The 143,417-nt window shown below is 37.7% G+C and overlaps 11 protein-coding genes across 16 annotated transcripts; 4 read left to right on the top strand and 7 right to left on the bottom strand.

The window, feature by feature from the left end:
* Positions 1-13,786: 13,786 nt before the first annotated feature.
* On the bottom strand, positions 13,787-18,772 carry dnase1l4.2 (deoxyribonuclease 1 like 4, tandem duplicate 2). The gene is made up of 9 exons (XM_081383760.1): positions 18,479-18,772; positions 17,802-17,891; positions 17,633-17,727; positions 17,466-17,552; positions 17,251-17,363; positions 15,899-16,011; positions 15,488-15,645; positions 14,157-14,253; positions 13,787-14,072 (listed from the first exon to the last, which is right to left on the bottom strand). The coding sequence occupies exons 2-9, from the start codon at positions 17,880-17,882 to the stop codon at positions 13,959-13,961; spliced, it is 858 nt and encodes a 285-aa protein (XP_081239886.1). The 5' UTR covers positions 17,883-17,891; positions 18,479-18,772; the 3' UTR covers positions 13,787-13,958.
* Positions 18,773-22,628: 3,856 nt separating this feature from the next.
* dnase1l4.1 (deoxyribonuclease 1 like 4, tandem duplicate 1) lies at positions 22,629-26,064 on the top strand (the record flags this gene model as incomplete). Its single annotated transcript, XM_081384792.1, has 8 exons — positions 22,629-22,712; positions 22,979-23,067; positions 23,154-23,240; positions 24,460-24,572; positions 24,838-24,950; positions 25,500-25,657; positions 25,730-25,826; positions 25,960-26,064. 8 exons carry the CDS (start codon positions 22,629-22,631, stop codon positions 26,062-26,064), a joined length of 846 nt encoding a protein of 281 aa, XP_081240918.1.
* On the bottom strand, positions 25,821-27,331 carry LOC308701825 (uncharacterized protein). Its single transcript, XM_081384280.1, has 3 exons — positions 26,801-27,331; positions 26,575-26,664; positions 25,821-26,444 (listed from the first exon to the last, which is right to left on the bottom strand). Exons 1-3 carry the CDS (start codon positions 27,276-27,278, stop codon positions 26,440-26,442), a joined length of 573 nt encoding a protein of 190 aa, XP_081240406.1. The 5' UTR covers positions 27,279-27,331; the 3' UTR covers positions 25,821-26,439.
* A 658-nt stretch (positions 27,332-27,989) lies between these two features.
* LOC308701821 (uncharacterized protein) lies at positions 27,990-35,862 on the bottom strand. The gene is made up of 5 exons (XM_081384271.1): positions 35,712-35,862; positions 32,579-32,896; positions 29,042-30,878; positions 28,698-28,785; positions 27,990-28,562 (listed from the first exon to the last, which is right to left on the bottom strand). The coding sequence occupies exons 2-4, from the start codon at positions 32,634-32,636 to the stop codon at positions 28,728-28,730; spliced, it is 1,953 nt and encodes a 650-aa protein (XP_081240397.1). The 5' UTR covers positions 32,637-32,896; positions 35,712-35,862; the 3' UTR covers positions 27,990-28,562; positions 28,698-28,727.
* ccdc51 (coiled-coil domain containing 51) lies at positions 35,134-55,487 on the top strand. Of its 3 annotated transcripts, none has more exons than XM_081384274.1 (4): positions 35,134-35,271; positions 52,732-53,097; positions 53,190-53,354; positions 54,448-55,351. In XM_081384274.1, the coding sequence occupies exons 2-4, from the start codon at positions 52,777-52,779 to the stop codon at positions 55,225-55,227; spliced, it is 1,266 nt and encodes a 421-aa protein (XP_081240400.1). In that variant the 5' UTR covers positions 35,134-35,271; positions 52,732-52,776; the 3' UTR covers positions 55,228-55,351. The 3 variants fall into 3 exon arrangements, with proteins under 3 accessions (XP_081240400.1, XP_081240399.1, XP_081240398.1); XM_081384273.1 differs by lacking the exon at positions 35,134-35,271 and adding an exon at positions 51,856-52,161 and having other exon boundaries at positions 54,448-55,359; XM_081384272.1 differs by lacking the exon at positions 35,134-35,271 and adding an exon at positions 52,108-52,247 and having other exon boundaries at positions 54,448-55,487.
* Positions 37,979-49,677, bottom strand: LOC308701826 (uncharacterized protein). The gene is made up of 6 exons (XM_081384281.1): positions 49,353-49,677; positions 40,841-40,978; positions 40,417-40,472; positions 40,055-40,142; positions 38,692-39,918; positions 37,979-38,466 (listed from the first exon to the last, which is right to left on the bottom strand). The coding sequence occupies exons 1-4, from the start codon at positions 49,594-49,596 to the stop codon at positions 40,089-40,091; spliced, it is 492 nt and encodes a 163-aa protein (XP_081240407.1). The 5' UTR covers positions 49,597-49,677; the 3' UTR covers positions 37,979-38,466; positions 38,692-39,918; positions 40,055-40,088.
* Positions 50,613-52,151, bottom strand: tma7 (translation machinery associated 7 homolog). Its single transcript, XM_081384282.1, has 4 exons — positions 51,712-52,151; positions 51,306-51,361; positions 50,947-51,034; positions 50,613-50,802 (listed from the first exon to the last, which is right to left on the bottom strand). Exons 1-4 carry the CDS (start codon positions 51,725-51,727, stop codon positions 50,768-50,770), a joined length of 195 nt encoding a protein of 64 aa, XP_081240408.1. The 5' UTR covers positions 51,728-52,151; the 3' UTR covers positions 50,613-50,767.
* A 328-nt stretch (positions 55,488-55,815) lies between the features above and the next one.
* mcm2 (minichromosome maintenance complex component 2) lies at positions 55,816-66,451 on the top strand. Its single transcript, XM_081383631.1, has 16 exons — positions 55,816-55,912; positions 56,633-56,817; positions 57,625-57,797; positions 58,069-58,341; positions 58,917-59,136; positions 60,075-60,282; positions 61,356-61,490; positions 61,973-62,164; positions 62,247-62,340; positions 62,516-62,766; positions 63,712-63,838; positions 64,038-64,150; positions 64,580-64,822; positions 65,510-65,692; positions 65,781-65,936; positions 66,048-66,451. The coding sequence occupies exons 1-16, from the start codon at positions 55,907-55,909 to the stop codon at positions 66,156-66,158; spliced, it is 2,670 nt and encodes an 889-aa protein (XP_081239757.1). The 5' UTR covers positions 55,816-55,906; the 3' UTR covers positions 66,159-66,451.
* An 814-nt stretch (positions 66,452-67,265) lies between these two features.
* podxl2 (podocalyxin-like 2) lies at positions 67,266-89,175 on the top strand. Of its 2 annotated transcripts, XM_081384750.1 has the most exons (9): positions 67,266-67,655; positions 74,824-75,066; positions 77,365-77,535; positions 79,737-80,416; positions 81,369-81,443; positions 86,318-86,474; positions 87,042-87,103; positions 87,224-87,403; positions 88,399-89,175. In XM_081384750.1, exons 1-9 carry the CDS (start codon positions 67,631-67,633, stop codon positions 88,609-88,611), a joined length of 1,806 nt encoding a protein of 601 aa, XP_081240876.1. In that variant the 5' UTR covers positions 67,266-67,630; the 3' UTR covers positions 88,612-89,175. The 2 variants fall into 2 exon arrangements, with proteins under 2 accessions (XP_081240876.1, XP_081240877.1); XM_081384751.1 differs by lacking the exon at positions 77,365-77,535 and having other exon boundaries at positions 67,307-67,655; positions 88,399-89,167.
* A 1,355-nt stretch (positions 89,176-90,530) lies between these two features.
* LOC308702100 (gamma-glutamyl hydrolase) lies at positions 90,531-95,603 on the bottom strand. The gene is made up of 9 exons (XM_081384749.1): positions 95,249-95,603; positions 94,600-94,714; positions 94,463-94,513; positions 93,768-93,852; positions 92,278-92,416; positions 91,944-92,050; positions 91,678-91,768; positions 91,306-91,443; positions 90,531-91,124 (listed from the first exon to the last, which is right to left on the bottom strand). Exons 1-9 carry the CDS (start codon positions 95,343-95,345, stop codon positions 91,003-91,005), a joined length of 945 nt encoding a protein of 314 aa, XP_081240875.1. The 5' UTR covers positions 95,346-95,603; the 3' UTR covers positions 90,531-91,002.
* Positions 95,604-102,830: 7,227 nt separating this feature from the next.
* Positions 102,831-142,806, bottom strand: LOC308702638 (uncharacterized protein). 3 transcript variants are annotated; one of them, XM_081385640.1, is made up of 7 exons: positions 142,730-142,806; positions 134,343-134,669; positions 110,508-110,816; positions 109,695-109,826; positions 105,659-106,015; positions 104,185-104,502; positions 102,831-104,047 (listed from the first exon to the last, which is right to left on the bottom strand). In XM_081385640.1, the coding sequence occupies exons 1-7, from the start codon at positions 142,785-142,787 to the stop codon at positions 103,986-103,988; spliced, it is 1,563 nt and encodes a 520-aa protein (XP_081241766.1). In that variant the 5' UTR covers positions 142,788-142,806; the 3' UTR covers positions 102,831-103,985. The 3 variants fall into 3 exon arrangements, with proteins under 3 accessions (XP_081241766.1, XP_081241767.1, XP_081241768.1); XM_081385641.1 differs by having other exon boundaries at positions 102,831-104,044; XM_081385642.1 differs by lacking the exon at positions 105,659-106,015.
* Positions 142,807-143,417: the final 611 nt, after the last annotated feature.

The following is a 143,417-nucleotide window of genomic DNA, read 5'->3' as shown; positions in this document are numbered from 1 at the left end:
TATTCTCTCCTCACACCAGGGGCGTAGCCAGAATTTTATTTTTGGGGGGGCCAATCTTAAAATGAGGGGGCAACTAATATATTTAAATATATAGGCCTATATATATATATATATATATATATATATATATATATATATATATATATATATATATAGGCTATATTATCTTTAACGTGAAGTAGCCTACGAGGGCGATTATAAAGTGTCAATCATGTCATCTTACTCAGCAAATATATAAAGAGTTTGGTTCCAAAATTAAATATATAGCCTATATATATATGCTATATATAGGCTATATATATATATATATATATATATATATATATATATATATATATATATATATATATTTAGTTCCCGCAAAAATCTGTATTGTAGGCTATCTGGTCGGTGTTAAAGTCATTTTTAATTTTTCGTAAAATGCGATATCCGTGGCAGTCAGCGCACCATTCCACGCTTTGTAACCCGTAACGGCGGCGCTTTGAAAAAACCCGGCATCCTAGTTTCCCTTCTACTTTGTAATCCACGAAATAATAATAATAATAATAATAATAATAATAATAGCCTAATAATAATAATTTTGACGGCACTGGTGACCCTATGGTGGTTTCTGCGGTGGGGGAGAAACGTAGCCATGATCGAAATCTAATAATTTAGGCTACTTGAGGAGATTAAGAAGATGAGGCACGCGGGAGGAGGACAAAATCTCGACTGTTGCTTGTTCTCACCATAGACTGTAAAAAAATGGTTCTCACACGACAGCATCAAACTTCTGTCACGCTGAAATTTTGACCCCAGGGGATCTTTTGAAAAACTTTCAATTGTTTTACTCAAAGTCAACGAAAAACCAAGCAGGACCAAGCCATTTTACAGCTGATCGCTGTAAAACAAAGTTCAGGAGGTATTTCTTAGGGATGGTGATTTAATGTCGGCTATTTTTAGTCCAGTGCCTGTATAAGATTAGTATTGACCAAGTTCCGAGGCTGTCATATGTGGATCAACTTACTTTGTTGTGTATTTCAACAGTTAAAATATGAAAAATAATTTGTGTATTGATTCAATGGATTAATTGCATTTTGGAAAAAAAAAGTGTCATGAATTTATTGCATTTTGAGGGGAAACTAATCCTTTATTATATTTTAGAATATTTGAAAATCAAATATGGATTTAAATGTTTTTTTTTTATTATTTTTATAACCTAAATATGCTATGTGAAAGTTTGAAACAAAAAATAGTGGTTTTCATCTTTCCACTCTCTTGGTAAAGAAAACACATTATTACTCAAATTAATCATAATGGATTTAAATGTGTGGTCATCACTGGTTGTGAAGGCGGTTCATCAATTGCAAACAAGTCATTGCCCATTGTGCCGATCTGAGTCGAAGTCTCACCGCTATTCCTGTGATGAAATATACGTTTCTGTCTCCTAGCCGCTTCACTCGCTGTCGTCTTGTAGTAAGCTGAAGCAAACTCAGATGTAGATGGCTTATTTTCTCCTTCTCGCTCATCTTTTCGTGCGTAATATTGCACTTTGCACAACGCTGCCATTCACCGCATGAACTCTCGATAATCTTCACGCGAAGATGACGGCATAGGTTACGCACAACACGTCAAATCAAGTTTGAAAACAGCCGCATTTTACCGCGCAGTATTTTGATTGGTCAATCTATCAATTAGACTAACACATCAACAATTTCTTATTTTTATTATTTTATTTTAAGCAATCAGAAATATGAGGGGGCCGGACATGTAAATGAGGGGGCCTAGGCCCACCCAGGCCCCCTCGTGGCTACGCCACAGGCTCACACTAGTGTAGTTTAAGACATGTTGAGCGCTCCACCTACTGGTAAGCTTTTTGTTTGCTTTATTTGAATGCTTTGCTCTCCACATTGTTTTGCCACAGATATTTGAGTGCAATTGTTAAAACAATGCAATGTTGAATGTTGTTATATATGGTTTTAAAATATTATACATCGCCATATTAACATTTAACTGGTTATCCCTCTATGGTGCACAGTAGGATAGCAATGAGGAAAAAAAATATTTGTGGTGTTTTTCCTGCTTAAAATTGAACACTATAACAATATCAATAAACATTTTCATCAATTTTTCTTTTTTGCTTTTCTTTTTCTTTTTTTAAGTTTGTTGCCTCAAGGCAACATTGTACCACAACGGACACATTTAAAATATTTGACATTTTCATGTAGAAAAAATAAATATATTTATTGAAAACGTCAATTTCTTTAACCAGATACTTGAACAAACACATATATCCAGTTTTTAGCGTATTACAAATTTCATATTTAATAAAAAAATAACATTTCATATCCAGCTGTTGCTCTTAGGCAACATTGTACCATCGTAGACAAAAAATATAACTATACTATCATATCAAGTTATCATATCAATCATTTTCATCTTCGCTCACCCTCATCAACTGGCAGTTGTATTTTATACCTTTTTTGAAGTGCTATATAAAATGTGCAGATCATAATATGTGCAGATATAGTATGTGAATTACTATTCTTATAAGTGCATTACAAAATCATGCAAAAATACAAATATACTGTATTTAGATAATTCTAACTTTTTTCCTTGCAAAAATAATACATTTGTAATCCAACCTAGTATGCCTGGAATGCCCTTAATGTTGCATAATGTTGCCTTGAGGCAACAGTTTTTTTTTTTGTTTTTTTTTTTATATGCTCTCTGAAACATTTGATGATATATAATGTAAAGTTCTTGTAAGTAAATAATTATTTATTTAGTAGTGAAGGTGACTCGTATTTTTTATGTGGTTGATTAACTGGATGCAAATTAGTGAAAAATGCACTTTTCATCAGAAAATATGGAGCCATGTGCTGAAACAGCCACAAAATGGACCCCTGTAGGTCACGTGCCCACTGTTTTTCACTTTCATTGATTAGTGAGTTCTCCCCTGAGATAGGTTTGACCAAATTGTGGGTCTCATTTTGTTCAAAATAAACGAAAATATACTATGTTGGCTGGAGGAAACATAGAGGGTTAAATTAAACACATGTTAAGTCTTTTTTTAGTTGTAGCTTTTTTCTTCTTCTTCAAAAAAAAAAAACTATTATTGCTTATCTCTGTAGTGCGCCTGCTGCTCAAATTTAAATTAAATCATCTTTAACAATGCCATTAGGCTATTGTTAGTTCGTTGCACCCCGCCGTCATATCGCTTGACGCCTATGCTTGCTAGGACCACCCACTGACTAGTTTTTAAGTTTAATCTAGCTAATTATAATGACTATAGGACTGATAACCCTCACATAGGTGTTGCGAATGAGGGAGGGACACTTTTCGTCTAAGTTCCCGCTGTCTGGCGTTTGACCAATGATAAACCAGCATGTTAAGACGGACAAGTAAAGTAGCCAATGAGAGCGCGGTTACTCTCTCAGCGGGACCGTGTCTTTCTGCAGATTTATTTTTCTGCTGCTGAATTGCGTTTTGCGGTGAGTGCTTATGAGAATGGACATAACCCTTAAGGTCGAGTGTGTAGACGGTAACAATGAGGAAAATGACGACACAGTTGAAAATGGGGAATCGTCCGGTGGTAACGGGGAACACGACGAGACGTTTGAATTGGGAGATTCTTCTGACGAAAGTGACGCTTCCAGCGTGGATTCTAAAGAAGAGTTGCTCGATAACCTGGATCTCGTGTTGGACCAGTAAGTTTACACACTTTTTAAATTGGAGAGTTTTATATATATATATATATATATATATATATATATATATATATATATATATATATATATATATATATATATATATATATATATATATATATATATATATATATAAATACTTTATATATAATAAATTCTTAGGCAATTTTCAAATCATTTGCAGATTATAATAACATTTAACTCTTTACTGACCACCTATAAATGTTTAAATTATTCCAAACCAGTGATGGACGAGATATATCTGAATTAGTGAAGGGGAAAAAAAAGAATGTTCATTTGAAATAAATGTATTTTTAATTTGTATAAAATCACTGTATGTAGTGACTCTAGACATTTTAATGCCCTCATAGACTGCAGTTAAATCTTTCTATTGCATACATTGAGCAAGATATTTACCTATGCTGTTAATGTAGTACCTTTAAGGTACATGTTTTACGTTTGTACTCAAAGATAATCATTTTAAGTATGTGCATATTAAAACGTATGCCTGGTACTATCTTACAGCTCTTTATTTTGTATTTCTTTAGGGATTTTTATTAGAGCTGTGCTCACTGTGGCATAATAGAAACTGAATATGATAATTTAAACACGAATGTAGTTGATGTTATATACTTTATTTAACAATTTAAGTATAAAAATAAATACAGAAATTAACTATTAAAGTTTTATTTTATTTGGTCATTTTTCATTTGTAAATGTGGCATGTTGTATTCTTGCCTCATGCAACAGGTTTTCAGATCCCTCTGATGATGATGTTGATGATAATGTTGATGATGTTGACTGGAATCCAGAAGTCACTCCACGAAAGAAGAAGAGAACCGGTCTGTCCTCAGTCTCACCATCTCCAGCAAAGTCTAGCAGAACTGCTTCACCTGCTTCTGTACAAAGTAAGAAAGGGAAAGGTAGGAAAAGCAAAGTGAGTCGGTCCCTACCTTTTTCCATCTCAGAAGACAAGTGGAAAAGTGCAGATGAGCCTGACATTGAGCCGACTCAGCCAATCTTCAGACCTAGACTAACACCCGGCGTACAGTTGGTCTCCAATGCATCATGCAGTCCTCTACAGTATTTTGAGTTGTTCTTTTCAAAATCTGTCATGCGGACAATTCTAGAAAACTCAAATGCATACGGGGCCATGCGTCATAAAGAAAAGAAGAAGCCATGGGAACACATTTCTTTAAAAGACTTTAAGAGATTTCTAGCAATGGTGATTTACATGGGTTTGCTGAAATGCTTCCAAATGACAGACTATTGGAGGAAGTCAGACATCTACAGTCTTCCATATCCTGCAAAAATCATGTCTGGTAGACTATTTAATCGCATATGTGCGGCTCTCCATCTTAGTGACCACAAAAAGGATGCAGAGAATGACGCAAAGAAGGGAACACCTGAATATGACCGTCTGTGTAGGATCAAACCGCTGTACCATGACATTAGGGACGCATGCAAAGCCTCTTTCCATCCCTTTCAGAACATCTCCATTGATGAAAGAATGGTGGCATCAAAAGCTAGACATGGTCTCAAACAGTACATGAAAAACAAACCCACAAAATGGGGGTACAAACTCTTCGTACTGGCAGATTCCCTCTGTGGCTACACATGGGACTTCTTCATTTATGAGGGGAAAATGAATTTAGAGCAGAGCAAAGGCATTAGTTATGATTCTGTCATGATCTTGGCAAATGCAAGGTTGTTGGGTTCTGGCTACAAGCTGTTTGTTGACAACTTTTACACCAGTCCCAAGCTCTTCAGAGACTTGCTCGCTAAGAGGATCTGGGCTTGTGGCACTGTTCGAGCAAACCGCATTGGCCACTCAAAGACAGTGGCTCCTCGTGGCAATATTCGCTGGTTTCGGGAAGACGACCTGCTGTTTGTAGAGTGGAAGGACAAGAGGGATGTGCTGATGTGCTCCACCTTTCATAAAGCCTTTAATGGAGACACCATAAAGAGGAATGTGAAAGGAGCCGATGGAGTTTGGGCCATTCAAGATTTCACCGTTCCAGCTGCTGTGTTGGACTACAACAAGTAAGTAGACTTTAATCAGTGTTAATTATGCCTTTTAAATGACATGTCTTTTAATAAATGTTACTTTCCTTCCAGGCACATGGGAGGAGTGGATCTGTCTGATGCACTTATTGGATATTACACAGTTCTACATAAAACAAAAAAGTGGTATCGGTCTTTTTTCTACCACTTTGTGGACATCGCTGTAGTAAATGCCTTCATTTTGCACCAGCAGATGGCCAAGATGAAGAACCAGAAGCCTTTGACCCAGAAGCTCTTCAGGGAGGCTCTTGTTAGAGAGCTCGCAGGAACGGGCCCTGAATACAGCTCTGGCCGAACAGAACCGGCTTGTTCTACTGACTCCCACCTGCCCAAGTACATCAGAGGACACAGCACATTCGGAAGGCGGAAATGCAAAATGTGTATCCACAAAACTCCAGTCATGTGTGAAACTTGCGAGGTGCATTTGTGCTTTGTTCCGAACCGCCAGTGTTACAGTGAATGGCATAAATCGGGTCGCTGTGATGAGTCTGACACAGAGTAAAACTTAAAGAGCAGTTCATGTGTAGACAAGTCCAAACTGCCAACCTAAACAAATCAAGGTATAAAAGCATTATCAAACTCTGGAAATAGAAAGAAATGCAACACGAAACTAGCAAGCCGTTGACAATGACTAATGGCATTTGAGGCTTGTAAATTCTGATAAACTGGAAATATCATAGAACATTAAACTTTTAGTAGTAGGTGTAGAAAGTAGATGTGATTGGAAATTGACACTTTCTTTTTCTCCCAGTTTTATTCAGTTGCACTGGAACTATTTTTAGGGCTTTTGCATCGTCCGTCCGATGTTTTACCATTGCAGAATTGTGCCATTTAGTACCGATCCAGATTTATTGACACAGTTATGGTTTCTTTGTTCATTGTGGTGCTGCAAAATCAGGATTAGAATGTATATGGGCAGTTGTGAGCGGATAAATCCAATCTACCATTGTGGTTCTCCTGTCCTAAACACTGTTAGCTCACTTGCGCTTTGTAATTGTATCAAAAATGTGTTTTCATGGAAATGCTATTGGTACCATTACCTGCTGTAGTCTGATCTATTTGACCTGAGTGTGGGAAAAGTGCTTAATATTAGTATTACAACTGTAGACATACATTTTATATCCTTGTGTATAATATTCTAAAGTAGTCAGGTTTGAGATATCTGTACTTTTTGTAAATTGTTGGATGTCATTAAACACATTTATTATAAACTGCCCTTTGAGAGTCACTTTTTTGATATTAGCCAAAGTTTGTTGAAAAATATTGTTACAAAGTCAGAAATGATCCGTCGTTAAAATGAGCCTTTTTAAAAACTTGACTGAATTTGTTAAAGGTGCGACAGCTATTATTATTTTAGAATGAATGATGTTACAGCTTTGCTGGGATCATAAATCTTTGGACTTTGTTAACAGGGATCAGCATGTCTTTCACCATTGGCTTAAATTTTGATATTGCTCTGTGACCCAAATAAGTTCTTTTTAATCACACAATTATAATATACAGCGTTTGTACGTATGGCTTATTCTGAATGCTATTTTTTCATAGTTGAGAGACTTTCCTACTTGTTTAGAGGTATAGATTTTGCAATTCTTCAGTAGGCATGTTCATTCAAAAAGTCCTGAAGTGTATCAAAAACATGCCTTCGGGAAATAAAAAAAATAATTGCGCTTTATTTCAAAATATCCAATCAGGACGACCAATCCCGGTGACGTCCAGTCAAGGTATACCTGTTGTTTCATCTGGAGGCAGCTGGCCAATAATATGATGATACAATAATGATAGACAAGAACAACAGCGAATAGAAAAGCGATCTCGGTGGTTAACGGGTTAACTTCATTATGTAGTAAATCACCGCATGGTGTTTTTGCTCCACTTGCTGTAGAGATTTGCCGTACTATCTGCGACTTTAACTCAGAGAGATCTGCATTTAGAGATGGATGCATGCAATAAGGAGAAGGTTGAGAGGGTTCTTGACAGCTCGGAGGAATGTGTGAACAGCGGTGAAGAACAAGACGAGACAGAGGAATGGGATTCTTCATCTGATAAAGAAAGTGTCGCTTCTTGTGTGGACTCTGCAGTAGAGGAGATATCCATCGATTGTTTAGATACCGTTCTGGACGAGTAAGTTCATGTATATTTCCACAAGATCGTCATTATTATACGAAAATAACCTCTGCTTTTGCATGCCAATATCACGTATCAATGAATGAATGAAGTTAATTGAACCGATCTATTTTAAAGTAGCCTATTAATGTACACTGTTTAGCCCGTCTTGCGTGCAACATATGTCCCCCTGGGCTCTAACTAAGAAACAGATTTACTTGTCAATTGACCAAATAGTTTTTTTTATTCATATCATTTTTAAAGCACCATAAATTAATTTGGCTTAGCTTGACTTGACGATATGTTTTTGAAAGTGGACTCCAAGCTTTTTTTTTTTTTTTTCAGTTCATTTTAGTTGTGACAAGGTCTCAAGCCACTTTAACTTATGTTTTGTAACACTGTCCAATTTGGTTTAATAATAATTTTATTTATTACTGAAATTGTATTATGCAATATTAATGTGTTGTAATAGTATTTTTCATTTTCACGCAACACTACATTGCAGTTAAACCCGCGACTTTATTCACTTATTATTTCTAATTTCCACGTTTGGGTGCAGGTGTTTTTCCCCCCTTCTTTTTTCTTCTTTTTCTTAATAAATATGCCGTTTTGAAACGGTGTCAATGTCATACAGTAGATTTGCACGTGAATGTTGTGTGAGCGTGTTGTTTTTTCCGCATCACGGAATCAGAAAAAGACAAGCGCGTTTGTGTGGATCGAGATTCACCGTGCTTTGTTTGAAAACGTTCTTCCTATCCCTGGTGCTGGACCCTCAACAACAACACTGATCAATAGACCTTATTCACAGCAGCTCCATCTTTGATTTCCAATGCAAATGAAAGCGAGGCTGTGGGGGTTACCAAACTCCATTTCAAGCGCCCATATTTGCAACGCCTCCGGGCAGCTATTTCGGGCATCCAAGACCAAGCCCTGTTTGAATGGGGGAATCCAGAAATCTTAAAAACTGCTCGCCGAACTCAAAATGAAATAACATTCAAATCAGCAACAAAATCTCACATGATCTGTCCCATAAATGTTGTTTTTATGCTCAAATAGTGTGAAAAAAAAAATGTTTTTTAATATAAATTATTAAAAAAAAATTATTGGCCTTAATTATAAAAGAATATTTAAGCCAATGCGCATAAATTCCTAAACGCGAGTGTCAGGTTTCTATGGGAACCAGAGTTCTAACTGTAGTTGCTGTGACGCCTGACTTCACCGATCAGCGATTGGCTCTATTACTTTGAAGGCTGGATGTATTCCGCCATTTTGCGCGTTGTAGTTTCTCCCATTCATAAATAATACGAGGGAACCGTCTTTATAGTCTTTGTTTGTACTGTTCTTTATTTTTTGGGATTGTTCTGCTGACAAAACACTGCACAAACATTTTTTGATAGAAATTTCAGTAGAATCTCCAGACAACATAAGCTGTGGAAAATATCAATGATCTATGACTCTGAGCTTTAAAGCTTTTTACAACAGAAAACACAGTAACTTAAGTCTGTCCCTCACAGCCTCGCTGTCATATCTGTCATCGCGCTGCTCTGAATGAGGTAGAGACAAGGAGACCTGAAATGGGCGTGTCAGAAATTCAAAGTGTTTACTGTAGGCCTACTCACTCCAGATCCAGGTTTTTAAATAATTATTTTTTACAGCTTTTAAATTTTGAACGCATTGATGTATTCCTTAAGTAATTTATCATAACATGAGCTATGTATCATTGTTTGAAGGCACATTATAAGTTAATTAAATATAGAAATGTATAAACAACAAAAATCCCTTCAGTTTTTGTAGAACAATCTAGATATAAATACATTAACACAGCATTCATAAATGTAATGCAACTCATATTAAGTTGTAGAAAACAAAAAGATTAATTCAGCAAGAGTCTTTTTTGATTGTTTCACATTTGCTCTTGGTTAGTGTAGTACGTTTGTAATGTTTTTGTTTTTCTTTTCTTCTTGAATCACGCAACAGGTTTTCAGATTATGATGCCTCTGATGCTGACTGGAATCCAGAAGTCACTCCACGAAAGAAGAAGAGATCCAGTTTGTTGTTCATATCACCATCTCCAGCAAAGTCTAGCAGATCTGCTTCACCTGCTTCTGTACAAAGTAAGAAAGGGAAAGATGGGAAAAGCAGTGTGAGTCGGTCCCTACCTTTTTCCTTAAGCATCTTAGAAGACAAGTGGAAAAGTGCAGATGAGCCTGACATTGAGCCGATTCAGCCACTCTTCAGACCTAGACTAACACCCGGCCCACAGTTGGTCTCCAATGCATCATGCAGTCCTCTACAGTATTTTGAGTTGTTCTTTTCAAAATCTGTCATGCGGACAATTCTAGCCAACACAAATACATACGGAGCCATGCGTCATGAAGGAACGAAGAAGCCATGGCAGGACATTTCTGTGAAAGACTTCAAGACATATCTAGCACTGGTGATTTACATGGGTTTGCTGAAATGCTTCCAACTGACAGACTATTGGAGGAAGTCTCACATGTACAGTCTTCCATATCCTGCACAAATCATGTCAAGTAGGAAATTTATGTCCGTCTCTAAAGCTCTCCATCTTAGTGACCCCAAAGTGGATGCAGAGAATGACGCAAAGAAGGGAACGCCTGGATATGACCGTCTGTGTAGGATCAAACCGCTGTACCAGGACATTAGGGACGCATGCAGAGCCGCTTTCCATCCCTTTCAGAACATCTCCATTGATGAAAGAATGGTGGCATCAAAAGCTAGACATGGTCTCAAACAGTACATGAAAAACAAACCTACAAAATGGGGGTACAAACTCTTCGTACTGGCAGATTCCCTCTGTGGCTACACATGGGACTTCTTCATTTATGAGGGGAAAATGAATTTAGAGCAGAGCAAAGGCATTAGTTATGATTCTGTCATGATCTTGGCAAATGCAAGGTTGTTGGGTTCTGGCTACAAGCTGTTTGTTGACAACTTTTACACCAGTCCCAAGCTCTTCAGAGACTTGCTCGCTAAGAGGATCTGGGCTTGTGGCACTGTTCGAGCAAACCGCATTGGCCACTCAAAGACAGTGGCTCCTCGTGGCAATATTCGCTGGTTTCGGGAAGACGACCTGCTGTTTGTAGAGTGGAAGGACAAGAGAGATGTGCTGATGTGCTCCACCTTTCATAAAGCCTTTAATGGAGACACCATAAAGAGGAATGTGAAAGGAGCCGATGGAGTTTGGGCCATTCAAGATTTCCCCGTTCCAGCTGCTGTGTTGGACTACAACAAGTAAGTAGACTTTAATCAGTGTTAAATATGTCTTTTAAATGACATATCTTTTAATAAATGTTACTTTCCTTCCAGGCACATGGGAGGAGTGGATCTGTCTGATGCACTTATTGGATATTACACAGTTCTACATAAAACAAGAAAGTGGTATCGGTCCTTTTTCTACCACTTTGTGGACATCGCTGTAGTAAATGCCTTCATTTTGCACCAGCAGATGGCCAAGATGAAGAACCAGAAGCCTTTGACCCAGAAAGCCTTCCGGGAGGCTCTTGTTGCAGAGCTCGCAGGAACCGGACCTCCATCTGCTCCTGCACAAATACGCCCGATTCCTACGACTGATTCCCACCTGCCCAAGTACATCAGCGGGGACAGCAGTATAGGAAGGCGAAAATGCAAAATATGTACCTTTAAAACTCCAGTCATGTGTGCGACTTGTGACGTGCCATTGTGCTTCGTTCCCAAGCGCGACTGTTTCACTAGCTGGCATGAACCAGGTAGTTGTAGCGAGAGTGAGGAAGAGTAAAGTTCTGGGATTTTAAGTGTAGTTTGGACTAAGGTCAATATTTTTAAGTCCAATTCACTTTCCAAAACCGATAAATGAGAACTAAATCAAACACAAGAATAAACAATCCTCAATATTAATAGAAGTGCAGCATAATAGTTTGAATCAAGTGTATTGAGAGAGAAAATTGAGAAGAATAATACAAAATCCTTCTAGTCGATCATTCAATTGCAAACATAGCAAACATACAGCGCAACCAATAAAATGGGTTCTGTTAATGATTTTTCTGTCCTGAGACTTGAATCAGTGTAGTGACTCAGGTCCGGATTACACCTGGTATTAAGATGTGTTTTGGTCAATCGGATCACAAGTAAACGAGGAAGACATATTCCCGTTTACACCTGGTGTTTTATTTCAACTTTTTTGTCCACTTTAAAAAAAAGGAACTATTGATGGGTGGGTAAATGTTGTTTTTGCAGAACTTTTGATCTAATGGATTAAAAAAAGACACAAGATCAGTGGAACGCTGTGAGTGAGTGTTAGAAATCAGGAATGGTGAGAGAACATTGTGCTTTAAACCAAACTTGTGTTTTCAGCCGACAAAGTTTAAATCCCGTCTGGCTAGAGCTCTTCCCATAATGTTCGCATTAGGTCAGTAGGTGGTGAGGAGACGATCTTTTGTGGCTGTTTGAACACATTCGACCACATGAGCTTCTACACTATGAAAGCAATCCGGTCAAAAGTGGACAAGCTCAAAACAAGTATTTAGCATTGTCCACTTATGAACTCATCGACCAAAACACATCTTAATACCAGGTGTATACAGAGCCTAAATGTTACTTTACATGGTAATTTGCTAAAAACATGCAAATATTTGGTACTAAACAAGAAACAATAGTATTTTTTGGTTAGTAAGTAGTATGAATCTTTCTTCGAGTAATAGAGGAATCAGTAATGGAATCACTAACAAAGCAGTACCTTTAAATGAATCGTTAAGTTCTTTACGATTCCAATTGCTATACTAATTTTCTAAATGTTTTGAAATAGAAGTAACATTTAACACTTTTTTTAAAATCATCCCATTTCTGGTAACACCTCTTTTTCACTCATAACATTTCTGCTTTATTCATGCAACATTACAACTTTAATATTTTAATTGTACAAGATTCTCATTCCATTAATAGCTGTTGTAAATAGAGCTGACTCATGCCTTAATTTCTCCATTGCTGTTTATTTTATAGTATATAAAATAGTAGGGGGGTAGGGGGAGTTAGTGATAATTCAGAGGAGTTTGTAAACCGCATTGATGAAGAAACAGATGTTCATTGATGGACTTGATCCCCTCCTATATCGGTGAATTTATACACATTTTTACTACCCTTTATTGAGAAGCCCTGCTTCTGCATGCCAAATTAATGTTTACGTTCTCTTTTATGTTTCATCTCTCCTTGCATCTTCCTGATACTAAGTCGACTCAGCTGATCTTCAGACCTGTCTAAACACCTGGCTTGCCGTTTCGTACAGTTTTTTCAATTCCTGTTTTCAAAATGGACAACTGTAGCACATTAACATGCATATGGGGCCAGATGTCCGAATGGAAAGAAGAAGCCATGCCAGATTTATGAAAGACTGTAAGCCTTTACTGTCACTGGTGATGAACTTTAGGAGGATGTCACACATCTACAGATTCTTTTTGACCACCTATAATACGATCTACAAAATGATGGTACCAAATGGATTCATTGTTACCAAATTGTTTTTTTAATCTCATTTGTGAGTGCTTAGGAAGGTTGCTTGATTCCTTGCTGAGGGTAAGTGGATTGCAGTAATTGATCTTAATTTGGTAATGCAGACATTATGCTGAAGCTAATGTCACTAACTGATGTTTCCACAAGCCTTGTTAAAGACTAAAGATATGTAAAGTTTTATTGTTTTCAATTAGAGTTTGCTAGAGGTGCACGAGGCATGATTATTACACAATAACAATGGTCTGGTATTTGCTATCGCATGTTTGCCTGCCAATTCATGGCTTGAACATGAGTTGTATCTTTGTTAAAATAGTTTTGTTGCTAGCATTTTAAGGTGTTTTCCAGATGTGCAAACACATATTTACTAACACATTTATTTACGCTCTGGGCATGAAATTAAAAGCTTTTGTTGGACAAAAAAAAAATGACATTAAATAAAAAAAGTTTATTTCGAGAAACTGAGCATTGATTCTTGTGAACTACAAAAAAATCTGTTATTTTTAGCCCTGATTTTCCTTTTGAAGAGGTAGCATCTCTCCTTCGGGAGAGTGATGTTTCAGATCCCATACGGTTTGCAGTGGCATCCCATCATGCTTTTTATTTCTTTGTTTTGGTTTTGGAGGTCTTAGCTTTGGTTTTGGCGCTAGTCTTTGCCGCAGACTTCTTCTTCAGACTTACTTCCACTGGATAATGATCACTGATCTCCAGGGCCTGCCATAGATCAATCATATCAATATATTATTTACTTTATACCACATTAAAAAAACTGAAATGCATTGTGATGAATATACTCACCATTTCCTCTGAAAGTTTGTAGGCTTCCTGGAAGTTAAAAGGCTTCGCAGATTTTGGCACAACCGCCTGTAGCATGTCTTCTTTATACACCACAATTCTAGAAAAATACTTGCCATCAATATTTTATGCAGCTTAACATGCAGATTGACCTCCTATTTTATGCATTTAGTATTCTAGTTACAGCTAAGATATGATTTGCTCAACTTCTAATCAAAAGTGATAATTTAACATTCATACTCTAAAGGTGCGGTCACATTTATCATTGTTCAGTGAGTGTTTCCAGGCGAAATCCAGTCATTTCAATTGGAATCCATTGGGAATTTGGTGTGCGGGCGATAGATTTCACCTCACAGATTTCTCTTATGTTCATGTTTGTCATGAATTCAATTCGCCGCATTGACCAACAGAAAGTGACTTCTGTGTGAACTGTGCTTTATGCATCACTATACTACCCAGCAACCAATAGCCGTCATTTCACCGTCTAGGTTAACTATAGACCCGATATATAGTCCGGCTATGAGTAACCCACTTCTAGCCAAAATAACCTTGAATTTGGTTACATGTCGTTTTTGCAATAAATAACTTGCGAGATGATATTCCATCATGTACGCAGTTATTACAAGGTGTTTGGTTTCATTTCTTCACTCATTTAATTTCTTTATCTAATTGATGGGTCCTGTCTCGATTTTTTGACTCGTTTAGAATCGCCTTTGACCGCTTCAGAGTGGCTGGCTACGGGCATGCACGAACATGTCCTTAAAACAACCCTTAATGTTCGTTTTCAAAACTGTGCAACTCACTGAGTGGTTAGTGCATGTTCGTGCATGCCGGTAGCCAGCCACTCTGAAGCGGTCAAAGGGGAATCTAAACGAGTCAAAAAGTCGAGACCCATCGTCAGAATTTCTGTGTATACCACTCTAGTTCATCCAAAACAAACCAGAAAAGAGACTCAAAGTGCTAAATACCGGAATTATCCTTTAACACCATGTCTAAACTGGGAGCGATTATTGAAAATAATTCAGTATTTTCAGTTTCAGAATTATGAATATTGGGTTACCAGCACCAAGTCCAAGCCTTTTACCATATGTCTTGGAGTATCGCAATAATATCGTATCGTGAGTTCAGTATCGTGATATGTATCGAATCGTGACATGAGGGTATCGTACACCCCTACTGATTATAATTGGCTCTATTTGCTTTTATCGCATTGCGATGCGCCACTAGCATCCAGTGTAGACAAGGTTTAAGGTGCATGGAGGTTATGAATTCTGTATTTTTAAACAGGCTAGCAGATGAAAGGTGAGTAAATGATTGATGTTTCTCCGCCTCACCTGTCGTAGGTGTGGTCGTTGGACTGTATGACTGTGGTGTCAACATCGTCCTCGATCAGCCAGTGGAAATCAGCATCACTGCGGATTCTGATGCCCTTCATCTTCTTCTTGGAGACGTAGGCGCCGTCTGCATTGAAGTCTCCAAGGATCATGACGTTCTGTAGGATGGAATGTGTGAGTTTTCTCTCAAACTCTTATGAATGTTTGGTTAAACTAGAGTTTACATTGGTGTACTATATAAACAAGGACTGCATTATATCCACATCAGCTACATTCCCTTGAGATGTGTACATTCACACATTTGGCAGACGCCTTATCCCCCAAAAAAACTTAGAGGACATTCAACTATACATTTTATCAGTACATGCATTGCTTCTGGAATTTGTTATGGTTGCATAGTGTTAAACTCACATCCGTGTCCCATTTGTCTTTGACGTGCAAAAACACATCATATAGTTCATCCAGTTCCTTCTGCGAGTCTTTGGGTTTTGTGTGAACAGGAATCAGCACCAAATCTTTCAGCACTGGAAAAAACAAACTAGACTTGAAATGGGAGTGCAGGTTGTTCATGTGATCCAACTCCTGAAACATTCGCAGTTATGTAGGAATATGCATTATTATAACATTATAATGAATGGGTGAATAAAACTTTAATTTTGGTCTGTTTCTCAAATGAGTTGTATGGACCACGTTTATGGTGGTTTTACATTTGTTGTTGAAATTTGAAAGCACCAGTTCCCATTCATTTACACATGAGGGTGAGTAAATGATGCCGGAGGCATCTTTTAGTCTAGGCTCTAGAGTTGGCCCAGAAATTAAAGTGTATTTGTCCAAAGTTTAAAGGGTTAGTTTGCCCCAAAAAGATTAAAATTCTGTCATTCCAAACCAGAAAGACTTTCGTTCATCTTCGGAAAACAAATGAAGATATTTTTAATGAAATCTGAGAGCTTTCTGTCCCTCCATTGACAGGCTACGCAACTACCACTTTGACGCTTCAAAGAGTTCATAAAGAAATCGTAAAACTAATCCATGTTAACTGAGCGGCTTAGTCCAAATTTTCTGAGAAGATTTGATCACTTTATATGATGAAAAGTTTGAATTTAGGTGATAAACACCAATATTGTTGATCAATTCTGCCATTTGCTGGTGGTGAATCCAGCCTGTTTTGAAAAGTGGAATAAGAGACCCCAACTTAATTATATTAGAGTCCCCTGCTCATCCTACAAATATTATCTAATGGCAAAACGAGAGGCTCCAACATATGCAAACATATTCCATGTAAGCACATCCCATTCTTCTTACAGGCCTACACAGGCACACATACTCGGATACATGATTATAATAGCAGAATAAAAATGGCTATGTTATATTTAAATCTTTTATATATAACGTGCTGCGTAACACGAGAATGAACCTCATTGGTGTATGTGGAAGAACATGCTTGAGCTTCTGTTTACCACAACTGATGTGTGCGTTGATGAATGTTAAGCCTATTTGTGCATAAAAGCCTAAAATAAATCTCTTTTATTTGGACTAAACTGCTTGATTCATATGGATTCGTTTTACAATCTCTTTATGATCTTTTAGACGCGTGGTAGTTGCGTAGCTGTCAATGGAGGGACAGAAATCTCTCAGATCTCATTAATAAGATCTTTATTAGTGTTGAACAAAAGTCTTACGGGTTTGGAAAGACATGATGGTGAGTAATCAATGACAGAATTTTCCTTTTTGGGTGAACTTTCCCTTTAACAGAAGCTGATTACCTGTGTGTTTACAGTTGAAACGCAGAATGAAAGGCTCTCGAGAGAAAGCGTCCTCATCACCCACTTGATTGTCTTCATATTGGTACGTGTCGACCAGTTCAGCCTCGTCTTCTCTAATTGATATGAACGAAATAGTTTTGTTAGTGCCATATGAATGACTTTACCTCAGTTTTTATTCTGATAACATAATTCTGATACTTTACCAAGCACTGTACCTGTAGAAACAGACAAACTGCTCCTTATAAAGAGTGCGTCCCAGCCTGGAGCTTCCCACCATAGTGAAGGGACGTTTCTTATTAGCACTGTGGGAGAAACGGGGAGTTAAATTTGGGTTGAATTGAGATAGTGATGATGAAGTGAATCTCTGACGGTTCATACACACCCGGTGCTGTTGAGCTCCTGCAGGAATTTGGCTATAGCTTTTCCCGATTTGTCCACCACCTCCAGCATAATGATTATACTGTACCGAGAGAAGATCTACAGGGAAACAGGGTTGAGGTCTATTTGCTTTAACTATGTACTCTTCTTGAACAGTCAGATCATAAACTCACCTTAATGAGATATTTCACAATGTTTTTGTCTGACAGCTTGCTGGAACCCATCCGTCTGATGTTAAAAGATGCGATCTTCATGGTGTTGACCTAAAGAAGATCAGAAAAACAAGTTAAAGGGAAATGAGTTTCATGACCACAAACTCTTCGAACCGGCTGCATGTTTTCAGGTCTGTTTGGTCCTTCGTGCCAACTCTTAATCATTTCTATACCGTTTTCCTGTCGTAAATCGTCAAAGGAAGTTTAACAGACAATTCAAGGATATACATTGTACGCACACAGGAAATACTTATAGTTTACAAAGAGCTGACATGTCAGTTAATGCAGGAACACAGCAAACACGACAGAGACAGAAAGGGAAACCACAGCGAGTTTCATTTTGAGAATTTGAAAACAAAATGCAGGTTCATTTACATTTGAAAACAATACAGGTTCATTAGATTGAATAAATTAATCTAAGAATTCAAATTAGCTCCAATGCACCGCAGTATTAAAATAAAAAACACCATATTAACACATTCAAGGATCTTTTTGAATGTGATCACATTCTATAGCTTAACTTTAAAACTTAAAAACTTTTTTAAATCTGTTATAGATCTATTACTAAACACAAGTAAAGTTTTATGTGCTTACATTTAATTTAATATAAACAAACAAACTTGATAATCAGCTCTTACCAAAGCTGCTTTGTTTACAATGAAGTCTCGGCTTGTCTTCCTGTGTTGGCCGTTAGACAGCTAGTGAATAATTAATGATGGCTCAGCTCATTTACAAACAGGCCATGCCTACTTCCTCTTTACTTCAGATAAGGTTTCTGTCACACAGATGTCTCGTAAAATGGAGAATTTGTGGAGAGGCCTCACTAATTGTTTCCAGCATGTATAGAAACATGTAAATGTATAGCAGGCTTGACTGGAGGAAACCGGATAGGCTTTTGTTTTTGACAGTCAAGTCTAGCGCCTTTTTTGAATGAATTTACATATCTGAAACCCCACCCATCAAGATAATGGTGCAGTCCAGACTCAAACCAGCAGAATATGTTGTCTAATACTTGAGAATATGTCTGATAACACTTTATTTTACAGTGTCCTTGTTACATGTAATTACTGTAGTAATATTATAAATTATGCATAATTACATGCAATTAAGTTAACCCTAAATCAAACCATAATCCTAACCCTCTAGTAAGTAAATGTAGTTCATTACTATTACTCAGTACTTAAAGGTGCTGTAAGTGATGTTGGGTGAAGTCACTTCTTGTTGACGTTCGAAGTATTGTCAAACAAAGCGGAGGCTAGCTCGAACCTCCCTCCTCCTCATCCCGTCCCCTCCCCCTCCCTCCTCCTCATCCCGTCCCCTCCCCCTCCCTTCTGTCCTTCCTGAAACAGTCATGAACCATTTAGAAAAACCAAACTGGATTTACCCTGTCCAGCAAAAACCTGAATGTCGGATTGGAAGCCCTTCTGCCGGCGAAGTTCTCGCCACCTTTTGAACGCTTTTCCTATGTATATTCGGGACTTCGCGTTCCTTCTCCTTTTCCCTCTTCTTTGTTATTTGTTCATCGGAACGTCGTCTCTTTGGTCATGTGTTGGCCATATCAAAATTCTCAAGAATATACAATTTTAACATTAGTCATTGTTTGGATATCTCTCCTCTAGCTAACTTCCCTCTTCATGCTTCTCTCTCCTCCACCCCTCCACCCCCCACCCCCAAATCATTCTGGTCGGTTATTGGCTGGAACACTGTTTGTTATGTTTCGTGGTCCAGGCTGGGCCAGTTTGTTTTTCTTGCCGTTTGTGGAGCCTGTGGTGTCTACAGAGATCGCGTTTTTTTTTTACAGTGTGTTCAGGAGACAGGCAACAAGCGGATAGTGAGGAGATGTTTGCTGGATGTGTTGGCCTAAAAAACGTGTGATATCGCTTAGAGCACCTTTAAATGTATAATTACACTGTAACATGGACACCTAAAGATAAAAAGTAACACTGTTGTTACATGTACTTACCGTATTAATAACAACAGTATATTATGCATAATTACATGCAACTATCCCTCAACCAAAACCTAATCCTACCCTAACCCTAAAGGAAGTACATAAAGTTAATAATCACTCAGTGCTTAAATATATAATTACACTGTAACAATGACACCTTAAAATAAAGTGTAAACAAATAAAGTGTAACATGATGTAAAATGGTACTATATATCTATCTGCAAACCTGAATAAACAACATTTCCCGCCATTTCCCTGTTGATTTTTTTTTTTACCGTAAACAGACATCATATCGAAAACCTGTTGTTGGGTAAATGTTGTTTTTGGCTCACCGATCTTCACTGTAGTCGCAATGAAGGCACTGACTGCATTCAAGCGGGAAAAACAACACAGCGCCTGGATTGTCTAGACATGAAATCCATCCCAACCTCAGTTGTGAACACAAAGAACCTGTCAAGTTGAATGTATCATCTACGGTATGTAGAGAAGTATTTCACTTCATGTTATTATTAAACCCAACATCCACTTTAACCAATGTCCCCATTATCTACGACCTTCAACTGCAGAATTTGTAATGCGGTTTCAAAAACAAGCACATTGCAACCTTTAGGAAGCAACTTCCTGCTACACCTGACTGACGGATACATCCTTCTTTGCTTTTTCTTTCTTAGTAGATTAACAACCATGCAATGATTTCTCCTTCTTCAAGAGTAATTTTAAACCCTTTGTGCCAGTCATGAGGATGATTGAATTGTAACTCACCTGTACTCTTTAGCTTCCCACTTCCGAGTGAATGTTTGCCCAGGGGGAGGAACTGTTTTGTTGTTTCGAGGGATGTCCAGGTTGGGGCCGTGCCAAATCACTCTACTGGTTCCTGCGACCAGCCAATCAGGTCACAGGTGTCCAATTTTAAGGTGTCCTGCTGTTTTTATGAATCGCCACAGTCCATTTCTTCAGTGCATCTTCGGACTTGTGCTTAAGTAAGTTGGGTTTTGTTCTTTGACTTCTTTAAATCCTAAACTTATTTTGGTAACACTTTATTACGAGGTGACTTTGTTACATGTTACTACATGTACTTACTAAAGTAATAACAGTAAATTATGCACAATTACAACTAACCCTAACTGCAAGTCTATAGTAAGTACATGTAGTTAATTAATATTACGCAGTACTTATTTAAGTACAATGTAACTGTCACCTTAAAATAAAGTGTAAATTTTTTTATTGTTTAAAAAGTGTCTGGAGAATCTCAGCATCTCAGAATCAAGCAAGGCTCTTGCGTTTCAAAATGTGACTGTTTTTATGATCCTACTATGATGCTTAGAATTCAAATTTTTGGAATGTAAACATTTTTTTTCAACAACACTCATAAAAGGTTCTTGTTTTCTTGTCAAAATTTGACTGTTTTTATATTGCTGATATGTTGCTTAGAATTAAATCTTTCGAATTTTAAACATTTTTTAAACAACACTCACAAAGGGTTCTCGTTTTTCAAAATTTGACTTTTTTGAAAATTTGTTTTTATATTCATAATATGTTGCTTTAAATTAACATATTTGGAATTTAAACTTTTTTTTTTTTTTTTTTTTTTTTTTTTCTTTCAAAACAACACCCACAAATAGGAGTCATGTTTGTTAAGCCCCTAAACTTGTTTAGGCTTGTGCGGTGTTGAATGAGATGGAATGTGAAAACTCTTTTTTTAAATGTTTCTTTTCTTCTAAATCCATGACTGGAATCTATACATCCGCCATCATCATAAATAAGGTTTTGTGTGGTGTTGTCATGTCCATGACAGATGGTCGTCAGAGTGCAGATTGAAGTGCAGATTTGTGCAGTTCGGCTCAGTTATGTCTGAGAACTGAAACTAATTTCTGCCTCATAGAGAGAGCCATTGAGAAACCCCTTTGGGCATCAAAGAGCCCAGACATCAGCTCCCCCGACACCAAGACCCGGAAATAGTTTCACACAGATCTGCTCTTTCTTGTCTGGCAAACTGTGGTGATTTCATCCTGTTGTATTTGTGAATGAGATTCGCATTGAAAGTCCTTTTCCTTCTCAACCTGATTAAATTTACGCCTTTTTTGATTTAGACAGGATTAAACACATTCTAAGTGTCGTTCGACCATTGAGACGAGATTATCTTGTCTGGTGATCTCTCTGTAAACTGCTTCTCAAACAGGTTCTTTCACATGTCACTCATGTAAAAGATTAAAGAGACCGCAAGAACAGAACAAACAGGATTTTTCACAATATTTGTTGACAACTGCATGATAAAGAGTCTAAAGGCTATGATTTCTCATTAATTTGTATTCAAGCGTCATTATAAATACTAGTGCAAAATGCCCGTGCAAAATCAGTTTCTGTGTGTGTTTTTAGTAATTGTTGGTTTGGTGCCCGTGAAAGAGACTGTGAACGCATTGAATTCAGGGAGCAGGCTAGGTTAATACAAATGATGGCTGTGAATAAAATATAATATTCAGAAGTAAACAGTGTTTATATCAGAATGTTTATTTTTAAACCACAACCTTCTAAGTGCCTCTTTTACTGGTATTTTTAACGATATCTTTTGCATTTTTCATCCAAACATCGTCAAATTTGGCACTGCACTTACTCGTGCCCGTAGCGAGACACATGTCGAGTTTGAAATCCATCGGACTTACGGTTCGAGAGATATGCGTATAACAGACACACACACAGACAGACAGACAGACAGACAGACACACAGACAGACAGACAGACAGACGTTTCTGTAGTTTATAGATAGATAATTGCCTGATTTTCCACTAACGTTGCAAATCTGTAATTTGATTTCTTTTATTTCATGTTTAACAGACATCATGAAGGTCGCTTCTTTCAACGTCCAGAAATTTGGGAAATCCAAACTCTCTGATCCGGCCGTGCTGAAAACCCTGATCAAGGCAGTGTGATTTTATCATCATTCATTTGATACGATTTAAATATTTCTTTTGTTTAAATGGCAGATGAATTAGTTTGTAGTTAACGGTAATAACCCTGATCAAGGTGACGCCTGTCCACACCTACAGAAAATATAGAGTCACATATAAATACATTCCATTTGACAGCGAACTCCCTCTTGGATGAGTCTATAACATGTTATTTATCCTAAAGTCTGATAATCCTCAAGGGAGGAGTGGCATGTCTGAAATAATTGCTTGTATTTCTGCAGATAGTGTCACGCTATGACATTATCGTCATTCTTGAGGTGGTGGATTCTAGCGGAGCTGCAGTGGATAATTTTCTCAAAGAGCTGAATAAGTGAGTCAAACAGGTGTGTTTTTCATGAAGAAAAACAACACATTATTGCATGACAGTAGTAACCATGACTGGCCGCTCTTTAACAGGTCCAACAAGACAGATCCTTACAAGATGGAGATCAGCACACGCCTGGGAAGAGGCAATTACAAAGAACAGTTCATGTTTCTTTACAGGTAACGGCGTCATTTTGAAGTTACAATAGACCATTAGTCAGGGTAGAAAACGCCTGAAAACAAACACCCAAAAACATTCCTATCTTGTTCATATTAAAACTTGTTTCTGCCACAAAAAAAAAAGTAAAAAAAAAGGTAATTGCGACTTTTTATCTCACAATTCTGACTTTTTATCTCAGATAATATAATGTCGCAATTGCAAGTTAGAAAGTCAGAATGGCGAGACAAACTCTTTTTTCGCCTCAGAATTGGACTTTACAACTCGCAAATTGCAAGTATATATCTCACAATTGCGAGAAAAAAGTTAGAATTGCGAGTTTATTTCTTGCAATTGTAAGTTTATATCTCACAATTGTGACTTTATAGCATGTAATTACGACTATATCGCACGATTCTGACTTTAAAACTCGCAATTGCGAGTTCATACAATGCAATTCTGAGAAATAAAGTCAGAATTGAGAGAAGTAAACTCGCAATTGTGAGATAAAAAGCGGTCTTAAAAATCTTTTAAAATGTTTTAAGAACTTTCTAGGAAGATTCTTTTAGGTTGGTTATTTTTGTAAGCAAAAACTAACCTTTCCAGAACATTTCAGGGAGTTTATTTTGTGACGTAAAGGAAAGAACATTCCCCATTGGTTATTTGGAGGCATTTCTATAACCAAAAACTAAGATTCCCAGAAAGTTCTTGGTTTGCACTGTATAAAGGTCCTAGATCATATGATTTTCAACATTTTTGTCTACTAAAAGTTTTTCGGAAAGAATTGGCATGCTGTTAAACAACAACACAATCCATCGACGCACTGTACTTATATCCCTCACAGCCTTGTTTTTCTTCCATGTCAAAAATTAAATATGGCGGAATGGCGCTGCTCTAAATAAGGTCTATATGTCTGCTATGTCCCATGAATAAACACATTTGGACACTTGAACACATTACTTTCGCTATTTACCTGTAAATGGCGCTTGTTTTGAATTTGGAAAAAATTGCAGTTTGTTTGTTTCTATTAAAATAAATGTAAGTATATAAAACTTTACTTGTATTTAATAGATCTATACAGATTAAAAAAAAAAAAAAAAACAATGGTGGATTGGCTCATTTACATAGCCTTAAAGGGACGGCAACCAAAAAATAGTTTATTTTTTACAGATTAGAGGGTGATACAAGGTTAAAATATAGTAATACCCCCACTTAACTACATGATCTGTTTTAAACATAAAGGATCAGCATGGTGGATTTGGTTGGGTCTTACCAATACAATGACAAACAGCCTGGAGATGAAGATGCTTTTGCCAGAGAACCTTATGTTCTGCGATTCAAGTGTCATAAAACAGGTAAAGTACAACATATTAATCTCAGTGTAACGTCATGAGTGTGAATCTGATTATTTTGTGCACAACACAGCGTATTTTCAGTAGCCCTGGCTACAAATGTCAAGTTTAGAAATCCATTTTCTTGTATTGTGGAATCTCTTAAATCCCATTTGACAATCCAAACAACGGAAACTGAAATGTCTCAGGCTGAATTGCATTAATCTCTGGGCGTTTACGAGGATACAAATTACTGTAATTATTATTAACTGTGCTTGTGTCTCGGCAGTATTGGAGGATTTGGTGCTGATGCCCGTCCACACAAAGCCTGAGGATTCAGTGAAGGAACTTGATGAACTGTACGACGTGTTTCAGGATGTCAAGGAGAAATGGAAGACTGATGTAAAACATAACCTATAATACCTTTATGACAATCAGCCATTGGCAGAGACATTAGAGAGTCAATATACTGTATGTGACCCTGGATCACAAAACCAGTCACAAGTCGCACAGGTATATTTGTGGCAATAGCCAACCCATTGTATGGGTCAAAATTATAGATTTTTCTTTTATGCCAAAAATATTTGGATATTAATTAAAGATCATGTTCCATGAAGATATTTTATAAATTTCCTACCGTAAATCATTTATTTTTGTGAGTAAATGCAGCACAATCGCGAACATAAATGGACAACTTTAAAGGTGATTCCAGATGTTCAAATAGTTGTATCTCGGGCAAATATTGTCCTATCCTAACAAACCATACATCAAAGGAAAGCTTATTTATTCAGCTTCAAAAAACTGACCCATGTGACTGGTTTTGTGGTCCAAGGTCACATATTTTAGGCAATGAGAAGCCAAGCATTGTTGATTTTATTAAATGGTTACAACATAATGCAAAGTTTGTAACATAAAAAAATCTATATTTCAAACATGTGCTTATCTTTACAGAACATCATGATTTTGGGGGACTTCAATGCAGATGGTAGTTATGTGTCTGATAAAGATATGAAAAAAATCCGCATCCGCAGTGACAAAGACTTCCATTGGCTGATCTCGGATGACGAGGACACCACAGCCAGCACACACAACGACAACACTTATGACCGGTACATAATTACACCGTACAATGAATATAAATTATGATATCATTGTTATTAATAGCACACGTTCATGCACAGGATTGTGGTTTATGGAGACGATATGCTGAACGCTGTTGTTCCAAAATCTGCGAAACCATTCAACTTCCAGAAGGCCTTCAAACTGAAAGATGAGGATGTAAACAAGAATTTTTATTTTTTATTTGAACTTACACCACAGCTTATCTAAGCATACTTACCATAATACATTTTTTTTTTTTTTGAGGACTGGTTTATAGTAAGTTACTAAAACAAATTGAATGTCTTCACAGACACTGAAAGTGAGTGACCACTATCCAGTAGAGGTGGAGCTGAAGAATAAACGTAAGCAGCTTAAACGTAAACATAAGACACACGAACAGCAGCAAAATCACTAAAACTACATAATGAAAAGAAACAATAACAAAATACGTTTGTGTTTAGGTTAATCAAAGAGGATGGAACATTTGGAGACACGAGAGCTAAATATGAAGATGGATAAGCTTCAACAAACACTACAGCGGATATTGTATAATTGTGTTGTCATGAGCTTTGTGAATATGTTTCACAATCAAACACATTAAACATCTGAACTTGAAATTTACAAACTTTATTAATTTAATGTTTTACTTACAAGAGAAATATAAAGTGGCAACAAAAAATAATAATAATTTGACGTTGCCACTGTGGACCCAAATCATAAATTGGTGGTTTGAAACGCAAGCAAATACACTAAATCACATTCATTTCTTCCCAGACTTCTTGATTCCACCTCAAGCTGTGGAAAGAAAACAGAGGAGAAATGTTTGTTGACAAAAGCTTTATAGAAAGATTTTCTACATTAGATGAATAAAACAGCATTTAAATGACATATTAAAGAATGACAGGTGGCTTTATGTGTCTCTTACTTAAAGGTCCTTCTTCTGAACAGCCTTGGCTTTCAATCGCTCCATTGCTTTCTGTTTCTCTTTCGGTCTCTGTTTGAAGGCTATGTCCTTCTGTAGTTTTTAAAGAAACCAAGCAATTCAACAAGTCATTAAATGTGCAAACCATTAGAACAATCAAGCTTTGACAGGCAGGTAAACTTCTGATTACTCTAATTAATGTTTAATAAAGAAAATGATCAATTCTGACCATCTGAATTTTGCTGCAGAAATTGAGACTCCTCAGACAAAGTTTTCCCCTCAGAAGCAACATTTTCCTCAGAAGAGGGAGTGTTTTCCCCATCTTTTATTGCACTATTTACTTGAGCCCGTCCGAATTTCTTACTGTAGCCCATTTGCTTCAAAGTTCTCCGTGTTGTGCGTTCAGAGATGCTCTTCTGCACACCTTGGTTGTAACGTGTGGTTATTTGAGTGACTGTTGCCTTTCTATCAGCTTGAACCAGTCTGGCCATTCTCCTCTGACCTCTGGGATCAACCAGGCATTTTCTCCCACAGAACTGACGCTCACTGGATATTTTCTCTTTTTCGGACCATTCTCTGTAAACCCTAGAGATGGTTGTGCGTGAGAATCCCAGTAAATCAGCAGTTTCTGACACACTCTGACCAGCCCGTCTGGCACCGACAACCATACCACGTTCAAAGTTACTCAAATCCCCGTTTTTGCCCATTTTCTTTCACTCACCGTGTTCGTGCGCGCGCGGCTCCTTTATTGCGCGGGCGCGCGCACACATTCCCAGGCTCTGATTGGTTAAGAGGTAAGATCGACGTATCTACGTAATGCTAAGATATTCAGCTATCATTGGTTCGTGCGTCGTCATGTTTTGACGATCTTCGCCGAGTTTTGCCGAACTTACTCCCAGCGTTACTGGATTCATGAGGCAAATTTGGATTATTTACCAAGGGAAACTAACAGAATTTACTCCTTTTTGAAGAAAACAGCCTAAGATGAAGGTCTATGTATCATCTTGGCTATTTTTAGCTCGGAGATAAGGTAATCAGAGCTGAAACGCAATGTTTCTCCTAATTTGTTTCCAAAGATCAAATATGTATTTAGAGATTCATTCAGTAATCATTTGATCGGTTGTATTTTGTCAACATAATAAACTACATGACCATAATCTTAAAAAGAATGACATTTTTTGTTTAAAATATGGCTTATGTTCATCAAGCATGAAAGATATTAAACATTCTACTTATAGTCTAAATAATATACAGTTTGTAAACGATGTATTTGTGTGTGAAAAGTAGAGATAATCTCTTTAATAATACCACAATTGACTTTCAATGTTTAATCAGGACTTAAATATAAAAGGACGGTCTTCTTAGCAGGTTTACGAACTTAATCACACTTAAAAAAGACGAGTTATTACTGTGCATTTAAATAAGCAGAACATTTTTTTTTTAATTTTCGAGGACTGGTTTAAGTTACTAAAACAGATTTAATGTCTTCACAGGCACTGAAAGTGAGTGACCACTATCCAGTAGAGGTGGAACTGAAGAATAAACATAAGACACACAATTCATCAGCAAAATGACTAAAACTACTTAATGAAAAGAAAAAGTAACAAAAGATATTTGTGTTTCGGTTAATCAAAGAGGATGGAACATTTGTGAGACTGTAGAGCTGAATATAAAAATGGACACACTTCAACAAAAACTAAAAAAATTGAGTTGTTTACATGTGAATTTAAAGTTGAAATGTTTGGATATTGTACTGAGCTTTGAATAGGTTTCGAAAATCAAAGACATTAAAATCTGAAATTTAAATTAACAGTCATCACAAACTTTATTCCTTTATAACATTTTCTTTACATGAGATATATAAAGTAACTAAAAAAAATCATTTGACATTGCTATTGTGGATCCAAATCATAAGTTGATGGATTGAACAGCAAGCAAATAAACACTGAAACACATTCATTTCTTCACGGACTTCTTGATGCCACCCCCAGCTGTGGAACGAAAAAAACTTTGTTGAGAAAAGGAACAACTCAAAAACTTTAAAGAAATATTTCTACATTGCATTAATAAACAAAAAACTTCATTTAAATAGGAAAGAATGATGGGTGGCTTTGTGTGTCTCTTACTTAAAGGTCCTTTTCCGGCAGCCTTGGCTTTCAATTGTTCCAATGCTTTCTGATCCTCTTTCTGTTTCTGTTTGAAAGCCATGTCCTCCTGTAGTTTGTAAATAAAACATAGAATTAGTGTGTGCATTTCAATAAGTCAAGCCATCATTTCAAAATTTTCTAAATTTGACTGGTAGATACATTACGCATTTGGCAGACGCATTTATCCAAAGCAACTTGCTTTGCATTTCAAAGTACATTTACATTCATACAGATACATTTCTGTATAGGGACGCAGATTGCTTAGTCTGTTTCTGACGCGTGCTTTGTCTTGAGGAATAACATATTCAAGATGAACTACTTACTGTGATCTCAGAGTGTGGTGATGTGGTTTCTCCACTGAATGGATCTTCATGTGTATATTCAGGTGACTTTTAAAAGAGAAACTCTTCTCGCACTGATCACACATGTGTGGCTTCTCTCCAGTGTGGATCCTCTCATGTGTTTTCAGATTTGCTGGCCGACTGAATCTCTTGTCACAGTGTGAACACTTGTAAGGTTTTTCTCTGCTGTGGATCCTCTCATGTTTTTTCAGATCTGTTGACTGACTGGATCTCTTGTCACAGTGTGAACACTTGTAAGGTTTTTCTCTGCTGTGGATCCTCTCATGTTTTTTCAGATCTGTTGACTGACTGGATCTCTTGTCACAGTGTGAACACTTGTAAGGTTTTTCTCTGCTGTGGATCCTCTCATGTTTTTTCAGATCTGTTGACTGACTGGATCTCTTGTCACAGTGTGAACACTTGTAAGGTTTTTCTCCAGTGTGGATCCTCTCATGTGTTTTCAGATTTGCTGGCCGACTGAATCTCTTGTCACAGTGTGAACACTTGTAAGGTTTTTCTCCAGTGTGGATCCTCTCATGTGTTTTCAGATTTGCTGGCCGACTGAATCTCTTGTCACAGTGTGAACACTTGTAAGGTTTTTCTCCAGTGTGGATCCTCTCATGTGTTTTCAGATGTGATGACACACTGAATCTCTTGTCACAGTGTGAACACTTGTAAGGTTTTTCTCCGCTGTGGATCCTCTCATGTTTTTTCAGATCTGATGACTGACTGAATCTCTTGTCGCAGTGTGAACACTTGTAAGGTTTTTCTCCAGTGTGGATCCTCTCATGTGATTTCAGATTTGTTAACAGACTGAATCTCTTGTCACAGTGTGAACACTTGTAAGGTTTTTCCCCAGTGTGGATCCTCTCATGTGATTTCAGATTTGCTGGCTGACTGAATCTCTTGTCACAGTGTGAACACTTGTAAGGCTTTTCTCCGCTGTGGATCCTCTCATGTTTTTTCAGATCTGATGACTGACTAAATCTCTTGTCACAGTGTGAACACTTGTAAGGTTTCTCTCCAGTGTGGATCCTCTCATGTGTTTTCAGATCTGATGACTGACAGAATCTCTTGTCACAGTGTGAACACTTGTAAGGTTTCTCTCCAGTGTGGATCCTCTCATGTAATATCAGATGTGCTGATCGACTGAATATCTTGTCACAGTGTGAACACTTGTAAGGTTTTTCTCCAGTGTGAATCCTCTGGTGCAGTTTTAAACAGTTCGCTGAAATAAAAGTCTTCTCACACTCAAAGCACATGTACTCTCTCACACCAGTATGAGTTTTCTGATGTCTATGTAAAGTTTCCAGCAGTGAAAAACTCTTTCCACACACAGAACATGAATGTGGCTTCTCCTTTGCATGAACCGTAAGGTGTGTCTTCAGGTTTGATGCCTGAAGAAATGTTTTCCCGCACTGATCACATGTGAACGGCTTCTCTCCAGTGTGGATTCTCATGTGACGCTCAAGACTTTGTTTGGTTGAGAAACTCGTTCCACACTGATCACATGAGAACGGCTTCTCTCCAGTGTGGATCTTCATGTGTTCCTTAAGATTTGAATTTTGTGTGAAGCTTTTCCCACACTGATCACATGAGAACGGCTTCTCTCCAGTGTGGATTCTCATGTGACGCTCAAGTCTTTGTTTGGTTGTTAGACTCTTTCCACACTGAGTGCAGGTGAAAGATTTCTTGACTCTTTTCTTTAAAAGTGTCTTTTTAGTCTTTGAGCGACTCAAATGTTTTTCTCCAGATTTGACATGTTGCTCCTCCTTCACTTCACTCAGTTCTTCACTCTCCTCGCTCTCTTCCATTAGCTCTGAAATGAAAGAAAAAAAAGTTTAATTGCATTTCCAGTACATCTGTCATGTTTAGTGTCTGTAGCCGCATTTCCATTACCCTTCAAACTGCGCAAATTGAAATTGCGAATTGGAAATACGCTCAATGGAAACACGTCAATTTCGCAAAACCTCCCATTTATCGCAAAAAAAGTTTTTATGCTCGCATGAGGTGGTTTTTCAGGCTGGAAACAGTTTTTGCGCATTTACAGGTCAGCTGACGTAGATGACACGGTGTGTTTGGACAGAATACGAGACAGAGTTCTTCATTAAATTCATAAATGACAAAAGAATGATAGAAATACTGGATTCTAAACCTCAAAGAAATGCCACAATCAAGACCTCGGAGCAGAAATGAGTGAGGAAAAACCCAGAAACACCTCATATGTGCCGCTCACAGTACAAGGGTCTTTCCTTGCCATTAATGCTTGGATAACACGCCTATGTTTCCTTTCATTAATAATAATAATCTCTAGTGCGGTATGTGGCTGTCATATATAATCTTACCAACATCCGTTGCCATGATTTTTGGAATGACTTATCGCGAGAGGAAAAAATTACGTTTAGTTGCATAACATCGGTTAATGGAAATGCCGTCATTTCGCAATAGGTTTTTTTTATGGATTTTTAGGGATGAAAAAAAGTTTTGCGCAAATCTTTAATGGAAACGCGCCTTTTGTGTTCATGTTATGTTTGCCTATGACACCGAGTTTGCCCACGTGTCTCTGTGATTTAACCCCTGTCTTGTTAATTATTAAATTTTAGTTAAACTTAATGCATTTGTTTAAATGTAGCTTAAATCAATTGTGTGAAACCACTTACCATACATTTTTTTATTAAATTCAACAAATCATTTTTTTCAGTGTTGGTAGTTGTGAAAGCAGCTGCATCCCTTCCCTTCTAATATCAAAACATGGAAATGCTAACATATCTTTTCGGTAACACTTTATAATAACCATCATTAATAGATGGTAAATTGTTAGTTATTTAATCTTTAGGTAATTGTCATTTAACTGTTAGCAAACAGTCTTTTTACTTAATAAATACTTCTGTAACCCATCTATAAACATTATGTCCCTCCATGTCCATTTAGCTTGGGGCCCCCAAATTCCTTCAAACGGCCCTGCACATAATCTGTAATTTATTTTTGTATTGATGATAAATGGAGCCAGCCTCAAAAAGTAATTAACCTGTCCTGTGATTTTTTTTTCCTTTTCTCACACAACACTATTAGCCTATACACTAAAATATATTGGTTGTCTTTACATTAGAATAATATTGTTTCATATAATCTGGATTTAGATATGGAATAAACAGCATTCAATACAAATTGAATATGTCTCATATATTGAAATCAACTTTTTTATGTGATAAAAGATGTGCTTTGTTTTTACTTCACCACGTGACAGCACCAAGCAAGCAGGCTCCTGATTGGTTAACGCGGTGCCAACTGACGCCAAAGTTCAGATTTTTCAACTCGGGTGTCAGACGCGTGAATGAGCAAAAAGCACCAAATAAAATCATTTGCGCGTATCGCGCCAGTCCACCACGCCGCGCTAAACGCCTCATTCATAGTTACTATTTCATAGTTTACCTGTTTGTATAAAAGTGATGAAGTGTTTGAATGTTTCTAACATGAATGTTCTTCAGCATCATGAATGAATGAAGAATAAACACCAACCTCTTTGTTCTTCAGTATCTTCAGCGTGTTTCATTCTGCAGGGTTGTGGATCACTCATGTTCTCACTGTCCTCTTTAATAAACTTAAGACTTTACAGATATCAGCTCTTCCTGATACATTGCTGCTCGTCTTCACTTGTAGACTGATGGGAATATTCCAGCATTTATTGGAGAATTACAGTGGGAGGAGCTTCAGTGATGATGTGACTGATGTAGGAGGATCTTCACTGATGATGTGATTGCTGTGGGAGGGGCTTCACTGATGATGTGATTGATGTGGGAGGAGCTTCACTGATGATGAATTTCACTGTAGGAGAAGCTGAAAATCAAAGTTATCAGTTACGGAGTCTGTTTTAAATGACACATCTAAGCATTTATGTCTGTATCTCTTTATAGAAACCATAAAATACCCTCAGTCTATTGACACCAATGAAATGAGCTTTAAGTGTCAATTTACAGGAGATCTGAAGACATCAGCATAATAAATGAGGTGAAAACAGGAACTATTGTCATGAAATAAAGAGTGTTTTCAGCAGATCTGTTAATATTGATGAGCCTCAGACTATCAACACTCACTCAACAAGGCATCCAGGATCATCAGCAGATCATCTCACTTTATTCAGAGTGTTTGCTGTTAGAAACTCATTATTTGCGTCAGGAGATATGATAAAAGCCTATAAAACTGCTCAATTGAAAGATGATACAGTTATTTCTCTCAATTTGACATGGATAAAACATCAATAATACAAAAAACAAACACTAATGCCACTCATCTTCAACCACTACAGCAACATAACTATGAACTGAAACATGGTTTGATTTTATGATAACTACATTCATTGCATAAAGGTAATTAGATCTCTAACACGTAACAGTTTTTATGTGCAGATACAGACAATCTTCAATGACAGTTAGATGATTATCTTTGCTTAATGTTGCGAACAGCAACTTAGCTAATTATTTTCCTTTTGCTTCTCTGTTTTATCTCGGGATGCCCATCCTAAGGTAACTAGAGAGTACGTCAACTCCAGTCTGGATCCAGCCTCTTATGAAGACTTGAGATGCCCAACACCTGTGAAGAGACCAACTCTTGACAGGACTTCAGATGACGCCAACTCTGAATCAACGTGATCTCATGAGAATACGTGTGCTTTTTTACATAAAGTGAGGTTATACCACATGTACACTACGTACACATACGTATGATTATGCAATTGTAAAGTTAGTATAACTTTATTTTTATAAAAAAAAACATCCTTGAATGTAATTTAAGTGTTTTGTTGTGTTGGGGCAGGGCTTTTTACATGTCTCAAAGTAACAGCTAAAATTGAAATATTTATGGACAATCTTTTAGTTGAACGACACCAGAAAGACCACGCCAGAAAAGTCCATAAAGCCAAGAAAACAGAGAAAAGGAAGACGAAAACACGCAAGGACCCATCTTCATATTACATATCAATGTTTTCAGTCGCATTTATTACTTCCCCGGCACGGCAAGCAGATGATACGCGTTCTCAGACAAATGGAGAAACTGAATAAAAAAGTTAATATTGTTGAAGAGTTTATGTCAGAAAGCCAATTTGAAAGCCCCAATTGTGAAATATTACATTTGCAGGAGAGATTTGGATCGCTTGACGCATGATTAAAACTTGCCTTGCATTTCCCCAATGACAGGGACAGTATAAAAGGCTTTGTTCCCTGTTTCTGAGCACCGCAATTTCGGTTGAAGACCTACACGCTTTTCTGTTATTATTTTTTTCCCTTCTTTGAATTTATTGTCTTGGTATTATTCTCAATTTTTCTTAAGTAAAACGAAACCATTCTGTGGAGATTTGGAAAACTGTCAAGACAAGTCTAAGAGTGATTTTTTCTAGAAATACCTTTATTTTGATGAAGTTTGGATTTTGATAATAGCAAACGCCCAGTGAAACGGATCCAGGACTGAACTGGTTAAACCCTGAAACAACGTACAGGAAGGACAATTTATAATTGCAACAGGTTGTGGGAATGATATTACCTGAGATACTTGAAATATGTATATTTTCATTCTGGGTTTAATACTGCTCTTGTTGAATCGTAACTTGTTAAGTTGAGGTTTATTTGTGTACTCTATTAAAGTCTTTTAATTCACTACACTGTGGCTGCACTTAGTGTTTTTAAAGGACTACTTGGATTAAGTATAAGTTACTGTTGCACTTTCTTTTGTTCTTTTGTACATAAAACTGACATGCCTTTTATTGAAAAAAAAATTGTTTCTGGACATTAAGTTTTAAAGAGATATATATTTTTAAATATTATTCATATACACTTTATTTATATTCATAGATGTATTTGTTTGACTGTTTCTTATACAGTTATGTTTCTAAACTAAAATAGCATTTTCAGTTTAGTGTTACATTTGTGGCTGTGGCTAAATAATATATTACTGTCAAATGTCTGCCAGATAATACAAATACTCTAGATCACTGTATGCATTTGTTCATGTTTTATTAATGGATAAAACACGGCATAAAATAATTATATCAATTCACTCAGGTCTAGTAGTAGCTATACAGCAGACACACATGTTGAGAAGAGGAAGAGTTGCTGCATCTAATCGAGTTCACACCGGATTCACAAAAAAGTTAATCCTGAAAGATGGAGCAGTTCCCACTTTAAAAGCAGAAGCTGTTGTTTATGGACCACAACATGCAAGTACGTTTTATGCTTTGTTGATGTGTTTTCCATCACTATCGATTTATTTATGTTGTAGCAACGCTGTTTCAAACACATACAAACTTCATTTTAATCCCACCAGCGATCGTTGAATGATGTTTGTTGGCATCAGGTAATGTTAACATTTTCTTTACTGTGGTAAAATCATAGTCTCGTAATGTGCTCATGGTTCTGACGACAGGTATTTGATGGCTACATTCGTTTTGTAGAGTGTGTGTGTGCGAGAAAGAGAGAGAGAGTGTGTGTGTGTGAGTGCTGATCAAATAATCCCTTCGAGGATTGTAATATTATGAGGTAGAACGATTTTATGAAATGCATGGACATTTTTGCGTGTTTTAACATAAACAACAGTGGCATTTACACATAACCGCGTATAAAAAGTATGAGACATCAACACAAAAAGCAGAAAAAAAACATACCGTTCAGAAACGTCCTGTAACAGCCGTTCGTGCACAAGTTCTAATATTCTCTAAATCTGATTCGGGCTGAAACTGATAAGGCAATATTGACGCCTGTGTTTATAATACATCGGAGCACATGCAACTGGTAACGGACGTGACGTTTCCGGACAGCGTGAACCAGAGCTATGGAAGTAAAATAATGCCAAATGTTTTTGAAACAAAAAAAGCTTGTTAAATTGCACTGCATTGCATTAACCATGCTTGCATTTTTTAATGCATTGTATTTTTATGGGCTGAAATTCAGCATGGTTGAATATTTAAGCTCTGAATATTTCAATTCAAAACATTTCAAACACATTTTCATTATTAAAAATTCAATACTTACATCATTAACACTTCTCTTCACACTGGTACCTTTCCCACAGCTCGGGTAACCCCACTACTTAAAGGGATACTTCAGGTTTTAGCATTAAGCTTTGTATTAGTAGAAAATCTGTAGTATTTTTGAATGACCGTGCTTTCCACCCTCATATCCCTCTGAGATGAGAGATTTATGTATTTTTTTGTCTGGGAAAAATCCTCAGATGACAAAAATCGTCATTTTACATCATCAGAGGATTTTTTGGCCAGAGGCTAAAGACTACAACCAGTAGGAGGGGCTGTCCCGCATGTTTTCAACCCGCCCATAGAGGGTGGGCAGGGGCGGATTAAGGTGGTCAGGGGTCAGGCTGCTCTTTGTGTGAGGCCCCCTCACATTTTTTAAAAAAATGTTTCTTATGGGCCAATTAGGGTCTTTTTTTTGTTCGCGCCAGGCACTGCATTATGGGTGGGCCTGACAGGCCTAGGCCCACACACTTTTCAACAGGCCCACCCAAAACTTTTCTCCAAGAAAAAAAAAAAAAAAAAAAAACTTAATATATTCTAATTTTGTCAAGAATTATAAAAAATCAGCAATAAGCTCAATTTGTACTAAAATAGTCTAAATGTTTAGTTTTCATTTTTTTTAAAAAGCTGGTTATGTCTATTTTGATGTTTCTGCGCAAGTTCAGCAGACAGTGAGGTTCGGGTTTGTTCCGATCAGAGCGCATTTCTGAATATTCCGCTCGCTCGCTCATTCCGCAGGGTCGCTCGCTCAACCCAGAATGGCCTGCTGCCTGGTTAGAAAATATGTGGAAGGGCTGCCTCCGACTAATTTTTTTCTAGTTGACTAGTAGTTGTTCATTTAAGCCATTCGTGGACAAATCGCCCCTTTATATTAATTTAATTACTTAGGCTATATACCCTATAGGATAATGAGCGTTTACGTAATATAGCCGCACTCAAGCTGAAGACCGCACGCATAAAGCTTGCCACCATGATCCCATCATCTGAAGTCTATAACATGTTATTTATCCTCAAGCCTGATAGTCCTTCAAGGGAGGAGAAGCATGTATGAAATAATTGCTTGTATTTCTGCAGATAGTGTCACATAATTACACTTTACAATAAATATAAATTATGATATCATTGTTATTAATAGCACGTTCATGCACAAGATTGTGGTTTATGGAGACGATATGCTGAACGCTGTTGTTCCAAATTCTGCGAAACCATTCAACTTCCAGAAGTGGTCACATATTAAACACTGCCTAATAATTTTTCACTGCCCCATAATTTTTTTTCCACTATTACTAACTTAAATATTTTAACCAGCATCAGTCCTCATCATAACTACCAAATATTTATTTAATTTCAGGATTTTAACCTTTTAAATTCCAGTTTTGGTGGCGATACCATCAATTTGTAAAAGAGGAAAAAACACAAAAATGTAATTATTTTCCATACACTAAATGCAAAGAGAAAACTTTAACTTTGGATTATCACAGTCTTGAATATGTCAATGATTAGCGGCAACATTATTTCTGGTGCATTTAAAGATTTTGTGTTATGTCAGATAAAAAAAAATAAAAAAAACACCATTCAGCGCGTTAATGACCAAAAATGTTCACATTAAACACTGCCTAAAATATGATATATTAGGATTATTTTCAACTTTTACTAACTTCAATATTTTTACCAGCATCAGTTCTCATCATAACTACCAAATATTTATTTAATTTCAGGATTTTAACCTTTTAAATTTCAGTTTTGGTGACTATACCATCAATTTGTATTGCTCATTTTACATAATTGACATACTGCAAACATCTGCAGTATTGCAAGCCTTTTCCTGAAGGTGACTATAACCTGTGCCTTTCTTTCTACACATCAAAATTTGCCCTAGAAAGAAAGCAAAACTACAAGATCACCATGAACATGAACTTTTATTTTTCTAAATTATATAACATAAAACATATTAAAAACTTCAAAACAAAATTAGCTTATTCTCTCATTTGCAGGAGCTGCAGAATTGCAACGTATGCTCCTTGCAGATAAATAGATAAATGCCACATTTTGAGCAGGTGGTGGTGATTTTTCTTTTTTTGTTAGGGCAGAAACTGCACCCCCTTCTCCTCTGGTCATGGGTGTCTGCAGACCCACTTGCCTCTCCGCTCCGCTGTAATTGAACCATGGCTGCTGCGGCTGGTGTGCGGGGGAGGCGCTCTCTCCTCTCCATCTGGGGATACAGCTGCTCCAGGAACAGCCTCCTTTTGAAAATTTTCTCCTGGTTCCAGGAAGGTTCAACAGCCACCCACAGGACAAAGGCGTTGAAAGCAGAGACATCTATTAGATTGAAGAAGAGCGCCATCGGCCACCGATTTGTCTTCCTCTTGCAGCTGTATGCGCCAACAGCCTACAAAATAAAAAAAAGATTAAGGAAAAATTAATAACATGCATCTATTTTTTTTTCATGTTTCTAAGTTATAAGAGAAAAAAAAAACAAGAGGAAAAAAAATGCATGATAAACTTAGTACTAAATATGCCTATATTTTAGAACACCACATAAAGATATATAAATATAAATATACATAAAGGTATATAAATAAAAATGTGAGTTACTGTTGCTAATAGCACATACCTGATCCAGGCTGTCGACAGCTCCTTTGCACCGGTTGTAGTCCATTATCATCACAGGCTTCTGGTGCTCCTCTCCACTCACATCGGGCTCGCGGTGCTTGGTGCTCAGCAAAAGCACATTTCCCCCCCGTTTTGGCCGTTGTGGTCTTCCTGAACGCAAACTCGGAGGATCTGGGTGCTCGCGCTCTGGTTTGGAGGAGGTGTGGAGGAAGCTCTGGTTTGTTCCTCCGGATCGTTCCAACAAGAGCAATTTTTTTCTTCAGCAGCTCCTCTGCCAGTGCATGAGAGGTGAAGAAATTGTCTGTCGTAACAGTGTGTCCCCCCAGCCCGTCAGTCATGTCCCGCACAACCCTCTGTCCCTGGTTTACCTCGGGAGCCCATTCTGCAGTTTTCCCGGCATAAATCTGAATTTTCCATGCGTAAGACGTGGAAACATCACTTGTGACCCAGATCTTAATTCCGTATTTTGCCGGTTTGCTGGGCATATATTGTCGGAAACGGCAGCGCCCTTTGAACCCGACCAGCTGCTCGTCCACACAGACGTCCACCCCGGGGTTGAAGAGAAGGGGGAGGCGGTGCAGCCACTTTTCCCAGATTGGCCTGAACGCCGCCAGCTTGTCATCCCGTAACGTGCAGGTCGGGTCAGTCTGTCATCAAATCTTACATTAGAACTGAATTTCTGGAAATTGCGGTGGGGCATGGGGCCTGAAGATGGGCCGGCCTGTGTGGTCATCCCACAGGCTCCGGGTGGACTCATTTCTGGACTTGTAGACTCCAGCCAGAATTACCACCCCGAGGTAAGCCTCGACGTCTTTTGCATCCACATTAATCCAATCTGTCTCGGATCGTCTCCCCTGTAGATTTGTTCTGTCCACAATTAATTTTACCATATCCTCCGTGAACAGTTGCTGGAATGCAGACCTAGAGTCCACGATGCGAGCGGTTGCGTAACGTGTCGGTCCGGGTGTCGGTATCTCGGTTGGCACGAAGCGGAGCATTAGTGGGTGACCAGTGGAGTCCATTTTTTGATGTCCACATAGGATCGGGTGTCTCCTGTGTGTCATCCAGTTCCTCACGCTGAGTTGAGTCAGAATTTTCTTTTTACATTTTCTTTACATGAGAAATATAAAGTAACTAAAAAAAATTCATAAGTTGATGGTTTGAACAGCAAGCAAATAAACACTGAAACACATTAATTTCTTCCCAGACTTCTTGATGCCACCCCCAGCTGTGGAACGAAAAAAACTTTGTTGAGAAAAGGAACAACTCAAAAACTTTAAAGAAATAATTTCTACATTGCATTAATAAACAAAAAACTTCATTTAAATAGGAAAGAATGATGGGTGGCTTTGTGTGTCTCTTACTTAAAGGTCCTTTTCCGGCAGCCTTGGCTTTCAATTATTCCAATGCTTTCTGATCCTCTTTCTGTTTCTGTTTGAAAGCCATGTCTTCCTGTAGTTTAAAAATAAAACATTGAATGAGTGTTAAGAAAATGTACAAACAATAATTTAAAAATTTTCTAACTTTGACTGGTAGATACATTAATTTATGCATTTGGCAGACGCATTTATCCAAAGCGACTTGCATTGCATTTCAGTGTACTTTACATTCTTACAAATACGTTTCTGTAGTCATTACTTTACTCAGCTGATCTGTCCAGTTCACAAACCATAATCTCAGTGTTTATGTATAAACACTTCAACCAAACCTCAATGTACGAACTTACATCATCCACATCTTTCGACTGCTTTTTAGGAGCCTTGAGGGGTTTCTTTTTACCTCCTGCACAGAGAATAAATCATTTTGATATTTGAAACCATAATAACATGATCAAACTTAACTCACATTTTGAAAAATATTTAATAAACATTGTAATAAGAAATATAAATGGATTTTTTTTGTATAACAATAAAAAAAGGACCGATATCAACTTTCTAATTATTAAAATGCAGTGAAATGTTGTAATACAGCTAACGCAGATAGCATGTACAAAAAAAAAAATTTTTTTTAAATATATCGACATGCATTTACAATCTATAAAGACCTAGCATGATCGGGAGATATATCGTCCTGCCATGTTTAGGGTTTTTAGGGAAACAGCATTTAAATGACATTAAAGAATGACAGGCATAAAGCCATGTGTCTCTTACTTAAAGAAGAGCCTTGGCTTTCAATCGCTCCATTGCTTTCTTTTTCTCTTTCGGGTCCTTCTTCTGAACAGCCTTGGCTTTCAATCGCTCCATTACTTTCGGTTTGTCTTTTAGTCTCTGTTTGAAGGCTATGTCCTTCTGTAGTTTGTAAATAAAACAAGGAATGGGTGCAATTCAACAAGTCATTAAATGTGCAAACCATCAAGCTTTGACTGGCAGGTAAGATTCTGATTACTCTAATTAATGTTTAATAAATAAAATGATCAATTCTGACCATCTGAATGTTGCTGCAGAAATTGAGACTCCTCAGACAAAGTTTTCCCCTCAGAAGCAACATTTTCCTCAGAAGAGGGAGCGTTTTCCCCATCTTTTATTGCACTATTTACTTGAGACCGTCCGAATTTCTTACTGTACCCCATTTGCTTCAAAGTTCTCCATGTTGTGCGTTCAGAGATGCTCTTTTACACACCTTGGTTGTAACGTGTGGTTATTTGAGTGACTGTTGCCTTTCTATCAGCTTGAAACTTAGGTAAAGTTGGTTTCATATTCGCACATTCCTGGACTTCCGCGTTCAATAACTCGTGAACTAAATGTTGTTGCTACACAAAACACCTATGACATATACAGTAACTACAGATAAAACACCAGAAGCTACAACATAATTTTCCTCAAAATGATCTTTCCTTCGCACTGGACAAAATACATTGATCTCTATGTGCAGGCTGCTAAGAAGGGACCATCTGCAAAGTGCAAACCCGAAGGAAAGCTCGTTTTGAGGAAGATTTAAATATTAAAACAATGTTATTTGTGTAGTAACAATATTCAGCTCATGAGATATTGAACGCGGAACTCCGCGAATATGCGAATATAAAACCAACTTTACCCAAGTTGCAGACTTGATCATGTAGGACCTTCAGTACCACATACGTGGACAGCACCATGAACATAGTCAAGTAAAAAAAAAAAAGGTTGCCAACCGGGGTAAAAATAGTTTCAGGTTTGATATTTGTCAGTATGCAAATATGTTTTATGTAAAATTTACAGTAATTAGTGCTTTACAGTATTTTTACTGTAATTTAATTAGTAATTTACAGTATTTAGTGCTTTCCTAGTGACCAGACTGACTTACTACTGGTGGAATTTTGACAATACCTCCTTTACTGTACGTACAATAAACAAATAAGTTTAAGAAAAAAATTACTGTAATTCACCTAAAGTATTTATGTTCCAATGGTTATAGTGTGTTCCTAGTAATCACTCTACTCAATTAACCTAATACCCAAATGTATTAGGTAAAAATATGTATTAGAACTACTGTTCCTTGTACAGCACAATTCTTTCATTGATTAAAAAAAGGCAGATATTTTAGGTTAATCATATTTTCAACGTTATAAATAAGCAACACCCTTATTGTAATGATTCAAGTTAAGTTTTTGTTATGAAGTCCTGAAGAAGTGGATTCTGGAACACACTGCTGCTTTAATGTGTATCTAATGAGTGATTATAATCAAGGTATTAATCAATAGTTTTCCTTCTAAATATCAAATGAGTTGAATGACTTCTCTAGGCTTATGAGATTTTACTTTGTTATAGAAATTACCAGTGTGATTATCGAAAATGTTATTTCATGTATCATTAAATATAAGTCTGTATTTGATATCTGAGGTCTAACGTAAGGGTCTGTCCCATGCCAGGAATGCAGTAAAAGTGCTTGCTAATTTAGCCTGGCTTCCAGAGATGAAATACGGACTTCTTTAACAGGTGTCACTACATCCATCTGCTTTTCTAGGCTATCCTGATAGCAATGGTCTCAGGAGTCATTGAAACCTATAGTTTAGAGACCATTTCTTCCAAGTCTTTAATTTACAGTTAGATTTAAAGTATCCTCTCCTTGAGAGAAAGAACATGTTATCTTAATGTTTTGAGAAGACTCTCCTCCTCACCAAATCCAATCTTGAAGAAACTGTGTCTGTGTGTGTTAGTATTCTTGGTTACAGGTTAAGGAACAAGTGGAAATATAGCTGCAAGCAGCGATACGGGGCCAAGCCCCTGAAGCAGCAGCAAGAGCAGGAATAGTAAAATCAGCAGAAATTGAAGAAAAAGAGCTGGTTTAGAAGTACAGGTGAAAATGAACTCAAAATGAACAGAAGTTCAGATGATAGAATGAACAAGACATAGATTAATCCAAGAGGAAGAAAGATTAGTACAACGTTGAATAATAAAGGAATCGACATGACACAACATTACACACAATTTTTTAAAATTATGCCACGCAGGGCTCGAACCCATTATCTCTGGGTCAGATACCTGTCACTGCGCCACTGGGAAGTTGCATTTTTGGCAAGATGAAGAAGGTCCAATAGTTCCAAAGGTCCAAAGTGAGAAGCAATTCAGAATGAATCTTTTTTGTATAAATTTGCTGCATGTTGTATTTATCGAGTTCGTTCACATATAGACACCATGTCTGGAACAGAAGCAACTTTTCCACCACTTAAGGCCACAATACCTCTTGCGATCTGGGAATGTGCCACACAGGATCCAAACCCACAACCGGAATGGTTCATGGTTCATGCTAACCAATTAGCATGCTAAGCTAACTACCATAAGGCAACAAATACAGGTCAAATTTGGAGAAAAATATATCGGGAACGGTAGCAAAAATCAAACATCTGTTCAGTCACTTCTGTGTGGCTCGGTCCAAAGATCATCTGAGCCAATTTTCGTAAAAATTGAACAAAATTTGAATGAGGAGTAGCACAAAAAATTTAACACTGTACTTTTCAAAATGGCCACTACTGTAATGGGCAGAGTCTTAATGTAAGATATTGATTGTGATCACCATAATGAGTGGAATCAGGTGCACTAAGTTTCATTTTACATCTATTTACATTCACATCTAGATCAAAGGGTTCAAAAGCTATAACCCTTTTAATGTGGAATTTTTGAACTGGTGGTGGCGCTATAGAGTTGGTCCTACAGACTCAAAAATTGGTCCAATTACTATTCATTACAATCACTACAAGTGTGGAAGGTCACGACGTGCCTAAATTCAGGGTCCGAATGTCAGCCGCATAATTGATGGAGATATGCTTCAGTCTATCTGTGCAGAAAATGTGTGATTATTTATTAGCCAATCAGAATCATTCAACCTGAAGCAATGACAAAGATTAGACCTTGGTGAAGGGTATAATTGCTGTGATTTTTGTAAATGTAAGGGGAAGCGGCCTACGTTTGATCACTGGAGTAATCACTCCTTGTGATTCTTGAAGCTGACTTCTGCCTGATGAAACTGCAAACCATCTTCAGTAAAATTTCCTTTAATTTATTTTAATTCTGACTCTTGTCTTAAATTGACTGCACTTTTAACGCCTGGTCTTAATAAATCCTATCTGGTCCTTGGGTCTTTAACTGTAAGTCCCAAAATACAGATATACAGTGGTAATCCATATTGAAACAAGGACAATAAAGCAGAAGTTTCAGCAGATATTCTTTAATGATGTTCCACTGTTTAAGGTACACAGTGAGCACAACCATTGGGCATCTTTTCCAGGTAGCTTGTCTGGTGATAGTCCAATGCAGCATACAGTGTGTACCATCTTTGGCACTGTTCACACTGGTAAACATGACAAGGATTAATTATGTAACAAACCGCTAACAGCTATAGTTATGTGTGTTAACCAATTACATAATGCAATGAATAAATATTAAATAACATGTTCAATTGCTTAAATATTTTTGTTTACCCAAAGTAGTCCTGACTGAAAATATTTGAAAAAATTGTATTCAAACACACACATTTGTTTTACTTAAACTTTTACGTCACTTCACTAAAAGAAAATATAGTAAAATAAAAAGTACTTGACAAAACAATCAGTTAAAGGGTTTATGATAATATAAGAACAACTTAAACCAAGAGAGAATAAACAACAGCAAAATTTTGAAGAGGTGAAATTGAAATATTACTCTAACCACGAGGAATTAAGTACAACTTCTATGTATAATCCCAGTGGTATTTCATGAGCAATTAGAAAGACAATAGAAATAAAACAGTGCACTGTACAGTATCTTGAATGCCTCCATGATCTTGCTGTTCATTATCTGTCAGATTTGCTGCACCAATGCGTACAGGTTCAGTCACTACTGTTAATAGTAATGTAGCCCCTATTAATGTACTGCAACCTTAAACAAACAAAACCCCTTCAGTTTGTCAGTTTGGTCACTAGGAAAGCACTACAGCCCTTGGAACATGAAAAAATACTTTAGGTGAATTACAGAAATTGTAATATCCAAAATTGACAGTCAATACTCTACTTCTCCTACACCAGAACTTTATAAATAAAGGATCGATCTTCAAACCCAATATAATTTAATTTCATCAAGTCAAGCAGAATGGCTTATTCTCCGGTCGCGAGGTTTTTTCCATGAACACGGTGATAAGGCTGGTCGACAGTTAGCCCATCAACTTAAATCCAGATCATCAGCTCAACATATTTCTCAAATTACAAATGATGCTGGGGATTTAACTATTGATCCCCTTACAATTAATAACATGTTTATGAACTTTTATTCTAACCTTTATAAATCAGAAACCCCTAAGGATCAGTCTAAATTGGTAGAGTTTTTTGACAGCATAAATGTCCCCACTATTTCATTGGAGCATAAAAAAGACTTAGGCCACCCCCTTCAGCTGAAAGAAATATCTGCGGACATATCAGCATTGCAAAGCGGTAAGACTCCGGGGCCCGATGGCTTTCCAATCGAATTTTATAAGAAGTTTTCTACTAAATTATCTCCACTCTTGCTTAATATGTTTGAATATTCTTTATCTCAGGGAACTTTACCAAAGTCCCTTACTGAAGCACTGATTACACTTCTATTGAAGCCTGAGAAGGACCCAACACAATGTAGTTCATATCGACCAATTTCTTTGTTAAATGCAGACGTCAAAATTTTAGCCAAATTATAAGCTATCCGATTAGAGTCTCCCTTGGTCAGTATAATTTCAGCTAATCAGACTGGTTTTTATAAAAGGTTGCCACATCTTCTCTAACGTTCGCCGTCTTTTGAATGTTCTTTACCCAGGACACCCCTGAAATTGTAGTTTCATTAGACGCCAAAAAGGCATTTGATCGTGTGGAATGGGATTACCTTTTTTTCTTTATGAATAAATTCGGTTTTGGCCCAAGATTTATAGACTGGATCCGTCTTCTGTATACTTCCCCAGTTGCTTCAGTGGTTACTAATAAATGGCGATCCAAAGATTGTTCTCTATCAAGGGGCACTCGGCAGGGATGCCCATTAAGCCCCCTTTTGTTTACAATTGCAACTGAACTACTCTCTTTGGTATTAAAATCCACACCTACCTTTCATGGTATAAATAGGTGTGGTGTTGGACATAAGCTCTCATTATATGCTGACGACTTGATTCTTTACATCTCAGACCCTTTATCATGCATCAATGATATTATCAAAATCTTGCACAATTTTGGGACCTTCTCAGGCTTTAAATTGAATATCTCTAAAAGTGAATGCATGCCTGTTAACACACTTGCCAGGCATATGCCTGACTCTGCTTTCCCCTTTCGCTTGGCAAGATCTGGGTTTAAATATCTGAGCATTAATATTGCACATAACTTTAAAGGACTACTTGAAAATAATTTTACTCCTCTTTTGATTAAACTTAAATCTGATCTTCAAAAATGGAGGATTCTTCATCTAACCCTGGCCGGTAGGGTGAACTGTGTTAAAATGACTGTTATCCCGAGATTCTTATATTTATTTTAATGCCTACCAATCTTCCTTTCCAAAGCTTTTTTCAACAGATTAGACAAACTTATTTCCAGTTTTTTTATGGGATGGGAAAACTCCTAGGATTCGGAAAGAGTTTCTCCAGAAACATAGGGATGATGGGGGTTTAGCTCTTCCAAATTTCTTATATTATTATTGGGCAGCTCAAGTTCAAAAGATAATCTATTGGATGCACTCATCAGGGACCACTGATTGGTGTGAAACAGAATCTAAATCCTGCACAGAAACCTCTTTACAAGCCCTAGTAACATCTAGCCTACCTATTAAAATAGCACAATATACATCAAATCCGGTTGTTCATTCTACTCTTAAAATATGGATTCAGATACGCCAACATTTGCACTTAAGACAAGCACTTTTGCTTCAGAGCCCAATATGCACTAATCATGCATTCCTCCCTGCCAAACTAGACTCAGCATTTAAACAATGGCAAGATAAGGGCATTGCTCAATTTGGTGATCTTTATATTGGTGGTCTTTTTGCTAGTTTTAATGATTTACGTTCCAAATTCAATCTTAATCAAGCTGACCTTTGTCGTTATTTTTCGTTATATTCTCCTGCAGACTCTCTGTTTGAAGCTCCCCTCCATCTACAAGGTTTTATGTCAAGAATATACAAAATTTTCATGTCTTTAATAGTGATCGACCGATATATCGGTCGGCCGATAAATCGGGCCGATATTTGCGGGTTTGACGTGTATCGGCATCGGCCGATACGCGGCTGCTGTGTTCGCCGATAGTTTTTTCCCGGCATTATTTACAGACAGGCGTCCGCGCGCAGGCAGCTCTGTGTTGCTGGAGACGCTGCAGTTCACGTGCAGCCCATGCACTGCCCCTCCCACACTAGCAGAGTGCTGGAAGCCTCTTCAAGACAACGGCAAGTTTGAAACTTTCAAAGCATATTTTAACTGTTTGACTTAGCTGAAATATTGCCATACACTTTTACACCATAAAAGTGGAAACACGTTGCTCTAAATGTGCGTGCAACTAAGCAAGTTTGTGGGTCCAAATGGAAAACGCGAATGCCTATAAAAATGCTTGTCATTGTATTTAGGGAGCTGCAAATAGCTAAGTTTGAGGCTATCCATATGCATACGGCAGCTGTTACGAACACTGGTCATAGGATTAAATAATGCCGACGTTGTTCTGTGATATTTGTGGGAGTTTTATTCAGCGACCACCTGGCTGAGGTTTGGACGTGTGCTCATAAAAGAAGCGTCGCGGTTGCGACACGCATGCGATGCAGCGCGCTCGTTTGTCCAGGCGCTCCTATGCCGTGTTGAGATGAAAACAAATACATTTTTTAGGGCCTGTTCACATATCGCGTCTTTTGCGCGCTCAAGTTCATTAATTCAAATGTAGGCGCGCGGTATGCGCGCTCATAATGGAAGCGACGCGCTTGTTTTTTCCAAGCGCGTCCGCGCCGCATCGAGATAAAAACATCTCAACTTTTCAGAATGCCGCAAGCGTGGTGGAATAATACGACAGCATCGAATACTCGGCCGAACAGCTGATCATAGCTGGACAGGGCGGGTTTTTATTTCTCATCTCCAGAAATATATGTAGTCGTAAAGGGCAGGAAATAAATTAATCCTTCCTCCATGTCATCATGGAGAGCGCAGTTCATGGCTGCATAGCAAAGACAGTTTATTATGCTGCTTGCTTGTTGCTACTGTGTGCAATAGTGTAATTATTTTATTCATGCTTAAATATTTATTTCAGAATTTACTTAAAGAATTTGAATTATGCTTAAATATTTATTTTCAGTAATTTTAGCACTGAAGTTTTTTTTACTTGTTCTACCTCACGTTTTTAATAGTTGTCAAATATTGTTTTTTTTTTTAAGTTCAATAAATGTTCCTTTTTTAAATTGAGACTTGTAACATTTGTTATCATCATTGTGTCATTTTTATGATTTAAATTGAGTGAGCAAATGCAGTATCGGCTCCAAATATCGGCCCAAGAAAATCGGCAGCCCGTATCGGTCATCGGCTAATGCTGATGAAAAAAAATCGGTATCGGCATCGGCACTAAAAAATCCATATCGGTCGATCTCTAGTCTTTAAAAAGTATAGGAACAGACGAAGTTAAAAGTGGATGGGAGTGTAGTGTGTAGTAAGTCAGTCTGGTCCGTAGGAAAGCACTACAGCCTTTGGAACACGAAAAAATACTTAGGGTGAATTACAGTAATTTTTAAAAAAAACATGTCAACTGTACATACAGTAAGGGTCAAAATCTCACCTGTAGTAAGTCAGACTGGTCACTAGGAACATGCTACAACCTTCGGATAGTAAAAGATCCCTTTGGTGAATTAATGTAATTTCATTCTAAAAATATTTATGTACATTATGTACAGTGAGGCAGGTTTCCTAAATACAATCATTATAATGCACTTTTTATTGTTGCTAAAGTACAATCAATAACATTAGAATACAAAATGTGAGATTTGCTGGTACATCTGTACTTTGCAAAAATGTAGTTGTCTGTTTGCACAAAAAATAGACATTTTTAGACGGTCCCTCCCTTAATGTATGCCATTAAAACAATATTTGCCCAGTTTGATCGATTGTGTAGAGTGTTGTAGTTCACCATCTTTGTCCTAAGATCATGTAGTTGCTTTTATTTCGCAAAAAAAATGTGCTTTATTGCGCTTGTTATTGAGACAGTTTTTAAGCAAAAAAGTGCGAATATAAAACCAACTTTACCTAAGTCAGCTTGAACCAGTCTGGCCATTCTCCTCCGACCTCTGCGATCAACCGGGCATTTTCTCCCACAGAACTGACGCTCACTGGATGTCTTCTCTTTTTCGGAACATTCTCTGTAAACCCTTGAGATGGTTGTGGGTGAGAATCCCAGTAATTTAGCAGTTTCTGACACACTCTTACCAGCCCGTCTGGCACCGACAACCATACCACGTTCAAAGTTACTCAAATCCCCGTTTTTGGCCATTTTCTTCTGCGCACCGTGTTCATGGCTCGTGCGCGCGCGGCTCCTCTATTGCGCGGGCGCGCGCACACACTCCCAGGCTCTGATTGGTTAAGAGGTAACATCGACGTTCTACGTAATGCTGACATTGGTTCGTGCGCCGTTATGTTTTGACGATCTTCGCCGAGTTTTACCGAACTTACTCCCAGCGTTACTGGATTCATGAGGCAAATTTGGATTATTTACCAAGGGAAACTAACAGAATTGACTCCTTTTTGAAGAAAACAGCCTAAGATGAGATTCATTCGGTAATCAGATCGGTTGTATTATGCCAACATAATAAACTACATAACCATAATCTTAAAAAGAATGACATTTTTTGTTTAAAATATGGCTTGTTATGTTTATCAAACATGAACGATATTAAACGATCTACTTACAGTCTAAATAATATACAATTTGAAAACGATGGATTTGTGTGTGAAAGGTAGAGATAAACTCTTTAATAATTGACTTTCAATGTTTCATTAGGACTTTAAAATATAAAAGGACGGTCTTCTTAATGATGTAATCCCGGACCCAGTAGGCTACCAGGTTTACAAACTTAATCACACTTAACAAAGACATGAGTTATTACTGTGCATTTAAATAAACAGAACGTTTTTTAATTTTTCGAGGACTGATTTAGTAAGTTACTAAAACAGATTTAATGTCTTCACAGGCACTGAAAGTGAGTGACCACTATCCAGTAGAGGTGGAACTGAAGAATAAACATAAGACACAATTCATCAGCAAAATGACTAAAACTACATAATGAAAAGAAACAATAACAAAAGACATTTTTGTTTCAGGTAATCAAAGATGTTCCAAACATTTGGAGACATGAAAAGTGAGACTGTAGAGCTGAATATAAAGATGGACACGCTTCAACAAAAACTTTAGAAATGGAGTTGTTTACATGTGATTTTAAAGTTGAAATGTTTGGATATTGTACTGAGCTTTGAATAGGTTTCGAAAATCAAAGACATTAAAATCTGAAATTTAAATTTACAGTCATCACAAACTTTATTCCTTTTAACAATTTCTTTACATGAGAAATATAAAGTAACTAAAAAAAATCATTTGACATTGCTATTGTGGACCCAAATCATAAGTTGATGGTTTGAACAGCAAGCAAATAAACACTGAAACACATTCATTTCTTCCCGGACTTCTTGATGCCACCCCCAGCTGTGGAACGAAATCAAAGGAGAAACTTTGTTGAGAAAAGGAACAACTCAAAAACTTTAAAGAAATATTTTCTACATAGCATTAATAAGCAAAAAACTTCATTTAAATAGGAAAGAATGATGGGTTGCTTTATGTGTCTCTTACTTAAAGGTCCTTTTCCGGCAGCCTTGGCTTTCAATTGTTCCAATGCTTTCTGATCCTCTTTCTGTTTCTGTTTGAAAGCCATGTCCTCCTGTAGTTTGTAAATAAAACATTGAATGAGTGTCAAGAAAATGTACAAACAATAATTTCAAAATGTTCGAACTTTGACTGGTAAATATTAATTTATGCATTTGGCAGACACATTTATCCAAAGTGACTTGCATTGCATTTCAATGTACTTTACATTCTTACACATACATTTATGTAGTCATTACTTTACTCAGCTGATCTGTCCAGTTCACAAACCATAATCTCAGTGTTTATGCATAAACACTTCACCAAACCTCAATGTACGAACTTACATCATCCACATCTTTCGACTGCTTTTTAGGAGCCTTGAGGGGTTTCTTTTTACCTCCTGCACAGAGAATAAATCATTTTGATATTAGATACCATAATAACATGATCAAACTTAACTCACATTTTGAAAAATATTAAATATACATTGTAATAAGAAATATAAATGGATTTTTTAGTATAACATTAAAAGAAAGGACCGATATCAACTTTAAAATTATTAAAATGCAGTGAAATATTGTAATACAGCTAACGCAGATAGCATCGTGTACAAAAAAAAATATTTTTAAAATATCGACATGTTTACAATCTATAAAGACCTGGCATGGTCGGAAACTAGCGTTTTTATTACCTACGAAGTTTACACACTCAAACTGTCATGTTTAGGGTTTTTATTTAGATTAATATTACCTTCTCTTCCAGACATGTTGCTCAGATTAGATAGCTAATGCTTTTTTCCGCGCTGTCAGGACCCCAGCTGTTACCCGGATGTAGTGCCCCCGTCTTGTGCCTGAGAGAGATTCAATTCGGCGAATCGATTCGTTAGGTTGGTTCGTGTAACTGAACTGGTTCAAAACCTGTTTTGATTCGTTTGAGTCGTAGTGTTCCCAAAAGATCAGATTTTGCGTTGATTATGATCCCAACCGATCCCAACATGTCAGCCAAGCCTCACCGTTGTGTTGCCAAGCGAACTTTTTATGTTTCTTTTTAAAAGGCTTGTTAATGCAATCGAGTGACTTACAAATGCTTTGAGAATCGGTTCAACTGGATCATTAACAAATGAATCTGTTCAAAAGAACCCCAGCTACTGCCTGAAAGAAATGCGCTCATGCTACAATGACATTTCAGGAAATTTGACAGGTATTTTATGGACTATATATACAGTCTTCTGTAAACATGAGAAAATAGGGGCCCGAGAAGAAACGTGACGAAACGGAGAATCGCTGGTGCGTTTTGTTGGTTTAATCCTGAAATGAATTCAGTTTGAACTCTAAACATTATTTACCGACACTATTCATTCATTAGCTCGGAAAAGTAAATATAATGTATGTAAATGTAACAGCGTCACAGTTAACTTACATTAGACATATTTTTGCTGTGTATTTAACTTTTTAATTACCAACATAGAAACTATTTTATATGTTGTGTGTATATGTTGTGTAACTGTCCTTAGGACTTTACATAGAAGCTCTTTCAAAAATACAAATTGAAGCCCAAATCAAATGTATCAGTCGTATTTTATCATTGTTAACCTGCCTGTGTTATGTATTTGCTCCCAATATAGTGTGTTTTTGTTTTATCCATTCTTATAGCCTAGTGCAAATATAAATTAAGTTCATTTTCGAGCTAGAAAACATAATTTTTAATATTTAGGAACACTGATTGCACCTTGTGGATCATTTCACAAAGCCAATGTATTTATTCTTGCAGGTTCTATATTTGACGTGTGTAATATCCTACATATGAGGCTCTTCGATGAGGTTCAGAGGGAAAACTGTATTTTCGAGCAGCCATGTCTCCACATGTCTCCACCGACACCAGCTGTCTGTCCCGGTCCAGTGGAACCTCCACAGAACATATTGCACACAGCAACAAAGCCCGAAAGATGAGCCGAATAAAATGACGTCTGTGAAAGAGCGCACAGCATCTGCGTTAACGTATGCTGGAGATCTGGGGAAACAATGGGGCCGAAATTTGGTGAAAACCACTACAGTGACCGTCAACTACTGGTGGGAGCGCTATGAAGAGTTTGTCGGGCTTAATGAAGTCCGAGATGCGCAGTCCAATGTCACAGAGGTACACGTTTGATAAATGACCCAAAAAGGTGCACTTTTCACTCTTGGATTCATTCATATGTCAATATAATGTGAATTATGTATTGCTATCAGGCTGAAAAGGCCTTCATGATCGCCAGAGGAATCGTCAGAGAAGCTCACACCAGCCTGGAGGCTCTACAGGTCCGGCTGAAGGAAGTGAGGGACCGTTTGGACCGTGTTTCTCGTGAAGAGGCTCATTATTTAGAGTTAGCCACACTCGAACACAAACTACTGCAGGTGAGGAAGACCACAGTACCGCATTCATTTCTTAAAAAAACAAGTAATAAAAACTCAGTGAGTGTTTTAGCGCAATTTCCTCACCTCATGGGATCACAACACTAAGAGATAGTAAATCTTTTCCTGGATTTTTTTTTTGCGTTCCCGAGATTAGACCTTCCTTAACATAATGCCGAAAACCCAAAGTCTCTAGGTGGTCTGGTTGAGGAGTAGATAGAAGTGCAAGATTGGTGCGCACAGACGCACAGAACAGAAATCATGAGTTAACAATCGCAATTTTGTCCGGTGGAAAATTGCGCTAAAAAAGTGTTGAAAGAAGTCTCTTCTGCTCACCAGGGCTGCATTTATTTGATTAAAACTATGGAAAAAAACTGTAATATTGTGAAATATTATTCCAATTTAAAATAATGGCTTTCTATTTTAATATACTTTAAAATAGAGTTCATTTTTGTGAAAGCATCATTACTCCAGTCTTCAGTGTCACATGATCCTTCAGAAATCATATAATATGCTGATTTATTATCAGTGTTTGACAGTTGTGCTGCTTATTATGTTTTATAACCTCTGATACTTTTTTCAGGATTCTTTGATTAAGAAAAAGTCAGTAGTTTATACTTTTATTCAGCAAGGATGTGTTAAATTGAAAGAAAAGTGATATTAAAGATTTACATTGTTAGAAAGATTTCTATTTTGAATAAATGCTGTTCTTTTTAGCTTTTTATTCATCAAAAAATCCTTAAAAAAGTATCACAGATTCCCAAAAAAATAGCGTCAAATCCTCATATTAGAATGATTCCTGAAGGATCATGTGACACTAAAGACTGGACTAATGATGCTGAAAATTCAGCTTTGATCACGGAAAAAAGTAAATCTATTTTAAAGTATATTAACATTGAAAACCATTATTTTAAATTGTAATAATATTTCACAATATAATTATTTTTCAGTATTTTTTTTATCAAATAAATGCAGGCTTGATTAGCTGAAAAGATTTCTTTCAAAAACATAAAAAAATAGTATTTTTTTCAAGCTTTTGATCGGTACTGTACATAGATAGATTGCACCTTCCCTTTAATGTTTTCATCGTTTACAGGAAGAACGGCGCTTCAGAACGGCGTATGAGAACGCAGAAGAAGGCGAGCGAGAGAAGTTTGCGCTCTTCTCGGCTGCGGTGCGAGCGAGCCACGAGAAAGAAAGGACCAGGGCCGAACGTACCAAAAACTGGTCCGTGATTGGTTCAGTGTTGGGCGCCGTCATTGGGGTGATGGGCTCCACTTATATAAACCGGGTACGTTTGCAGGAACTCAAGAGCTTGTTGCTGGAGGCCCAGAAAGGACCAGTGAGTCTTCAAGAAGCGATTAAGGTCCAAGCCAGCATGCATAAAATGCAACAAGATGAACTCAGCAACCTCATCGACTCCCTCAGGGTGAGTGTCAAAGGAGGCGTAGAAGGTACGAAAACAGTCAAGCCAACATTCGTCCCGCCAGCGACTGCCATCGTCCCAACTTCCACATCTAGTGCCTCAGAAGAAGCCATTCAAGAGATTCTCCAACACAGCAAAAGAGCCCAAGGGCTCATGGAGAGCCTGAAACCACAGCTGGAGCAGCTGGAGGAGGGCGTCGGGAAGGTCGGGACAGAGATGCAAGCGGTGAAGACGACCCTGCAGTCTCGGCCAATGGAGAGGCCGGTCATTCAAGCACGAGACTCTCCGCTTCTTGTTTGTGACACAGAGTTAGTCGTTCAAGGCCTCGGTCAAACTGAGAAAAGACTGGAGGCGCACATCAACAAAACGAGTCTATATAATACAGTCCTGACCTGTGCGGCGTTTGCTGTGACTGTGCCAGTTCTGTACATTATATTGAGAGGTACTTGAAAAGTGTGCAGGCAATGTGCAGGCACTTTAGGGGCCAATACACTATGATAATACACTTGAGAATAATGTAATTAAAGAGTGTAATTATTGCTCATGGTTGTGAAGGATTAAATATTGTCATACTAAGAATCAATGCTTTATGTTCATTCTTTGTTATACTTTCTTCATGCTAGAATACTACCCTTCAAAATGTGGTTAATTTTGGTAAATAAATTATGAAATATTATTACAAGTCCTATTTGCAAAGAAACACCATTCACATTTTCTTTTTTAAACTGTAAAAATCTAGATAATTTTATTAGAAACTTGTATAAACTGTGGACTTTAAAACCATATTAGGAGTCACAGAGGCTCTTGAGTGTCTCATCACTGTTGATCCAATTGCTTATTTTGAAGCAAAATGTGATCGTTCGCTGTCACAGTGTGCTTTGTCTAGTTTTATTTTTCTAAGACTCCTAACATGTCCGTCCTTTTCCACGCGTCGAACCAATGAGCGTTCAGATCAGAGTGACGCAGTTGCCAACGGACCAATCACAGTGCTCTGACTCTCTTCCTCAATTAATATGCATGCCTTTTCTCGCGCGCTTAGTGGTCACGTGGATAATTTCGCGCGAAAAGTTAGTCTTCCCGGGAAAAACTAGTCTTCAGTCGAGCTGCTGTTTAAGACGGACGTGAGAACATGGCGGTGAGTGTGTTTTGTATATAATATGTTTATATGTTAACAAATCATTTAAGCCATAGTTTAAATGTGTTTTAAAGTATTTGACCTTTGCAAACGTGTCTGTGATTATGTGTGAAATGTACATGGCACATAAAAGTATTATTTTAGTTGGTCGATAATGCAATATAATGATCTCGATTTAACAATAAACTCAATATAATATACAAATTTGAACAAATGTGCGTTAACATTTCCACAAAAGTCATTTTAATTCGAGTTTTGTATTTTTTTTTGTTATAACTGTACCTGTCAAATTATTTAACTTAGCCCTGTTAAAAAGCCGACTAAAATTATACAAATACAAAAAAACGTGTCTTGTTTTTAACTCCTGAAAAGCTCCTGAACTGACATGTTGATTATTTTAAGCTATTGTGTTGTAAAGGGTTAAGCCAGTCTAAAAAAGTCCCACGTGGGTTAAACTAGTTTCTTTGTGTAACTGTTGTGGTTTCAAGTGAGTGACTGTTCTTGTGTAACGTTAGTATGAATTTTTTTTTTTTATTATTGACAGGTCTGTTTTTCTGCAGTAATAATATTGAGTTAGTTTCAGTATTAATACTTCAGCTTGATCTGTTTGCACATGTGTGCATTTTCAGTCACTTTAAGTCAGTCGGTCCTTTGACATCCAATTCTAGTGGAAAGATTTTTGTTTTCGATAACAGTGACTTTTTTTTTGCTTCAAAACAGGATTCCTCAGAGTCGTTTCAGATGGCCACCAGCCCCACTCGTGGCTCCCGGCGGGGTGACCTGACCTCCAGCCCCGGCAGAGACCTGCCTCCGTTTGAGGACGAGTCCGAGGGGATTCTGGGAGATAACATTCCCAATGAGGACGACGGAGATGGAGAGGAGCTGATCGGAGATGGGATGGAGAGGTGAGAGATGACGTGGGTGTGTTTGTGATGGTTTGCAGATTAACAGGGTGATTGTTAGGGAGAAACCTCGTGAAACGTCTCAAAAACATGTCCAGGTCATGTTTCACCTCAAAATAATAATAAATACTGTGCTTAAAAGAATTTTATACGCCGATATGAAAGTCTCTAAACAGTTAAATTACTATTTTATCAATAGTTGTTTCTATTAACACATTTGTATGTTTTCTGTTTAGTTGATCGCCACGTTGATAGCCTTTCTCCTTACACGGCATTAAAAAATAGTAAATATTTTTATGCAAATTTGGGGTTATTGCATAAAAAACATTAAAAGAACATCAAAAAAGAAGACTCAAGCATAACCTACAATAAAGTAAATCTCATTGCACACAGTTTTAGCAATTCTGAAATGCCTGAGCCAGTGTCTGTCATTAAAATTAATTGGCATAATTATCTCCCAGAACCGTCTCACGTGATTCCATTCTCAAACATTGGGCGTCAGAACACAAGATAGCACAACAGCATTTGTTATTGCAAGTCATTTATTATACAGGAACAAAAAAAAAAAGAGCCACAGTGGCTTCACTGGTTTCAGCAAACCATTTTTATCATTGATAATTTGTGCCAGTTTACTTGGAAATGACGATTTTGTTCTCTTGAACAAACACGAATATTAGAATTGGCACGAATATTTAATGTGATGCTCAATTCTTTTGTTAAAATCACAACTTTGCATGAAAACAAGTTCACTTTGAATGAAAGCATCTCCTAAATGAATGTAAATGTAGCTAATGATGGTATTTTTCACAGAGACTACCGCGCCATCCCGGAACTGGACAGTTATGAAGTGGAAGGTCTGGATGAGGATGAAGATCTCAGTGAACTCTCACCCGGAGCTCGGGCGGAAGCAGAAGCGGCTATGAGACGGCGGGACAGAGAACAGGGCCTTGGCATGGGCCGCATCGGCCGCGGACTCCTCTACGGTGGGCGTTTTAGTCATTGCTAAATAACAATTAACTTTACTGCAAACCACTGAAGATTAGTCAATGTAGGGCTGCACATTTAATTGAAATAAAACCAAAATCGGCAAATGGCTTAGTGCGATTTATCAAATCATGAGTGATCTGGACATTTTTATTCGGAAAAATCGCAATTTGATCCCCCTCCCAAATTTTGCAGACATAAATTAATATCAGTCTGCAAATTGTCATTAAACAAAAGTCTAACTGTAGTTGATGTTTCCGTGATGTACAGACAGTGAAGACGAGGACGACAAACGGCCCACGAAGAGGCAGCGTGTTCTTGCGGAGAGGGCAGCCGATGGCGTCGCGCTGGACGGCGAGGATGAGGAGATGATCGAGAGCATTGAGAACCTGGAGGACATGAAGGGCCACACGGTCCGGGAGTGGGTCTCGATGGCCGCCCCGCGACTGGAGATCTACCACCGCTTCAAGAACTTCCTGCGCACGCATGTGGACGAGCACGGACACAACGTCTTCAAAGAGCGCATCAGCGACATGTGCAAAGGTTGGTGGTGGACGGGCATCTGGGAAAACCATAGACGAAAAAAATATGGACAGTGTCCGTGACATCACCCGTAGGTTTCTGAAGAGCGTTTTTGAAGCCCAAAGTTGGCGGAGCCAGCTGTCAGCATCTTTGTATCGCATTACTCCTTGATAAATGAAAATGGGCAAAGAGGATTAGCTGAGGTGACGTGACGCTAACAGACAGTAGATCAACGGCTAGTAGTGACATCAGCGGCAATCCACCTGTCACTCAAGTGGCCACGCCCTTAATTATGCAGAACTTTAAGGCTTAATGTAATTTAAACGGAGGAGTTATAAAAAAAATTCACCCTCTCAGAGTTTTCATGAGGGGCAATATAGACCAAAACCACTTTTTGTACCAGGCTGTAAACATATTTTTTTCTGCTGTAAAGTATTTTAACATGGGGGGGGGGGTTATGGGATTGACTCTCTTTTGCAGCCTGTCTCTAGAGGCCAGTCGATGAATTGCAGTTTAAGTCACTTCCGTGTTGCCGCTTGGGGAAAACCCTATTCTATAATCCAGACGTTTGACATGACATTTTGCGATCTCTTCAGAAAATAAGGAGAGTTTGCTGGTGAACTATGAAGAGCTGGCGTCCAGGGAGCACGTGCTGGCGTACTTTCTGCCGGAGGCTCCCGCGGAGATGCTGAAGATCTTCGACGAAGCCGCGAAAGAGGTGGTGCTGGCCATGTACCCCAAATACGACCGGATCGCGCACGAAATCCACGTCCGCATCGGCAACCTGCCGCTGGTGGAAGAACTGCGATCCCTCAGGTACGAGCAAATCCACTTCTTTTGTGCTTGCAGTCCTCTTGGTTCTTCAAGAAATAATAATATATATAATTTACTAGGGGTGTAACGATACCCTCATGTCACGATTCGATACATATCACGATACTGAACTCAAAATATGATATTATCGCGAAACTGAACTCACGATACGATATTATCGCGAAACTGAACTCACGATACGATATTATCGCAATACTGAACTCACGATACGGTATTATCGCAATACTGAACTCACGATACGATATTATCGCGAAACTGAACTCACGATACGGTATTATCGCAATACTGAACTCAAAATACGATATTATCGCGAAACTGAACTCACGATACGATATTATCGCGAAACTGAACTCACGATACGATATTATCGCGAAACTGAACTCACGATACGATATTATTGTGATATTTCAAGACACTTGATAATAGGTTAACAAAAAATGGACTATTGATTAAAATGCTAATTTTGGTATTACATTGTGAGTGTAAACGAATAGGCTTGGATTTGATGCTGGAAAAACAGTGAACAGGAACATAGAGACACCAGAATAACAATATTCATGATTCTGAAGCTGAAAATACATACTTATTTTGGACAAATATGCTTGCACTCTGTCACTGACTCGATGTATTTAAAACAGTGTAGGCACTTTTTGCTGGTAGCATCAGACATTTGGCATTATCAGGATGAACAAATATTCCCCCATTGCATTATTATACATTAAATTCAACATTATATACAGTAGTTGATTGTAGTACTGACACTAAAACTCTGAAAACTTGAATTGTTTTTCTCACAGTATTTTTCATTTTGGGTGAACTCCCCACAATACATGTCAGAATCCAAGAAACATAGTTGCATTTTTGTATTGTGATGCAACATATTGTTACACCCCTAATAATTTCTGTATTTTTGTTTCCAGGCAGCTTCATCTGAACCAGCTGATCCGCACCAGTGGGGTCGTGACCTGCTGCACTGGAGTCCTGCCGCAGCTCGGGATGGTGAAGTACAACTGTAACAAGTGTAACTTCATCCTGGGTCCGTTCTTCCAGTCCCAGAACCAGGAGGTGAAGCCGGGCTCCTGTCCCGAGTGTCAGTCGCTCGGACCGTTCGATATCAACATGGAGCAGGTGTGTGAGGACGGTCATGCTGTGCCACATTTCATTTCCCGTAGAGATGAAGAGATTGATGTTATGAAACAAAATATCTAGGTCATTTTCACCTCCAAATCAAAAGAAAAACTGTTCATGCAGAAAGGAAATTAAGTCTTTTTTAAAGAGCATTAATGTTTTGTTTTTGTTTTTTGCTTTATTTTTATGGCACTTAAGCACATTTTCACAATTAAAATGATTACAGTTATGTCTGCCTTATAAATTAAAACTCATGCCACAATATACTATAAGATCAGTGTAAATTCTGTACAATTCGCACCGTAATGTGGCAACACTGTTTAGGATCCAATTCTCACTTTTACCTGCGATTTTTGCCTCACCTCATAATTTTTGCTAATTAATAGTTAGTAAGGTAGTTGTTAAATGCAGGTATTGGTAGATTAAGGGATGTAGAATATGGTCATGCAGAATAAGGCAATAATATGTGCTTTAGAAGTACTAATAAACAGCCAATATCCTAGTAATTTGCATGCTAATAAGCAACTAGTTAATAGTGAGATTTGGACCCTAAACTAAAGTCTTATCAAACATTATATATAAACCTGTATATAAATTGTTTTAGATGTACAAATTTTTATATATGTATATATTACTAATACAAATTAGATGTAAATCATATATTATTACTAAATAAGTATATCTATTTATATTTCGATTTATATATAAAGAACACTTAAAGAAAATAGTGCATAAAGCATTTCTGTCTTTAGTTATTTGGTGACATAACATGTTCTTGACCGTCTTCATGAGGTTCATCCATATTTATTTCACCTGATCCAAATTTAGAAGTTGTTAATCAACTATATTTTATGTATAATTTTTGTGTTTCTAAATTATATAAAATATAAATAACAAGCTAATATATATTAGAAATGAAGTTATCTTTGCCTAAGATCCTTGCTTCTGTCTTAATGTAAATGTGTTGATAAGAGACCAACCCTAATCTCAGTTTTGCCAGCTGTTGCCATGGCAGCAGGATGCAGCTGTTTCTCTTTTCTCCTGATGTTAACTAGCGTTCTTGCTTTTATCAGACCGTGTACCAGAACTACCAGCGAATCACCATTCAGGAGAGTCCTGGGAAAGTGGCGGCGGGTCGCCTGCCTCGCTCCAAAGACGCCATCCTGCTGGCCGACCTGGTGGACCACTGCAAACCTGGAGATGAGATCGTGAGTCGACAGACCATAAATACTGCGATGGTTCTCAATTCCCCTTTAATAAACCAGCCCAACTCCAACAATCCCTCACCGCCACAGGAGATGACAGATTAGTTGCATAAGATGAAGTTCTTTATTAAGTTTGGACTTTAAAACATTTTTGACCATTAAACATCGTTGCATAGCACTAATATTTAAAAAATATACCCTAATATTCCAATTTCAACCTGTAAATATTTAAATCTGTAAATATTTGAAATCTGCTTTTTGTATTGTTTATATCACTATAACTATCAAATAACAGTAAAGCAAAATATGCCCTTCTTAATGTATGTGTTCCCAATATAACACATATTTGAATATAGATTTAAATATAACATGAGGATATTCCCCCCTACCATATGTAAAGCGCTTTGAGTACCCAGAAAAGAGCTATATAAATGTAACGAATTATTATTATTATTAATATACCCTCCAAATATGTATTTTGGCAGGAGCTCACAGGAATCTACCACAACAACTACGACGGCTCCCTCAACATGGCTAACGGCTTCCCCGTCTTCGCCACCGTAATCCTGGCCAATCACATTGCTCGTAAGGATGAGGGCGTGGCCGTGGCGGAGCTCACCGATGAAGACATCAAAGCCATCATGGCTCTGTCCAAAGACGAGCGCATCGGAGAACGGGTGCGTGACGCTCACACATTTCCAGACATTTTAACACTCATCTGAAAGTTTCTCCAGACTAAGTTTAATTTTCCTCGTACAGATTTTCGCAAGTATCGGTCCTTCCATCTATGGGCACGAGGACATTAAACGCGGCCTGGCGCTCGCTCTGTTCGGCGGCGAAGCCAAAAATCCAGGTATCTTCTTCTTTCATATAAATATTTTATAAATAATTAAAAAATGTATACATGCATGTGTGGGAATTTTTAGATGCAAAATAATTATACACAGTACACACACACATCTCTGGTACTATATTTTCTAGCAGATGAAAACTGGGTTGGTACTAGTAAGTAATTTGTGTCTCAACAGGCGGGAAGCACAAGGTGCGTGGCGATATCAACGTCCTCCTGTGTGGAGATCCAGGCACAGCCAAGTCCCAGTTCCTGAAGTACGTAGAGAAGATCGCGAGCCGAGCGGTGTTCACGACAGGACAGGGCGCCTCCGCCGTGGGTCTGACGGCTTACGTTCAGCGCCATCCCGTGACTCGAGAGTGGACGCTGGAGGCGGGAGCTCTGGTGTTGGCGGACCGAGGAGTCTGTCTCATCGACGAGTTTGATAAGGTGCGATAACGTTTGAGTTAGCAGTTTGTAGCTTTAACCTTCTGGTGCTCTTTGTCATTTTGACCGAAAAATTTAATTTATTTATGTTTATTTTATTTAATTCATCAAAATGGTACGAAACTTGGTCAAGGTTTTGGCACTTGCTATGTGAACACAAAAAAAAAAAAATCATGGACTTGATTTGAACAGGTTAAATGGTCCTGTAAAAAATAGTCACACTTGTGCTCCTCATGGTCAAAAATGAGCACATTGGAAATGAATGGGAAACCAATTTCATCTAGTGGAAACTTTTGGTACTGCAGCCGAACAAAATTTTACTGAAAGCTCTTTTTCCTTTTTTTTTTAGATATCAAGCTCAAATTTTGAACACATCTTAAGATTTATGGCTTGGGTTTTCTCACAGTTTGAGTAAAACATGTTTTTGAAAATATAAAAATCAAAAATATTATTTTCCCACATTTTTCATAACAATAAACGTAAAATTCTGTAACTTAAGTTCACTTTTTAAAACTTTTTTCACTTCAGCAATAATCTGCCAAGTGTCATCTTTGAAAAGAGATCAAACTGAAGTGTGTTGCTCTAAAGCATTCAAGATTTACGAGTTGCAAGTTGGAAGTTAAATGATCAGCTCTATGCTCAAAAAGTGAATAAATGGATTATAAATACAGCGTAAATATAATTTTGCCATACAATTTAATTTAATTATGGTACTAAATTAATTTAGTACTATAAAATCCACTACAAATACAAAATATTAAATAAAAAAACTTTATCAAAACTAAAATGGTACATTATTTTCATTTAAATAAAAATAAAAATTCAGTCACTTAACACCGACACACGAAGAGCACCAGAGGTTTTTGATGCACTGTTCCACCAATTTTTGAGTCAATATTAAATGTTTTATGGTGAATACCCGAGTGAACGTGTGAGTGTGTTCTTTAGATGAACGATCAGGACAGGACCAGCATCCATGAGGCCATGGAGCAGCAGAGCATCTCTATTTCTAAAGCTGGGATCGTCACATCGCTACAGGCTCGCTGCACCATCATCGCTGCCTCCAATCCTATCGGTGCGTTCTGGGACTGGTGACGGAACTGTTTAATGAAAGTCTAAATGAGGGTCATAACTTCAATTTTGCCATCGGCACTTTGAGATGCATGTTAATCTATAGCGCAGTCAGGTTTTAAATTACTTCCTGCTGGGCTAAACGTAGCAGCTGCGTTTCTGACAGCATTCATTTTTCTTATGAACGTTTTTTTTTTTTAAAGGTGGGCGCTACGACCCGTCTCTCACGTTCTCTGATAACGTGGACCTGACGGAGCCCATCATCTCTCGATTTGACGTTCTGTGTGTCGTAAGAGACACCGTCGACCCTGTGCAGGTGAGTCAATATCCTGTTATGCATGCTAATAAGCAACTAGTTAATAGTAAGAATTGGACCCTAAAGTCTTATCAAAAATGATATATACCTGTATATAAATTATATTTTAAATGTAAAAATATTTATATACGTGTATATTACTAATACAAATTAGATGTAAATGATAAATTTCTATCTGTTTTATATATATATATATTAGAAAATAGTGCATATAGCATTTGTGTCTTTAGTTATTTGGTGACATAACATGTTTTTAACCATTTTTATGAGGTTCATCCATATGTCATTTCACCTGATCCAAATTTAGAAGTTGTCTATTAACCATTTTTGTATTTTATGTATAATTTTAGTCCATTGACATTGAAAGTGCTGACAAACACTCCAAATTTTGCCGATTGCATTACCCATAATGCAATTCTCTGCGTTTAGGATGAGATGCTGGCTCGCTTTGTGGTGGGCAGTCACATCAAACATCACCCAAGCAACAAAGAAGGGGGCGTGGCCAGTTTAGAGGAAGTGCTGCTCCCGAACACCTCTGATGCCCCCCCCATCCCGCAGGATCTGCTCAGGAAGTACATCTTGTATGCCAAAGAGCGTGTGCGACCCAAACTTAATCAGATGGACCAGGACAAGGTGGCCCGAATCTACAGCGACCTTCGAAGAGAGTCTATGGTGAGTCGCTTTTGAGGTTTTACTAGGATTGCTCGATCAATCAAAATAAAACCGCAATTTCTATATAGCTTAGTGCGACTGTCAATTTGCAAAGGCTGCGAATTACATAAATATATGCGCTGCATGTTTCAGAGTGAATCGCGGCACGGTGTTCTTAAACACCAACAGCTTATGGATTATTTTTAGTTTATAGTGAAATAAGATGGTGATATTTCTTTAGTCTGAGTCATTTTTAAATTTGTATTTAGTTTATATTAATATATAAGCACAAAATGCTAGCTAAATTGTGCCGCCCGTAAAGCAAAAGCACAGCAAACGTGAATTATTTTACTTAAATTGCAATAGCACTTTTTTTGGGGGGGGTTAGAAAAATTGCATCATTTTGAAATGCCTCTGTTGTCACAGTCCACGCTTCACAGCGAAAACTGCATTTATCGAATTTGTGTCTCCAAAAAGCTCAGTTTTTTGGATGGAAAGGCCAAAACCTGGAGTAATTTTTTTTTAATCGCAATATTTTTTTTGGGAAAAAAAACGTAATTTTTTATTTTTTTTTTTCAACTTGTACGCCCATTCTTTTTAACACTCTTAAAATGTTTCCCAAAATCTGCACAGAAATTGCATCTGTCTGGGCTTTTTACCACTGAAATGTTTGTTCTTCTCAGTCTAATAACGCATGTTGTTTGGCAGGCCACAGGAAGTATCCCGATCACCGTGCGTCACATCGAGTCCATGATCCGCATGGCCGAGGCTCACGCTCGCATGCACCTGCGGGACTACGTGCAGGAGGACGACGTGAACATGGCCATCAGAGTCATGCTAGAGAGCTTCATCGACACACAGAAGTTCAGCGTGATGAGGAGCATGCGGAAGGTGAGCTGATTGTACTGATCCGGGATCAGTTCTGCAAGTCTTGTGATTCTGTCTGGTTAAGTTGGTAACCGAAGTCGCATTTCCGCAGACGTTCGCACGGTATCTGGCCTTCAGGCGAGACAACAACGAGCTGTTGCTCTTCATCTTGAAGCAGCTGGTTTCTGAACAGGTCTCGTATCAGCGCAACCGTTACGGAGCCCAACAGGACAACATCGAGATTGCAGAGAAGGATCTGGTGGACAAGGTAACTAATAGATGCGTTTAAATAAGTTTGGAAAAAGTTCCAGTAAGAACTGAATTACAGGCATGTTGCACGTGTGAATTTGAGTTTTAACTCGGTCTTTTTTGTCTTCAGGCCCGACAGATTAACATCCACAACCTGTCTGCGTTTTACGACAGCGACTTGTTCCGCTCGAACAAATTCTCCCACGACAGCAAGAAAAAGCTCATCGTTCAGCAGTTCTAGGCAGTCGTCCTGGATTTGTTTGCAAGGAGTTGCATAGAATCATCCGGACTTGTATATAATTCTATCATGTGGTTATTGGACCAGTCGTTACATGGATTGAATATTGTTTTTGGGCCATTCGTGAACTTGTTACCGTAGTCATTACGGTTGTAGTGATCTGCTCAGCTCATGTGGTCTTGTTTGGCTGCATGTGACATCTTGAATTTTCCCTGTGTTCAAATTATTTGAATGTTGTAAAAATGGAAAAATAACTTTTGTACTGTTATTGAACAATAAAATAGAGTTGTGTATGTAATTGAGCGTTTGAGTCGTTTACTAAACTACAATGGGTCTTGTTTGAATGGAAGCTTATTTCTGCCACGGAATAAAAAAGGTAATCGTGACCTCACATTTCTGACTTTTCTCGCAGATTTGAGTTTATATCTTGCAATTTCAGACTTTGACTCATAATTAATAATAATGGAACATTTTATTTTTAATTCGCTTTTATCACACCCAAAGCGCTAAATTTCGAAACTCACAATTGCAAGTTTATATCTCAATTCTGAGAAACAAATTCAGAAATAAACTAAATTCAGACTTTTTTTCTCCTTTGCGAGTTTATACCTCACAATTCTGACTTGATTTCTTGAAATTTTTAGGTTCTGTCTCGCAACTCATGTGAATCTCAGAATTGTGAGATATAAACCGTTTATACCTTGCAATTATGTCTTTATTTCTTGCAATTCTGATATCTTGTAATTAAAAACTTCCAATTCTGAAAAAAAAAGAATAAAGTTAACACTTTACAATAAGTTGTATTAGTTAACATTAATAATGAACTGCACATACAGCATTTATTAACCTTTGTTAATGTTAATTTTAACATAATACTTTAAGATCTTTTTAACATTAATGCACTGAACTAACAATGAACAGCTGTATTTTTATTAACCAACGTAAACAAAGATTAACAAATGTATTGCTCATTGTTAGTTCATAATGTTAACTAATGAACCTTATTGTAAAGTGTTACCGTTGATTATAATAAGAGCGTTCTGATTGGTCGACGACATGATTCCACCGCTGGCCGTTTAAATCTAGTTTAGTACTGTCGCTAAAATAAATAAGCCCGGCGGTGTTTAGGACCCAGCATCCCTGCAGTCACTGCGCCAGGCAGGAATCAAACCCCCCAAAATCCTCAATATATCCCTGCTAATTCATTGACTGCAAGAGCAAGAGGAGCAGCAGACAAAACTACCGTCTAGTTTTCCTCGCATTTTTTGCACAGTGCATCACGCTTGTCCAGAGAGAAAGGCAGATGAAGCGCGAGACTATCGACTGACCTTTTGTTTTTAATTGCGATGAGTATTTTGTGTTAGTGCGTCTCTTCTAGCGCACGTTGAGGTCAGTAAGTCACGTATGATGCACATATGAACGAACTGTAATACTGACGCGATCATTCCTCACTGCGATCATTTAAAGCTGCAGAGATGTCTTTTCAGTGCCTCATGTTTGGTAAGTACAAGGGGTTGTTTTTTTATTTATTTTTTTGCCTGTGTGTGGAATGAATCAATGTTTGCATGTAGAAATAAAACAAAATATTTTATATTTTTAAAATATTTTAAAGTTTAAAATATTAGTTTTATCAATAAAATTATAATAATTATTGTTAATCTATTTTATATATGAATGTTTATATTTGTTTTTAAAAATGTCAACCTACTGATGATCATTTCATGATTCAATCATTGAAAAACCTAAAATGTCTGATAATGTGATAATCACAAGGTTTGATTTATAATGCTGTGTCTGAGACCAATTTGCATCATCACTAAGACTTGTCATTGTCACGATGAGTGGAGAAAAGGGCATTGTTGTTTTCTAAGATGATCAATTGTGATTTTTATTTATTTATTTATTATTATTATTTTTTTTTTATGTGCTTGTCATCATCTCTAATATCTTGTATGAAAAGTCCAGTCACTCAAATGATTCAGATATTTGAGTTATTGATCTGTAGTGCAGATTACGGCACACGCCCCTTTTCCTCTCTATCTAGAGACGAGCTGGTGTATTCAGGTCCAGTCAGGATTTTCAGCATGATTCATCATGTAACTGAGAAAAGAGCATTTTGCAGCTGTTGTGGACACTGATTGTTTTTGGCATGCTGTGAGTGTGTGTGTGTGTGTGTGTGATGGCTTGTCATGCCCATGAGGCCCCGTCTGACAGATCGTGCTGGTCAAAAGCCTCTCTGTGCTGCTGTCCACACAGACCGATGACCAGACACAACAAGGACAGGTCAGGTTTGTTTAGTCTAATGGGCAGCACAGACTCGGGCTTAATCCAAGTCCATGTTCAACATCACGTTCCACACTGGCATTTGTTCATGTCCTGATTGTGCATTTGTGAGTCTTTGCTCTCCCTTTTCTAAACTATTGTGATATTACCGTGTATTTTTTTAAACATACACGGTTCATATCTTTGTATTCTGAGAAGTGCATTGGAGTATCATGTAAATACCATGGTATCACTGTGTTTTATGGACATGTGGTAGAGAGAGTAATCACAAGGTTTATATGATATTCTTTCATTTACTTAATCGTAAAGTAATCAGGAGAGTAATTGTACTAGGATTACTTTGAAAGGATTTTAACTCAGAAACTGCTGGTAAATAAATTTCACAATTACAAAGAAATGGCAAGTAACACATCAAATTAAATGTAAAATTGAAGTAGAAAGACTGAAATACTATAGTATTTTCTTGTAAAACACTCCGATAATCTTTTATTTACAACTTTTACAGTGTACCATGTAAATATCATGGTATATGCATTTCATTGCCATGATATATATAAAACTGTAGCATTTTCGGACATTCTACCATAGGGCTTTTTGCAGTTCCTTGGCGTAGCATGTAAATACCATGGTATTTGTCAAAGTATTGCACATTTTTGTTGTATTACTGTTGTAATACAATGCCTTTTTAATGTATACCATGGTATTCTTTGAAATACCACAGTAATCTCCCAATCCATGGTATATATCAGTTTATTTCCCTTTTTTGTGGTATTACTATGGTAATACACTGCTTTTTGAACTAATACCATGGTATTCTTTGAAGTACCTTGGCGTACCATATAGTAAACATTTGAAGTCATAGTCAAAGTACAGTATTGCCTAGGGATGCACAATACATCGGCCACCATATCGGCCGAGATATGTTCATTTTTAATGTTATTGTTTTCGGCCCGATAAGAAAATTTTGTCGATTTCCTTCAGCTGAGACACTTCAAATGCGAACTATTCAACATGATGGTTTTGAATTGCTTGAAATATGATTAAAATCACTTAAAAAAAGGAAAATACAGTTAAGTGCAGCACAAATTTGTCATATAGGCTACAATGAGAACGTTATAATTGTGTGTTTGGGTCATGGATTTTAATGGTGAGACTTTTGTTTTTGTAATCAGGCTCTCAAAAATTATTTAAAAAATTGGATTTAGATTTACCAGCCAATATATCGGTTTTCAAATATAAAGAATTATCGGTATTAGCCAAAATGTTAATATCAGTGCATCCCTATTATTCCCATTTAATTTAAGTTAAGTTGTAGTAACAGTATCATATTTATACCATGGATGGATATATCATCTTTAATTGGACACATACCACACAGAGAGCAATTTAAATACCGTAGTATACAAATATGGTAATCATTCAGTACTATGGCACCACTTGAGCTCTCTTTAGCGGTAACAGCAACCGCAGACCTGCAGCTGCCAGTCTGACGACTATAAATCTGAGTCCTAATGCTCGATGCCACCTACACCCACAGGCTCTGCTGCAATGCAAGCTGGCACAGCCCAGAAACACATTCAGGTCAGGTGACATCAGCATTTATCTCCACTTCATATCCGAGAAGAGAAGAAAAGAAAAGGGACGGGGAGCTTCTAGAAAGACGTAGGGCTGAGAATTAATTGGCAACCGTATAAAATTCTCAGTGTGCTGCCGAAGTCCAGGTGCCTCACGCTTTAAATTGGGCCAAGATTTGGTAGGATTGAGGATTTATGAATCATCTTATCCTGTGTTCAGGTTTTCCTCGGCTCTTTCACAGAGTCTGAGACTGGCGCTGGCTGAACTGCCTGTATATTTAGTACAATAGCTGCTATGTGACGGATTTGTGTTCGTATCAAATGGCAAAGGATTCCGGCGTCTTGGTCTGAACGGATGAATGTGCACTATATTAAGACTTCTGAAATCAGTCAGACAGAAACAGGTGGGCAATGGACATGCTATGATATGAAATCACAGTGTCAAGAACATGTCTGAGGCACATTTCACATCTTTAGCAAGATATTTCCTCTTGTTTTGTTCTTCAAGCTAATGCACCAATGTGACCCTGGACCACAAAACCACTCACAACAAGGGTAAATTTTTTTTATATTGAGACTTATACATCATCTGAAAGCTGAATAAATAAGATTTCCATTGATGTTTGTTAGGATAGGACAATATTTGGCTGAGATACAACTATCTGAAAATCTGGAATATGAGGGTGCAAAAAAATCTAATTATTAAGAAAATCATCTTTAAAGTTGTTCATTTATGTTCTCGATTGTGCTGCATTCACTCACAAAAATAAATGTTTTATATATTTACGGTAGGAAATTTACAAAATATCTTCATGGAACATGATCTTTACTTCATATCCTAATGATTTTTGGCATAAAAGAAAAATTGCCACAAATATACCCGTGCGACTTGTGACTGGTTTTGTGGTCCAGGTTCACAAATGTTTTATCTTCTTGAGTTTCATCCAGTTTATCCAACTCTCTCCCCAGTGTGAATACCCCGGACAGGGTTTATTGCCGCAGAGCCTCTATAAACGAGGTATTATCTTTTTATGATTAATGTACTATCTAACGCGTGTCCAAACTTTGAGAGCATCTCTGGGGTAGAAAGGCCAAGGAAAGTTCCTCAGAGATAGACGTGCTTAGCTTTAGCCGTCAGCAAACTCACATTTTTCATTCACCGATGAAGCGAGGTCAGAAGTAGCCTTGCAGACACCGGAGTCCAGTGAGGAAAAATAAGATTGCGTCAACCATAATTAATGTGATCTAGTGGAGTGAGACATTGATGCTTTCAAAGGACATACACCACAGAGATAAGGTGACTGTGTGTGTGCGACTGCACTTTAGGGCTGGTGTAATGATTGGTAGTTGTTTAGTTGAATAGAAAGATGGAGGGAAATCCATTAGTTCCACCCCCACCCCCCAAAACGTAACTAATAATTCCTTCTTTTTGTTCAACACAAGTATGGCTTTCTTTTTAATGTGGAGCACAAAAGGAGAACATCTTTTGCTTGACTGTCAAGCTCCAAAAAAGACAAAAAATTAACACGCAATGAAAGTAGTCCACATGGCTTGTGCATTCTGTTCTTTTGAAGTCATTTGATGCATTTTATTTTTGATCAGACACAAATTTAAGTCATTATTTACTGATAATCTTAGCTCTGAAATCTTAATTGGACTTGTCAAGAAAAGTAATGTGACACTCAAGGACCAAAGGCATTCAGCAATAAGTTTTCAGCTAATTTGAATGCAAATAAAATGGCATGGCAGCGAAGTGTTTGTCTAACAAGCAAATTTTGGATAATTGTATACTAGCATTTAGGGCTGTAGTCAAGACCACCTTTGTCGAGTCCAAGACAAGTCCAAGACCAGGACTAGTCGAACCCAAGACAAGACTAAGCAACTAAATTGCCAATATAGCTTCACTCCAGATGTACAGTAGTGTAGAAAAGAAGTGACCAGTATTACAGAGTGTACCCCTACGGTTGGTTTATGCCTTCCCTGAAAAAAATATTGTTCAGATGTCATTCAGCGAGATGTTCAGAATAACGCAAGAGCTAAACTTTTGCAAGCTCAATAACATCCACATCAAAAAAAAACAAAAAAACAAAAAAAAAGAAGGTAAGAAAAAAAGTCGAAAAACTTTGGCCATTAATTAGATGTGCAAGGCAAGCAGGCAAGTTTTCGGGTTGTTATGGACAATTAAAAATGTGAATATTCACGTTGCACTAGCGGTGGACTTTCAGCGAGTTAAAACATTTATTTTTTTAAGAGCCGTTTGTGAGTCAAAAGAGCCGGCTCTTTTCAGTGAGCTGAGTCAAACGAGCCGGCTCACGAAAAACAGCCGAAATGCCCATTAGGTGGCCAGTGTTTCACTTTCCCTCCAATATTATTATGTTCCCAGTAAGCACACATACATCACGGAGACAAGTCTGAGTCTGAATACCAGGACCGTACTCGAGTACTACAGCCCTACTAGCATTTATTCTGAAAGTGTATGAGTATTCAAGTTGGACATTCAACTTTAAGTGGCATTCTGTTGCACTTTTAGAAGTAGGACAGTGGATATTCAGACTTTTCGAGTTGAATGGAATAAATGAAGTATGTTTTTGGACAAAGGCCTTGTTTGCACCTGGTATTAATATGCATTTTGATTGATCGGATTACAAGTGGACAACGCTAAATACAGGTGTAAACGGGGTCTTAAACTTTTTGAGCTTGTCCACTTTCAACCACTTCCAGAGGTAGTCAAAAACGCATTCGCCCGGATTGCTTTCATAGTGTAAACGCTCATGTGGCCAAATTTGTTCGAACAGCCACAAAAGACCATCTACTTTCCACCTACTGACCTAATGTGTAAACATTATGGGAAGCGTGCTAGCCAGACGGGATTTAAACTTTGTCGACTGAAGACCCAAGTTTAGTTTGAAGACGAAAAACATACCAAGCACAATGTTCTCTCACCATTCCTGATTTCTAACACACACTCAAAGCTGGTCTTGCGTCTGTCAGAACAGAAATGAAGCTGATGCTCTCCGGATGTTTTTCTGTCGTCTCTGGTTGCGTTCATACGTAGATTGTGTGAACTTATTTTGTCCATTGGATTAAACGATCTGAAAAAGCCCATACATTTACCCGCCCATAGACCCTCCCCTTGAAGAAATCAGGACAGAAGTGGTTGAAAGTGGACAAAATAGACTGAATAAAACACCAGGTGTAAACGGGAATGTGTCTCCCTCGTCTATTTGCGATCCAATCGACCAAAACACATCTTAATACCAGGTGTAAACAGGGCCAAAGTGGTCTAAAGCATGTGTCTGGCTTGTAATCAACCCATTTACTCAGTAAATGTCATTTGGTTGTTTGGGATTATGCTCTCCAACAGCCTTCTGGTTTCCCCAGCATTGCATGGCTCAAGTTCGCTGGACGTCCAGGGTCTTCAGAGTCTCTAAAAACCACTGGAACGTTTCCAGAAAGCAAAGTTGATCTATTCATAAATTGGAACAGGAAGTGCCCAGTTTTTCCACCCTGTTAATTACCGCACAATCACACACTTGCTAAATATAATACCAGATTCACATCAGCCTGCTGGTCTCCTTAATTAAACCAAGCCTCGCTAGAGAATATATTTCATTAAACAGCTCCATGAATAAAAACTAAAGCCGTGTCAGATTTAGAGAACTGTGTAATTGGCTTTGAAACTCCATCTTGGCTCCAACGGAAGAGTAGTTGCAGATTTCAGGCCAGTTTGTTGCCTTTTTTAGCTGCCCAGTGTTAAAACCAGCGCTAATCCTGTGGTGACCTAGTAGGGCGAGGAAAGATAAGACTGGCTGGTTTTAGAGACAATGCTAAGCCTCCATGATACAAAGCCATCTGTGGTTGAAGCCCATTGAGGCCAGGACTCGAGATGTTTCCAGTCAGTGTTTGATGAGTATACACCCTTGAAACCATCACAGTTTGAGAAAGATTAATTTGTGGTGAAGTAGATTATTAAATAGTTGGTTTGGTTCTTTCATGTTTGTTTGTGTATTCACTCATTTTTGACCGAAAAATGTTACATTTGTTTTTTGTTTTCTTCATTGGAACGGTATGAAACTTGGTAAATGTTTTGGCACTTGCTATTTGAAAAAATAAAAAATCATGGACATGATTCGAACAGGATAAATGGTCCTGTAAAAAATAGTCACACTTGTGCTCCTCATGGTCAAAAATGGAAATGAATGAGACGAATTTCATCTAGTGGAAACTTTTGGTACTGCAGCCAAACAAAATCTTACTGAAAGCTCACTTTTTTAGATATCAGGCTCAAATTTTTAACAACTTGTTTAGATTTAAAGCTTTGATTTTGATTTTGTTTTTGAAAATATATATTTAATATAAATATAAGAATTAAATTGTATTTCTGCACATTTTTCATAACAATAAACGTAAAATTCTGTAACTTTTCTTTAAATTCACTTTTAAAACTTTTTTCACTTAAGCAATAATCTGCCAAGTGTCATCTTTGAAAAGAGATCAAACTGAAGTGTGTGCTCTAAAGCATTCAAGATTTATGACAGTTTAAGTTGGAAATGTAATTTTCTGGTCTATGCTCAAAAAGTGAATACAATAAATGGATTATAAATACAGCGTAAATATAATCTAGCCATAAAATTTTGGTACTTAATTCATTTAGTACCATAAAATCCCCTAAAAATACAAAATATTAAATAAAAAACATTATCGAACTAAAACATAGTACATTAATTTCATTTAAATAAAACAATTAATTTCGTAATTTTTAACCAACAGGTGAAGAGCACCAGTGAGTTAAATCTTTTTCTTTCATTCAGGTTCAGTATTCCTGGTTCTGGTGTGTGCCGAGGTTCTGAGTGCCGGTCCAGCGCTCCTCCCCAATCCTCTCCGCTCCCACGGGCCAGTTCTGGATGTTCCCGTAGGCTTTGAGGAGCATGAGGAGGTCTCGCGGGATCGTAAACCCGGATTCATGGAGAGTTCTCAGGAGAGCTCTGGGTTTGAAGACAACGAGGATGGCAAGAACGCTCACGCCGAGACCAAAGACAGCGGTGCCATGAACGGTGAGAAGAAGCAGTTATTCGAAACACGATTCATAAGTGCACGTTACTCCAAATTCATCAAGTTTGTTTTTGTAAACTTTCAAAGACTCAAAAGATATGACTGTCCTTTTTCATCAGACGTCATGAGTCTCATTTGTCAACTGGGGGTCTAAATATTCCTTCTAACAATGATTTGACTTTATTCTATTACAAATTAAATTTGGTCACATTATTACAATCAAAAATATGTCAAGTCCTCATCATTTGTCAACTAGGGGTGTAAATATACACTCTTGACAAAAAATGAATGAAATTTGGTTGCAATTTTACGACAGAAAATGAGTCGAGCACTTGTCATGTCAACTAGGGGTCTAAATATTTGCTCTGACAATAACTCAGGTGAATTAAATGTATTAAAAAAGTATGTTTTTAGTACAATACAAATATACTATAATGCATTTTTAATACATTTAACAGTACGTCTTTTTCGGCTGGGTGGCTTGATTCTATTCCGGATGAAATTTGGTTGTATATTTAGCTACACATTTAAAAATTGGCAAAAATGTATACTTTGGATTAGAAAATAATTCTGGGTCTATAGTATGTAATTTCTGCTGTACTAGCATCACCAAACGTAACTGCAGTCTTTTTGTTTGAGTGGCTTGATGTAACTAAATTAACATTCATCCAAACAATACCTAGCGTTTGTGGTGGAACTACCCGTTTCTAGTGTTTGAAACTTGTTTAACAAGTTTTTATTTTTGCAATTCCATTTTCTGCCACTAATTGTGCAAAAAAGGACACATTGCACCTGTAAATGGTGTCACAAATGCACTGAATTTTTGTTTTTTTATGATGATGGATTCATATTGTGTCAGTGTCTCGGTATGACTCAGTCTCTAGACAGTTATTTAGCTCACAAAAATGATTGTCAAAACGGCAGTTAGGAGTGTAAAGTGGTGCGAATAACAGCTTTTAGGACACATTATCGTGCGTCATTTCCCCGACACCTCCCCTCCCTCCTGATGTTTACCTTATTTTTGTTGATTAGTTTTTCTGGCTTTAACAATTCCATTGATATTTCAGTTGTGGATGTGCTTCACAGTAGTGAGTAGAGAAAATATATCCACTTTTTCCACAACGCCTGGGAATAAATGTGCCTGAAAACAGTCTTATTTTTAGTTCACCTGCTAGCTTGCTTCCACCGCAGTGGCCCGTTTCAGGTGTGTGTGTGTGTGTGTAAGACAGAGAGAAGGACAGAGCTGTCCAAAGATTTTCTGCCGTGAGGAGTGTGAAATTGAGATTTTCTCAGGTGGATATCAGCTGGGACACTCGCGCTGTACGCTAAGTGAGACATCACTGTTATAAATGCTCATATTAGGGTTAGTGATTTGAACAAACCAAGTTTAAAACTTTGGCTTGCAACTCATCCCATGCTACTGACACGAATGATTCCTCAAATCATGTGTTTTATTGTCAACCAGCCACAGCACCAAAGCATTGTGGCGGTGAGATTAGCTCAGGTGAACATGCTAGCGTTTAAGGCTAATATTTGGTCTCTGTATATGCACTGAATGGACCAATCAGAACTATCTGCTTAATAACTTGAGAGAAACTTTCTTTTTTAAATGTTTAGTAAACCGTTTCAGTGTGTCCATATGGAAGATGAGTAAATCTGTGCCTTCCGCAGTAAATCTGAGCGTGAACACAAGACTCCGTCACACTCAACCACTGCTGAACGAACACACACACACACACACAGTGTCACACTGCAGACAGGCTCGACTGATCCGCCATATGGAGAGACAGGTGGACAGAACCGTGACGGAGTGTGAGTGTGTGAAGACACTTGCAGGTGTGTTTCCTCACCTGGCTCTGTGTATCTTTCTATCATCAACTTTTTGGCCTATCTATCTATCTATCTATCTATCTATCTATCTATCTATCTATCTATCTGTCTGTCTGTCTGTCTGTCTGTCTGTCTGTCTGTCTGTCTGTCTGTCTGTCTGTCTGTCTGTCTGTCTGTCTGTCTGTCTGTCTGTCTATCATCTGTCTGTGCGTCTGTTCCTGTGGTTTTGTGCTCTTTTTGTCTACACTCTCACAGGCGTTTCTCAGCCGTCTTGTCCGTTTTGACACATCCAGGTGTCTTTAATTAGTGTGAAGACATTCAGTCACCTGCTGCTTTTCATCCCAAGCCAATAGCAGTTCGGTACAGGGGGACCGACTTTGAGAAACTCTGAATCTGTTGTTGTTAAAAGCATTCTTGTACGCTTTCAGAAGTTTTCAGTGGGTGTATCTCGTTTATGTTTTGGCTTTCAGAGCGCTGTCTGATGCCCAGGAAGGTTGGACCATGTCGTGCGTCGTACCCTCGCTGGCACTTTAACCCCGTCACCATGAAGTGTGAGAACTTCGTATTCGGGGGCTGCAAAGAGAACCTCAATAACTTCTTGTCGCTGGAGGAGTGCGCCAAAGCTTGCCACACAGTCTCTGGTACACTGCTTTTTTATTACATCCAGTTATGATCATTTCCCTGAAAAAGTCTAGATATATGGTCTCTCACCCGCTGACACCAGACAAAAGCTCTCCTCATTACAGTGTGTCTCAGTGTGTTTGTGTGTGTCTCATGAATAATCAGGCTGCGATCAAGAGCTCTCGGGTCCCTGATGTGTGTGTTGTGCCAGACGCAGGTGCAGTGCTGCAGTGCAGCTGCTCAAATCTGCTGTTCTCCACAAGCTAAAGATGAATAACTCCCATCAGATCTTACTACACCACATCCTGCTGTGCTATACTGTGAAAACTACATTTTCTTAATCCTGGACTATACAATAAACCATCCTAAGCTGTTTATGCTGTGCAATACTATAACATGCTTTTATATGCTATGACAAAGCACACTTTATACTTATACAAGACTTTGTATCTGGCATCTTTGACTATACCGTGTCCCGCTTGAGATGGACTGATATTTTGAGATAGTCCTCACTGCAGAACACGAGATCCGGGGAACGAGGTTGGGTCCAGATCCAACTCCTCCCACTTTTTATACTTATGCTCCAACAGATTTGTGAAGTTGCAGCCCGCAATTTTAAAAGTTTTTAAAAGTTGCGACATTTGAGTGTGTTGTGTGCATGATGTAGTGCAATGCAGTGTGAAAGGAAAAATTAGTTAGTGATTTATCGTTTAATTCTACGAGTAAGTTCTAATTTTGAATGGTTTCCCTCTAATGTTGGTCTGTTATTCCGGCTAGACGATGTGCTCCCGATGTGGTTTTCCTTATGTTTCACGTTCAATAGTTTCCCTACTGTATTCAGTGTCTGTTTTACCTATTTTTTTTCTATTTCATTGTGCTGGTAATGCATTTTGCATGCATTTAAGTAAGTGAGATGCTCTTATTATGTTATGTAAATTAAGTCAGATGCCCTTGTGATGTCATTTCTAAGTATAAAATTACAGAAGACAACCTGACTGTGCTGCTATACTTAGTCTCATACAGTTTTATAATAATATGCATAATCAGTGGAGGGAAAAGCACACACTTTTTCTACTTCAAGTAGAAAGAGAACTTGATTTAATATTACTCCGGAAAAAGTAGAAGTGCCTACTTATTAATATGCTTAAGTATTTGAAGTCAAAGTGCATGTGGATTATTGAGAGGGGTAAAGGATCAGCCAATCAAAGAATAAACTTCTTTTTAAGAAATATGCAACGTGCAACAAGGAACTACAGGCTTTTCCGGGAAGGTGAAATGTAAGATTTTTTTTTGTTTTGGAGTAAAAGTTTCTCCAAATGAAAATATTATAATAAAACACTTGCTTATTACCCACCACTGTACGTAATTATAAGTGCACATTCACACAATGTACAAACTACAGTGTTTGTAACTAACCATTTAAAAGATAACAAATTAATAAATAATTGTTTTCAGCAAGTTTGTTTCTCCATAAGAAGAATGCAAGAGCAACAACATGAGTAAGTGTGACATGTCTTGTTGCAAAACTCCAATCAAAATGCAATGGGAGGAGATCCAACTTCGCCCCCTGGGTCTGGATCCAGCCCCGCCCGCTGGATCTAGATCTAACTCCGCCCCCTGGATCTTTTGTACTGCAGTGAGGAGCTACTGGATATTTTTACCGATATTCACACTTTTAAACTAATTGGTTTGTGATATCTATGGATAAACAGTGATTAATAAACAGCCTATACATTTTTAAGTGAGAAATGTGTAGACATAAGCAAAAACAAATATGAAAATAAATTTGCAACCATTTAAATCACAAAATTAAATCACATTAATTATCAACAGTGGAAATGTTTTATATTATTTATAAATAAAACACTTAAAATTTGCATTTTGATATTTAATAATATTATAATATTTAACATTATTAAATATCTACAATGCCTAAATGCTTTATTAGTGTAGTCTAACAGCATAAATAATTATTGGCTATCAGACACTAAAACATAAAATATAAAAAAGTCATAAAAAGCTCTTTAATACTATGCTTACTATACTTGCGTTATACTGTACTGTACAAAATTCCACTCTTCTTATACTACAACCAACTATTCTGTGGCATAACGTAATGTAATACTACACATACAGAGTATATACATGGTTCGGTGAAGTCAGAAATCACGTTTATGTGTTTTGATTTATGTTTCTGACACGTTTGTTTTCTTTCTATCAGATTACAGCCCTTCATCTCCAGAACCGCCATCTTCACCACTTTCTCTGAGCGAAAAGCCCAGTGAGACCAACTCCTCCTCTTTGCTCTTCATCCCTACGGCTGAGCCCGTGGACCCGGAGCAATGGGAGAGTGATTCCGAATCTAGTGGTTTCCCCCTCCACCCCTCCCCCGGCCCATCAAGAGCAGGTGCTGAAGGCCACGCCCCCTCAACAGCCACGGCCACGCCCCCTTCCCTCGGACTGGCCCGTCAGAACCGAGAAGAGGCCACAGCCGGGCCTGACAAACGCCTGGCGTCCCAGGACCCGTTTGATGACGAGAGGGGCCGTAAAGTCACGCAAGCACCCACCGCTCCAGAAATCGGGCCCCTGCCCAGCCAGGAGCCCCTGCAGCCTGACGTACTGCACCGGGACGAATCTGAGGAAGAGGATGAGGAAGAGTTGGTGGTTTTCCCCACTGAACCGGACGAGGAGGAAGAGTCTGACTGGCGGTACCTCACAACCGGGCCCTCGTCCTCCCCCGCTTCAGATCTTCCACCGTTGGTCTTCACTGAATCTGCCTGGCAGGGGGCGGAGCTTACCACGACAGCGGACGAGGAGGGGGCGGAGCTTCGGCACGCCGGCACCGAATATCTTGCCGAAACGGAGCTCCACGACTCAGAGCTGTCCCAGGAGGCCGAGCAGGTACTCAATGACAAGATACACATTAATTGAGCGCTAATTTAGTTAGAAGCAATTCAAAGAGTCATCATATAAAATATTCAAACACAATGTTTGAAGCAGAGAAAACAGCTCAAGACCTTCAGAATTCAGGTGTAGATACTCTGTTCAAAAATAAAAATATAATCATTTAAAAGATATTTGTAATGTATTTGTATGTGACTAAATAAAATACAATTTTTATTAATAAATATTTAAAACATAAATATACAGTATTAAGTATAAATGTATTTTAATAACATATCTAATTAAAAATACATGATAAATAGTAAAAAAAAAATCTGATATTATCATTATAATACATAAATATAACATTGTTTCTTTGTTTTTGTAGAACGAGAGCAAAATCATAAACAGCATGACATTAAGAAAGGCCTCTTGTAAGGAGAAATGTTATAATTCTTAAGTTTGAATAATTTTGTGCTTTTTTAGTTTTTTAAATTTCTATTTAGCTTTATTTATTTGAATTTAAGTTTTAGTAATAGTAATTTTTGAACTTTAACTCAAACTTAATTCATGTTTTTCTTTAATCTAATATTTATTTTATTTTATTTCAGCTTTATTTTAATTACCAAATTAACTTTTCATTTTAGTTAACAATAACAAGAAGTATGTCATTTTAATGTGTCTTTTTCCATTATAACTTTGTAAAAAAAAATAAAAAATACATTGACAAATCATGTTCAGGTGGTTCTTGGTATAAAATCCTCAGTTGTTTGTTTGGATGAAGTATGTCATGTGTTGATGGAAATGATTTCACGATTGATTTATCTGAATGCTAGGAAGAGTAATGCGTTTATAGATTTGTTCTCCAGGCAGCACGCAGGTTGTCAGTGAGCGTTTCGACAAACCACAACAATTCAGTGCAATAAAGTGGCTGTTAGACCAAAACACCCTCTTTTCTCATTCTGTGCAGGTGATGTGTGTCGACTGGAGCAACCTCGCAGGAAAGGGCTACGTTATACTCAACATGACGGACAACTTTGATTGTGTGAGTCATTTTTTGTTTTAAAAAACCTAACATGAACCCAACATGACGGACAACTTTGACTGCGTGAGTCATATTTTGTTACAAAAACCCAACATGACAGACAACTTTGACTGTTTAAGTCATTTTTTTGTTTCAAAAACCCAACATGACGGACAACTTTGACTGTGTAAGTCATTTTTTGTTACAAAAATCCAACATGAACCCAACATGACGGACAACTTTGACTGCGTGAGTCATATTTTGTTACAAAAACCCAACATGACGGACAACTTTGACTGTGTAAGTCATTTTTTGTTACAAAAATCCAACATGAACCCAACATGACGGACAACTTTGACTGCGTGAGTCATATTTTGTTCCAAAACCCAACATGACGGACAACTTTGACTGTTCAAGTCATTTTTTGTTACAAAAAAACATGAACCCAACATGACGGACAACTTTGACTGTGTGAGTCATATTTTGTTACAAAAACCCAACATGACGGACAACTTTGACTGTGTGAGTCATATTTTGTTACAAAAACCCAACATGACGGACAACTTTGACTGTGTAAGTCATTTTTTGTTACAAAAATCCAACATGAACCCAACATGACGGACAACTTTGACTGCGTGAGTCATATTTTGTTACAAAAACCCAACATGACGGACAACTTTGACTGTGTAAGTCATTTTTTGTTACAAAAACCCAACATGACGGACAACTTTGACTGCGTGAGTCATATTTTGTTACAAAGACCCAACATGACAGACATCTTTGACTGTTTAAGTCATTTTTTGTTACAAAACCCAACATGAACCCAACATGATGGACATCTTTGACTGTTTAAGTAATTTTTTGTTATAAAACCCAACATGAACCCAACATGACAGACAACTTTGACTGTGCAAGTAATTTTTTATTACAAAAATCCACCCAGAAAACATTTGCTAACCTTAACCCAATGCACCATGCATTGTTCTTGCATGAATGAAACAAACGAAGAGCACTCTTTCTTCATAAACATAAAAATCCAGTCACGATTTGATGTAGGCAAATCGCTCTTTATGAAGGTGTGTGTTCTGTTCAGACTCTCGCTTCACGTACTGCAGCAGAAATGCTCTCCGTCTCTGAAACATGCTGACTGCACACTAACCACGCTCAGCACAAACAATGACACACGCTGGGAGCTCAGAGCTCATTCGTTTTATCACAATCCTCACGCTCTCTGGCCTTTATAGTGAAGAACAAAGAAAAATGTGATTCTTAATCTTATGTACTAGTTAGAGGAGCTGCGAAACACACACACACACACACACACACACACACACACACAGAGGCAAACGCTCTTACACTCGGTTAATCTTGAGCTTTTGTATGTGACATTTATGTTTCATTTAAAGGGATAGTTCGTCCAAAAATGAACTCAGTCAGCAGAGCTACTAAAATGACAGAATGGCACGATAAAAGTGGTACTAATGATATTTGACATCCAAACTAGCGTAATGTGTTTTGGTCCATCATATCTGAATGTATGCAAGCAAAAATAAGATTTGAGAGTTAAATTAGGTTCTGTTCATCATTAGATGATATCTAATGGCTTCAGTAGTTATATTGACAACTTTTACGATGGTTTTCTGTAATTTTTGGAGCCTGACAGTCCCAGTTCCCATGCATTTTGTCTTGATAATTGGCATACGGTAATAGTAAAGAGCAGCTGTAAAGATCATAAGCAGATCATTTGGTTTCTTGAGAATTTGATGAGAAACTTTGTTCATTTTGAGATCTCTGACCAGCATTATTCTAGTATCATTACTAAGTATTTATTAATATTTTTAATTCATTGATACATTTATTTTTATATATTCCATTTTAAGTTTTAGTAATTCTGTTGTTTTAGACATTGTATTCATTTTTTTAATGCCTATTTAGTTTATAATTTTTTTATTTAGTTTTAGTCATTTTAGTAATTCAACTTAAACTAAAATACAATTTATGCAGAGCCCTGCACATAACACGCAGAAAAAAAGAAAAGAAATTGTGGCCATGAATTATGAATTAATTACCATGACTTATTAATTCGTAACCATGTTGAACTAATTTGTTCCCTAGTTTTAGTAAAATGTGGCTGCGTTGTACTAATTCGTTATCTCGTTTTAGTAAATCGTTGTGCTAATTCGTTTCCTCGTTTGTGGCCGCCGTGTTGTGCTAATTCGTTCCCTTGTTTTAGTAAATCGTGGCCGAATTGTGCTAATTCGTTATCTCGTTTAAGTAAATCGTGGCCACGTTGTACTAATATGTTATCTCGTTTTAGTAAATCGTTGTGCTAATTCGTTTCCTCGTTTGTGGCCGCCGCGTTGTGCTAATTCGTTATCTCGTAAATCGTTGTGCTAATTCGTTCCCTCGTTTTAGTAAATCGTGGCCATGTTGTACTAATTCGTTATCTCATTTTAGTAAATCGTTGTGCTAATTCGTTTCCTCGTTTGTGGACACCGCATTGTGCTAATGCGTTTCCTCGTTTTAGTAAATCGTGGCCGCGTTGTGCTAATGCGTTTCCTCGTTTTAAGTAAATCGTGGCCACGTTGTGCTAATTCGTTCCCTCATTTTAAGTAAATCATGGCGACGTTGTGCTAATGCGTTTCCTCGTTTAAGTAAATTGTGGCTGCGTTGTGCTAATTCGTTCCATCGTTTTAAATAAATCGTGGACAGGTTGTACTAATAGGTTTCCTCGTTTAAGTAAATCGTGGCTGCGTTGTGCTAATTCGTTCCCTCATTTTAAGTAAATTGTGGCCACGTTGTGCTAATTCGTTCCCTCATTTTAAGTAAATCATGGCGACGTTGTGCTAATGCGTTTCCTCGTTTAAGTAAATTGTGGCTGCGTTGTGCTAATTCGTTCCCTCGTTTTAGTAAATCGTGGCCATGTTGTACTAATTCGTTATCTCATTTTAGTAAATCGTTGTGCTAATTCGTTTCCTCGTTTGTGGCCACCGCATTGTGCTAATTCATCCCCTCGTTTTAAGTAAATCGTGGCCACGTTGTGCTAATGCGTTCCCTTGTTTAAGTAAATCGTGGCCACGTTGTGCTAATGCGTTCCCTTGTTTAAGTAAATCGTGGCTGCGCTGTGCTAAATTGTTCCCTCATTTTAAGTAAATCGTGGCCACATTGTGCTAATGCGTTTCTTCGTTTAAGTAAGTCGTGGCTGCATTGTGCTAATTGGTTCCCTCATTTTTAGTAAATCGTGGCCACGTTGTGCTAATTCGTGCCCTTGCTTTAGTAAATCGTGGCCACACTTTGCTAATCCTTTTGCTCTCCATTGAATCTTATTGCTGTCTAAAAAGATTGTGTGATGTTCCTTTCTTTTACATCTTTCTTAACACACACATCACTGGCACATACACAGTCTCGCCAGTGTAGAAGAGGCCAGTTGTCTGTTGCCACGGTAACGCTCTAGTGGCAGTAATTGCAGCATGATCGCAAAGAAATGTCCCCCCACTGGCTCCCTGACAGCTGTGTGCTAAACCCTCGACGTCTCCAGCGATGGAGTGTTTGAACCCGAGCAGCACTGCAGAGCCATTGATCAGAAACCAATACAGCCCACAGGGCGAGAGTGTCTGAATGACTCAGCGCTTGCTGTGAATGGCCTGAAAAAAAACCTGATTCTGATTTCTGTAGCCTGTCTGATGTGTGTCTGTTTCTGACTGGAGGAAGTCTGTTACCGAGTCTCAGTAACAAAGCAAACCAGTTTTTTTTAGGTGGGTCACTGGTTATCTGTCTGTCTGGAAGCTTGTGGTTCGGAGACTGGAGAAACAGAGCATGATTTGCCCTCATATTTCATCTCAAGTCATATTTTATGTCACTTTTCATTTCAGTTATATCATCATTAAGTATTTAACTGATTTTGTTTGCTTTATTACAGGAGTATTTTTCTGTTTCTGTTTTTTTGTTTTGTTTTGTTTACAAAAATACAATTTACTTTACAATTACTCTATTTTGTATTTATTGATTACACCATTTTATGATTTACTTAATCATTTAGTTTTTTACTTTGTCCACTATATTACATTTCATTTACATACATTTTGTGTACATTTATGTGCCTTAGAACATTGTATAATGTCCTAAAGTATTTCATATATGAAAATATTAAAATATATATATATATAAAATCTTATATTTTTCTAATGAAAAACAAATACATGAAAAATGTCAGAAAATAGGCTACACCTTAAAAATGTAATATAGCTGACAAAAAATAAAATGTATTTTATGTCAGCTCTATTACATTTCAAGGTGTAAATTTGTCATTTAAATAAAAACAATTCATGTCTGAATTATAATAACATTATACTGTGTTATTATTCATTTATTACAACATTTTATGATGTACCTCATTTAGTTTTTTTTTTGTATGTGTCCAATATATTATATTGATGTGTTTTATTTTAATGTCTCTTTTATTTAAAATTTTGTGCAAATTTATGTTCCGATTTTATTGTATTTATTTTTAAATACTTAAAGTATTTCAGAAATTTATTAGATTTTTTCATTCTATTTTAGTATTTTTTATTTTAAATTTTGAGCACATTTATGCTCCCATTTTATTGCATATTTTTGCAGCATTTCATGTCTTAAAGTATTTCACATATTTATTAGATTTTTGATTAGTATTTCTTCATGCTATTTTTCCTCTTTTCTCTCCTCTCCTAGGGTATATGTTTTTGTAAGCATTTATTTAGAGAAAGCATGTATTTAGTAAAGGTGTTCTCACACTGAATATTGAGTGAATATTCAGCATGAGATTGAATGAGATGAAATATTTTTAAGGTGAAAAAGATTTTTACATCACTGTATGGCTCTGTTTTCCCATTGTATTCCTTGTGTGTCTCTCACAGGACGAGTTTCGTATGGAGAGTGGCGACAGACTTTTGGAGATGCTGGAAAACACTTTCTCCAGAAAGAGAAACATCCCACAAGGATCCTGGCTCATTTTCCTCAGCAAACCCACACAACAGGACCACCAGCTTCTGATGGCTTTGGCCAGCGAGCAGGGTAGCACACACACACACACACACACACACACACACACACACACACACACACTTAGGGCCTCTGTGGCTACATATAATGTCATGTTTATGGTTTAGATGTGTTAACAATTTGTAAGCTTTTAATCTCATGCTCTATATGAAGGATAAAAATAGCATGTATTATCTCACACATCTCTGTTCAGAGCATTAATTAGATGTCATATCTTGCAAAGCCTGACAAAGGTCGTATTACGCCACAAAATCAAAAGAATAACACGAGAGATTATATTTTGCACACAGACAATAAGGCCCGTTTAAATACCGTTAAGATGTTTTGCATTGTGACAATTAAAAAATGGATTCAGATAGAATATCATATTACGATAATGGATACTATACGTAAAATGTGGGGGTAAATGTGCTTAATTGTCATGAAAGTATAATGTCACAGACAGTGCAAAAACTCTTCAGGGTTCACAAAATTTTCTTTTAACTTTTACTTTATTTTCCTCTTTTGATTCAACAATTCTTCATTGATAAACAACATTCTATAATGTTTTTTGTCTCATTTTCTGTTCATTATGTGAAGAAATCATAGCCCCAAAAGACGTCCTGTCAATGCTGGGGGAAATCAGAAGAGGTCTATATGAGGTGGGACTGAAATGCAGCAAATAATAATAATAATCCATTTAATTAATACATTGAAAGTTGTGAACGATTTATGTAGCATGAATAATATGCATAATAAATAACTCAAATTGATTTCCTCAGATTGGAATCCAGAATTATTCCACCGTAAACACGTGCCACTCGAGGCCCAGTCAGACCCGCAGCGACTACGGGAAGCTGTTTGTTGTTCTAGTGATCATCGGATCGGTGTGTGTGCTCATTATTGCGTCTGGAATCATCTATATCTGCTGGCAGCGCCGTTTACCCAAACTCAAGAACATGGTAGGTCAAATCGACAATAGACCATTTTTTCACATTTCCGGGACATAGTTGGGTAAACTTTTAGCGGTGAATGAGAGAATACATAAAAAAAAAGTGTGTTCCCAATCTTCCCATTTGCTCAAATAGCAAAAGAAAAAACACAATACTGTCTTCATAACTTTCAAAAAAAGATAAAAAATAGAGAGGTTGATAATGGCAGTTTTTGATGCAAAAGTAATATAATACAAAGTGTAGTGTTATAAATGTCCATAATTAAAACAAATGAAAATACTTTGCAGGATTTATGATGTTGATGTTGTTCACGCGTCAAAACGTTCTGTGGTAATCGAGATTATGGCACAAATACTGTCAATATTATGCTAATTATGCTAACATTTTACTGTATTATTATTGATTTACTACACCATTTTGCGAACTAACTCATTTAGTTTGTTTTTTGTCTACTATATTATATTGAGATGCTTTATTTTAATTTTATTTTACATTTTGTGCACTTTATTGATTTATTTTTTGCAACATTAACATATCTTTCTTAACATATCTTAAACTATTTCACATATTTATTTAATCAATTTTATATATTGTTATATTTTATGTTGTATTATTTTACATGAGTTATATGACCATGAATATTTATATTAACAGCGTTAACTAAAAACGTTGTAATTTGATGCAAATGTAGTAGGCTATATTACTAAGTGTAGTGTTATAAATGTACAAAAAGATAATTTCAAATACTTTTAAGTATTTATGATGTTGATGACCGTTAAAACGCGTCATCACAGTCTGTGAAAAGGGTCGGTGTTCACGCGTCAAAATGTTGTGGTAATCGAGATTATGGCACACACACTGTCAACATGGAGCTTGAGTGCAATTAATAATGGATCTCGAATGCTAATTATAACCTCAACATTCTCTGAGTGATGGTTTGGGTTCACATTGATTGATTATTTATCTTGTTTTTTTTTGTTTTTTCTCCTCCGTGCCTCATCAAGTCGCGAGGCGAAGAGCTCCACTTTGTGGAGAACGGTTGCCATGACAACCCCACACTGGACGTAACCAGCGACAGCCAATCAGAGATGCAGGAGAAGAAACTCAGCGCCAATGGGGTGACGGCGGGCGCGGACGGCGGGAGCGGTTGGCAGGTGCTCGTCAACAAGCCCGGGAAAGATGAGGAAGACAACCAAGAGGAAGATACTCACCTTTAATCCCGGGAAACAATCAGCAAAACGGCATGGGAAAGCAGCATCGCATTAAAGACTATGAAGGCACTAAACATTTTCAAGCTTTTTCGAAACATCTGCTGTATAAAATGTGATGTCTTTTGGCGTGTATGACGTTTTTCTTTATCTGCATTACTAAATTCAGACGGACTAAACTATCTAAAGTGCTTTAAAATGCAAGTTGTAAATGGGACAATTTTCAGTGCAGGAGCTAATCGTTAGTATTTATTTAAATCGAATGTGTCAAACAATCAGTAGGATATTTTAGAGTTTAAAACGTTGTTTGAAAATTGTTTATTGCACTGTTGAAGCAATAGTTCACCCCAAAACATGAAATATGTCGTTTTAATCTACCACATGTTGTTCCAAACTGTACTGGTTTTCTGAGAAAAAAAAAAATAGAATTTAGAAGGAACTTATTAACAAGTTGATTTCCAACAACAACGGACGTCAAGTTCCAAAAAAAAAAGTAGAATATATTGGCTTGTGTGCTGTATTACAAGACATCTGAAGTAATTCTATTGAACTTCCGTTTTTGCGTAGCTCTGTATATTTCTATGGCATTGCTGTCGAAGAATAAGCTGGTGGAGTTAATGAAAGTTATCTTGAGCATTGTAATGTTTGAAGCAAATGTCAGTAGACTGGGAAAATTTAAAAATGAACTGTTCATTCATAAATTTGTAAGATCTTACCTTCATGCTGTGGAAATACAAACCGGAAGACCGAACAAGCAGAACTCAAAGGGGGCGGGGCTATTAGAAGGTCAATAGCGTTTAGTCAATTAAGTTTTTGTTTTTGTAAGGTACCCCGATGATGACCGATGGTAGCGAACCTGACGAAATCTCTAAAAGTTGTACGGAAATAACTACGTAAAGATTCTTCAGAAGTTATTTCTTAGAAAAATGTCATACGGGTTTGAAACGACATGAAAGCGATTAAATGAATTTTCATTTTTGGGTGAATTACAGAAAAAAAAAACACTAGTGTACTTGAAGACAGAGAAAGAGATTGTACCAAGAATTTTTGTTGTTTTCTTGATGTAAACAGTGTATATCTCATAATACACTATAATCAGTCATTCTCAATTTTACTTATTTTAATGCAAGTATCTACCGTTAAGCAGGCTGCATATTGTGTTTTTACATGCTGAATGCTGGATGGACGCCTACATGCCTTGCTCTTTTATTGTGCATCGATCGGAATGGCTGCTCCGTACCAGATTAGTGTCGCTCTTTGTTAAGGTTTTTTTTATATTGCACCTTTAACGTTGCTCAGCACCAACGGCATCCAAAGCAGAACAAGATTCTTCTTACAAAAGAGTCTTTCAAACAGAAATGTGTCAAATGGCGCTAGACAACGATTCCTTTGTTTTCTACATGTTTTCAGTGTTTTTAAAAGCAGAAGTAAACAGTGATAAAAAAAGTGTTAAACTAGCTATCTTCATGGTGGTTATCTTGTTTATGGTACGGTCTGTTTGTCAAAGAACAATCTTATTTGTCACAATAGATAAAAGGCTATTCTTTACTCATTTTAAGTGCATGAAACATTGTAGTACATAATAGTCTATGCACATGTCAGGGGTCAAACTGATTGTACACAACTTAGCAAACGTGAACAGATTTAAATGGTTAGTACTCCAGAACGCTCTATATATAACGTACATGCATTTTTGTTTCTTTAATAAGCCTTGACGTAGGGGAGTTTGACGCCACTGTAGAACGCTTCAGTTTTGTACCGTTCTGTCCTGGTACGAGAGCTATTAGCAAATTTGCACTTTTTCCATTTTGATTTTGTACCTCAAACTGCTTATTGTACCTGATTGTAAGGAGATTCCGATCTCGTTGTTTTCTGGTAATTTTATGTTGTCCCACCTCTTCAAAGAGCAAAAAAAAAATAAATGTTTTGAGAAGGCTTGTCTGTTACTTTGTAAACGCACCACAAAGTTTGACCTGTCACTGCTGCCCCCTACTGAGCGGTGAATGACTTGCCATATGAAATTGACTTAAAACAAGAGTTTAAATCCATTTTATTTTCCTTTAAATTTACAAAGCAATACAACATTTTAACATTGCATTGGCATGCTTGTGAAAGATGACAAAGTTTGACTTCAAAATGATGGCACTAGAAGATGCATAGGCCTATATAATACAACTTCTGTATTGGATATAACTGCTTCGATACATTCCATCATGATGATTCTAGAACACTTCACATCTACATCCAGAATCTACAATCAAGAGCAACATTAAAAGCATGAACTTTAAAATACAACTCGGCATTCCCAACATCAAGTTTTGGCAAAGTGTATGATAAAAGAAATAATTTAAAAATACATTTCTTGCCACGATGAATATGAAGAGTAATGACTTAAACCACTTAATCGAAGTAGTAATTTTGTAGGAAGATGCTGTTCAGGCCATTGAAGACAGGCTGATAGTTGTAAATCAGAGCTTTTTCCTCTTCACTTTGCGAAGAAAAACGATGATGGTTTTTCATTGCTGAAACAATAAGCACATCAACACATAAAATTCAGCGGTCAGAAAGACTCTATACTGCTTAAAATCTCTTGAATGTTGACTGTTTTCAGAACAAACAAGTTTTTAACACCAAGTTAAGTCCAATTAAAATGGTTAAAAGAAGGCCAAGATGAGAGAACTGCCATTTTTTTAGATGACCAACCTTCAGAAACAAAGAAGTGGGCAGTGTAGAAAGTGGCTTTGATGGCTGAGAGGGTGTGCACCATACCGGGTTTATCAATCCACTCGAACGGGCTTTTCTCTGGGTGCCACTGCACCGCGTAGAAGGGATATCGAGACGCTACAGGACATAAAGTATATAAATGTAATAAAATGATTCACTTGCTAAAAATGTGAACAAACCAAAATCTACATGTAGACTTCTAAATGTAAAACCAACCAGTTGGTGTTTAAGGGTGGAAATCAGTTTAATAAGAATCAGCTGACTGTGAGACTGTTTCTGAATGATGGGTTACATCACACACACACACACACACAAAGAGACGCTCTGTGATGTACAGAGAGACATTCATACCCTCCATGGTGGAAATGAACTCTTTCTTGCCGTCTGTATTTGTGGTCAGGACCCTATAAAAACGCTTCAGCTTGGCATTGCCACTGTAATTCTGTAAGAGCAAACCATTTTTATACAGTGAATATACAGTGACTGATCAGTATGCAAAAAGCAGTATGGGAAATGCAGAAGTCACTGGTTATAATGGCAATGTTGGTTTTATTGTTCCATTTTATGCATCGAGAAATTACTTCTGACAAAAATTATCATATGCTCTGAATTGGTACCTGCATGGACAAGCTCCAGCTGTGGAAATTAGACGTGATGTTTTCTTCTGCCAGAGACTGAAGAACATCCTTTGGGAATGTTTTGAACAACCTGCTTTTTTGGGCTCCTGTAAATCAATCAAAATAATTGACAAATCATTAACTCACAATAATGAGCCAATGTATGAAATTGGTAAACCAGACAACACAAACTGTGGTTTGCAATTTCCATCATTTATATATTCTGCCATGTTTATACACAGAAGTATGCGTGATAATATGTTTCCACCCATTAATTGTCACTTGTAATCATGCAGAATGTGATGCATTTGGTGGAAAACACACGGATACCAACCCGGGCTGAAGGTCAACGGCAGGGCGACTGCTTTGGTGTCGGTCAAGGTCAACAGGTTCTTGTTGCTAGTCAGAACCGTGAGCTGCTGGAAACCCTGACAGGTTCCCCAGATCGGAAAATAATCCGAAACATCATTCGCCTGTTGTTGATCATAAAGAAGATGACTCAAAGAACAATCAGATCAATTCAAAATAATTTTCACGGTTTCACTTTGTTTTGATGGTCCCTTTAAAGGTGAACTAAGTAACTTTTTTACCTTAACTGAACAGCTTCGGAGTCATTGGAATGGTTACATTACTTATTTCGGGTTGAATGGTGGTCGTTTCGCACCCCCCTGGTGCCCGTGAGCGGAAAATCCGCACTTGCAACTTTGAGCCGCCGGCTGCCGCGTCAGGAAGTATCGCGTGATATCAGGTCTCGCGATGTAAACAATTGCTTTACGGCCAAAAGAAATCTGCTAAAATGCTGTCATTATTGCGCTCCCTCACGCTGTTCGAACCCGAATGAAGAAGACGTTTTAAAGAATGTCCCGTCTGCTTTGATGTCGTTGATCTACTAGCCTCTGGTGTCGTGAGAATTGCCAACGAGTTTTTACAACAGTGTTGTCAAATATCTATTCCGAAGCTGTGGGGGGAGCTGTAGAGAGAAACCTGCGAGCAAAAAGCGAGAATACAGCGAAGAAATCCCGAAAGAGCCCCGCTTTAACACATTCTGTTGACTATAAGTAATGCTGCACCTACATGTCTACTGACTCTCATTAGAGTATTACTAGAGTATTAGTAGACTGGTAGAGTTTGGGTTAGAATAAGTTGACATAGTTGTAAAGTTACTTATAGTCAGTAAAATGTCTGTTGTTGGAGGAGCATCATCACAATTAAAGGGTAAGCTCGGTATTTCACACAAAGCCCTGTTTACAGATCATTTCTGATGAAATAGAACGGTTAAGATTAAAATTTGGACACATGTTGCTGTCCTGAGAATTTTCGGTTTCTTTCGCTTTCCCCTCCAGCTACAGAATGGCTGCATAGGTGCACTGGAACAATCCTTCCTAAAACGCATTAAACTTTCGTTTACAAAGACGTGAAACTCACCGAGTGGTCAGGGGTGTTCACTGATATTCTCACACAAAAATCGCTGCAAAAGATGCTTTCCAACAGGTTTTTTACCATTCGTTGTAAAACTGTGGACCTATTTTTCCAAACGCCTCACACCCGTACATTCTTCCGTTGAAGAGCTTGAATAATAGACACTCCAGTCCAGTTTCCGGCGGCGGAGTAATACCGTACCTCACAGCACATCCAATACAAGTCAATAGACATCCAATGGAGTTGGACAAAAACTATGATAAAACCTGTTGGAAAGCATCTTTTGCAGCGATTTTTGTGTGAGCATTCTATTTCATCAGAAACGACAGGGCTTTAGGTGTAAAATACCGAACTTGTCCTTTAAGTGTTACCATTTTCACATATGAGTTGTTTTTTTAAACGTACCTTTATTGCAAGTTCATAGAAAATCTTCGACACTCTGGTAAACTGAGACTTTTCAATGTCCACATTTCCTCCAGGTAGCAACAAACTAACCAGGTAAAAAAAAGAAAAAAAAAGTTAACAAATCACCAGAATATAGGTGAATAAATAAAAAGGAAAAAAAAAGCAAATCAAAAATCCAGTGGTTTTGGAACATGGTGTGTCTTTTCTCTAGTTGGACCAGTTTCCATGTTACAAACATCTTTATTTTTATTTATCCATTATTTAACCAAGAAGGTCTCGTTGAGATAACACACTCTTCTTCCAGAGAGTCCTGATTTAAGTCGGACGCACATAAGAGACAAGTACATTGTTTTCCCTTTACCTTTAAAACTTGCTCAAAGGAGGAACTATATTTATATCAATTACATTTTGCAATTCGCTCTAGGTCCAGGGAACATAAAAAGAGGAAGAAAATTTGACCAAATGCTGAATGCATGAACTTTAAAGCACATTTGAGTTGTAGATCTAGTGCAATATCAGTTTATGTGATAGGATAAAAGATTAGAAAATATAAATAGGTAATTTACCTAAAATAGTCATGTAAATGCATGTAGAACAGATCACCATAATCCAACACGGATAGAAAAGTACTTTGCACTATTTTCTTTCTCCACATGGAAAACACAGCTTATGTCAAACTATTCAGAAACACTCACCCATTTATTGCATTGAATAGTTTTTCATACTCCTCCTCTGTCCGATTTATGCTGCAAACAAACATATTTATCGGTGTGTATTCTTTATTTAAAGTTTATTTTTTATTTTTTTAATGTATAGCTTGTGTTTAACATACCGGATCGGTACAACCCTGGCACCAGCTGACTCCAAATGTTTCACATATGATGCAGCTATATAAGAAGATCCCTGTGCATGAGGGTCGTCCTCCAAGTTTTCCTGGGCTAAAATTCCTAAAACACAAAAGACATGTTTATTAGAAGAAAGTGGATTTTAGCTACTGAAAACATCAGGCTATAGGGGTTTGCATGTCTTAGCAGGTTTAGCTTGTCAGTCAAGCTGGCGTTTAGCAGCCAATATCACAACCACAACAAGAGAAACATCCAACCAGACTCATTTTACCAAGCTAGGAGACATTTAAGCATTTTCTTTTTCTGTCTGCAAGGTTAAGTGGTCTCCCAACCATATGTTTAAACCCCTTTACGTGTTGCCGTGTCATTGAAGAGTTAATAAATAATTTAGAAGAAACTAGAACGTTCCACCAACGGAGCTGCGGAGAAAAAAGATGCTCCGATATAAAAAGAAAAAGAAAAAGAAGAAAGAATCGCATGACATAGCAAAAAATATGAGATGTAGCCTAATATCATAACATCAACATACATCATACACTACTTTAAGCAGAATAGCACATTCAAAATAAAATAAAAAATAGTGAAATCGCTTAAATCTTAAGGTCGATGATTCGAAATATTAAATGTTATCCTTACCGATGATTGGTCTGTAATTTAAATTACGAGCGCATGATGCTGGAAACCCGCATTGAATAGCGGCGAAGACCGCGAGCACGAGCACCTGGCGATACATCCACCTCAGGTAACACACCAAAGGACGAAATAAATGAAAGCTTCTTGATGTTATCAGTAAAGAAGACGATATGTCAGCTCCTCTGGTGATGTCAGGCTTTATAACGAAAGCTGAACCCGGATCCGATAATCCACAGTCGTTAAACAAACAACGTTTCGACACGCGCGTGAATTACTGAGGCGTGTATGTTCTTTCGCGAGGATCAGCTTTGAAGATTCACAATCCAATGAGAGCGAAAAGTCACGGCTGGCCCCGCCCACTTGATTCATCATCACCATCGCATTACGTTCCTTCATTTAAAATGTTCTTAACGTAAGTTAGGCTGCATTATTCTCAATTATTTTTTGTTGTTGTTGTTGTCTAAAGACGCCTAATCATAAGTTTTGTTCTCCTCTATAGAAGATACTTACAAAAAATAGCATGACATTGTAAAAAAAATAAAAATAATTAAACACTTGAAGTCTTGCTCACATGCCAACAGCATTATTAATCATTTATGGACAGGGCACTCCCCAGCTATATTTTGCAAGCCTTTAATTGTGTTTAATGAATAGTCTACAGGAGAAATAATGACACGTGGCATGATACAATTTAGACAAACATTTTGTATTTTGCGTTTAATTTTCTTTAAGATGCACTGACAATTACTTTTGCATTTAAAAAGGTGACACATGAAGAAAATAATACTGTTAACCATGTTTAATAAGTGAAGTGAAGTGACATGCAAGGCCAAGTATGGTAACCCATACTCAGAGAATTTGTCCTCTGCATTTAGCCCATCCAAGTTAGTGCACACACATTATGAGCAGTGAGTACTTCCCACTTCTGTTGTGATTAAAAGCTCGTCCCATCTAAGTGCTTTGTTGTCGGAAAGAACAGGAATCATGGAGGACACCAGGTTTATTCTTGCCAATGTATTGGGAAAATCTTAAAATCACAATATACTAAATATTTTGGCTGTGTAGGGTCTATAAAACATACAATTACGCTTCAAACAGTTGTTTATTTATGTAAATCCAACTGGATTTTTGTGTATTTGTGAGTCTTGTAATTCCTTACTCACCATAAACAGTGACATTGAACATTTTCTTTGACACCTTATTTCCGTAATCTCCACAGATGATCAGATCATCCACTGACACTGACTCTATTGCATCTGTCTCCGCACCAAAAACACCTGAAGAACATCGGAAATGGTTATTCAGACACAACTCAGAACTTTCTATTGGTTAAACTTTTTATATAAAATCAGTTTTAATCAATTTATTGATTAATGAAGATATTTTAATAATAAATAAATAACTTACCAACTAGACCCAACCAGTACAAACTGAACAAAACAAACACATGGGCCATTTTCTAAGCTGTTCGCTAAACAGTCAATAACTCAAAATGAATGTCAACATTAAGAGTGACCAGGCGATGCATGAGTCCTCCTCTAAAAAGATGCAAGTCTTGAGTCTACACACTCGCTGAGGTCGCAGTGCTGAGGTTAGAGTTGCAAACATGCTTACTATGCAGCATAAACTATTCTTGGCAGACAGCCACAGGTTATTTATTTATTTATTTGCTGTATCCTATTGTTGAAGATGAAATCAAATCCGAAAATAACATTCTGTGTAACTACATTTACTATATTATTTTGCTGTAAATGTTTGTTTGATGTGGAATTCAGATTGTGATATTCATGTTAGTGAAAGGAAAGAAGCTGTTCACCCACAAACTATCATGCACACGCTGTCTGTCCACCTGACAAATGAACCCGCTTTTTGTTCTAGATAAACAAATGAGGACACAACAGGTTTCACTTTGACTCACAAATTGAGTGTCATGCAGTGAATCACATATCATTTTCTTTCTGCTTTATAAAAACATATACTGCCTGTGAGTCGATTCTAAAATGCTGAAAATGACATTTAAGTATAAGAACGATTGTTGTGGGTAATATTACCTTTAACTGCAAAATTAGACCTTTGCTTTTTAGAGAATATTGGAATTTGTAAACTCAGACATTGATGGTTATTGCTCCAACCTGACTTTAATCATGCAAATGATTTGGCTTTTAAATGTACTTTTTTGCATTTACAACACAGACAGAGAGAGAACAGTGTGTGAACAAGATGCCCCAAGACCTTTTCAATATATAATATGTACTTTTCTTTTTTTTTTTTAAGTGAAATTGAAGATGTTGGGGGTGTCAAGTGAAGTTTTCTACATGTACTGCATGTTGTATCAAATCAGGCTATTGGGATTCAGTGCTGAATATCTGGCTCTCTATCGACATCTAATGGTTAGAATATAACCTTGCAAATTACAGGTGGATGAACATTTGATGAAAGATAAATGGCTCATTGACAATTTTAATAGTATGTTGTTTGTTGTTGTAGTTGTTTTAACATAGTTAAAGTTGATCGTTTCTTTAATAGAAAAAAAGCTTGTATTTCCGTAGTTTTTTTACTGAAAAAAATATCATGCACAAACAACATGGGCATGGCAAAAATAATAGGCCTACATCATTGCAATATAACAGTAAGATCAGGTGCAAAAATGGATTGAAAAAAAAAAATAATTAATTAAACTAAAGAGATAGGGTTTATTTTCAATTCATAATCTTCTATTATAGCAAAACGTTGCATTTTAGCGTGTTTTTTTTTTTTTTTTTTTTTTTGCATTTTTACTTTTCATAATTTTAAGGGCATTTGTATACAGGCCCGGCGCCACGAGGGGGCAAAAGGGGGCATTGCCCCCTCAGATCTGATTTGTGCCCCCTCAGTTTCATTTTTGTATTTATGGTTACAAATGAAATGTTTAACCTTTTGAGCGGTACAGTCCCATATATGGGATTTTTTTTTATTTCAGTGCCCCTGAGAGTACGGTCCCACATATGGGATTTAGAATGTTCGGTTACGTGACATAACGGCCAGATTCAAACTGTGCTTTCGCGCGTTGGTTGGCGCTGAGCCAGAGTCGGACGCGCTCAGCGCTGTCATATATCACAACTATGCAGTGTTTTCAACCTCACAATTTTTATTTTAGGTTTCAGACAATTAAATACACATTAAGCACTAGTAAAACAATACATTTGGAGTTTGTAAAATACACACTGATGTCTGTGGAAGCAGCAATAACAATCTATTCAAATATAATTTGCCGACGTGTGCTATTCATCATATCAGACAAACACAGTGGAAGTAACTATAAAGTAGTTTACTCTATTCTTCTATTCCACTTTCTTGCATGTATTTCGGGAGAAATTGATGACTCACAGGATTCTCAGAACGCGGCGCAAAGAAACAGCCATCTCACGTTATAGATCAAGATCAAGATTATTTATAAAGGTTTTTAAATTACCAAACACACTCACATACACATTTTTTTATCAGATAGTTGATGACATGATAAGCAAGTTTGTGAGTATTTTGAATCAAAAAGGGAAAAGGAAATAAAAGCGATATATCCGCGGTGTGTCACGTGACAAATATGACGCGTTGCCATGGAAACATTAAGGGGGAACGTTCTAAATTCTAAAATAACAGTCGCTTTGAAAAAACTCAGAGTCAGTTAGAATATTAAAATTAAGCGTGAAAGGGTTAATATATGCATAATAAATGAAGCTGGCTTATCTTTTTTTACTAAGCAAGTTATTGTGTATTGTTCATTGATGGTATAAAGTTAAGCCCCCTTAACAATTTCACATGCCCCCTCAGTCATTTCATTCTGCAGCCGGGCCTGTTCGTATAGCTATACAAAAGAAACTAGTGAAATACAAAAATCTTTTTTGCAGCTCATAACAAGTCCATATGTCCCTTTGAGAGAAGACTCAGATAAGAAAACTTTTGGAAAAGCTACTCATGAATACCATGAATAGTTTCAAAATGTGCATTTTGTCGGTTCAGAAGTTGTGACGGGACGAACATTAAGCGGCACATTTCTACTTTTCATGTTTCTTCACTCAGATTTTACTAAACTCTACAGCGATATGAAGAGCATTTTTTTTTCATTTTATCATTTACTGCACATAGACGGTAAGTTGTAGGCTAAACATTGTTTAACGCACTTTCGGTTTCAATCGTTTGAGCCTGTACAGCTTTATTAAACTTTTTTAACAGCACTGCAGGTATTCTACATGACTAAAAAATAGACATGTGCATTTTTTAAATAGGCTTGTTTCAATAAAAGAATAGTAGCCTATGCTATTTACCTTTATAAGAATGTGTTAAGGCAAGGCAATAAGCGATCGAGGGGCGGGACAAGGGTGTGCCAGGGTGTGCCGGTGCCACCCACAGTGGCAGCTGGCACACCTAAAAATGGATGCAGAATTATTTTTTATAGTCTCAATAAAAAATGTTTTACTAAACTTGGGCTATTTTTGTTAACGTAGAATATATACATTTTTTTTAAATCAACCCTTTCACGCGAAAGTTAAAAGTATTTTAGCTGACCCATGGCGACGCGTCATGATTGTTACGTGACACACCGCAGCCACAATAACTAACAGGGGCACGTTCAAGTTCAAAACGGTGCGCAACGTTTTGCTACGGTTTCCGGGTTGAACGTCCTGGAAACGGCGTTTGAGATACGTTTTCTCTTGTTTGGTGGGTGTGTCAGAACTGCAGTCCAATCAGCAGCAACATGTATATGCGGTATTAAAGTGAACTCGCGCAATGGGTTCAAGGAAAGTAATTTACAAATGTGTTCGATGCAGCTCGGTATACGCAACAACTGAGGATATTAGAAGACATGTTTGTCGTAAGTTTTATTGTAAAAATATAGGATATCAACATAATGATGTAGTTGTTTATATTTGTAGCTTCATTGCAAGTGTATGACATTTGGTATAGAAATAAACAATGGTAATTAAGTGCTTTTCCTAAAAATGAGAAAGACAATACAGGGTATTAAAACAGTATGAACTACAAATAAAGTCAGTATGTGAGGCTAAATAGATGTGTTTTAGTCTGAATTAGGTAAGATGTGTGCTTCCATTTCAGTTTCAGCAATCCCTTCACTCGATTGGGATGTTCTCTTTTGTTCTGGGCGGCAAGTGCAGTAACGGTAACATCGGGCATATTTTGTAGTAGCCTATTAAACACATATTTATACCGACTTCATCAGGCTCCGAAAATTCTTCACAAAGAACACTTAAGAATGGCCTTCTCAGCTGCCATTGTTGCAACTCTTGCGTCTTCAGAACAGTGTGTTCAACGCATCACCGTTTCTGTTTTAAAAACGTTGTGCAACGTTTTGTCGGGGCTGAACGCAGCCCTGGTTTATGACATCAGATCCACAAGAGGTTAACAGAAAAATATAATAAATAAAATCAACAGGAGGTTTAACATGTGTGTGCAAATGGATATGTTTACAAAAATAAACCACACAATTTGAGGATATAAATATAATAACATAACAAATATTTTAATAATTCTATTTAGTTTTAGTATTGAAAACATAAAAATAACTAATAAGCAGTATTTTTATCTGTGCAGTTCCAACGTTATATAATAATTGCACTAGTTCTGTTAAACTATCTTTTGGGACTAATTCTTCAGTAGAGGCGTCAAACAGGGAGATCCGTTATGTCATCTGTTATTTTTATTGGTCATACAAGTAATCTTCAATTTGTTTCAGTTGGTCAGTAATGTAAATAAATGTTCCCAATTAGTAGATGATATGACAATTTTTATAAAAAAAACATCTAAGAACTAAAATCATCACTTGAGTGTCTTAACAGGTTATATCAGGGTTATCTAATATTAAATATTGTGAATTATTTGCACTAAAAGAAAGCACATGATGACAGAATTTTCTAAAAGTATAAACGGATCTTAATTCATAAACATTTAATTTCAAACACCAGTTTTATATATTGCTTCCTGACATTATATTTTTAAGGATATTTCTTGTGAATTCAATGTCTGTTAAATGGCGCCTCACTGTGGCCACACCACGAACAACAACAGTCACTGTAACCAACTTTGAAATGAACAAACGTGCCATGTTTAATAGTTTTTAGTTTTCAATGAACAGATTGCAAAGCTACAATAGGAGATAAAATAATGTGGAAAGGTTATCAGGCAGAGGAGCAAAGAGAGCGACTGGTGAATTAAACACGATGACAGACACTGGAGCGCCAACTAGTGGAGGAGCGACCAAACAACTCATTCTCTGCCAATTCCTTAAAAGTTAAAACTGATGCTTAACATGTTATAATTCACATTCACACATTGAGAATGAATTAATACAGGATAAATATTCTCCCTGAAACTAAATAATGGAAGTTGATTGTGTAATTCTAATACTAACCATTTAAAAAAAAAAGTTTTCTGATCGTTGTGATCCTTTACTCAGGTCTTTGTAATTTATGGTTGCATTTTATAAAACTAATTTTTTTTTTGTTGCTGTTTTTCTTTATTATCAGTATAATTGTTTTTTACATTGTACCAGTTAAATGTTTTTATTCTGAGCAATGATTCCTTTACACACAAGTGTGACTTTCTGAAGAACTAAAATGGTGTTTCTCCAGTTTTCCAGTCTGGGAGGATCAGGATGAGCATAAAGCAGACGACAGCCTCAAGATTTGTGTTTTTGTGGTTTATTTTAATTATTTAATTCAGTAAAGCGTGAAGTGAACGCTGTGCGTCCGGCTCAAATCAGCAAATACAAAAGATTCAAGCTGAAGCTTCTCTGATAAAATGAAATAAAAGAACAATCAGAAATCAATAATTTCACACAACAGTGAAAATCATCAACAGAGAATCAGAGTTTATAATTTCACATTCACATCTGATCTGAGACACACAGATGGGCAGATTCACTTCAGATAATACAAAATACAGAATTATGTATTATAAAAAATACAGATTATAATATAAGCAAATGAGTAATGACAAATAATACTAGAGTAATATAAATGTGCAGATAATTCCTGCAATAACAGAGTTTCACACAGAGATGAACAGTCAAAGTCACACTGAAGCTTCTTCAGTTAAACTGTTTCTAGAAACTTCTAGAAGTGAAGAGACTGTTAAAGTATCTAAAGCTCAGGATTAAACATGCTTGTTATATAAAAACACACATTAGTCCGAGAAATACTGGTTTAGCACACACACATTCTTCTTATAGTCTATACATGACATTTCTCATCAGAGATTTTGTCTAATAGATGCAGAAACAGAAACTGGTTTATACAATGTGTATTATACGCAATGAGTAACAGATGAAATGTGAGATTTTGATTAGATTTACATTAGAGGATCAAATAAAGATGAGAGTTAGTCTAAAGATCAGTGTGAAGAACATAGTAAATTAAATGTGTCTGTGTGTTATCCTGTTGTTTAACATCACAACATCACACACACACACACACACACACACACACACACACACACACACACACACACACACACACACACACACACACACACACACACACACACACACACACACACACACACACAGCTAGATCTCCTTCATACGGGAGTTTAGTACGGTGGCCGAGAGAGCTCAACGCGCTGCAACTGAAGAAAACACATGCAAATAGAAAAAAACACCCGCAAATTAAGAAAACATCTTCATCAGTTTCACAACACATGTGTGCTCCAAATACTCACAACACAACCAAATACAGAAACGCGCTGCAAAAGTTCACAACACAAGCAATTACAGAAACGAGCTGCAAATAGGACAGAACACAACGGAAATGTTTCCGGGGAACCCAATAAGTGACGGGCGGACGGCTGGGACGTGCTTATTGCTAGTGAGCTTTACCTATGCCCTACTCTCTTAAGAGGGCAGACGGCAGAGCCCTTGAAGTGGGCACTTTGGAGGGAGCGGGGCACTTGTGTGCCATTATGTTGATGAAGGGAGCAACGAAAGACAACGTAATTTCCTCATTATTTTCACCTGGGATGTTCCCATGACAACGCAGCGCGTGTCCATCAGCTGAATAGCTGTTCTTACCAGAAATATAGTATTATTGCTGTTAACATAACTGTTGCAAATAAATATACATTTTATACTAACAAAGTGTTTAAAATATGCGTTATATCTGTGTGTGAGTGTCTCAACTTTAAAACTTGCCGTCTCATATTTGGACCCTAGCTGCATTCTAACATTTCTTATGAAACTTATTTTAACATAACATGACAAAATGTGTACAATGTACTGATGTATAGATTAATGTCTTTCCCTCATGTTCTTTTCTCTATCTTTATTTATTTATTTATTTATTTTAGTCTTCAGCTCATTGTTCTTTTTAGTATTCTTATGACATTGAACATATTGTAAATACATTTTGTAGGCTATATTGTATACAAAGTTGTATGTCATAAACGTGTCATCTCTGTATGTTTTGCAAAAAATTAAATAATAATAAAAGTAGACAGCTGTAACTGTAAGCACGTCCCAGTATTTGGTTGTGTTGTGAACTTTTGCAGCGCGTTTCTGTATTTGGTTGTGTTGTGAGTATTTGGAGCACACATGTGTTGTGAAACTGATGAAGATGTTTTCTTAATTTGCAGGTGTTTTTCTTTTTGCATGTGTTTTCTTCAGTTGCAGCGCGTTGAGCTCTCTCGGCCACCGTAGCTTAGAGAGACACATCAGGAGAAATCTGATTTGGATTGATTTTGAATGTTGATAATGTCACAGTCCGGAGTCAGGGAACATGTGCACACTTATCAAATGCACATTCTCTGGGTTATCTTCTGAAAGAAAACGCAAGAGACAGATCATATTAAAGGAAACCTTTGCTTATAACTGTGTATATATATATATATATATATATGTGTGTATACTGTCTAGAATAAGATCGTTATTATACTGACATATTTGATTTACTCACCAAGGACATTGACCCTGAATAAACAAGTTTCGACATATCCTCTGGAATATTTATTTAGCAAATAAATTCCAGCATCTGTGGGGCTGATCTTCTTGATGGTCAGTGATCCGGTCTGATGATCCAGCTTCAGTCTGTCTTTGAATATTTTATGAGCTAATGGTGACATTTTCTTAGTCCCTCTTTTGAGTTCAGCGATGCGAGTGTTTAGTCCAAACCTCCACAGGATCTCATCAACTTTCTGTATGTCAGTAACACCAGTCTCCAGAGTCACAGATCCTCCTTTATTCCCTGACACTTGCTTTATTTCATTTGTCTGACCTACACATACAGAGAAACACAGAACAGAAATCAGAAAACGAAAACGAAGTAGTAAAAGCAACATGGATAAATTCCTCCATTCCTAAATACCTAAAATGTACTCATTTTATAAATAAAATTAATGTAATTTCTCATTTATAAACATCTAACTGATGGTATAAATCTATAAACAAGTCAAATGGCCTCAGTTCTCATGTGTGTGTGATGTGTGTGTTGGACCAATCATATTCTCTGATTCATATGTGATCATCAGGATCAACACATCAGTGTTTAATTGTGTTTATGCCAGGAAACAATATTATTTTTATTGAATATCATGTTTCATTGTGGTTTGTTTAACGTTCCTCTTTGTTTTCTCTTCTTATTGTTCCAGTAATAATGGTTTTATTCTGATTAACTCTACACTTTATATATTTATAGTGTTGATCTTGAGAAACTGCAGATCATTTTTATTTTCTATCAAAAGACTGATGTGATTTGAATCAATAATTTTCTTGAGCTAATGTGTTTATGATTAACAACGTGCCGTCACTGAATGCTTCTCTGTCAGATAGTTGTCGAGGTCTTCAGAGGCTCACAAACACACACCATATTGATCAAGTTTAGAGCAAAGTAATTAAAACATTAATCAATACTCATTTGATTTTAATGATGTTTTATAAACAAAGTTCGGGAGGAGCACGTTCAAATAAGCAATCCAATCTACTCGTCATCAAACAATTATGTCTACCCTAATCAGCATGACAAGAAGTATATATATATCCACACTGTCAACTCACCTAATATTCCTTGACAGTTTTTCAGCATCCCTCCACCACCCCGACTCCTCACTCTTGGCTTAATCTTTACAGCCAGGAATACGGGGGGAGTACTCTGGGTTCGGGCCGAATACCGAGCCCGGAGCCCTCTCCTCGGACAGCACGCCAAATACGCATTTATTCTATCTAACTTATTTGTAAGTGTGAACTAGTGAAAAGTGATTTGAAATGAAACTGTGCCTTTATATACAGCATAATAGATGACATTATGCTTCAATACTTGTGCAGAAGACTGTGCATATAAGAAGATATAACCAAATAAACCCATAGTCCTTAATTTAATCAATTCAGCTGATTTAAAATAAAATCATTATTACGTAAAGATTTGAGTTTCTCACCGAAGACAGAAACACTGAATCTCTTTATTGAGATCTCTTCCAGTCTGATGATCACTAGTTCATAAACTCCAGAGTCTGTGGTTCTGGTGTCTTTGATGGTCAGAGATCCAGTGTGGGGATCCAGCTTCAGTCTGTCTTTAAATCTCCCATCAAGAACATCATCACGTACAGTGAATCTATCAGCAGCTCTCTTCCTTTCAGCAGCGCTTTTCCTTTCAGCAGCGCTTTTCCTTTCAACAATACAAGAGCCTCTAAACATCCACTGTAATTTGTCGTCTTTATGTACTTTAATATCATCAGGGTTTAGAGTGACAGATTCTCCTTCCATCACTGACAGTATCATCAAAGTATCAATCACTTCGCATCAGCAAACAGAAACAGAGAAACACAGAACAGACATTAGAGAAGAAAAGCAATAAAAGCAGAAAGGAATAAAATCAACATGATCATTCACTCCACATCTGACTCCTGCTCAATGACTGATCATTAAACCCTCTAAACACTGAATCACACTCACAGCAAAAGACAATATAAACCAACACATTCTCTGATATACTTCAACATCATTCATAATCTGCATTTTCTGTTGTATATTCATTATTAGTTAAGTGCTTCTTTTTTAAATAAAAGTATCTGCTAAATGTATAAATATGTTTCATATAGTCAGAGAAGGCTTTATTTATTCCCCCTCTGACTTTAATCACAGGTTTTGTTTGATATGGTTGAGTTTATTATTTTAGCATCTGTGACACACTGAAGTTATTGCTCTGTATTTCCTATCATTTAAATAAATCTATAACTTCTCTATTAAGAGTTTCCATTTCTTTGGTATGAAAAGCATCATAAACTACTCTGAGCTGGTGCGGTGGTTTAAGATGACCTTTGCACGGAATTCCTTGAGTTCAAGCTTATAATGCACTAACAAACACAAATTCATTTCCTGACTTATATTCACTGTGACGGTTCAATGAGTCCTTGTGCAGTGAGTGCTTGTGTGTTTGTCCCGAGTTACAGGCTGATTGCTGGAGGGCGTGGCTTTACACCTGAACTAGATCAGGGTACTTTAAAAGACGCACTCTGTCAAACAGAGAGGGAGAAGATGGCTCGCTGGTGTTGCGGCTCTGGAGGCTTCCAGAGAGCTGACGGGACGTGTGGGCTATGGGAGAGCACAACCGCTTCGGAGATCTGATGTGATATACTTTCCCCTGATGACGATATTTTGATTTGGACTTCTCGTTATGTTTGGTTTAACTGATATCACTTGAGCTTACTACGTACAGTTACATGCTGACACGCTGACTAACACTTATACTGATCTCCTGACATTTCATGTTTGTTACTTTATTTAAAATAAATCTTATTGTTTACGCAGCGGTGTTGTGGCGTCTCCCTTACTTTGTTGCGATCTTTGAGAAGAATCGTAACATCACGAACACATACAAATAGGTTCCCAAGATGGAATGGAAGGAAGGGAAGAAAAAATGTCAATATGAATGCACACTTGTTGTAAACACAATTCCCAAGAGTTAAAGGGCAGCTATTATGCAAAATTCCCTTTTACATGGTGTTTGAACATAAATGTGTGTTGGCAGTGTGTGAGCAAAACCACCCTAGAATGATAAAAATCCACCCAGTGTTTTTTTTTTTCAATCTCAATAAATCATAAACACTGTTTCAGAATGAGCTGTTCTCAGATTCGGCGCAATGTGACGTAGAATTGAGCAGGCCCCTCCCACGACTGTTGATTGACACTGCAGTTTGAGCCTAGACCCGCCCTGAGTGAGCTGGACACAGAGGCCGTCATTGTTTCGACGCTTGAGCAGCTGTAGACAAGAATGTCTCCTAAGCGATTGAGGTGTGTTGTTGATGGATGTAAGAATGAACATAGCAGTCTTCATTTACTCCCGTTGTTACTCAAGTATGGATCTGTACTGTTTGTGATCAAGCTTACACTCTCCGGAGCAACAGGCCTAACGTGACTGGACACGGAAGAAATGAAAGTGCGAGCGCGCTCTTAATGACAGCTCTTCGAGTCATTTTACGGATATAAGGTTTACCAGTTTATTTAGCACCCACTGAAAAGGTGTGTATATTTGTTTCCTGTTAGTTGTAACGAGTGTTTTGTGTACTTCGCTGTGTATGTTGTTGATAATGAAAGGGAGAGAGAGAGAGAGAGAGTTTATGGATAAGACTTTAATGCGCACTTCTTATACTATGTTTATTCAGCTCTTACAGAGATTCTCTGGAGTAAAACTAACGCTCATCTTTTGTGTGATGTACAATAAACTTCACTGAACTCGTCAGTATATTTTGGTCATCATTCGGACGGGTTTTGCTACAGCAGGCTTGTATTAATAGTGGATAAAAGCAGATGACAAATTAGTTATAACCATAATTAAACTAAACTATACCTGTTCTATGTCCATACAGCATATATTCTCTGGCTCTGTGGGCATTATTGTCCGACTCCGAGTCGAAATGAACACCGCAACTGAGAGTTTCTGTTCTGATATTATCAGATGAGATTGTCCTTGCTCTGAGCGCGAGCTCGTGAGGCTCCGCCCCCTGTGCCGTCCAGCAGCAGTTAATTTGCATGTAAAGGGCACACACTAAAACAGCGCGTTTTTCTGAGCCCCAAAAAAATACAATTTAAACATGCTGTAAAAAATGATCTGTTGTGTATTTTGAGCTAAAACTTCACATACATACTCTGGGGACATCAGAGACTTATTTTACATCTTGTGATAATAGGTGCCATTTAATACAATGGAGTACTGAAGTCACATTGTTTAATGAGTTATGTATATCACATATTTCTTACATTGTCATATGATTTATTAGTCACATGGTTTTACTTCCTCTGGGAAAAAACACTAGCATAGGCACAGGAACTGATGTAACCAACGTTCCTATATACTGTATATACAAGCTTTTTGTATGAGTGTTGTTGCGTTTTTGCAGCCCTGAAGAGAATATAGATCTCTTTCAGTTTATTTTTTACTAAATACTTTGGTTGATATTGCTCTGCTGTATTTCCCAACTTGATAAACCTGAATGAGGACAAGTTGACTATACACAGCTTGAACTGCTTATAAGGTAATTAGTCATTGTAAATCCTTTCACAGGACTGCCCTGGAATAGGATATAGCTGGAAGTATTATAACCTGTAACCTTTTGTTTATTTGCTACAAACCTTTTTTTTTTGTTTTATTGTTTAAACAGTATTTTAATCTTTTGTATAAATACATTTTATTTTATAAAGACAAGTATTGCTTCTTTTATACTCCAGCTCACAAAAGACAGTTCTATAAATATTATAATAGAGCATTATAAGTGTAGCTTACAGTATACTAAACTATTCATCAACCAATCCTTGGACAAGATTCTGCTGGAAGGTAAGCATAAATTTTGATCCATAGGTATAACTTACAAATAAGTATTGTTACACAATAGGGTTATGATAGTCTTAGACTTGCTGATATGTGCGTGCGCACGGTTTTATAAATCCGAATATTTCTGTGCGTAGGCACGTCCTATGTTTCATCCGTACGCCACTTCTGACGCAAATCCTACGCAAAGTTTTATAAATGAGGCCCCTGATCAGTTATGATTGAGACTCACGTCTACTCAGTTATCTGAATGTGGACATTACATAGAAGTCTATTGTTAAAGCTAGTAATAAATACTGTATTTTAACCCAAACCCAGACACCAACACTAACAGAAAACTTGCATGCATTTTAAAAAGTGTGAACTAGCTATAAATGTCATTTCCACACAACAATAAAACAGACATTTAAAAGTTTTATAAAAATGCATTCAGAGCCTTCATTTTTAAACAAAACCACAGGCCAGTGCTCTTTAATATCTGTGTATTGATTATGTTTCTTTCTAACCCTGCTTTTATGAGCAAAACCACAACACACACATACAAATGTAAAATGTTTGAAACATGATTATGAACAATTTACACTTAATCTCTACTGTAGCATAATAAAGCTCAGTATTTCTCGTGCTTTATCAGCTGTAATACTTACATTCTTTTAGTTTAAAGATCTTGTGGCGATGGTAAAACACACCAGCAGCAGCTGCAGCAGCTGCCAACCCCAGCACAACATCAACAACACCAACACTGATCCCTGCTTTAGCTCCTGTAGACAGACCTGGATCTGTAATGATAAAGAGAGAGTCAGTGTGAGTGAATCAGTCTGATCTATTTAAATATGAATCTGATTCTGTTGAAGGGGGATCATAAATGAGCCTCTAATGTAATTTCAGATATCATGATTCTCCTTTTCACTGTGTTCATCTTCTGTATTACTGTGTTACAGCAGGAGTTTGATGTGAACACAAGATTGATCTCAATAAGAGCAATACAAACAGCAATGCAGATTAAACAGTTTAAAAACAATCAGAAACATGCCAACAGTCTTAAAGCATTTACTGCAGATACAGATGAGCTCTGACATGTTATTTTCTTAGTTAGGAGTCTGAATATTTTTGAAATGCTTGTATTAAAACTAAGAGAAAAACATAAAAATGCATGCACTTTTGGTGTGATCATTAGAGTGATAGATGTTATCAATGTTATCAATAATTTAAATACACTAAAATGTTAATTAAAAAGTTTGTCTAAAGCGTGAAATGTTGAGACATTGTTAGTTAAAATAATATTCCCTTTACAAATATCTTTTGCACCAAAATCTTGCGAACGAATAACAAATTATAATTTATTTAATTATAAAATTCTGTTTAAATTAATGCTAACTTGTGTTCATTTAACTTTAGGGTTGTTCTCAGAGCTCTCAATAATAAGATCATCATCATATTGGCAGAAACAATCTACTCACCAACAGTGACAGTTACAGTAACAGTGACAATGAATCTCTTGAGTACGGTGCGTCTGCTGCTGCTGATCTTCAGTTCATAGAGTCCAGAGTCTGTGGTTTTGGTGTCTGTGATGGTCAGAGATCCAGTCTGATTATCCAGCTTCAGTCTGTCGTCAGATGTGGAGAATCGATCGCCTGCTTTATTGATTTTAGCTATGACATTGTATCCAAACATCCACTGCATTAAATCATCTGTCTGTATTTCAGTAAGACTAGAGTTTAGAGTAACAGATTGTCCCTCCGTCACTGATAGTGCTGACTTCATTTTACCTGTAACAACAAAAACATGAAGATCATTGACAAACACAGACTCAGAACATGCCTACAGAAAGTCTGTTAACACAGCTCACTCATATAAAGGTCAATTAAATCTCACTTAAAAGTTTAATTACTACAACAAACCAAAAATTAAAAAGAAAAGAAACATGTTCATATGATGAAATGCTAGTAGAAGGAAACATAAGTTCATTGAATACTAAACACCCCGAGTGGCTTGCAACAATATTGTGTTTGTGTGTGTGTGTGTGTGTGTGGGGGGGGGGTGGTGTCTCCATTTACTATTAATAAAAATATATAATTTTATTAATATATGTAAAAATGTCTAAATAAATATAATAATTCAATATACATCGAAAATAATTATTAAACTGTTCCTGTTGTTGTGGTTTAATTCTTTTCAGGGAAATGACTTCAAAGATATTTGACATCAGAAAAAATTAGACTTTATTAACAAACAAAGCCGAGTGTCCCTCTGCAGAAAGACCCTCCAGAAAAATTGCCCAGCAAACGTATATACCCTCTCCTTGTCCCAAACATGGTAATACATTCTATAGGTATTTTGAGAAATAGTTTTGTACCATGTGACATTACTGAAATAGAATTTTCTGCTGTGACAACAGCTTGTGCTCTCAGGTTCCAAAGTCAGCCAAAGTCACCCACAGACAAGGAAATAATAGTGTACAAATAAACAGTTAAATTACTTATTTTCTAAATAATAAAATCTTCAACATTCCCTCCTCTGGGGCTTATTTAAGCCCCACATTCGCTATCCTTTTCCAGAGTGTAGTTTCAAAATCCAGTCCCCTCAGTTATACTACCTTAGTAACTAAATTAAGTCACTCATTCTTATTTTCAATGACTAAAATTATGCCACCACACTCCGGAGGAGCAATCGAGCCAAACATCTTTCTCCATACATTTTCTTTCTTTCAGTTGTTTTTTCCTTTTCGATGGAGAAAGTAAAAGACTCGAATCCTCCCTAATCAAAAATCAAACATTGTTACAAGTGTGTGGATGAAATTGGTTCAGCATTGTCTTATAGTCACAGTTATGTAGAATATGTCAAACACAAAAATCCCTTATACAGTTAAGAGTTCTCTTGCGGTGTAGATATCCTCTTCGACCCAGACACCCAGGATCTGGCTTATTCATTTTCTTCTTCATCCTTATCCGAGGTACTTCAGTCAATGTCCAATGATTGTAAATCTCAATTTGGTTTATAAGCTCAATCTTAATAATAAATTATTTATTTGCCCTCTAAAATTAGTTTTCATTATCTTCTTAATATGGGAAGTACACAACTGAATAATAACCCTCTTTTAATATTGCAACTCCAAAAAACATTTCTAATCTTTTAAATCAGGCTTTCCTTAACTTTTTTTATTCAATTGCAAAGTCATTCTACTTTTTTCATGTAATTGTTTTCATTATTATAAAGGCAAATCATTATAATAAATCTTTGCTGATTATAGATGAATAAATGCATGTTTATTTCGCATAATCCATATGAATTTTGATTTAATATAGAAGTGAGTAAAAATAACTTTTTCTCTTTTTTATTCGCTTCTTAATTCTATGAAAGAATATCAATTCTTAAATTTGAAGAATCAATCTTTTAGTCAGTCATGTTTTAGTTGATGTACAACCATAACACTGTAGTGCAGCTACATTAAATCACAATTTTCTTCATTATAACGTTTTACATTTCAAATTCTGTCTACTTTATTACCAAATTTAAACAATAAATATCTCACGTGTTGCAGCTTTTTGTCATTATAGCTCCTCAGTTCAAGCATACCTTAACTGAATACCTTTTCTTCCTTTCTACTAATTTCTAAATGAACTATCATGAATTAACTTAATTATGTCACATGTAATCACTCAAACTAAGAAAGCTTCAAGAGCAATGTTACATTTACTTCATAAAAGTCATTCAATAACCTCATTAGACAATTAGAAAAAATACTCTCGAAAATAACTTTTTGCACTGTCTTACATATTCATTGTACGGTCATTTATTTTTCTGTATATCTAAGTTTTTCCTTAACCATTTCAAACATAAAGCATTATAACTTAATTATTGTTAAAACTTCCTTTCTGTAATTTAAGTTTCTGCATACAATTAATGTTAATTTCAATTTTTCTAGAATGACTGCTAAACCATTATCTAAACTTATTTCTGATAGAATTTCAAATCTAAGGAATAATTCTTTGGTCTTAAATTTAATTACTTCTCTTGACCCTCCTCTGTTGATCTCATTGCCTTTTACCCATCTCTATCTTGTTCATATAATTTATTACCAAGAGTTTTATTAGTCCTTCTGGTACTGAAATATAGCCTTATTTGTGTCACTGTTCCTTCCTTACCTTTATTTTTGTCGCAAATTTCTCTTGTATATGGCCAACAATTGCAAAAAATGCCTTTTATTTAATTTTCATTATTCTTATTCCTTATTCTTAATTTAGCCTTTTAATCCCTCTTTACTCCCCCCTTTGCGCACTAGTTGAAAACTATGCGCGTATGGATTTAGAATATTCAAAAAGTATGTCTTTGTGCAATAACTTGTCATTCTCACCCCCCTCTGGTACCATATAGATTGTTCATAAGGCAATAATTTACATGGTATTGGACAGTCTATATGCTATAACAATCTTTTTGTATTGAATTTGAACAAGTTCCATCTGAGGTGGTCGTTATATTAGCACCATTTAAAATACATTTAATTAGTCAAATAGCATATTGAATCAAATCATAATTCAAATCATAAATGAAATCAAATATCTGTTAATAGCCCGTGTTAATCTTTCTTTAATTTTCTTCTGTAGTCTTAAATTAATTTTGTATACCTGTTTTATTGACAAATTACATTTGAGTACCCATTATGATCTATTTTAAAATGTCATTTAGGCCTATTTGTATTTTCCTTCATGACTTGTCTTAATTCGCACTGTGCTATGACAGTTACTTGAATTAGTCGCTTATCATTCATTTTGTCATTTGTTTGGTCTACTTTTTCATTTTCTTTCTGTTTTTTGCTCATGAGCTTCTTTAAGAATACAATTGGAGATCTCTGCCTAATCTTGGATCCATGGCCAATAACATTTCCATCTCATTATCCCAGTTTTGACATCATTGTTTATTTAATATTTTTGGACTTTTGGAGTTATTTATCCTTCTCCAATCTATCTCTATAAAACAATTATTAAAACAAGATGGAGTGACCAGTATCATTGTTTTGCAAGCAAAAATAATAATTCTTTGACATTTTGTGTCTTTTTCTTTGCCAGAGAATAATTCTATCATGCTTTTAGCCCTATAGTTGTCTAATTTAATAGCCCTCACTATACCAAATCCAGCCTCAGTTTTAACTATTTTGTGAGTTCAGCACCCACTTCTCTGTATTTTCTTTTCTTATAGAGCTGGAATTGTACCTATTGAAAGAGCAGAGAGGGTTAGTTTAGCAGAGAATATAAAGAATTGCCATGAGACCAGTGAATAATCAGAATGAATTAAGTTAATATAATAATGAACTAAATTTGAAGCAGTCTCTAGAGTGTTCATTAGGTTTGTCACACCTGTGTGCCCCGTAAGGGTCAGTTCTTCTTTTTTTAGATCAGTGTCTGTTGACATGTTTTTCAGCCTTGCTGTCACTCAATGGCCATTGCAGAGTGGAATATAGGCTCTGCTGCTTCTCTGTCTCTTCTCAGTTTGGGATTTTGATCAATCCTGTAACAGTTTTGCATCTCAGGATTTGTCTTTGTCTTTAGGAAAAGTCTCAAGTGAAAGATTCACCTTTTCCAGTCTTTCCATTAACTCAGTCTTTTTGGGTCTTTTTGAACTTCAGGAGGGGAGCTGAGAACCCCTCACCCACTCTCTTCTTCTCTGCGTCAGTGTCTCTGCATTCATGTCTATGCCCTTTGCCCTCTTGTTGCTTCCACAGGGCTCTGTTTCCATCTGCAATTTGAACACTCAGAGATCTGCATGAATCAAATTGAACTTTTACATATAAGCTATTAGCTCTTTATCTACATGCCACTTTTTTAACCTGCATCTTTTCACTATTTCTTTTATATAAAAATCTCACTGGTTGACCATAGCATTTCCCTTATTCTATTAGTAAGCAGTTCTTCATTGCAGGAAAAAGCAAGCTAGTTCTGTTTTTTATATCAGCAATAATATAACTCTGATGATCTGAGAATAATTCAATTAAATAATTTTCCCTATCATAAAATCAGACTTCAATCTTTCTTCTATATTTGCATGTTGTGTTCACAATAATCTAGTATGTTTCTCAACAATCATCAAGGAATTCCTCTTATTTTTTACTCTCATCAACTTCTGTAAAGTATTTTTGACTTTTGAAACTTGGTCACTCAATCTCGCTAACCTTCAGCACACTGCACCAGTTATTTTTCTCTTAACACAAACTTATTAATCTGCAATGGAATACTTTTTCCACACTGTCTTCAGGGATAATGAGATACAAATTTTAGACGTCTTCAGATATAATATATAATATATTAAGCACGTGCAATCATATTTATATTCATCTATTAATATTTATCATTACATTTATTGATTAACTATATATCTTATTATTTTAACTTATTTTATACTACTATATTCTGCTAAGCTAATATCTTGAAACAATTGTTTTCCCTTACTTTTCTTTCTTTTTTAATACACACCATTTCAGTCCCTTCATTCACAGGTCATTCACACATTCTCTGTCCCTTCAAGCAACCAGGGTCAGAGGTCACTTATTTTCAACCACAGGCACAGTCACAGGATCCTACAGGCACACCAACATGATCTAACACTTTTATTTTTTTCCCTTCTCTGTCAGATCTGAACAATACATTAAAATATTCACTAATCAACACAATGACACTTTTAACTATCCTATTCCTAGGATTTAGATAGCCTGAGCAGACCCTTGCACATGCATTCAAGGCGGTAACCGCTACCTAAACCTATAGACTTTTAAAACCTCTATTTTTCCAGCTTCACCCATAGCAGTCCTTCGTTAAAACTTTGTTTAACAAAGCGGTATCCGTGAGCTAACCATCTGTGCACATGCTATACTTCTCAAAGTAAGCACAGATAAACCACTGATATCCTTATCAGTACTCTTGCCATAGGCCCTCTTGACAAGTAAACACAAATTAACTTATATTAATCCCCTGTGTGCATGCTTTTTGATCATCATCCGTCTCGGCCCACTTGATGAACAAACACAGAACCTTACGTACGTACGTCAAAACTCTTTGCGCTAACTCAGCATCACCAGTAGTTATAGAATCCACACAGGATTAAACAAGCACTAGCAAACACTATGGGAGCCCCCCCCGCGCTTTTACCAACTACTCAACATCTACAAATACAATGCATGCAATTTTTCTGATATCAAACACTCCTTTTCACTTTTTAAGTTCTTTAAATTTGGAGAAGCTTTTCTTACCACATCCGGGCCACTGGTGACTTACACACACACCTTATTCAAAAGCAAAAACTGCTCACCTCAAAGTACAGCGGCCACTGTCTGTGTGAGTCACCAGCGATCCCTTCGTGGCTCCTTCAGCTCCTAAGCCATGCCCCACGTTGGGCGCCATTTGTTGTGGTTTAATTCTTTTCAGGGAAATGACTTCAAAGATATTTGACATCAGAAAAAATTAGACTTTATTAACAAACAAAGCCGAGTGTCCCTCTGCAGAAAGACCCTCCAGAAAAATTGCCCAGCAAACGTATATACCCTCTCCTTGTCCCAAACATGGTAATACATTCTATAGGTATTTTGAGAAATAGTTTTGTACCATGTGACATTACTGAAATAGAATTTTCTGCTGTGACAACAGCTTGTGCTCTCAGGTTCCAAAGTCAGCCAAAGTCACCCACAGACAAGGAAATAATAGTGTACAAATAAACAGTTAAATTACTTATTTTCTAAATAATAAAATCTTCAACACTGTTCACTATTTAAGCTCGCTGATTAATCTCGCTTTTTGCGGCATACAGTTACTGCAGTTCCCTTATCGAGTCAGTCCCTCGACATTATGTATGGGGAAATCCATTTTCCTCAAAATGCTGAAGCCTGATTTGAATAACTCTTTTGCTTGCAAATGGCCAATGGCGCCTATGACCCGCGCCCTTTTTCCCTGAGCTCCACGAGGAGTTCACCCGGTCATTGCGCTCCCCTCACTCAGCCCGAGCCCATGCACAGGGTACCCAGCTGCTGACAGTGGAAGGGGCGGAGAAATTGGGTTACACGCGACCGCCTCCCGTCGAGGACGCAGTCGCGGCCCACCTGTGTCCTTCTCCCGGATGGAAAACCGCTTCATTGCCTTCCAGGCCATTTAGAGCCACTGCCCACATCGCCGAGAAGTCATATATCTCAGCTGGACATGCAGCATCTGCCCACCACACGATGGCAATCCTGCAGGTCTTCCAAACTTGACTCTTGGGGTCCCTGGACGAGGAAGGCCCGGACCCCGAGTCTCTCAGGAAGCAGCGCACCGCCACGGATCTGGCTCTGGCCACCTCTAAAAAGGATCTAATATGGGCAGCCTCGTGGTATTGCATCGTCACCTGTGGCTGACGTTCACGGAGATGTGCGATGCTGAGAAGAAACAGCTCCTGGACGCACCGGTAAGCCCGTCGGGTCTTTTCGGCGTTGCAGTTAAGGCTTTTTCGGAGAAGTACGCTGAGACCTTGAAACTAGGGATGTCCCGATCAGGTTTTTTTGCCCTCGAGTCCGAGTCTGAGTCATTTGATTTTGAGTATCTACCGATACCGAGTCCCGATCCAATACTTCTATTATACATGAAAAAAGAATAAAGACGAGTGAAAAACAGATCCAGGATTTTCCTTATTTTTTATTTAATTCACCTTATTTTAACATTCAACAACTCTGTAAACAAACAGAGCACTTCTGTGAGGTAGCTTGAACAATCAAGTAATAATATATATATATATATATATATATATATATATATATATATATATATATATATAAATATATATATATATATATATATATAAATATAGCTGCGAGCAGCGATTACGGGCCCAAGCCGGTGGCACCGCAACCCCAGTGCCTGTAGTTACCTAAAGGCACCGGGGTGGCGGTGCCGCCGGCTTTGGCCCTTCATTGCTTCATTGCTGCTGCTGTATGCTGCTGCTATATATATATATAATCAGAATAAGGTAAGACAAGTAATATTTTCTGTCTTTTATATATAAAATATTACTTGTCTTACCTTATTCTGATTTTATGATACACTCAAAATAGTCCACAACATTGATTAACGTTGATTAACCCGTTGATTAACCCGTTGATTAACCGGTGGTAAAATACTCTCACCGTCACATACCTAGTATATTTTTATATAGATACAATAGGCCTACCTGATTTTGAACACAAGAGGGCAGTATAGCACTATGAATGACATGATTTATTTTTGGACTAAAAAAAATTCTGGCTGTTTTTAAACTTAAACAATTATTAAATTGAAAAAAAAGAATAAAATGGGTATAGTTCTGATATTTGTATAATTTTATATAGAAATAAATGATGTATAATTACATTTTTAGAAGATTTGTAAGTTTTTTTTTCTTTTAGTTTTTCCTTTTTTGACATTATTTAATCCCTCACCATAGCAAAAGCTTTTGAGATATTTATTATCCGTTCACAATTTAGCATCTTTAATGTATTTTCATCGTGTTGAAAAAGTTTGGTGTGAATAAAATAAACCATTTAAGAGGGGTGGGTAAAAATTCAGAGGCTGATTGTGCAAAGAAATCCACATTCAAACCAAAATATCTGACTTCCTGTTGCTCGGACATAATGACTGTAAATTAGAAAGTTGTCCGGCTCGATGAGACCAATATACGTCTTGATTTTTTAAACTGTAGGTAAAACTAACCCCCCCCCCACTCTTCTCAAAAGCATTTTGAAAGTGATACACTTCCTGCTGCCAGTTGGTGGCGCTATAACTTTGACTCACAATAGTTACATCCATCTGATCGGCCTCTTACAACAAACACACTGCTGAAGTTTCATCAAGATCAGTTAATGTATGCAGATGTTATACAACTTCCTGTTTCTCTTTTCTCGCCATAAATTCGTTTCCTCGCCATGGCCAAACCGTTCGAGATATCAAAATCCAGCCATAATTTAGCATCCTCAATGTCTTGGCTTCATGCACAACGAGTTTGGTAGGGATCGGCTGAATTCTCTAGGAGGAGGACATAAAATTCCACAGCAAGCGTTTTCCAAACAACCCATAATAGCCGACTTCCTGTTGAGCTGGCGTAAAACTTGACAGAAGGAAAGTTGCTTGGCCCGATGAGATCAATATGTGTACCAAGTTTCATATTAATTCATGCAAGCGTGTTTGATCTATGGACCAAGTTTTCAGACCCCGTTTAAGGGGGCGCTGTTGAGCCCCCCTGCCACGCCCATTTCTGAAACTTTGCACATGTCTACTGGCTAATAAATGTGATGTGTCTGTTGAGTTTCATCGAATTTCAAGCATGCTAAGAGTCTCAAAAGCATCAAAAAAGAATAGTAAAGTTCAATGAGTTGCCATGGCAACACTATCTAAGATATCAATAATCCTTTCACAGGTCTACATCTGCCGTGTGTCTACATTATACACATAAAGTTTGAAGCAATTCGGGTACAAATAAGAGAGGGATTTCAAAGCATTTTGAAAGTGACAAACTTCCTGCTGCCAGTTGGTGGCGCTATAACTTTGACTCATAATAGTCACATCCACCTCTTACGGCCTCTTACAACGAACACACTGCTGAAGTTTCATCAAGTAAGGGATAATGTATAGAGCGGCTCCGCTTCGCGTCGGGGTCCTGTTCAGCCTGTCGGGGTTGTTATTCGCTATAACGACCGCCGCTCTATACATTATTCCGCTTATTACATGGCTAACTACAAAATAAATAAATAATTTTACACGAATTATTGATTTAAAAAGGAGTTTATTGATTTAAAAACAATTATATTGCTTCCGCTAAAAGAAAATAGTCCGTTCCGTCTCTGGTAGACTCCTGTGTCCATAGCAACGTAAACTCAGCCTACTTATTATTAACATTAAACTGAACATTCCCGTTGATTGTGAAGTGAGACAAGGTGAATGGGACTTCTTTCGGAATATTAATGTTGATGTTTCTGTCCTCATCCATCTTGTTTCCTTCTCCAGGCGCTGTAGCTGACACACATGAAAACATAATGTTACAATATAACGGCTGAAGTTACTGTGTAGCGATCATAAACTGCATAAAATATGTAGTGATAGGCTCTCACCAGATACGCTGCCGTTGCCTGGATTGGAAGACAGGATCTTGCTCCACTTTTCCCTATCTGTAGTGGTGGGAGCCCAGTAGCTCTTCAGGCTGCCCTCACATCTGTGCCCAGTCACAGACATTATCTCCCTACTCCAGTGGTGTAGTCTAGTTTTTTGTAGTGAGTATACTCTAACACCCCCCCCCCCCCCCCCCCCGCCGCATACTCACCCATCCCAGAGCGTCACCCCATAAGCACCACCACCACACTCACTAATGCATACAGTATGCATCGACATGTAATTGAGAGCATTATGAAATACTAAGTGTTATCAACATGTCAATTTATTATAAGCAACACAAGAATTTAACAGCCAATGACATTTACAGCTGGGGAGACTGGACTGATTTTCTACTGTTTAATGTTAATCACCATCTAACTCAGTCAGTTAAGAGCTACCTTTAGCCTTAGATGTTATATGAATATGGTCCCTGAACCACAGGTTTTATCAGTTGACAATTTTCAAAAAAAAAAAAATGTTTTAAACATTATAGGCACAAATACAAATTTACTTTTAGAAATGGTGTTTTTGAAAAAAATGTTATTTTAAAATACATTTTACTGTGCAATTTCTTTCTAATTAATTTGAGTTAGACCGAACTTTTATTTTGGTGGGTTGTAGACATTTGAGTTTCTGTGTGTTTTAATAAACTATTATTATTATTATTATTATTATTATTATTAGGCCTGAAGTATACTCTGTGCAATAGTAATATATTTCTGTTATAATTTCTTCAAGTTATAGAACTTTTATTTTGACAGGTTTTCGTAAAGACATACAGTTTCTATGTGTATATGAAACAAATGAATGGCGATAGTTTTATCAAATGAAATGGTGAAATTCTCATCAAGTGACTCTCATAGCAGCTCTGCGATGAAATGCACATGTGTAGCTTACATCATGTCTCAATACAGTGAAACGCTGAAAACACCACGAGCGTGAGTCACGCGTACTTCTGTGTGTGTGTGTGTGTAGTGGAGCACACACTGAGCGCTCATTCCCAGAGACGCGTATAACAATTGCAGTCTCTTTTCGTTTTTATATTCATAGACACTAGTCCATATCGAGATTTTATTCATTGTACAGCAGCTACTTATGATTTATTCATTCAAAAATAGCCAAAATCAGTGACGTTCTGTATTATATAGCAAGTTCCATTTGTGACTGGATTCCGCGATTCGATCCGTCGCTTCGCAAACACAGACGGGGTGAATTTATGAATGAAAGTGTGAAAGTTCTGACACAAAACGAAGTTGATACGTATCCTCACGCTTTTTTTAAGTGGGTATACGCAAATCCTTGGCCTTTTCTAGTGGGTATACGGCGTATACCTGCGTATCACGTAGACTACACCACTGCCCTACTCTCAAGACCAGCCTGAGAGAGCAGCTGGACAGCTGTGCTCCTCAAGCTGTGATTTGTATATCTCCTTAAAAGCCCGGCTGCTTTGCTGATTTGGGGTAACATTTGTCCAAGGAAATTGTGTCCCATCATGGGCTCACGAGAGTACCACACTGCTTGACTGTTCAGTAGCTGTTGGTCTTTTTTTAGTGGGTGAAGGTAGAAAGCACTCGCGTCAGGAGGGCAAAGGGATACATACTTTTTAAAACTAGCTACGGGGCAGTTGGGATTGCCAGGCTCAGCGAAGATGCACCCCCTGTAATTTTCTTTACATGGATCTTTGGCATCCTTGTGGTTCTTGGTCTCAGCGTTGTGAGAGAGTGAAATGTACTCTATGCCATTCTCATCGCGTTTTAAAATAAAAGAGTCACTTTTCAAGTCTCGATTTCCCTCTCTGCCTCGTCTGGCTAGATGCAGCTGGACGTCGAACCACACATTTCGGACCAGTCCGCTCGCTGTGTTGGGAGACAGCAACTCTGAACACCTGAGGAGCCCCAAATCTGTGGCTGTGATGGGGGGGTGGTGCTGGCTTACGTCTTTCCCGTTTTTTGCGGAGGTTTTTGATGACCGACTTAAATACCCCGTTACTGGATTTAAATGTGGCGCTATTCATTATATCAAACCTTGTCGTGTAGTGGCGACATATCCCAGACCTAATCGCAATGTAACTTGAGACTGAGTACGTTTTTCCGTTAGCGTTCTTAACAGATGCATAAAATGATCGCAGCATCTGATTCAGATTTACTTCCCCGTAACTATCAAAGTCTGCTGACATATTCTTTTGGACTAACCAGTCTTTAAACACTGCCAGAGCCCATTCCGTACTCCGTTTAGTGTTTACTTCGTGCCTGTCTTCTTCAATTTTGTCGATTTCTCTGCCATCCAGCTCTTTGTGTCTTTTACCCTCTCTTGTATCTTTTGCGTTGTTTTTTGGTTCTCTTTTCCGTTTCTTTACTGGGGACAAATTAGCCATTAACCACGATTCAAAAGTTTCGTTCTCTCCATAAATATTAAAATTAATATTAAAATCTTCCATGTTCTGACTTTTGCGGATTGATATAGCTGTCTTCCAGAGTGAACATAACTGCGTCCATAGCAACGCTCTGTTTTTCATGGCAACGGTCTGTTATACTCCGCAGCGGTCTGTTATCAAGAAATAACAGACCGCATTCTACATTGGAATTCAGCCAAGCCATGTAATAAGATCAGTTAATGTATGCTGAAGTTATAACACACTTCCTGTGTCCCATTATTCGCCATAAATTCGTTTCCTCACCACGGCCAAACCGTTCGAGATATCAAAAATCCGTTCGCAAGAATTCATCCTCAATGTCTTGACTTCATTCACACCAAGTTTGGTGGCGATCGGACGAAGTCCCTAGGAGGAGTATTTCATATTCCATTGTATGCGTTTTCCAAACAACGTATAATAACCGACTTCCTGTTGGGCTGGTGTAAAACTCAGAGCACGAAAGTTGTTCGGCCCGATGAGATCTATATGTGTACTGAGTTTCATATTATTACATGCAAGCGTGTTTAATTTATGGACCAAGTTTTCGGACACCATTCCAGGGGGCGCTGTCGAGCCCCCCTGCCACGCCCGGGTACCAGCTTCAGTCCGGCCCTGATGGCCGCAGGTTTTGACGTATGTGCAAAATTTCAAGAGTTTTTGAGTATGTTAAGGGCCCCAAAAGTGGCAAAAAGGTGAAAAAAAAAATCCTTACGGAAACAATAGGGCCTTCGCCCTTTCAGGGCTTGGGCCCTAATAACATAAATTCTTCACTTTTAGACTTAGTGCAACAGTAAATATAAAAAAAGTCTAATATATAAACAAATAGCACCTCAACTTAAAATACCCAGCAGGCATGTAAACAAATAAAAACATAAAAGTGCCACAGTGTTTGCAAAGCCAGTAATGTGCTTTTAGGAACTGCACTCGCCGGTTTCACACTGCACGCATTAGCAGAGCGTATTTTTTTCGGCGCCCATGTTAACAGATTAGAGCATTCACATCGCACGCAGAGGCGGCGCGGCAGCGCGTAGCAGGAGCAGAGCAGAAGCAGTAGTGCCGCGATCGTTTCGCCGCCGAGTCTATTTTTGCTACGCTGAATTAAAGTGACAATGCATTGATCATGGCCAAAATACACCGCAGTTTTATCCAAAAAGTGCATTGATGATATCTATTGTGTTTTGAACAGTCGATCAAATGACCAACAGCAATTTAAAAAGAAAACAAATGTCCAAAAACAAACTTGTTGCCAGAACAATAAAAACAAAGATGAACCAAAAGTTATATAAATGAAATTATTAATAAAATAAGCTTCTTGACAAGCATTTTCTCTTAAATGTATTTGGAAACGAAATAAAGCAATGCCAACTTATCCATTATAGAGTACTCTGTCTGTACACAACCCGCGGTTCAGCCACGCGTGACAAACGCTGCCAGTGTGAAAGCAAAACGCGCGTGTCCTGCTCCTGCGCTGCTTACGCTCTGCTAACGTGTGCAGTGTGAATCCGGTGTAACTCTGTGCCAACGCATAACTATAGATGTGTTAAAAAATAATGAGAATATATATACATATATATCCGAGTCCTGATCGGGAGGTAACGTCCGATTCCGATCGAGTCTGAAACCACGTGATCGGGCCCGATTTCTGATCACGTGATCGGATCGGGACATCCCTACTTGAAACAGTCAAAGATGATGCCGCATCTCCTACTTAAACGTTCTCAAGCCCAATGTCAATGCTTTGTCAAAGCATTGTCAATGCTTCGGCGGCGACTGGCGCGCAGCTCCCGCCGCATCATGCGTTAATGCCCCCTCTATCGAACCACTTGAGCGCGTGGTTGACGCTGCCAACGGCCTTGATTGCCCAGATTGGCTATACGCTTCAGTTCACTCGCAGACCACCCTGCTTTGGCGGTGATTATGTCAGAAGTATCAGAACAGAGCGCCCCGCTGCTACGGGCAGAAATCTCCTCTCTCCTGGCCAAAAAGGCAGTAGAGATAGTGCCCGAGGAACAGAGAAATTGTGGGACTTACAGCCGCTATTTTCTAGTCCCTTAAAAAGGATGGAGGTATGCACCCTACCTGAGATTACTGAACAAAGTGCTCGCGAAGCACGCGTTCAAGATGATTACGGTGAAGCAAATCCTCGCGCATATTCAGACCGAGGATTACTTCATCACAGTAGATGTGAAGGATGAGTACTTTCACATTCAGATAGCCCACATCACAGGCGATTTCTGCGTTTTGCATTCGAAGGTGTCGCATACCAGTTCAAAGTGTTAGTTAGTTTAGTTAGTTGGTTAGTTTCGCTTTATTATCCCACATGGGGCAATTTAGTTTAGAGCCAGCAGTCACATACAACGTACCATCAACAGAAAACAAAGAACACATAATAAAATAATACATTAAATATACTCATTCATTTAAAAGACTAATCGCTCTGGGGATCATGGACTTTTTGAACCTGTAGGTGTTACACCGTGGAACATTATAACGACACCCGGAAGGAAGCAGTAAAAACTCTTGGCACAAGGGGTGAGAAGGGTCTGCAACAATAGCCTTAGCCTTCCTCACACATCTGACCCTGTACACCTTGCTAAGGTCATTTAAGGCAATTCCAGCAATTTTACTACACACTTTGACGACATCATTAAGACGGTTCTTTTCCTTCTCCAAGAGGGAACCATGCCAACAGATAAATGAGAAAGTAAGAATTGATTCAATAAAGCAGGAATAAAACATTTTCATAAAAGTAGTGTCCAGGTTAAAATTTCTAAGTTTCCGATAAAAGTACATACGTTGATGAGCCTTCTTGCAGACAGCATCTACCTGGGACTCAAAGCACAACTTATTGTCAATGACCGTCGCCAGGTATTTGTAGTTCTTCTACCTGATCCACAGCCTGGCTTTTGATAAGAGTGTTGCCGTTCGGGCTGGCTCTGGCCCCCCGTGTATTTACAATGTGCATGAATGCAGCGCTCGCACCCCTGAAGCTCAGTGGGATGCGCATACTGAACTATCTCGATGACTGGCTAGTCATTGCTCAATCAAGAGGCGCTCTCGAGGAACACAGACGCAGACTCCACGCCCATCTGACATACTTGGGACTGTCTGTGAACATACAGAAGAGCATGCTTCAGCCGAGCCAGTCGATCACATTCCTGGGTATGGTTCTGGGATCGCGCGCTTATCAGAGCCGAGGATCCAGTCCATTCACAATACTCTAGCCCTCTTTGTTCAAAGCAGAGCTGTCCCCTTAGAAAAACGTTTCAGAGGCTACTGGGTCTGATGGCAGCCGCAGCCTCCGTCTGCAGACTGGGCTTGCTACACATTAGACCACTGCAGCACTGATTGCAAAGCCGAGTGCAGCCGCATGCGTGGAGAGCAGGGACAGAACGTCTTATCATAAAGCGTTCATGTCTCGAGACTCTGGCACCTTGGTCCGGCACGACCATGTACGAACAGGGTGCTGCTATGGGCAGAGTGGTCAGACGGATGGTGGTCACTACGAATGCATCACTATCAGGCTGGGGAGCCCTCTGCGATGGCAGACCAGCGTTCGGTACGTGGGCGGGGGACCAGAAGCACTGGCATATAAACTGCTTGGAGATGGAAGCGGTTCGTTTGGCTCTGCAGAGCTTCCTTCCGTTCGTGAAGGACCGTCATGTTCTCATGTTCTCCCAACGCATAACTATAGATGTGTTAAAAAATAATGAGAATATATATACATATATATCCGAGTCCTGATCGGGAGGTAACGTCCGATTCCGATCGAGTCTGAAACCACGTGATCGGGCCCGATTTCTGATCACGTGATCGGATCGGGACATCCCTACTTGAAACAGTCAAAGATGATGCCGCATCTCCTACTTAAACGTTCTCAAGCCCAATGTCAATGCTTTGTCAAAGCATTGTCAATGCTTCGGCGGCGACTGGCGCGCAGCTCCCGCCGCATCATGCGTTAATGCCCCCTCTATCGAACCACTTGAGCGCGTGGTTGACGCTGCCAACGGCCTTGATTGCCCAGATTGGCTATACGCTTCAGTTCACTCGCAGACCACCCTGCTTTGGCGGTGATTATGTCAGAAGTATCAGAACAGAGCGCCCCGCTGCTACGGGCAGAAATCTCCTCTCTCCTGGACAAAAAGGCAGTAGAGATAGTGCCCGAGGAACAGAGAAATTGTGGGACTTACAGCCGCTATTTTCTAGTCCCTTAAAAAGGATGGAGGTATGCACCCTACCTGAGATTACTGAACAAAGTGCTCGCGAAGCACGCGTTCAAGATGATTACGGTGAAGCAAATCCTCGCGCATATTCAGACCGAGGATTACTTCATCACAGTAGATGTGAAGGATGAGTACTTTCACATTCAGATAGCCCACATCACAGGCGATTTCTGCGTTTTGCATTCGAAGGTGTCGCATACCAGTTCAAAGTGTTAGTTAGTTTAGTTAGTTGGTTAGTTTCGCTTTATTATCCCACATGGGGCAATTTAGTTTAGAGCCAGCAGTCACATACAACGTACCATCAACAGAAAACAAAGAACACATAATAAAATAATACATTAAATATACTCATTCATTTAAAAGACTAATCGCTCTGGGGATCATGGACTTTTTGAACCTGTAGGTGTTACACCGTGGAACATTATAACGACACCCGGAAGGAAGCAGTAAAAACTCTTGGCACAAGGGGTGAGAAGGGTCTGCAACAATAGCCTTAGCCTTCCTCACACATCTGACCCTGTACACCTTGCTAAGGTCATTTAAGGCAATTCCAGCAATTTTACTACACACTTTGACGACATCATTAAGACGGTTCTTTTCCTTCTCCAAGAGGGAACCATGCCAACAGATAAATGAGAAAGTAAGAATTGATTCAATAAAGCAGGAATAAAACATTTTCATAAAAGTAGTGTCCAGGTTAAAATTTCTAAGTTTCCGATAAAAGTACATACGTTGATGAGCCTTCTTGCAGACAGCATCTACCTGGGACTCAAAGCACAACTTATTGTCAATGACCGTCGCCAGGTATTTGTAGTTCTTCTACCTGATCCACAGCCTGGCTTTTGATAAGAGTGTTGCCGTTCGGGCTGGCTCTGGCCCCCCGTGTATTTACAATGTGCATGAATGCAGCGCTCGCACCCCTGAAGCTCAGTGGGATGCGCATACTGAACTATCTCGATGACTGGCTAGTCATTGCTCAATCAAGAGGCGCTCTCGAGGAACACAGACGCAGACTCCACGCCCATCTGACATACTTGGGACTGTCTGTGAACATACAGAAGAGCATGCTTCAGCCGAGCCAGTCGATCACATTCCTGGGTATGGTTCTGGGATCGCGCGCTTATCAGAGCCGAGGATCCAGTCCATTCACAATACTCTAGCCCTCTTTGTTCAAAGCAGAGCTGTCCCCTTAGAAAAACGTTTCAGAGGCTACTGGGTCTGATGGCAGCCGCAGCCTCCGTCTGCAGACTGGGCTTGCTACACATTAGACCACTGCAGCACTGATTGCAAAGCCGAGTGCAGCCGCATGCGTGGAGAGCAGGGACAGAACGTCTTATCATAAAGCGTTCATGTCTCGAGACTCTGGCACCTTGGTCCGGCACGACCATGTACGAACAGGGTGCTGCTATGGGCAGAGTGGTCAGACGGATGGTGGTCACTACGAATGCATCACTATCAGGCTGGGGAGCCCTCTGCGATGGCAGACCAGCGTTCGGTACGTGGGCGGGGGACCAGAAGCACTGGCATATAAACTGCTTGGAGATGGAAGCGGTTCGTTTGGCTCTGCAGAGCTTCCTTCCGTTCGTGAAGGACCGTCATGTTCTCATCAGAACGGAACATGGCTGTGGTGGCGTACAACAATCACCAGGGAGGGTTGCGCTCGCGGCCCCTGCACAGCTTAGCGAGGCAGCTGCTCTTGTGGACGGATCGGATACTTTTTTTGATCCGAGCAGTACACGTACCGGGCAGTTTGAATTGTGGCGCGGACATGCTGTCCAGGAACGGCATTGTAGACGGGTAGTGGAGGCTACACTCGCAAACTATAAATATGATCTAGAATCTCTTTGGAAAAGCAGAGATCGACCTCTTTGCTTCAGAGGAGAACACCCACTGCCCGCTGTACTTCTCGCTGACAACAGGTTGTCCACTCGTTACCTGTATTAATGGCACCTGTTTGAACTCGTTATCAGTATAAAAGACACCTGTCCACAACCTCAGACAGTCACACTCCAAACTCCACTATGGCCAAGACCAAAGAGCTGTCAAAGGACACCAGAAACAAAATTGTAGACCTGCACCAGGGTGGGAAGACTGAATCTGCAATAGGTAAGCAGCTTGGTGTGAAGAAATCAACTGTGGGAGCAATTAATAGAAAATGGAAGACATACAAGACCACTGATAATCTCCCTTGATCTGGGGCTCCACGCAAAATCTCACCCCGTGGGGTCAAAATGATCACAAGAACGGTGAGCAAAAATCCCAGAACCACACGGGGGGACCTAGTGAATGACCTGCAGAGAGCTGGGACCAAAGTAACAAAGGCTACCATCAGTAAAACACTACGCCGCCAGGGACTCAAATCCTGCAGTGCCAGACGTGTCCCCCTGCTTAAGCCAGTACATGTCCAGACCCGTCTGAAGTTTGCTAGAGAGCATTTGGATGATCCAGAAGAGGATTGGGAGAATGTCATATGGTCAGATGAAACCAAAATAGAACTTTTTGGTAAAAACTCAACTCGTCGTGTTTGGAGGAGAAAGAATGCTGAGTTGCATCCAAAGAACACCATACGTACTGTGAAGCATGGGGGTGTAAACATCATGCTTTGGGGCTGTTTTTCTGCAAAGGGACCAGGACAACTGATCCGTGTAAAGGAAAGAATGAATGGGGCCATGTATCGTGAGATTTTGAGTGAAAACCTCTTTCCATCAGCAAGGGCATTGAAGATTGAAGACGTGGCTGGGTCTTTCAGCATGACAATGATCCCAAACACACCGCCCGGGCAATGAAAGAGTGGCTTCGTAAGAAGCATTTCATGGTCCTAGAGTGGCCTAGCCAGTCTCCAGATCTCAACCCCATAGAAAATCTTTGGAGGTAGTTGAAAGGCTGTGTTGCCCAGCGACAGCCCCAAAACATCACTGCTCTAGAGGAGATCTGCATGGAGGAATGGGCCAAAATACCAGCAACAGTGTGTGAAAACCTTGTGAAGACTTACAGAAAACATTTGACCTCTATCATTGCCAACAAAGGGTATATAACAAAGTATTGAGATGAACTTTTGTTATTGACCAAATACTTATTTTCCACCATAATTTGCAAATAAATTCTTTAAAAATCAGACAATGAGATTTTTTTTCTCATTTTGTCTCTCATAGTTGAGATATACCTATGATGAAAATTACAGGCCTCTCTCATCTTTTTAAGTGGGAAAACTTGCACAATTGGTGGCTGACTAAATACTTTTTTGCCCCACTGTACATGTGTGGGAGATCAATGCGGAGTATCACAGCGAGTGCTGCAGACGATAGCAGAAGCTAGAGCCCCTTCGACAAGGTGCTTATATGCTCTGAAATGGAAGGTATTTGCTAACTGCTGTATTGGCAGATGGGGAGACCCCAAGGGGTTGTGATATTTCCATTATTCTGACCTTCCTGCAGGAACATCTGGACGCTCCCCGTCTACAGCGAAAGTCTACGTAGCCGCTATTGTTGCTTTTCGCGACACGCTAGATGGCCATTCGGTGGGGAAGCACCCCCTGATAACGAGCTTTCCCCTGGGGGCGAGGCGGCTAAATCCTCCCCGCCTTCGCCAGATGTCAGTTTGGGACATATCGTTAGTGCTCAGTGCACTCTTCGACCCACCCTTCGAGCCAGCCGAATCTAGCGACCTTAAAGTGCTCTCGGTTAAGACGGCACTACTGCTCGCGATAGCCTGCGGGAAACGAGTGGGAGACTTGCATGCCCTGTCGGTGAGCAGTGAATGTATGCAGTTCGGACCGGATGATTGCATGGTCAGACTCATACCCAGACGTGGCTACACACCAAAGATGCTCTCAATACCGTTCAAAGCCCAGGTGATTACAATTCAAGCGTTTTGTCCCACTGAACTAGACAACAATTCAGTATGACAGAAGCGTGCTTTGTGCCCTGTGCCCTGTGCACGCGCTACATGCTTATGTGAACAGGACTAGCTAGTTTCGAGCTTCAGAGCAGCTTTTCGTCTGCTATGAAATTGTCCGATAGGGGTACGCGCCCACTCCACTAGGAGTTTGGCGTCATTATGGGCTTGGGCAAAAAGGCATATCTATTCAGGACATTTGTGTCGCAGCGGGCTGGTCATCTCACAACACGTTTGCGAGATTTTATAACCTGGACATTCCCTCGTTTGCACCACATGTTCTGTCAGTGCAGGAGGAGAGAGCTGAGTGACTAAGTTGCCTGAGGACACGCCCCGGTTGGCGCATGTTTCTACCATTGTTTCAACCAGGTCGTATAGACAGCGACAAGTTACTGCAGTATTAGCTGTGGTTGATATATCCACATTAACTGTTATGTGGCCCCTTTATTATGCCTGCGTTCATAAACCGGCAATGTTCTCAAAGCACCAACATGTTTGCTGCATTTTTCCCCCATATCACACCAGTTCAGTGTTGCTTAACTGGGTTAGGGGAGATACTGATGACGTTGAAGCCGAGTTGGCTCTGTGCCAGAATACATTGGGTGTTTCAACCAGGTCCGGTACCCTGCCTAGAGCTAGCGCGCTATCAGTCTGAGTGCTTATAGTGCTTGTGCTCTACAGGGGCTCGATCGAGCTGGGCCAACTTCCACATGGCAGGGGTTTTATATGTTCCCCATACGTAATGTCGAGGGACCGACTGTCACGAGATGCACACACAAAAGGTAAGATCCAAGTGCAGCTTTAATGGGGTAATCCGTAATCATAAACAGCCAGGCAAAAGGTCAAAATCCATACAGGCTTCAGCATTTTGAGGAAAATGGATTTCCCCATACGTTATGTCTCGTTCCCTCCTCTCAGGGAACTACGGTTACGTGAATAACCAGAGATGGTTTAAACATGATAAAAGGTTATCAGGGTGGTCGCTGAAAAGGAAAAATGAGAGAACAACCGGCTGGATGTACATTATCCCACTTAGCTACTTGCCACGCAAGTAAATAATTAGACAAAATTTTGATCGAAGTCTAAATATTTTATTAGCTCTCGAAACGCAAAGCTTCCGCGGAGAGTATAGCTGTTAGCGCAGCAAGTTCAAACTAAACGTACATTTAAGAGATAAGGCAGTCATACCACTTATTACACAGCATTTCACCACATAAATAATTATGGAGATAAGAGATATTGATTTCAGATTAAAATTCAGAATGTTTTAAAATCGTACCCGTTTGAATCTCACAATCCAACAGTGTACAAAAACAATAGTCACAAAATGGCAGCAGCTGCGTTTGCATGAAACAAGAGAGAGCGAGTTCACAATACAGGGTGGCATAATTAAATAACTGTACACAAAATATGGATTTGACTGAGTTTAAATATTTTATTAGCTCACCAAATGCAAAACTTCTATGAAGAAAAACAGTTCCGAAAGCGTATAGGGCTGCTGACTTCAGTGACCCGGATGAGCCTGTGTTTCTGTTTTCAGAGGTTGTCATCTGGGAACAATTTACTGCTGGATGGCGCGATTGACCAATCAGAATCAAGTATTCCAAAACCGCGTAATAACTAATGTTAACAAATTGTAACAAATTGTAAAGTGTTACAGATACATTTTCAGCAATGCCTGACATAAAAAAACTAGAACAATCTAAACAAAGAAAATACAGTAGTGACTACCTAGCGCTAGTCTTTACGTGCACAAGCAGTAGGGTGACCACCGTCAAACAAACCAAATGTGGGACGATTATAAGTTTGTGTGGGACAATGTGGGACATGTTACCAACACTAAAACATAACCTGAAACTGTTATATAATGTCTATCTAATAAAAACATTTGTAATCTGCCTTTCAGATGATAAAAATTCTTTGTTCTTTAGTCCCTTTCAGAAAACACAATTACATCACAACGTAACATAACATGTCTTTATTTTACAGGTCATTTAAATTCAACATCACTGAGCCCAAAGGCATCATGCAGATAACTATTTTTGAAACAGTTCTGACCAAGTCCAACTAAAATCCAACAAAATAAACAATGAACAAATAAAATCTAAAACAACATGAAATTAGATAATTAACAGTCATGTAACGGGTACAGAAAGTTTCCTGTTAAATGTATATATTGTTTATTAGAATTCACACAAAATTGTTTGTTTACATACACCTGATATGACTGCCTAATTGAAGTGTGAGTGCCTTTCCCTTTAATTGTGGTGATGACATCATGAGTCAATATAATTTCCTGTTCTTTCCCCTCCTCTTCCTCTTTGCACTGGTGATGCACTGAAAGGAGAGGTTATTTTGGGCTCCTGATAATCTTTTTTTAATCTTAATTTTAATTGTTGCTTTTATGCCTATATTTTCACTCTAATTTATGTATATAATATTATTTTACCTATCTGCGTGGTTATTTTTGTCAACTTCATAATCTCCGGAGTGTTTGGTTTCAGTGTTCCTGATGGTCAGAGATCCACTCCAACAGTCCAGCTGCAGTCTGTCTTTGAATCCCTCATCAGTATTAGATGTAAAGGATTTTCCAATCTTTCTTTTGATTTCAGCTATAGGAGAGTTTAGATGTCCAAACCTCCACTGAATCACATCATATCTCTGTGGTTCAGGAACACCAGTGTTTAGAGTGACTGAATCTCCCACCATCACTGACACTGTCTTCACTGGACTAGCTGGCACAACTGGAGAAGAAACATTATTAATAAGACCTGCACTGCAATTATTCAGATTTTCACTGATCCAAAACCAACATGTCAAATCTGTAAAGAGATTTTCTGGATAAGGCAGCAACATCTAGAAGAGAATGTGTTCATAAAATCAAGCAAGTTAAACACACCATAACTCCTGAGTTCAGTGAATCCACATTTACATTTGTTCATTTACTTGTTCTTTTACCCAACGTGAAGTGATGAGGAAAACAAAGTGATTCATTATAAGGAGGCTGCGCATCTCAGACAGCGTGTAAATCATAAAAATAATTTCTCTTTCACTTCTCCTGGTCTGTGTTCTTAATAGCCACTGTCGGGCCTTGCCCCTGATCATGTCTTGATCAGGCCTCGTCGGGGCCAATGGCCAGGGTTTTTTGGCCCGCTGAATACCTTGATCCAAAGCGGGCCAACTCAGGCTTGAGGAGTGGTTATGAACTCAGGCAGAGTTTACCTGAGTCTGGAGACGGCAGTGCCACGGATGACTTCATATACCAGCTAACATCAGCATTAAAGACTTTTAAAATCAAAAGAAAAAAAAGTGTTTGAAATAACTTATGTTTGTAATCTGATGTGGATTCTGATCACCGTATAAAGCAGAGATATTTATATGTGATGCAAAAGACTATGAGTGCTAACCATTACCATAGTAAACACGACCGCTGACGAAATAAAGACAAATCATAGGCAATCACAATCCTGTATTCATATTACCTGTCAGTATGTCTGACAAAACAGTTGAAAGTGATTCTGTTCTGTTCAATGACACAGATAAAGAGAAAAACCTCTGAATGTCACTGATATAATAAACACGATGATATGATTTAAACATTATAACCTGCTTTCAAACATAATGACTCACCATGAACAGAAACACTGAAGATCTTTCCACTGTCGCTGCCCTTGAGGATCACTAGTGTATATTCTCCAGTGTCTGTGTTTCTGATGTTCATGATGGTCAGAGATCCAGTCTGAGGATCCAGCTTCAGTCTGCCTCTGAATCTCTCAGTAACTTCATTACACTGAACATTTGTACAGATAATACTGAGATCTCCTTTGATGTGAGCGATGAGAATGTTATTAAAATACCATCTAATCTTCTCTTGTTGGTTTGTTTGAACACTAGTGTTTAGAGTGACTGAATCTTCCTCCATCACTGACACTTCTTCTGTATCAACACGAGACACACCTGAAGAAGAAATGAACAGAAAATGATGTAATGTCTATGACAGACATACAAAATGATAAAAGAGGAAGTGCTATAAAAATGTTTCTCTACAGATCAAACAAGCAGCGTAAAAACACAAATAACACACACGCACAATGCCACCAAAACAGTAACTATATATACAGGATAAATAACTCATCAAACGTTCTAAGCGGTAACATAGTACATGCTACTTTGAGCTAGATACTTACAGCTATAAAATATTTTTTGCAAGCATTACACAGTGAAATTTATAATGTTAGAAAATATTCTATTTTAAAAAAAATGCTGTTCTTTTGAACTTTCTATTCATCAAAGAATTTTGAAAAAAAATGTACACAACTGTTTTCAACATTGATAATAATAATGAATGTTTCTTGAGCATCAAATCATCATATCAGAATGATTTCTGAAGGATCATGTGACACTGAAGACTGGAGTAATGATGCTGAAAATTCAGCTTTGATCACAGGAATAAATTACACTTTGAAACATATTAAAATAGAAAACAGTAATTTTAAATTGTCATAATATTTCACAATATTACTGTTTTTTATTTTTTTATTTTTTATCAAATAAATGCAGCATTGGTGAGCAGAAGATACTTCTTTTAAAAACATAAAAAAATCTTACTGACCCCAAGCTTTTGAACGGTAGTGTATATTACCAAAATTTTACTACATGACCATAAAGTATAAAACAAGGTGCTTTCTGACATTTTACAATTATTACAGAGTGGATAAATCGTGGGATAAATTTAATAAGGTTTTGACCTTAACTGAACATGTATACATTTCTCAAGCACTCTGCACTCATCCCACGTGTTTTCATGAATATTAAAACCAATTTCTTCTAGCAGTAATGTGTACAATTTCGGCACACTACCACTCATGGGATGTACATTAACAATTCTCTCTGAGGTGGGATTCAAATTCAAAACATCAAAGTCTGGAATGTGCTTTCCAACGAAGTCTTTAACTGACAAATAACGTAAAAAAAATGTGCAGAAACAAGAGCATAGTTTTGTTTTAGCTGTTTAAAAGAGCTACACTGTAAAAAAAATAATCCGTAAAAATACGGTACCATAATGTACCATTATGTACCATAATAATTTGAAGGAATTTTCCGTATTTGTCTTTTACAGGACTTTTACCCATATTTTTAATTACGCGTTGCATTGTGGGAACTAGAACCTGATCGGCGCGAAAAGTTGAGACGCAAGCGCCATTACACCTATGCATTACACACACAGATGACGCGGCCAAAGTTGCTTTTTAAAGTCGGATTTCGGATGTGTGGAAGCCATTCTGACACTTCTGTGGTAAAAACCAAAAATTATATTTTGATAAATGTCAAATAAGCTGTTTATGTAACGTTATTTAGTTGCCACCCGGCTTGTTAGGCAATGTCGGAGCCGTCGCGTTTATCGTTTTATGCATATCGTCACACATTGAAAGATTTAGTTCATACTCGTGGAAGTTCCCCTGATTGTATGTGTTATAGTGTCCTCGTTGTAATTGGTTTATTGGCTTTTATTTTGTCGGTGATGCAGTTTATTTCGTGCCGAGCGCACACGTTAACCAACTGGTATAAAGTGCAGTTACTCGTGTTTTTGGAGCAGTTTAATGGCTTCATACAAAAGCTACCAGATGAATCGTCAAGAAAAGTAAAGGCCATTTAAGACTTGCTTGATTTAAAAGGCATGAAGATACAGCGTGAAGAGACTGTGTGTGAAGATGCAGTACAGGTGGATCAAGGATAACACCACATTTTCTGCCAAATGAGGTTCGTTAATGTTATGTTTACATTAGACTTTTTGTCTTGTCTTTGTTTTAGACAACACACAGACATTATACACACATACTACACATATTATTTGACTTTGAACCCCAAATAATGATCTTGAAAAATTAATTTACATTTAACTTGCTGTTATACTTCTGCCTGTAACGTTAGTCATTCTTTACCAGCTCCCTCCTCATTAAAGGGATAGTTCACCCAAAAATTAAAATTCTGTCAGTAATTACTCACCCTCATGTTGTTCCAACCCCGTAAGACATTCGTTCATCTTCGGAACACAAATTAAGATATTTTTGATTAAATCTGAGAGTTGTCTCACTCCTCCATAGGCTTCTAAGGGACTGAAACTTGCTGGCCCAGAAAATGTATTAAAGAGATCGTTAATATAGTCCAAGTGACTCCAGTGGCTCGATCTTAAGTTTATAAAGCGACGAGAATACTTTTTGTGCGCAAAAACAAACAAAAATAACGACATTATTCCACTTTTCATTTCCTTCTCTCTTTTTGCGCACAAAAAGTATTCTCGTCGCTGTATACCTTTCTGAACCTTGAAATTGGTAGTTGCGTAAGATGTCAATGGAGGGACAGAAATTTCTCAGATTTCCTCAAAAAGATCTTAATTTTTGTTCTGAAGACGAATGGAAGTCTTGTGGGGTATGGAACAACATGAGCGTGAGTAATTAATGACAATTCAAATTTTTGGGTGAACTAACCCTTTAAAGGGTCATTTCACCCGTGGAGACATGAATGTGTATTGAAAGTGGGTCATTTATGTAGAAGAAATGTGAAATTAGACTTTCTAGACTGAGAAAAGCCAGAAAATGTATGTTTGGCTTATGTGGATGAAAGACAACAACTCCCAGAATGCACTTGCTTCGCTGCCCTACAAGGCCACTCCCAAGCCACGCCTACCGGTAAGACAGCGCAGTTGAAAACAAAAACATCAAGGCAAGGCTAGGCTACGAGTGAGTCTCCGTGACGAGTTTGCCCAAAATGTCCGGGATTCGGCTTTTGCGTTCTACAGTCGCCATTCATCATGTTTACTGTGGCGAGCAGGACGAGGCTGAGGGGCGCGGGAGAACGGCGCGAGTACTGACGACCGACACCTGTGAGGCACTGTTCTCGTATCTCGCACGGAGGAGCAGGTATTTTCTTAGCAATGGTAAAACACACATCAACCGATCACGCCACCGGCCTCGCGTCTTTCAACCGATCACGCCACCGGCCTCGCGTCTTTCAACCGATCACGCCACCGGCCTCGCGTCTTTCAACCGATCACGCCACCGGCCTCGCGTCTTTCAACCGATCACGCCACCGGCCTCGCGTCTTTCAACCGATCACGCCACCGGCCTCGCGTCTTTCTCCCGCGGCGCTAGCCTCGTCCTGCTCCCTGTATTACTGTGATTACTGATGAGCGCGCCTGTGAGATGCACCGGTCTCATGGGCTATCTCTCACGGAGGTGCGGGTATTTTCTTAGCAATGTTAAAACGCAAATCAACCGATCACTTGTTTAGCATTCATGTAAACATTACATTCAGATTCACCAATCGGGGTGAATTCAGTTAGATTGAAACGAAAGATGAGCATGTAAACAATGGATGGCGACCGCAGAAAGCAAAAGCTGAATCCCGGACATTTTTGTCCATCTCGATGGCCGGACATGTCCGGGAAATAGAGTATGGTAACCCCTACTACTCAGCTTTCTTTGTCCATGTTTTCTGCAGGTTTCTGCCGTTGAAATCAAACGCACTCGCACTGATCTGTGATAGGTCTGTTAGCGCATTAGGTCCAACCCCCTATGGGTGGGTTTGAAAGGGTGGATCTAGTGCTTGTAGTCTTAACAGAAATCCCCCCCTCTTACACTTCCTCCTACAATGACGCAAAATGACGATTTTTGCGTCATTGTAGGAGGAAGTGTAAAGAGGTAAATACAGATTTCTCTCGTCTCGGGGGAAAATGAAAAAATGTTGCATGACCATTCAATAGTATGACTGGGTTTCTAACAATGCAAAGCTTAATGCAAATGGGTGAAGTGTCCCTTTAAAGAATATGGTGTTCTCTTACAGAAAAATGGCATCAACACTAACATTTCACTCTACTATTGACTGTCTAAAGCTATTTTTAATGATAAAAGCAGCAGACCTGTATTCGTGTTCCATTTGTTTTTGTTTGTTTCTTTCTGTATTGTATTGTATTTGTATTGTATTGCATTTGAAAATGTTTTGAATCTTGACTTTCACAGTTTATGAATTTTTTTTCAAATAATTGTGTGAGCTATTTGACTAAACCCTAATGTTGTCTTTACTTAAACAATCAAGTGTACTTGACTAAACATTACTTTAAATTTAGCATTTTGGCCCTGTCACTCAAAAATATAAGTTCAAGTAACTTATTTACCTTCAAAATACATAAACTTAAGATTTCAAGTGATGTGAGCTCAAAATCATGATTAATCCTTACAAAAGGTCATTTTCACAAATGTTGTTTTCTTGACTGTGAAATGATAATACATTCATACATGCTTTCTTCAAGTGCAATGTGTCATTCTTATTTTACCAGAAAACAAATGGCTTTCATTATATTACAATTATTGATCGTAATGGAAATAAACTGATTTTTATAAAAAAAAAAAAAAAAAAAGATACTTTAAACTTGATAAATACACTTTAATACCCATATACAAGTGTTTTTGTAATACTGGGGGTTGCACAGTTTTCAGTAGCCTTTTTAATACAAGCTCATACATTTTGTAAACAGGCACATGAACATATATACCAAGATGCATGAAAGAGTTCCTCACAGCCACCTCCCAAGTCTCATTAAAAAATATACAAAATAACAGAAATACAGCGAGGACACATTATGTTTAACGTTAAATCAAATTCATTTCAAATCGGTTTAATTAAAATGGCTCTCTCTGGTCTTCCTTTGATGCGATTGGCCACGCAAGCAGTTCTGCCTGGCAACAAGAGAACTAATGCACTGATTGGTGGATTACAAAATTGGTGATTTTCGCATCGTCTGACTGTTGCTGAAACCAGTGCAAATTTCAAGACGTCACGGCCACGGGAGTTTTTCTTTGTGTACCATTCTCGGTAAGTACAATTATTAAGATATAAAGTTATTTTGTGTGACTTTTTAAAACTGAAATATGTTTATTTAAATCCTTGCACGGTTCTATAATAAAATAGAACGCAGCCATAACGTTAATTACAATATTTCCTGGTCAAACTTTTCCAACATAACGTTAGCCACTAATTAACGTTATTTTATTTATGGTTTTGTGATGATATAAAAACTGCGATATCAAACGATTCTTTATTTTATTAGTAATAGTAATTAGTAAAATATAAACTTAATCATTGTGTAATCGTGTAATTTTCGGCAACAGAACATGGCAGCTAACTTACGTTAGTGATTTTATTTTTTTTCTGGTCAGACTTTGACAACCTCGACATTAATTAACGATATTTTCTTCATGATTTTGTGATGGTATGATTATTGAAATGTCAACAGCTTATTTCTTATTTTACCTGTGAGATACATATTTGATGGATCTTTTTTTCTGTGCAAGAAAGAACATGGCAGCTACTGCTTAGACCATGTGGGTTATTTTTCCAGGGCAAACTTTGTCAGTTTCACCAGTAATTGACAATATTTCATGATACATTTCTGATTGATTGAGAAATCGACTTATTTGATATTTTGACTTGTAAAACGTAGTATTTCGTAAAGTATCTATCATAAGTTATAAGAACATTGTTACTATAGCTACGAGTGATGTTTCGTAGATGGTAAAATTAACGTCATGCTTGTCACCAATAATTAGCTACAAAGTGATTTAGTCATATCATCTGATCTAGGCCACCTTCCAGGATGATTGCCTTTTTTTATTTTTATCAGAGACCTTTATTTGCTGGTTTAGGTGTATTTTGAGTTACACTGTAAGATTACCATTTTAATTATAATGTAATTTTCTTTGTTTGATTTGTAAAAATTAATATTTTCAACTGTTGTTTTGTTACGGGTGATATGAGACAAGAACATGTGGAAATGTAAGTGTTGCATTTTTAACTCTGCAAAAAGAGGGGAACTTCTCAAACATTATCATTTAAAACATGGTGGTCATACAAAAACTGTACCTTTTCCATGCCTACACAATGACTGTCTTAGTACATTCAACTCCATAAGTAGTTTAAAAGTTCATCTGTCAAAAATTCATGCAAAAACACACTTGGGACATGATCGGGAAATAGCACTGTCACTTACATTTACTTGTCAGCATTGTGAATTTTCTGAGCCCTGCACTGAAGCAGATTTTATTAAATTTATACAGGTTTGGAATTAACTTGAGGGTGACTAAATGATGACAGAATTTTCATTTTGGGGGAACAATCCCTTTAAAAGCATTTCATTTTGTCAGCATTTAATCGTATATTCTCATAAAAGTGCTTCAAATATATTGATTAGTTGTTAGTTGTTCTGGCATTAATGGAATTTCTTCAAGTCATGTTTAGTAAGTGCATCTGTTCTTAATCTGTTTACATTGAAATAACCACCTACAGAGTTGTACAATTGATGTAGTTCACTACTTAATGTTGGACATTGTTGCCACCTTTAGAGTTATGTACAGGGTGTGACTCATTTCCATTTGACATTTTGGTCAATAAAGACTCAAAGGATCAATATGTTGTTCATTGTTTTATGTAAGTGCAGTGTGCACAAAACTTACAGTCAAAAATAATAACTTTAAAATTTAGAATTAAATTCTAATTTCAGTTAAATTTTCATGTTGAGTTTACTTAAATATACAATTACACTTGAAATTAACACTAAGTTAAGTGAACTTTATTGTTTAAGTACATTAAATAATCGTCAAGTTTGGTGAACTAAACAATTTAAGTCAAGTCTACATAAGCACCAAGTTAAGTAAACTTAAATATGCATGTTTTGGGAGACCCCATTACTCAATTAAATTGAGGGAACGAGTTTACTCAAATCAATTGAGTTCAATCAACTTATTAGGGTTGTGCAAGTACCTTCTCATGTTTTCTTTTTTTAATTCTGTCTCTTGTTTGTTTAATGTCTAAAAACTTATTCCACAATACAAGCACTTTTTAATGGTGCTTTGTACATGGTTTCATTTATGTCACACATATATATATATCTTTTTCCCACTGAATGTATTTAAGAATGTATACATGGAAATTTGTACAAAAATAAACCATTTTCAATTTGTATATGTCGTTCTTGAATTATTTGCCACCAAAATATATATAATATATTTTATCTATATATATATATCTATATATAAATATAGAAATTTCTGTATAAGGATTATCTGTTAATAGTACAGAAAATGTACTGTTAATATACAGAATTTTCCGTTTTAGAGGTGAAGGAACTGTCCGTAATTTTCTGCCAGTACATTATCCGTTTTTTTACGGAATTATTTTTTACAGTGTATGTAAACCTGGAGGAAAAGCATGATTACTACAAATTGGAGTATCCACATATATATATCAGGAATTTTCAAATAAGCTATACCTTAATTTGTGCACACTTCAATTAAGTTAGAAATAAATGTTTCCGTTGATATAAAGAAGTCTTATTAAAAGAAGCTTTTTCAATTGCTAACCATTCTGGCTTGTCACCCCGAACCCAACTTTCTCCAACATGCTAAAGTATTTAAATTAGCTGCCCAATAATCATATTTAAAATCGGGAAGCCCAAATCCTCCTAATCCTTAAGTTTAGATGTTTCTTGTTAATCCTAGATGTCTTGATGGCTCAAATCAAGCTGGTTATAATATATTGTAGCTGTTTAAAATGATTAAGGGGGATAAACAAAGGAATACAGTGAAATACAAACCAAAATCTTATTTAAAAAAAAAAAAAAATTATAGTGTTTATCCTGCCTACTAGTGTTAAGACAAAGACACTCAAAGTTTGGTTAATTTGATTTGCATTGACATAACAACTTGACAAATTTACTACAAAAAAAAATATTAAATATATTAAAAAGAAAATATTACATATTATTTTGGTTCATTAATATTTAGGCTACCTGGTTCTTGGACTGACAGGTCTTTGTCTGGATCTGGGTCTGGGTCTTGAATAAATCTCTGGTTTGAGCAGGGAACTCTATAAACTCATTATTTTTATTTATTTATTATATTATTATTTTTTAATCGTTGACCTAAAGAGAAATAAATAAATAAATAAATAAATAAATGTCTTACCATGCAAGAGGAATGCCAAAACTGTGAACAAATAAACGAAAAACTTTTTTGTCTCCATGTTTCCTCTCAATCGTGCTTTGATTCTTAGAATGAATGGAACAGCACTGCTTCAGTACAGTGGTATTTATGTCTCTGGTGTGTCGTACAGTGTGCATGTACATCATGTGGGCGTGGCCACTTCTCAAGTACAGGAATGTCTGAAAAACACTTGGAGGGCTTGGATTTCACCTGCATGTGAAAAAGAGGTTGCAGTGAGCAGGGTTGCTATGGAATTATTCTTGTGTATATATTCTTGTGTGTATCTTGTGCAGTAATAATGAATGTAGCTTTTCAAGAAACTAATGAAAATATAAATTGAAACTAAATAACTTATAATAAATCGTAGGCAAATATTTCATATTTCAATCGCTGATGCACAAATGCACTTCCAGAGTTTTCATTTACGCTTCTGAAGTTTTCATTTACTCTTCTGGAGTTTTCATTTACGCTCCCTGAGTTTTTGTTCGCTATAGTAGCTAGTAGCAGTGTGTTCTCATTGGCTACTGACTTTTTGATTGACAGCTTCTTGACCTGGAAGTGAAGACGTCAGTGGTGTGTTTATGTGTGGATGTGAGCGTATGTAATCGCAGCTTTCTATTTCATTTTAGTGATATTAAGTTATGTTTGTTGTTTAATTTTATCTGTATTT

This window comes from Scardinius erythrophthalmus (genome assembly GCF_964197995.2).
Source record: "Scardinius erythrophthalmus genome assembly, chromosome: 14".
Lineage (NCBI taxonomy): Eukaryota > Metazoa > Chordata > Actinopteri > Cypriniformes > Leuciscidae > Scardinius > Scardinius erythrophthalmus.
Note: the sequence above shows the minus strand (reverse complement) of the source record. Positions and strands in the feature narration are given on the sequence as shown.

What these genes read in the sequence shown, in the direction of transcription:
- LOC308701826 (XM_081384281.1), bottom strand. Translation starts at nt 49,596, where the DNA reads ATGGCCAAAAACGGGGATTTGAGTAACTTTGAACGTGGTATGGTTGTC. An exon ending in ACTGGTTCAAGCTGACTTAG is followed by an intron (nt 40,979 to 49,352) that starts GTAAAGTTGGTT and finishes TACAAACTACAG; the next exon opens with AAGGACATAGCCTTCAAACA. An exon ending in AGTCGAAAGATGTGGATGAT is followed by an intron (nt 40,143 to 40,416) that starts GTAAGTTCGTAC and finishes TTTAAACTACAG; the next exon opens with GAAGACATGGCTTTCAAACA.
- LOC308702100 (XM_081384749.1), bottom strand. Translation starts at nt 95,345, where the DNA reads ATGTATCGCCAGGTGCTCGTGCTCGCGGTCTTCGCCGCTATTCAATGC. An exon ending in AAATTACAGACCAATCATCG is followed by an intron (nt 94,715 to 95,248) that starts GTAAGGATAACA and finishes TTTGTGTTTTAG; the next exon opens with GAATTTTAGCCCAGGAAAAC. An exon ending in GCCGTTGACCTTCAGCCCGG is followed by an intron (nt 92,051 to 92,277) that starts GTTGGTATCCGT and finishes ATTGATTTACAG; the next exon opens with GAGCCCAAAAAAGCAGGTTG.
- LOC308701821 (XM_081384271.1), bottom strand. Translation starts at nt 32,636, where the DNA reads ATGAGTGATCCACAACCCTGCAGAATGAAACACGCTGAAGATACTGAA. An exon ending in AGATACTGAAGAACAAAGAG is followed by an intron (nt 30,879 to 32,578) that starts GTTGGTGTTTAT and finishes CTTTCATTTCAG; the next exon opens with AGCTAATGGAAGAGAGCGAG. An exon ending in CACCACACTCTGAGATCACA is followed by an intron (nt 28,786 to 29,041) that starts GTAAGTAGTTCA and finishes TACAAACTACAG; the next exon opens with GAGGACATGGCTTTCAAACA.
- dnase1l4.2 (XM_081383760.1), bottom strand. Translation starts at nt 17,882, where the DNA reads ATGAAGATCGCATCTTTTAACATCAGACGGATGGGTTCCAGCAAGCTG. An exon ending in CAGGAGCTCAACAGCACCGG is followed by an intron (nt 17,553 to 17,632) that starts GTGTGTATGAAC and finishes TTTCTCCCACAG; the next exon opens with TGCTAATAAGAAACGTCCCT. An exon ending in TTTCAACTGTAAACACACAG is followed by an intron (nt 16,012 to 17,250) that starts GTAATCAGCTTC and finishes TGTTTTTTCCAG; the next exon opens with TGCTGAAAGATTTGGTGCTG.
- mcm2 (XM_081383631.1), top strand. An exon ending in CGGCCGCGGACTCCTCTACG is followed by an intron (nt 57,798 to 58,068) that starts GTGGGCGTTTTA and finishes CGTGATGTACAG; the next exon opens with ACAGTGAAGACGAGGACGAC. An exon ending in ACGAGCGCATCGGAGAACGG is followed by an intron (nt 62,165 to 62,246) that starts GTGCGTGACGCT and finishes TTCCTCGTACAG; the next exon opens with ATTTTCGCAAGTATCGGTCC.
- LOC308702638 (XM_081385640.1), bottom strand. Translation starts at nt 142,787, where the DNA reads ATGGAGACAAAAAAGTTTTTCGTTTATTTGTTCACAGTTTTGGCATTC. An exon ending in TTTGGCATTCCTCTTGCATG is followed by an intron (nt 134,670 to 142,729) that starts GTAAGACATTTA and finishes TTTCTTCTTCAG; the next exon opens with GTGTGTCTCGTGTTGATACA. An exon ending in ATTCAGTGTTTCTGTCTTCG is followed by an intron (nt 104,503 to 105,658) that starts GTGAGAAACTCA and finishes CTGTATGTGTAG; the next exon opens with GTCAGACAAATGAAATAAAG.
- tma7 (XM_081384282.1), bottom strand. An exon ending in AGTCGAAAGATGTGGATGAT is followed by an intron (nt 51,035 to 51,305) that starts GTAAGTTCGTAC and finishes TACAAACTACAG; the next exon opens with GAGGACATGGCTTTCAAACA. An exon ending in TGCCGGAAAAGGACCTTTAA is followed by an intron (nt 50,803 to 50,946) that starts GTAAGAGACACA and finishes TTCGTTCCACAG; the next exon opens with CTGGGGGTGGCATCAAGAAG.
- podxl2 (XM_081384750.1), top strand. Translation starts at nt 67,631, where the DNA reads ATGTCTTTTCAGTGCCTCATGTTTG. An exon ending in AGACAGCGGTGCCATGAACG is followed by an intron (nt 75,067 to 77,364) that starts GTGAGAAGAAGC and finishes TTTGGCTTTCAG; the next exon opens with AGCGCTGTCTGATGCCCAGG. An exon ending in GGCTTTGGCCAGCGAGCAGG is followed by an intron (nt 86,475 to 87,041) that starts GTAGCACACACA and finishes CATTATGTGAAG; the next exon opens with AAATCATAGCCCCAAAAGAC.
- LOC308701825 (XM_081384280.1), bottom strand. Translation starts at nt 27,278, where the DNA reads ATGGGCAAAAACGGGGATTTGAGTAACTTTGAACGTGGTATGGTTGTC. An exon ending in TCTGCAGCAAAATTCAGATG is followed by an intron (nt 26,665 to 26,800) that starts GTCAGAATTGAT and finishes TAAAAACTACAG; the next exon opens with AAGGACATAGCCTTCAAACA.
- ccdc51 (XM_081384272.1), top strand. Translation starts at nt 52,777, where the DNA reads ATGAGGTTCAGAGGGAAAACTGTATTTTCGAGCAGCCATGTCTCCACA. An exon ending in CGCAGTCCAATGTCACAGAG is followed by an intron (nt 53,098 to 53,189) that starts GTACACGTTTGA and finishes TATTGCTATCAG; the next exon opens with GCTGAAAAGGCCTTCATGAT. An exon ending in TCGAACACAAACTACTGCAG is followed by an intron (nt 53,355 to 54,447) that starts GTGAGGAAGACC and finishes CATCGTTTACAG; the next exon opens with GAAGAACGGCGCTTCAGAAC.